At 40.7% G+C, this 126,633-nt stretch overlaps 2 protein-coding genes across 11 annotated transcripts; one reads left to right on the top strand and one right to left on the bottom strand.

Annotated features, from left to right (window-relative positions):
• Window positions 1-24,388: 24,388 nt before the first annotated feature.
• LOC129118806 (b(0,+)-type amino acid transporter 1-like) lies at window positions 24,389-35,403 on the bottom strand. The gene is made up of 7 exons (XM_054630387.2): window positions 35,374-35,403; window positions 33,637-34,386; window positions 31,881-32,014; window positions 29,026-29,155; window positions 26,199-26,323; window positions 25,690-25,777; window positions 24,389-24,622 (listed from the first exon to the last, which is right to left on the bottom strand). Exons 2-7 carry the CDS (start codon window positions 34,378-34,380, stop codon window positions 24,389-24,391), a joined length of 1,455 nt encoding a protein of 484 aa, XP_054486362.2. The 5' UTR covers window positions 34,381-34,386; window positions 35,374-35,403.
• Window positions 35,404-48,602: 13,199 nt separating this feature from the next.
• Window positions 48,603-117,171, top strand: PUM2 (pumilio RNA binding family member 2). Of its 10 annotated transcripts, none has more exons than XM_054630462.2 (21): window positions 48,603-48,815; window positions 71,248-71,316; window positions 76,933-77,038; window positions 77,321-77,508; window positions 78,127-78,299; window positions 81,298-81,568; window positions 81,863-81,956; window positions 83,831-83,956; window positions 84,844-84,983; window positions 86,660-86,798; window positions 93,724-93,867; window positions 94,880-95,161; window positions 99,852-100,088; window positions 106,293-106,560; window positions 107,108-107,237; window positions 108,632-108,766; window positions 109,029-109,166; window positions 110,854-110,979; window positions 111,518-111,639; window positions 113,322-113,514; window positions 114,252-117,171. In XM_054630462.2, the coding sequence occupies exons 2-21, from the start codon at window positions 71,266-71,268 to the stop codon at window positions 114,381-114,383; spliced, it is 3,195 nt and encodes a 1,064-aa protein (XP_054486437.1). In that variant the 5' UTR covers window positions 48,603-48,815; window positions 71,248-71,265; the 3' UTR covers window positions 114,384-117,171. The 10 variants fall into 10 exon arrangements, with proteins under 10 accessions (XP_054486437.1, XP_077031233.1, XP_077031230.1 ...); XM_077175118.1 differs by lacking the exon at window positions 48,603-48,815 and adding an exon at window positions 48,977-49,058 and having other exon boundaries at window positions 83,849-83,956; XM_077175115.1 differs by lacking the exon at window positions 48,603-48,815 and adding an exon at window positions 48,977-49,058 and having other exon boundaries at window positions 83,834-83,956.
• The last annotated feature ends 9,462 nt before the right edge of the window (window positions 117,172-126,633 follow it).

Genomic DNA, 126,633 nt, shown 5'->3' with positions numbered 1-126,633 from the left:
ACGAAAGCTCAGTGGGGAAGGCAATCTTTCTTCCTTTTGTCAATAAGTAGGCAACTAAGTACATTGCCTGCTGTGGCACAACATGCTGAGGGAGCCATGTGTCCTCTAATGGCACACAAAGTCCTGCATGCTGCCTTGTAGTGCAGGCATCAGGCATCCTGCAGTCCTTGTGCAGGCAAAGCTTCTCAGCAAAGTGAGGAAGGCAAGAGGCAGTGACATATGAGCAGTTCACAGGCTAATGAAAAAGCTCAGCTAGTGAAAAAGCACAAAAAAAGCTCTGGGTAGATGTGAGAGAACAGGCAGAAATGGTGAGTATCAGTCTCCCTAAGATAAAGAGTTTGTGGCACATTTAGGAACCAGACCTTGCTGTGTGTCACCGCAGGTCCATTGCTTTCCAGCGTTCCTGGAGAAAAGCAGAGTTTAACTCTCAGAGCCCCTTGGGATCAGTGCCCTCAGCAGACAATCCAGACTGATCTACCAAGAAACTGGAATGCCAAGGCACAGCAGGAGAAGGTGAAATGACCTGTGTGTTTTCATACAGAGGTTTATGCTAAGTACAGTGCACATGAAAGCACACCATCCCAAAAAAGAAATGCTTTCATGACTGAGAGCTGTATGGGATCCACTGGCATTGCTCTTCCAGGGAATAAGAGAGGTCAGTTGGAAGCTGTTGGTTTTAATTTTTTTCCAGTTCTTATAGCAGTTCTATATATATACAATTCATACTTTAATAGGACTCAGGAAATATGGGTTGGCAGAGTAAAATTATACCACTACAGTAAATTAAAGTGGCCTTTTGTCTCCAGCTGAGTTCAAATTAAATAAAAACAAGTGCCTTATCCTTAGGCTAGAATTTTTAGGCCTACAACCCCTCATCTCAGTTGAAGAACCCTTCTGTAGCTGAATTAAATAAATGAGCTGACCACATAACTGTTATGGATACTAGTCATGTTACTTATCTACATGACCAATAATGCCTTTGGAAACAGTTCTCTCTGCAGAGAGACCAAACTTGTCACCCTCTGGTTCCCTTTGTTCTCAATTTTTACTGACTGCAGACACCTTGCAGTCTTTGTCTACCAGGAAAACTGAGACAGTTAAAATTGCTTGTCCAACGCCAACAAGATAGCAGGGAATTCAGTCTCTCTATCTGGAGATCAAGATAATATCCTTAACAGTGGGAAATTCTTTGTCTTTAGACTCTCCAGTGGATGTACTTCTTTCCACTTCTTTCAGGATGGTCAGACGCTGGAAAAGGCTGCCCACAGAGACTGTGGAGTCTCCATCCTTGGGCATATTCAAAACCCAGCTGGACACAGTCCTGAGCAACCTGCTGTAGTTGATCTGCTCTCAGCAGGGCAGGGTGGAGTAGATAACCCCTCCTCACCTCATCCATTCTTTGATTCTGCAGTTCATTTATTTGTGATGCCTCAGCAGATCTGAAAAGTGATGTTTGGAGGGTCTCTCTGGCAGGTGTGCTCCTGTTTCACACTCCAGCACTGTCAGCCCACATTCCACCAGGGAGTTTGGCACACTCAGCTCTGAAGTGCTCGAGCAGGATGAGTCTTTCGCAATAGGAACAAGGAAACTTCTGAAGTAAACATGTTGTGATTTGTTAATGATTTGTGTAATTCCCACTTCATTGGCAGTAAAGTAGATTTCTTTAAAAAACAATGATGTCATATGGTTCTCCATGTGAATTATTTGCTATATTAAGATACATTAACCTATCCCTTTCATTACTGCGGTCTTTGTGGTGTTCTTTCAATTGTGGTGGTCAGTTCTCTCTGCAGGGGAACCCGTGACTTGAGGAAGCTGAGGCAGCAATAATATTGGGAAAAACTGATCTGAGGGAAGGCAGTTGATGGTGGAAATTACTATCCTATAAGCAACAAACTTCTATTTCATATAAATTAACCATGACTCTATGAAGACTGAGAACACTTTCTTAATACCCATCTGATCACTGATCTGTGAGCAAAAGCAGCATGGGTGCACACAGAAGAGCTATTGCCATTGTAGAATTCCACTAACAGATCATGGCAGGAAAAATGTCAATAAAACCAATCTGGAAAGTTATTCACTACAGTGTTTTGCATTCCATCTCACTCACAAAATTAAGTCATTCAATCTAAAAAAAAATAAATCTGTTATGGACCAGACACTGACCATAAGCAGTATCTGAGATGATAAAACAGAAATATAGTGTACTGCAGGAGTCTTGGTTACATACACATTTGGCTTATACCTTATTTTTTTTATTTATAATATTAGGCAAGAACAGGGTAATCACAATGTCAGAAGAGTCTGATGTCAGAGAAATTAAAAGATGGAAAAAATTGGGAAGAAAGGTAAGAGAGGAGTATGGGGAAGAAAAAGGAGATAAGGGAAATTCCAAACTAATGGAATTTCTCTCCTCTCCTCATTCTACCCTTCACAAAAGCTTAAAAAAAAAACAACAAAAAAAAAAAATCCAAACACATCCTGGGAATTTGTCATTTTGTACTTCATCTTTATTTTCAAGGAGTGGCTGCTTTTAGGATAAAGTTAGCTGTAGCTGGAGATCACCCCTGTGGTAGAATGTGCTTCCTCTTTGCTCTGTGCCATGAACACCTTCCCAAGTCCTGTGAGCCAATGCTGACACTACTGACACAGAGATAGAAGGGGAAGAGATGAGACTCATTCTCTTGGATGTGCCAGGGAAGGACAAAGTGGGTTACTGAGACCTCTGCCCAGTGTTCCACAAGGACGTAGACATCTACAGATGTTACTTTAATGTGCTTCTTCATGGACAGGACTGGCTTACAGCAAAACATCCTTGATTTTTGGGTTCTAGAAATCAAAGTGTTCTGCCTCATGGTACCTATTATTCCAGTGGCTGCCAAGATAGAACTAGGGTATTAAGAAGAAACTACTCCAGGCAAGGAGACAATTAACACTACAGAAGGAAAAGCTTAGGCTGCCAGCCTGTTGGGGCATATGCTTACCTGGGCTGTTCTGCCAAGACAAAAGAAGGTGATGATAGAGGCCTGGAGATCATTAACCAAGTGCATTACGTGAGGAAAGGAGGAGGAAAAAAAAAAACACTACAGGCACTGCCAAATTTTGTGAGAAGGGAACATTATTTTGTGGTTGGATTTCATCATGTGGAAAGGTAAGCAGGTATCTTTGTTGCTGTTGTGTTTGTGCTATAAAGGCTGCTTATGTGTTATAGGAGGAAAACATCCCTTATCTGCAAAGCAGCACACTTGAAAGCTGGATTTATTTCTTTCTCCACCTCCAATAGAGGCTGAAGAGAACAATTCTAGGTTTGAGATGTGGAACCAGTCCTGAGAAATGGAAATGACCAAGCTACCATTCTCCATGGAGGTTTTTCGGTCAAGGGAGTTACACAGAGGCTAGGACAGAAACATAAACCAGCACTACTGGGGCAGGCACAAGAACGTGTGTTTTAGTGAATCTAATCCCAGGCTCCTGGACTAGGACTCAGTGGCAAACAGCTGGGCTGACACAGTTTCCTTCCATACACTTCCTCGAAGGGTGTCCTTAGGGAAGGGAGTCACCACACAAGTACCCAATAGTCTGCTGTGCTAATAGCAGCAGGTTTCTGGCTGGCAGAGCAGGTCTGACTTTCTCTAGGATTCATTTGTAGAGCTGACCCAGGCTTGGTTCCATATATGCATCAGGAATGCAATGTATACCATAGAGTACAATGGAGGCAGTGCTATCTCCACCTCTTCTTCAGGCACAGGTGAATAAACTGGGGTAAATGAGCCTGGATCTGGGGTAGGATAGTCCAGTTCATGATTGAATTCCTACCTTAAAAGTAGAGGAAAAGACTAGACTTCAGTTTCTACACCTCTTTGTTCTTATAATCTGAATGTATGTTAATTTTTTTTTTTTTTTGTCTTTCCATAGCACTTGCAGGCAGAGGACATAAAGAAGAGGGAATGCCAGCAACCATGCTGTCAACTTTGCAAGTCATTAACAATCTGGAAAGAGACTGAGACATACTGTCAACTAAAGCAGAACATCTCAGAGAGGCACAGAGATGGACAAAAATGAAAAGATTTTGGGTGCAACTCCCCATTCCTCCCTTCTGAGAACCACTGAGTCCTGGCAGCACAAAGAACTGAGATTAAAGGCACAAGGCTGGAAGCAGGCAAGTAATGTGACTGCAGGGTTTGAAGGCACGTGCTGAAACACAGAAATGGACAGAGAAATATTCTAAGGTAAACCCCTTCTGATCCTGAAGTGAAGGTACAGCACTAATTGAGTGTAACTGTCATGAACTAGGAAAACATGGAAATCTGTCCCTTTGTTTTGCTGCCTTCCTTAATGCTGGTGTCATCACTCTGGCAGCCTGGTTAAAGTTTCCCAGGAGGAAACAAAATGAGAACTAAGACAAATTTCTAAACTGTGCACCTGGGGTTGTACACTTTGCAAATGAGCTTTTCCACGTGAGAGACCTAGCAAAGTACACAATTTAGATTTTTTTTCTTACCCACTTTTCCCACTATTATTTGTCTGTTGATGATATCATGGGTAGAAATGCTGGGGCTGGCCAAGTATTCAGTATTGGATGGATTGCTGCTTTCCTCCTACATCACTTTTTGGTAGCAGTTTGAAGTCCCCAATCACACTGTGCCATAACAACAAATGCTTCAAGGATGACATTTCCAAAAGTACCTTTCTTCCAAGAATCTGTGAGTGCTTTTCAACATGAATTACCAGACCATCTCTTGGTGATAAGTAGGTGTTATTTCCATCTTCAAACTGAGAAACTTAAACTGCTGCCTAAAGTAACTGTGAATCATCTACTTCCTGGAGCTTTCTTTTTCTTGTTTTCCATACCCTTTCCCTTTTGTCTCCTGGGCCATTCTTAATCTCAATTTCCTCCCCTCTCTGTCTATAATAATCCCCTCGATAAAACCTGATGTTGTACCCAAACTTTAAAACTCTTCCCCCCTGCCCCCCCGCATGCAACTTGGGCGTGTGTGTGCTGTGCGTAAGTGCTCTCCTCATTCAGGTAGAAGCATCAACTGAGCCTTTGAAAGAGCTGTATTTATGTAAATAGGTTTAAATTGTTATTTCCATGCTCTATGTGCATGTGTGGGTGGGGAGGATTAGTCTGCAGATAAGTTAAAGAGCACAGGTGTCTCAGGTGCCTCTGATGTGGAGCACTGAACTGGAGAGAGGCAGTTTTGCAAAGATTCTCAGCACTTACTTCTCCCCCTGCTTGGAAAGTTCAGACCACTTGGGTGAATCAGGGCTCACACTACCTGGTGCTTAGTAAGACACTGGGCATCATATTGGCTGGTGTCTGTTTTCAGTCTAAATAAACAAGTGCTTTCCTCCAGAAGGGTGTTTTGGTTCAAGATAAGGGTAACTGGTTTCACTCCCAGTATTCACTGTACATATCTCTGAATTAAACTGTTGTTACACTGACCTTAGTTTCTGTTTCTTAAGATTAATCTTTTTATTGGTTTTTTTAAATGGGAAATATAAAGTTGGCAATCTGTTTCCACTGTATACTCCTCTGCAATTGGAAAAGAGAAACTCAGAGGAGGTGTTTCATAATCTTTTCTTAACCTGTATAAATTCTCTTTTTTGCCACTTCTATGAAAAAAATCAACAGTCTTCCTCTATATCTATCTCAGAGCACTTCTTCAAAAGATGTTTACCATGTGGCTAAGAAATTGATTTGGCTGAAGTCCATATTTTAGGGCATCTGTCTCCCAAGAGAAATCCAGGCTGGATAGTTTCCTGTTCTGTGTTTTAGCATTATTCTGTGATCCAGCAGTCAGTGTATTGTCCTAAAGCATCTGTGTCTGGGGTTGCTTCTCTATTCCACCTCAGGCTATGTCTCTGTGGCTGTACACAAGAGGATGTGCATGTCTGCCCTGCCAAGTAGCTGGAAAGAAGCAGTACCCCATGGCAGGGGATGCTAGCTCTCCTTTCCCACTTAGGAATGTGTCTCCTGTGGGAGTCCCAGTTATTGGTTTCTCTAGGTCTGGATTGAAGGCACTTGAGACAGAAATTCATGTTTGCACTCCAGTGTTTATTATTTCTTATCAGTAGAACAGTCTCACTACTGTGAGTTCAGCAGCTTTTCTTTAGAAGACACAAGATGGCCAACAATCTCTTGTTACAAGGTTTTTTAAGACTAAACTATCCAATTAAGAGCTGACACCTAGATTATTTTCCCTTTTAGCCCAATAATTGATCCCAAAGAGCCTGCAATGTGGACTTTTCTGCCCAATTACAAAATGCCACCCAAACACATGGAGAAGAAGGAAGAAGCATGAAGAAGAAACCCAGGATGACACCCTGTGCCCTCCATTTTGCTTCCATCCACAACATACTAAAAATTCCAAAACCTAAATTTCTCACCAAGTGATACACCTACACTACTCTCTATAATGTATTTCACACTTCTGTGGATTCCAGTCTATCTTGAAGTCTAGGAAACTTTCTCCATGAATGAGGGTCACAGTCAGTGCTCCCCTGGGGGTCAGGGCACCCCAGAGCAGACAGAGAAATATTCCCAGTGCCCTGGGCTTCCACATCCCCAGGACCCTGTGCAGACCCCAGTGCAGAGACACCTGCCAGGTGACACTGGGCTCCCACCCACAGGCCTGCTGGCATGGCTATTGTACTCACTCATGGGAGGAACTCAGACTTTACCTGAGGATGAGCTCAGACATTAGCCATTGAAGAGCTGGAAAGTCTGTAGGAGACCGATATTTGGAAAGTGATGCATGCCCATGTCTTAAGCTTGAAACAAAAATTAACAGTGATGAATCCATACAGAAGCAAACTGCCAGCAGTCAATACCCAGGTTAAGCTTGAGCCAAAATGCTCTCCTCTAATGTAAGTCATGCTGCCAGTGTTGGAGGGGAAAGGAGAAGAAAGAGAGGGAGAGGAAACTGTTTTATTAACCTTTTTTTTTTTCCTTACTTTTGTGTATTTAAATATTAAACATGAGTATTTATTAGGAAAATAAAAAACAAAGGAAAGAAGTACTATGGAACAGAAGATGGAAATTAAATGAAGCTCATATATCATTCAACAGGGCCATTTCTAAGATGAAAAACAGTATTTGCTCCCCATCACCATAGTTGTCCAATTGAAACAGCAGGGGAATTCATACTATATTAGGTGAATATGATGTTATACAGTACAATTTGGGATTTCAGTGAAGCAAATATGCATATAAATGATATTGATGTATTCAGTAGAAATAAGACTAAATAAATAAATAAATAAATAAAGTACATAACAATAAGAAAAGAGTATGTGAGAGCAATTTTCAATTTTCATTGCAGAGATACTTTATTCATTCCATGAAATAGTGTTGTAGTAGCCTGCATGCTTAAGAATGTCATCAAGGCAAGGTTTGTAGACAAGCTGACTTTGTTGGGAAAACAAGAGACATGTTCTTGGACACTTATGTCTTCAAACACCTCCTCCAGATCCTGTTTGATAAAGGGCCTGACTTCCCCCCATAGAGCCCTACAGCCCATGATAAGCCACAAAAGCCATGACAATCTAGAATGTGTTTTGTGCAGAGATGTAGGAAGAACCTGTAGGCTTCAGAGATAACTACAAAGTGATATATCAGCAATGCTTTAGCAAAAACCTCCCTGCACAGCACCAGTGCAGGGCTTTGGAATGAGGAGCAGTTTGGAACTTAAAAAATGTGTTCTCTCCTTTTCATTGCCTGTTTTGCAGATGCAGTGGAGAGAGGGTAATATGTCTTGCTTAGCAAGACCAATATCCATTTTGCATTAGTCTCTAATGTAAATAGATCTTCCTAGTAGACAATCTATCAGTCTACCTACTAATTCATCTGTTTACTCAAAATTATCTTGAGACAGGAAGCACGTTCTCTTTTATGAAAATAGATTCTCTTAGGCTTTTGTTTCAATTTTCTTCATAATGTCTTGCCACTCAATCAAATTCATTTTGTGAAATGTACTGCATCTGTTTTAAATAATTCATCATCTTGTACCTCTGCAATCACTTGGAGAATGTCAAAGTTATACAAGAGCCTGGAATTTGTTATTATATTTTGATGGAGATACAGGGCTGGATCATGGTATTCCTCCACAGCAACTCAGAATAGCATATGAAAAGGAGGAAAGACTGCAAGTTTTTGCCAAAACTAAATTCTGTGTGTCTCTAAGGCCTTGAAAGATTAATCTCTGCTAGTGGACTTGTCCATCACTGCACTGTTGATGTGTTCACATTTCAATCTGCTCAGTTGCCCAAGACATGTTTCATGACAGCTACCTCCTGTGTCAGGGTGACACAGCTTTTGGAGAGGACTTGTCTCAGCACATCCCTCAGGCTGTGCCTGTTGAGGGGACAGATTGGTAGACAAACATTCAGCTCATGAATCACACCCATGACTGGTTTCTGAGCAGTTTGGTGCCATTGGAAGCAACTTTGCCAGCTCAGGTGTGGCTGAGCCAAGCACTGTTGCAAGGTGTATATGCCTGGGTGCTGGGAATGGGGGATTTAGCTGCCTCTCATCATCCAGCCTTGACTGAGAGGGAGTTTGTAAGCTTGAAGACATTAAAAGGAGCATTTTTTCTCTTTCTTTTGCTCAGGCAGTAGGACAGTCTTGGCAGAGGCTATCCTTGGCTCCCACCTGACTGCAGGCCCAAGTGAACAGGTCACTATCACAGGCTGACAAATCCAGTGGCCCAGTAGAGGCAAGGCTGCTGCAGGTCCCTGGCCCCAGGGCCAGCTATCAGTGGGGCTCAGTGTGTGTTCCCAGTAGGCACAGGAACACAAACACACACTCATATTTGGGTACACATGTGATCTGTTCCACAGAAACACTCAACACACACACACACACAAACACAACCAGTTCCAAGGGCCTCATCCTGTTCTGCTCTCTGGTCGATCATGATGAAAGCCCATTAATAGAATATATATATAGATACAGTTATTTATATTTATATTTATATTTACATCTATACCGTGGGGATCCCTCCAGCCACTATCCTGAAACACTCAAGTCTACACAGTAGCTGGTCCCTGAATCCTCTCATCTCCACTTGGCTCTTGCACAGACACAATCAGGTCTCTCAGCTGACTTCCAGGCTTCATAGTACCCCCAGTAGCTGGCCAGGACCCCCTTGTCCTTCCAGTAGCCAATAAAGAGATCTCTGGTGCCTCCACCATCCTGACCAGGCTTATGGTTGCTTTGGTACCTGTCTTCTAAAGCTTTTTATCCTATTGACCTGTTACTCCAACTTGACATTCACCAGTGGCTCCCCTAGACTCCCAACACAGATGTGCACACAGAGCAGAGCCCCTCACCCATGAAAAGCCTCTGAAGTGGGGTTAAAGGAGAAGACAAGCCCTTCTGACCAGGTGCAGGGCATGGCCAGCCAGACAAAGCAACCAGCCAACCCTTGACATGCCTCTGGCCCCTTTTATCCCCTTATCATTGTGTTTTTCCACCCTTATTCCTTTCCAAACCACCAAGATCCCTCCCTTTCCCCCTGCATTGTTCCTCCTCTAAAGATCCCATAGTAAGTCTTAGGCAATTCCAAGATGCTCCTCCTCTGTGTCCCATACTGTGTCCTGTACCCCTTACCCCTCTCAGTCCACGCAGCCTTTCCCTTTAGCTCAGGAGTGCCCCAGGCTGAGACCCCCAGGACAGCCCTGAGAGGGGCTGCACCAGGGCTCATGTCCCCTACTGGGGTTTCTGGGGTTCCCCCTGTTGGGACCCAGGACATTCCTCTGGCTGCCCTGGGTGATTCGAGACCCTGGCAGGGGGCTCAGAGACCTTGGTACAGAGTCAAAAACACCTGTGCCTTTGATTTAGCCCATGGAAAAAATTAACAACTTTGTATGAAGATTTACAAGCCACAAGAGTTTGAGTAGAATGATAGTTAATTTGTCACAAGGTGAAAAAGTAGAATTTTGGGGTTTTAGAATGGGGGTTCAAGAAGCAAGATGGAAGAATCTGGGCATGTCCTGTCCTTCTTCTCCTTCTTCTTGTCCTCCATCTTCTGCTGTGATGGTGGTACTTTTTGATTGACTAACATAGGTGATAGGTATGTCTAACATAGGTGATAGGTATTGGAAAATTATTGTAAATAAAGTACATGTAGTTTGTAAGATAAAAAGTTAACATGACCCCAAGGGCACTCGTGGTGCCACAACCCGACCTGCTGGACAGATCTCAGCAGGTCAGAGAAGGAATGTAATAGATAAGAGAAAGTAAACAACCTTGAAAAGCAGAACCAACTTCTTCGGTCATGGGGCTGGGAAAAAAAGAGTTTCTAATACCTCGAGGGTCATCTCAACCACAGAGACCCCAGACTCCCCACTGCCTCTGATCCACATGTTCCTGTGTCACACTCCTCAGCCACCATGGGAAGAGACTTTTGGGTGTGCACACAGGCTCTGCCCATCAAGAACAGCTGCCTGCCAACACTTACCCTGGAGGGAAGTGAAATGTAGCTGTGCTTAAAGCCTTTGGCAGGTTAAAGCCTAAATAAATATTTATCAATGGCCAGAGGTAGAAGAGAGAGATAATAAAAATACATCTTTTGGAAGGCTCCCTGTCCACCAGTTTTCTGCAGGAAGGTAAATTTAAATTAATGTTGCACTTAAGCATTGCTTTGCTTTTAAAAACAATGAATGGGCCTGGGTACATTTCCAGTGACCTGCTGTAAACCTGGCACACGCTGCATCAGTAGTAAATTGCCAACAGATTATGATGCCCTGAAAATATGAGGGAGGCAGCTCAGACTTTTTCTTGTCTTCATCCCAGTCTCATTGGAAAAAGCACACTGGTTTCTTTCCCAGCAACTGGAGATCAAGACCCACAGGACTTGGTCTGTCTCTGCCATGGTTGTCAGAGCATCACCACGGTCCCCCTCAGTAAACCAACACTTCAGCTTCACGCAGGAACCACAGAGGAAAGGGTGAGGGACTGGGGATGAGCAGGATCCAACATCACAAAAACAAGCTTGTTATTTTCTTCCACTACAACCCAGACAGCTGGATTCCCATTATAATTAGACAGATATGGAAAAGCCTCATGGTAACCCCTACCAGCCTTTTTGGACACACTTCTGTGATGATTGCCATATGGATCACGAGATGAGATTGCAAACTCAGCACTGCCGTTTGGTTTTGTGTTCATACAGTGCCAAACATGAGGGGTTGTATCAACCTAGAGCAGAGGGAGGTGCCCCTGATGGTGACAGTATTTTGTGATGTCCTTTGTTTGTCTGGCCACAACCCAGCTGCTTTAAGACCATGGCAAATCATCACATCTGATAAACTCTGCTAACCAGAGATCTCCCCAGATTCTCTGACTGTCAAGAAAAGACATTAATACATTGCCATTACCACAGGGCTTCCCTATGTGGTCATCCACCAAGACCCCTGGGGAAAGAGAGAGCCCTGGGACAATCTTTACGCACTTTGACTCGTTGGGAAGCTACCCACCCTGTGCAGGATCTGGTCTTGGCACTTAGTCTGCTGCCTCATCTCAGCTACAAATTAGTGTTAAACATAAATGTTATTTATTTCTAATTAATTATTAAGGCAATGTGTAACAGCACTTAGGAAAGATCATATTGGTGTGTGTGTGGATGCAACCCAGCCCTCCCTAAATCACACTGAAAGCTGACTTCCCTCCTGCTGTAAGCAGATAACTTCAGTCTCAGTGTTGGTACATAAGGAGAAGATTTGTCACCCTTCTGGAAAATCAATAGGCTCTTGGCAAACTGGCTTCAGTGCTGTTAATCATCCTGATGGCACCATCTGCCCATCTACCAAACTGCAGCAGGAGAACCACCCTGCCTGAGGACCCTCTCAGTGGCTGCAGAGCCCTGGCACAGCTGGGTTTGCACCACTCACTGCATTTGAAACAAGCCCAGCTGAAGGTACAGGAGGATCTGGGGACTGGGAGTGCAGAGTTCATGGAGGACTCTGTCATGTCTCCTCTGTATTTCTGTTCCATATCTGGGGGCAGGGCCTCTGCCTGGTGCCCAAAACCAGTCAAATGTTCACAGGAAAAACAGAGGAGTCAAAAATGCTGAAAATTCCAGATGCCTGAGGCATCACTGTTGGTGTGTGCAGCTCCTCAGTGCCTCATCAACATGCAGAGGATGGAGAAATCCCGTGGCAGAGGACTGGCTATGGACTGTCACTTGTCACCATATGAGGCTCTGGTCTGAGTGCCCCACCTGCCCTGCGAGGAAGGGTCTCCTCCTCCTCATCCTCCTAACCCAGCTTGGTGCTGCTCCAACAGACAGGAGCAACAATCTGTGGGAAAACCTTCTGTGCAGGGCCAGGGCAGGCTGGAGAGGCTGGACGGAGCTCCAGGAAAGGATGCAGCAGATGACAGACAATCTGTAGCACGAGTAAAGAGCTCTGGCCAGGCTCACAGGGCATTGCTGCAGTACAAGTCCTGGCTGCTGCCTCTGGACAGGTGCTCAGAGTGCAGCTGCTGCCCAGCTGCTGGCATGGGAAAGGGATGGGGCAGGACCCTCACACCACTGCTGTGGCTTCCCATCCAGTCTGCCCAGACTCTGCATTCCCCCAGTGGGGAATCATCACGTGGGGCCTGCAGAGAGCCAGGGGCACGGGCAGGGGACATGGGCAGGGGACATGGGCTGGGACATGGGCAGGGACACGGGCAGGGGACATGGGCAGGGGACACGGGCAGGGGACATGGGCAGGGGACATGGGCTGGGACATGGGCAGGGACACGGGCAGGGGACATGGGCAGGGGACACGGGCAGGGGACATGGGCAGGGGACATGGGCAGGGACATGGGTTGGGGATATGGGGAGGGGACATGGGCAGGGGACATGGGCAGGGACATGGGCAGGGGACACGGGCAGGGGACATGGGCAGGGGACATGGGCTGGGACATGGGCAGGGACACGGGCAGGGGACATGGGCAGGGACAGTGCCCGACTTCCTCCCGCTCTGTATTAATCAGCGCTTTTCTGAATCACAGGCCTGCTTTGGCTGTGGGATATCAACTAGGAGATTCAGGAATTAATTCAGCTTGGGAGCTTTGGATGACTCAGACTGCTATGAAAACACCCCAGGGCAGAAATGAGATGTAGGGAAAATTCGCCCTGGGGGTATCTCTCAATAGACTTTAACTGAGGACAAATTTAATTTGCAGAACTGAAGCATATTTTATTTACTTTTATAAACTAGCATTTTAAATTGAAATATTCAAATAGGTAATCAAGATGCTCTTAATGGGTTGCTTCTACTGAAAGAGAGTTTGTTTGAAATTCCTCAACCTTGGAGTCCCAGACATATTTCCTTCCCCCAAGTGAATTCTCTGTTGAATTTCTCTACTGCATTAATTATGAAAACCAGAATTCACCAAATAAACAGACGAGATGACACAGCACTGATGTTAGGCTGCCCACAGCCTAACCCGTGATCCTGCTGGAAGTTGTCTGTAAGTCTCAATGGAAAAGCAGTATGCAGTAGTCATATGTGCTTTTAGGAGTTTGTAAAGACAGAGCTCTTTCTCATGCATCACTGGGCTCCCAAAGATGGGGCTAAGTTATAACCACCCTCAGAGTTCACTTAACTCTACTGCCAAATGTCTGCCTGAGAGGAAAAAAAACATACATTTTTGTAGCTGGAAAAATATTGAGGCAAAGGATTTGAAACACTGAGCCATATGGACTCCTGCCTCAGCTCTCTTAGTGCAGCAATGCTTCACTGCAATCAATAAATGTTTCATCATAATTTCTGGTGCAGGGAGGCTTTAAGGAGCCCAGGCTCCATTCTTGGCTCCACTGTCTGCTCACTGTGAGCTTTGAGCTTCGTTTCATGTCAATACAGCAGAACTCAATGCCCTGTTTTCTTCATGAAATGCAGTCTGTGTGCTGGGGACTCCCAAGGAAGAATCAAAATCAGAATCAGAGCAGTTTGGCCTGGAAGGAACCTTTAAAAGCCATCTAGTCCAACCTTCCTGCCATGAGCACCTTCAACTAGATCAGGGTGCTCAGAGCAACTGTTGCTGCTCAGCTTGACCTTGGATGTTTCCAAGGGTAGGGCACCCACCATCTCTCTGGGCAACCCGTGCCAATGTTTCTCAACACTTTATGGTAAAAGCTTTCTTCTTTATAGCTGAATTGATCCTCTTTCAGTTTAAAACCATTGCCTCTTATCCCATTACAACAAGCCCCTACTAAAAAGTTTGTCCTCATCTTGCAGTACCCTTTAGGTACTGGAGGTTGTTATAAGGTCTCCCTGGAACCTTCTCTTCTTCAGGCTGAACAACCCCAACTCTCAGCCTGGAGAGGTGTTTGAACCCTCTGATTATTTTTGTGGCCTCTTCTGGCCTCACTCCAACAGGTTTATTTCCTTCCTGTGCTGGAGACCCCAGAGCTGGATGGAAGAGTGTGGGTGAGGTCTCACCAGAGCAGAGCAGAGGGGCAGAATCCCCTCCCTGGGCCTGCTCTCCACTCAGCTTTGGATGCATCCCAGGATGTGGTTGGCATTCTGAAGTGGTGTGGGGTGTTCAGGACAGCTCAGGGTGCTCCACTCCCTGTGTGTAGGGGATGACAGGCAGCAGACTGTGGCAATGGAAAGGAGCAAGCAAAATTTTGGCCATGTCTTCACCCTGGGAAGCCAATGCTGATGACAGGCAGCTGAAGGGAAGCTGATGTACATTATATGAAAGAAACCCTGAGAGCAAAATCTGGGGAAAGATCTGGGGAAATTCCTTCCAAAAGCAAGGCCTTGTGCTGGAGGACACATCTGGATCCTATTTGTTATCCATTGTCTCTGGAGATGCATCAGATTGTTTGAAAGCTCCCTGTGACCCACCCAGCCTGTGAGACACAAGAGCTGCATCTGGCTGTGCTTTCATAGACTAAAGTCTGGGATGTGACCAGGGCTGAAATTCACTTGGGGAAAGGAGTTCAGAGAGACCTGTGTGTCTTGCACTGGGCTTTGGGAGAACCTCAGCAGGAAGTGAGGGGCACTTTGGCCACATCTATCCCCAGTATGGCACTTCTGTGACAGTGGGGGGTGGAGGTGATTTTAAGGTTTTGTGCCTAATGATGCAGGTTTTATACCAGGTTGATTTTCCTGCTTTACTGGTGGCTGTGCCTGGTCCTCCCTTACACCCCCCAGCCAGTCTAAGCCAAAGCCACCCCCACAAAATGCTAAGGTAGTGTTATAGACAGTGTGGATCCTCCCTTGGAAAGGATGGTCACCATCTCAGGGGCAACATAGGTCCCAGGACACTGGCTTGAGAAAAGCCAGATAATGGAACCTAAAATAACCCTTGGGAAATTGCTTCTCTGTGTAGTAACAAAGAGACAATTGTTGAAGTGACCTGCTAATATTCAAAGTGCTTTTAGGAATTAATTAGCTATTGCTGATGCCATTTGTGACAGACTACATCTGCCTGGGACATTGTCAGAGCCATCAGCCAAAGTTTTTGCCCTTCTGAACTTTATTTTCTATAATCTCTTACATGCTAGAGCAGGTATAGTGCTTTACATGCTGGTATAGTGTATCCTTTCCTTTGAAAGATTTATGATATGGGCTAGATATCTTCATTTCTGCTTAAAGCCATAGAAAACATCTCTGTGGCTGCTGACACACCATGACTATGAATCCAGGTATTCCCTACAGGGAATGCAGGGCAAGCAGATAAATCCTGTGGACAAGCCCAGCTGGTGGACTGATAGTTCTGTTTTTCTTCTGGCCCAGGAGTAATGTGCTCCCCTGCTGCCCTACCTGAGGGAATGCTGGAAAAGGAAAACTGAGTTTGTTTGCCAGTCCCACCTCTTCTGAGAAAACTCTCCTGGAGGGAGCACTATCCCACAAAGCATTCCCATGGGTCACACTTTGCTAAGCCTATTCAACTGCACAGTAATTGGGGTTCCAGGGTGTAAACTACATTTAGTTAAAACACAAATGTTCTTCTTCTGCACAGTTCAGGCATTGTATAGCAGAATTATGCTGAGATGGTCTCTGGCAAATGGTTTAATTTTAGAGGGGACTTCTGCATATGTATAGCAAAATGCAGGTCCTAACTCACAGCTACAGCTTCTTTGTGTTAGGAACCAACACATCTTAAATAAATGATAACATTCTTCCACCCATACTCCATCTGCAGAAAAAAAATATATGTAATTAACCCTTCCCTGTTATCCTCTGTGTTTATCTGTTTGCACTCACCTTGAATAATGAAAAAGTTATATTCACTTTGTGCTCAGTTACACAACTTGAGCCTTGAGTTTTACTCTATGGGTTTCCAGCAAGCCCTGAGCTCAGCAGGGCAAGGTCCTACCTGTTCCAGGAGGTGGCTCCTGCTTCCCAACCAGCTTTGCTCTCAAGACAAGACAAAAAGCCAGGTTCTTAAAAAACTATAAAAGTACCTCTAGGGGTATCCAACTGCAGCACAAAAGCATTTCATTGGATTTCCAAAATGGCAGGGTGATGGATATGTTTTGAATACAGTGATGAATAATTCAGTTTTCATGTATTTGCCTGACTTCACAAGGACTCATCCTGATTTCAGCCTGAAAGCTGCCTTCCCTTATATCACTATTGCTTCAAGAAAAAAAGCTGTGGCCCTGGGGACAGTCCCTGTCCCAGGGCAGTTGCTGCAGCCCAAGAGGAGTGTCCCCAGTGCTGTTCAGCAGGTGGCTATGGTGGGTGCCTGGGGTAGAGACCCTGGGACAGATGGACACAGGAACCAGGAGGCCACTACTGCAGAGGGCAGGACTTGTTCCCTTTTATCATTTCACTTCCAGCCCCAGGACTGCCCTCTCCCTTGCTCCAGAGCTGGCATCTGTCAGAGCTGTTTGATCTCACTCTTCTGCCCCAAAGGAGCTTTTCTGTTGCCACTGGAGAAGCTGGCTCTGGGTGGGCGGGGGCTGCATGCAGCTGTCCATTGCAGCACAGTGAGACCACTCCCTGGGCACCACCAAGCCCATTCCTTGTCTCAGCTCTTTGTCCCACCCAGCCACAGGGGAGGAGAGGCTGATGCTGCTGAGCTCTTCATCACCTGAGTACCACTGACACCTGCCAGCCCCATGGTCCCCTGCCATGTCACCTCCCTGCCCCTCAGCTCCCAGGACCGTCTCACCTGCCTTGGGCACAGCAGACACAGGAACTTGCCTGAGCTTAGGGGAGACCTTTCTGCTCTCTACAATTACCTGAGAGGAGTACTAATGAGGTGTGAGTCTCATCTTTCAAGTAACAAGCACAGGACAAAAGGAAATGGCCTCAAGTTGTTCCAGAGAAAGTTTAGATCGGATATTAGGAAATATTTCTTCACTGAAAGAGCTAACAAGTGTAAGAGGATAGAACATAAGTAAATAAAGGTAGTGTAGAAAGTAATCTTACCCCCTAAAGAGTGGCAGCTGAGCCAATTATTAAGGATTAGGAGCAGGCCTGATGTTAACAGGCCACACCTGTAGCCAATTAGAGGAGTGTTATAAAAGAGTGGATTGGTTCATTGAGGGGAACTGGAGTCAGTTGGCTGCTGCAAGGACAAGGAAGGGCCAGTGCCTGGAGGAGTTGCCTATAAGAAACATCAAGGTATGAAACTCTAACAATATGGAATTGTTGCAATGCAATGAGAATAGAACTCTTGCACTATAATGACAACAAATGGTGATCCCAATGTGATTCAGGGAGAAGGACTTGAATACTAAACTATATGCCTCCATAGATTTGGGGAAAAGGACTTGAATACTAAACTATTGGTGAAATATATCAATTGTAGCTATAAAAGATTTTGAAGATAAGAACTTTGTAAACTGGAAAAAAGCTGCAAAACTGAACCAACACTCAGAAATATATATATTTGTACTATAATATGTTGTCCGAACATTTGTGTAACTGTTAAGTTCTGAATGAAATATGTTATAATGTTAATTTACTTGAACACATCCTTCTAGAAATGCTGCAACTCTGTAATTAAAAGAAAAAGGGGGAATTGTGGGGGGATAGAACATAAATAAGTAAAGTAGTATAGAAAGTAATCTTACTGCCTAAAGAGTTGCAGCTGAGCCAATTATTAAGGATTAGGAGCAGGCCTGATGTTAACAGGCCACACCTGTAGCCAATCAGAAGAGTGTTATAAAAGAGTGGATTGGTTGGCTGAGGGAACTGGAGTCAGTTGGCTGCTATGAGGACAAGGAAGAGTCAGGCCTGGAGGAGCTGCCTACAAGAAACATCAAGGAGGTATGAAACTCTAACAATATGGAACCCTTGCAGTGTAATGACAATAGAACTCTTGCAATATAATGACAACAATCAAGCATTGAAACAGGTTGCCCACTGCTGTGGTGGAATCACCATCCCTGGAGGGGTTTTTTAGAAGTGTAGATATGATGCTTAGGGGCATGGTTTAGTGGTGGCTTGGCCATGCTGTGTCAATGGTTGGACTGATGATAATGATCATAGAGGTCTTTTCCTACCTAAATGATTCTGTGGCTTTAAAGAAGCCAACCTTAAACTGAGGTTTCAGCCAAAAATGATTGCCATGTCTTCCCCACCATTCCCATATGTGCTAATGTCTATTCTAAATCCCCCAATCCCTGTCCTTTGCCCATATTCAGGATTCCTGAGTAAAGTAATTTGGTGCTGTCTGAGGGATATTTTGCATTTGTAAATCTGAGGAATGCTACTTTAAGCAGAAAGTAAACTAAAAGAGAGTGGAAAAAAAGGCAGGGTTTGGGGTTTGCTGGGCAGGTTGGCAGCACAGCCCTCAGGGCAGGAGGAGTAGGAAAGCTTGATCCAAGAGGACATGAGATGAGAGAACCCTTTGAGAAGCTGATGAACACTGCAATGGATTTTTAAGGACCATTTCTGCTTCCACAATGGGCTGGAGTCCAGGCAACTCCAAGGGAATGAAAAGTCACCATATGCTTCTTTACCCATGGACCTACCCATGTGTCTGGTACCTAAGACTCCTGGTAGGAACCTGCAGCAGGATCTGCTCCAAGCTTTTTGTCTTGCTCCAAAGGACACTCTGCAGGTTTTGGGGATCCCAGGGGCCCTGGTAGTTGGGATAGTTTGCAGCATCACCTGGATGTGCTCAAATACATCCACACTCTTTTCTTGCTGGGCATGAGTGATGGTTCCTGCCTGCATAGTCCCCACACGGCCCAGGGGACTGGGAGACATCCAGGGACACCAAAAGGGTGGCTCAGCTGGTACGACTTACAGAGTGGCCCTTCAGCCAGAATGACACCCTCTGTATTTTCTGCAGCTGCTGCACACTTAATATAGATTGTAAAAGTATAGGTAAGAGGGGCTACTTGGCCTAGGAAGAAAGAAGATTATTGGCATCATTTGATCCTCCTGCTTCCTCTTTAGTGAGATGAGATTATTTCCTTTTATTTACAAATATGAATGAGCTAAAATTCATAACAGCTCAGACAGGCTGAAGTCTCATTAACCCAATTTTAAACAGGGTGGGATATGAGTGGAAAACTGAGCACTCAGAGCCCTGGAGTAAGGCCACAACGAAGGGAAGAGGACAGCAGATCCAATACCCTGAGAGATCCTGGGGACAGCTCTGGATTCCTAATTCAGGAACTGGTGGTGCTCCTTGTGCCAGGGTCTGTACCTTCTACTGGAAATCTGTGTGCATTCTGGTGCCCTCTCTTCAAAGGAATCATGACCTGTTGATGATGTTTGGCAGCCACAGACTGAGCAATGAAAAAAGGCTGGCCTGTTGCTCTACTTTGTTAATGGTGCAGTTATGGTGTGGGAAAAACAGATTGTGAACTGAAGAACAGGCCCAGAATGTACAAACAGGAAGGAAATCCATTACTGCTAAGCAAAAAAAAAAAAAAATATCCTGTCATTTCAAAAGTTTTGGGCACATGTCTTTGCTGTTTGGGTGTTGTCCATGTCTGGATTTTACATAGGTTAATTCAGACAGACAAGCCAAGACTTGTATGTACAGTAATTCTCTTTCAAGCTACTTCTAATTTTTCCTGTTCTCAGCTCCCCTGTTGCCTTTCATGTCACTGTATGCAAACCAGGGCATAGTCCACTAAATTAAACAATAACAACTGATGACCAAGCTTTAGAAGGAAAAGATGATCATTTCTCTGCCAGACACTCAAGCCATAGGGTTCACTGTCTCTGAGGACAAATATGACATGGTAGCTTGATTCTAGAAACAGATGGGCTATTTCACTAGCCATTAGTCTCACTGCTAGTTCACAAACCTAAGACCACCCATTTATTGCATGACTGTGGGTGTGCATCCTTTTTTAGCAAAAGCACTCCTTCATGAGGAATGAGTCACATACATGAAGACCCTGACAGTATCCAACTAACTCATTAACAAAAGGTAAAGTGCAAGATGTAGATCCCTCTGCACTGCTAGACTGAGTCATCCTGATGCTGGATTTATCACAGCCTAGATAAAGTTTCTAGTAAGAGCACCAACTGTACAAAGTAAGGGTTTTCCATTGCCTTCAACTAAGTCAGCTGAAGCTCTCAGAAGTGACTGACTGAAAGGGTTACACATAGTGGCCTGCATTAGGGAAGGTGCCTAAGCAGACCAAGGGATGTCAGTGTCTCTGTAGACTTGACACCTGTGAAGGCACACTTGGAATGTTGCATTCAATTTTCTGGCTCCTTCCCGGTTCAAAAGGAAAGCAGAGGAACTGGAGGGAGTTCAGCAAAGAGCTCCCAAGACAGAAGTCCAGAGCACTTTGCCTACATGAAAAAGCTTCTTGAGTTGGGCTTGTTGAGTCTGGCAAAAAGAAAGAGACAACATAACAGCAGCCTACAACTCCACAAAGGAGAGTTACAAAAAGGATAGAACCAGCCACTTTGGCAGTAGGTGATACAGGGAAGGGCAACAGCCCCAAGCTGCAGACTGAGATGTTCAGATTGAACTTCAGGAAAATTTCTTTATCCAGAGAGTGGTGCAGAGAGATGGTGGGCTCTCCATCCTCAGTGTTTTCCAAAACATGAAGAGTCAGAGGCACAGGTAAATGACCGTACATGATAATAGTCCTGCTTCAAGAAGGATGTTGGATAAGAGACCTCCAGAGGTCAGTTCCAACCCACACTGGAATGGTCTGTGATTCCCAGAACTGACTGTATTTATTTCATCCCCTAAGTGTGATGACCTGGAGAGCAAGTTAACCCTGCTGAGAGAGTTCAGTGGGGTCTTTTTTATTTCCTATGTCCCAGCAAAGAGCAAGAGAGACTAAACACCAAATCCTCTGCACTGGCTGAGAACTGTTCAGATAAATCCACTCAGTCTAAGTGGGTGAACTGTGTTTCCTGAACAGAGGAAAATTAAAATTATCTTGAATTCTCCTCTGTCCCACCCAATCGGAAATTTGTCCTTAACCACAAATTATGGCAATCACTTGAACTTGGGCATGTGAGCATGCCTGACTAGAAGATCACCAAAGGAGGATTTTCTGAGCTCTCTCACACACTGGACTGTCCTTTACTGTCCCTAGGTGTAGTCCATCTCTGATGCTTCTGAGGAAGTCAGGAAAAAGCCCAGAATACATTCAGCTCTGTGCACCAAAGTAAAGCTCCCAACAGGTTGTTACATGTTGCCTGCTGAAGGATGGGGAGTCAATTATACTCAGGGCCTAGAGGTGAAGTAGAGATCTTATGATTATCTTGAGGTCAATGCTGATTGTCCATTTTTCTTCTGAGCCTATGAAGAAAGGGTCTAAGCACAGGTCACAGGGATCTGGAGCTTTGGAAACAGACAGGCCCAATAAGATCTTGTAGGATAACCTGTACAAGCTGCAGGTACAGAGCTCAGTCCACTGTCACATTGTCACTATGCTGCAGGAATAAATGGTAAGGATGTGTTGCCTCTTCCTGGCACTTCTATTGTAAATGTCTCATGAAGGAAAAAGAGATTCCAATTTACATATCCTGGGGTTGAATGGATAAGCAGTCATTATGAAAAATGAGTGTACGCACATATAAACACCCATGCATGTTGTTAAACCTTCTGACCAAGGAGAGATAAGCCTGATGCTGATTGTTTATGATCGTGCAGTAGAATTTCTATGGAATTGTTTTTCTTGGGTGAAAAACAGAAACAGGCACATTAACTCACTTCATTGTAATGCCCATTTTATTGTAATTATCTTTCAATTCTCTGAGCTTTCAGCATCTTGTTTTGGCATTATAAACACCTGGAAATCCTAGGCAACATAAATAAAAAATAACATCTTGTTACAATAATATCTATAGAAAATGAGACTGGTGCTTTCCAGTTCCCCTATATCCATACACAAACCAATAACATATAAAGGCTATTTATTCAAAGTGCTAAGTCTTTTCATGTTCTTTATTAGAGCACAGCCCCATGCGATAGGCTTCGTAAATATGTAAGAAAAAGATTGTTTCAAAAATTTATGATCAGAGAAATTGTATTATTCTAATTTTTAGGTAAGTAGCTGAGATGCAGCTCCTTTAACAAGTTTCCCTGACATCAGATGAAGAGCCTGGGGCAGTGGGAGGAAGGTAACCTAGAGCTCCTAAGCTCATCAGTCCTTCTGAGAACATCCTCTCCTTTAAGAGATGCATCCCAAGAATTTTATATTGTCAAGGGATTCAGGAGGAAAAATTGTTCCCTCACTGGCCTTTGTTGGCAACTCCAGTAAAAATCAGTGGAAGGAAATCCTCCCAAACACTATTTAAGCTAAGGATTTGGATGAGTGGCATGTGGCCTATCCATTATCATACCTAACACTTGGAAAAACAGACTGTGGGTGCATCCCTGTAGCTGCTGGTATCACCACTCAGAGGAGCAGAAGGGGTAACATTGCAGAATGAGATTGTAATCAGATACACAACTCTGAGATGGGCTGAAAAAGGTCTGGAGGATCAAGTAACCTGTGTTCTAGGGTCATAGAAGGTTAGGTAAAAGGTAGCAGGTTCTATAGAAGAATGCTGACAGAAAGTTAGCTTTCAGTACTTTAACAAGGCATTTTAGGGACTAGCTCTTAGACCTTTTTAGTCTATGACAGGTATCATCCTGGAACCATCTGAAAAAATGTGAAGAAAACAGTTTATAATACCTCTCCTTCCCTGAGAGCAGGAAAAAACAGCTGTGCCTCAGGATAAGGGGAAACCAGAGTGACTTCTGTGTGTTAGGTGTGGGTGAGAGCACAGCCTGTGACTTTTGTGCTGTGCCTTTAGAATCACAGAAATTGGTGGAAATGGCTGTGGTAGAAAATGCAAGGGAACTGAGTCTCCCCACCTTTTTGCACACTGCTCCAACACTGCACTGCCCTCGTGGGGCACATTTCCACTAAGTCCAGTCTGAACATCTCAGCCACAGCTTGTGACCCCTGCTCTGAGCTGCCACTATAAAGAAGGGCCCAGGTGGTCTTCACAACTCCACCTTGAGCAGCAGGGCCCAACACCAGATGCATGATTTCAGGGGTTGAGTCCAAAGAGACAGAGTGTTTCCTTGCTCTGCTGGCCACACTTCTCCTAATGTAGCTCAGTATGTGGTTTCTTTACTTCCTAGTCAGAGTATTTTGCTGGTACATATGCTCTAGGGTTTTTTGGTGGTTTTTTTTTTTTTTCCTCACTTTGTCACAAAATAAGGTTTTTTTCTTCAGGGGGATCACAGGAAGGACATGGGTGAATGTTGGCACTTGAGTGATGCTGCCTGCATCCTCATCATGAATGGATGGATCCCAGATGACAAGTGTATTCTCAACTGAGTAAACTGACAGAGCTTTAAGGCACTTCTTGTCTCATGACAGAGGGTTTTCTGTGGGAGATGTGGGATGCTTTCTGAGACAGAGAAAGGACTGTTGTCTCTGTGCACCTGGAACTGGAAGAAGCATAATCTTCCCAGAGTGAATACCTGAGTGAAAAAGGGTTTATTTCTTGTGGCCATGGGGAGCCCTTGCTTTATTGATTTGAGAAGCTCTGCAGTCACAGTGGGCAGAACTAGGTGTAAATAATTAAAGGCATTGCCAGAAATGGCTATGGGACTTGGCCTGCTATATGAATATTTCATTGTCTCTCTTTTCCTGCATTTTATCTTGAAATAAGAGATATGATCCTGAGAAACAGCCCTTTGTGGGATGAAAAATACAAAAGCACAAATTCCTTTGGAATCCATATGTAATGGATATGGATTTTTGCCAAGGGATAAGATTTCAGCTTTTTGCCAAGGCAAAGCTGAAAAGGAGAAAAACATGTCCCCAGAATTTTAGGGAAACTTGAGGAGTCACAGCTGCAGTCCATCTCACCTGGACACTTAGTGTCACTTGCATTCTACTCATTGCTCTTTACAGAAGAATATTTTCTGAGTCTTGAAAACCAAGGGATAAACCATGAGGTGGAGGCAGCCACGTGAAGGAAGGATGTTATCTCAGTTTGCATCCCTGGTAGTTGGAGCAACTTCCAGCAACAGCTGGAGGTGCAAAGTGACTCTCTGTAAGAAGCGAGGGTGGTACTTGAAGCGAACCAGTGGGAAATAAAAAATGATGCCACTGAAAATGAACAGGACGATGTAGAGGATCTCTATTTGGGGTTGATCAATGATGGGAGCTAACACCAGGTACACAGCTGCCATCAGCACAATTATGGGGATGATAATTGGGACCTGTGAAAGCAAAACATCAGCATAAAGACTCATGTAATTCTGGGCTTCTGTGTGTCTGGATAACCCTGGAACTTCTGCAGAAGGCTTTGTAGATGAAACCTTTTTGCAACCTGAAGTATTACCTAGAAATACCAATTAATCCAGACATCCTGTTTCCCAGCCTACCCCCGCCCAAGGCTGAACATCCCTGCAAGGGCTACACCACCATATCACACCCTAACCCCTGGTCTTTCCTGCCCTCCTAGACCTGAAGATGCAAACTACCAGGTTTAGTGCCAGGCCTGTTCTTGGTCTCCCTTCTACCATGCATCTCAAAGCCAAGCTGTAGACAAAACACAGAGCAATTGTATTCAAATCAACTGTACCTTAGCACCCTTGCACATAAAGTTTTATCTGTGTGTTTACAGACAGGTGGACAGGCAATCTCAGAGGCAGTTTCTGTAAGCCTGGTCAGAAAGCATTTAAACTTCAATTTGAAGCCACCCTTCCTCAAAGGAGGGTGGCTTGTGCATTCATTAATAATCCTCAGTCACTGAGGAAGCACTGAAGATCAGCTCACTCATGGCATCAGGGGAAGAACACGTGACTCTTGATTTCCCTCCTTTCATCTGTTTAGTGGGGAACAAACCTGTCCCTATGTCATCTCAAAGAACTTGGGGCACTCCACCTAAGTTATTTTTCCCTCTGCAAGGTTCTAACACCTGGGCTACCCTCCCAGGAGTTTGCCCAAAGTCTGTGAGCAAAAACAGGTGATTACAATGTTGGTCAGAATCATCCTTCATTTACCATTTAAATCTTTTAGAAAGAAAGAGGATATGGTAGATATATTTTCAGAGTGAGGAGGCAGGGCATTATTAGCTTATCAAGAAAGAGAATTCAATCTTGACTTATGCCTCTATGTTCACACTGTCTCACCCCTTGTTGGCTTTGCTGACACAAAACTTGAAATTAAAAAAAGGACAACCACATTGAATCTGTAAGCCACCAGTGCTCAGTCTTTTCTCTAAATGTTCTCTTAGTCACTTGAATATAGGAAAATATTTGAGGGTTTTATGTTATTACTTTACCTTGTAAGATCTTGGCAGTTCTGGTTTCTTGATTTTTAAATACAGGAGGCCAGAAATAGTCATTCCATAGAAAAGCCATGCCATAAAACTTGAAGAAAAAAATTAGACAGCATTACACTTGGGGTAAGATCATCCAGGAATGTCACTCCTGCCTTGCAGATCCCAGATGTTCATATCTCCAATTAAAAAGGTGAATATTGATATAAATTTAGTAGTTCCTCCGTTCATTTCCTTTCTAGCACAAATGATAAGAACTTTAGAATCACCTGAACATGACTGATTCAATGGGGATGAATCACATTCAGTTAAATCTCTAGTGACAGAAGCATTTATGCATTGCAAAGGTGCTGGTTCCCAATCTCTTTCTTTTCCTTCTTCCCTCCTCCTCTCCCCAGTATTGGTTAGAAAGCAATAGCCCAGGCTCAAAAGGATAATGCAAGAAAGTACTTGTAAACAGTGTAAAACCCAGGAGCACAGGGGATGCAAACAGAAACCCTACACACACATACCTGAAGAAGTTGACGATGCTGGTAAAGCTCCCTGATATTATCATTATTAAAGACATGGCAGATGTGAACAGTAGAGCAGGGGAGGGTGTGAGGCGCCGCACATGCGCCATGGACAGGATGTCTGGCTGAAAAACAAAGCAAAGCATCATCATTTCATGGACTCAGAGCTCCTTATTCATCCCCCTCAGCTGCTGGTGGGAGCTTTGCCTGCAGCCAGAGCCATTCAGAATCAGCAAATAAGCACTATATACAACCAGACCAACTCCAAGGAGTGTAAATACAGGAAACTCCTTCAAGGGCATTTTTATTGTGTCTCACTGGTTTCCTATCAAACATGATCAGTTTGAGCAGGTAAAATGAGGTTTTCAAACTACTGATGTGACAGAATGAGTCAAATTAGAGCTTTCCTGACCACCATCAGGACCTTTTGCCATGGGCCCAGTCTTCTGCCCTCTGTCATGTCTCTCTGGGACTTGACTTCTCTTGGGATGACTGGAAAATAAGACAAGGACTAGTCCTGAAACATTTATGTGAATACAAATTACACCAGGGTTTGTTTCAGGATTAGTAGCCTCTTTATTGTTTGTTTCATTGGGAAAGTTTAATGAGAAAGACTGCTTTTAAATCTTTATTTTATTTTATTCTTAATTCCCAACCAAAATATCATGCAAGAACCTTTGCTAGAGGTGAGTGTTTGAGAAATGGCATAAGCATTCAGCTCATAGTCTGGTATGGTCAGATTCAGACCATCTGTGCACTTCTCAGGACAGAGCTTGCCATGATAGAGCAGGCATTATCCTCAGAGAGAGAGGTTGAGGAACAGTAACCACAGAAATCAGGAACCACCAAAACCAGCAACCACCAGTCCAGTCATCTCCACCAACCTGGTCATTCATATGCATAAAAGATTCCCTGCTATGAACCAGGAGCAGAGCTGGTGTGGAATCACAGATTCATAGAATGATTTGGGTTGGAAGGGATCTTAAAGATCATCTAATTCCAACATCCTGCTGTAGGCTGGGACCCCTTTCACTAGACCAGGCTGCTCACAGCCCCATCAAGCCTGGCCTCAAACTTCCAGGGATTGGGCATCCACAACCTCTTTCAGTTCAACCTATTTCAGTGCCTTCACACTTGAGGACAGAAATGCCAGATGCTGTGGGTGGGAAGGACCAAAAAAAGCAGAGAGATTCAGGAGGAACACAAGAGGCCTGCTCAAAACAGAGGACAAATGCAGCTCAACCTTTTTTCTCCTCCTTGTGGAGCAGTGTGGTTAAGTGTGTGTGGAGGTGTACCTGTGAGTGAGGGGGGTCTGTATCAGCAGCTGGGATGTGGCAGCAGTCTTGGGGGCTTGTTTGCCCAGATACCAACTTGGGGAGACTGGGACCAGGGGCTGAGTATCTGAGCCCAGCTGCTGGAGGGGCCCACACTGTATATATATTTTATATTAATTTCTCACTAATAGACCCCTGATCAGCCAGAGAGGGAATGAAAGGCCTTGGTGTTGTTAATGCTGGTGTTTGTGTGAGCCCCAGCTATGTCTGTACGTGCAGCTCTATGTTCCCTTCTGGCTCTGTATGCATATATACAGCTATACATGTATGTATGTATGTGTGTCTGTAAATATGTTTGATACCTGTGTTTGTGTGTGTGTGGCTACTGGGAATGCATGCTGGACTTATTGGTTGGACCAGGGAGAAGGGAGCTGCAGCAGCCTGACCTCCACTGGGTTACCAGATTTGGCCCACCTAACAAAACCAGTGATAACCCAAGCTAGGAGAGATGTAAGGCTTGGTGTCACCTTGTAATTGCTATGAAGCTTGAAGAGCAAAGATGTCCTATGCTGCATCTAAGCTGGACTACCCATATGGAGGCTGGATCACCCCTGAGATGAACCTGTGTAGTCAGTACAACAGCTGCAAAGGCAGCTGGCTGGTGCTGGGCTACCCTCCCAGTGTGAGCAAAGGTGCCTTACAACACACAAGCATGGCCAGAACAATGGTTCTCCTTCCCTGGCAGGTATATTGACTAGGTCACCCCACAGCCTGTGCCTGCTGCTCCAATGCAGCAATATTTGAGTGGTTCATTTCAAAGATATTCTTAAAATTCAGGCTAGATGTGAATATGTTATCTTTTTGAAAGCACCTGACTGAAAAAGAAAGCCCAGAGACAACATGCACTGTGGTATTTTCAGGGTCTCCAGAACGAAGGAGCAATTGAGAATCTGACTCCCTGCTCTTAGAAGGCAAATTTATTATTATATTATATTATATTATATTATATTATATTATATTATATTATATTATATTATATTATATTATATTATACTATATTATACTATACTATGCTATACTAAAACTATACTAAAGAATAGAGAAAGGATACTTACAGAAGGCTTAAAAAATTACTAATGAAAAATTTGTGACCTCTTCCAGAGTCCCGACACAGCCGGATGGTGATTGGTCATTAAGTAAAAACAATTCACATGAAACCAATCAAACAACCACCTCTTGGATAAACAATCTCCAGACCACATTCCAAAGCAGCAAAACACAGGAGAAGCAATCAGATAATTATTATTTTCATTTTTCTCTGAGGCTTCTCCGCTTCCCAGGAGAAGAATCCTGGGCAAAGGGATTTTTCAGAAAATATGACAGTGACAATACGCCTTACATTTGAAAGAGATGGGGATTAATGAGCAAGGAACAAACCCCTTGAAGAGCTATCACTCTGCCAGTTGAACATACACAGTGTTTTCCTCTCTGCTTTAGTGTCACAGGAAGGTGAAGTTGCTCAAAGCAAGCCAGACCCCTTTCTTTGTGCTCACCATGTGGCCCTCCCTGGCAGCAATGTAGCACACACGGCCTCCGCTGAAGAACGTCCCATTCGAGGAACCAAACGTAGACAGGGCCACCGACAAGGAGATGAGCCACGCCCAGCTGCCCAGGACTTTGTCCCTGAGGTGGGAAACAGTTCACAGCATAAGATGCAGTTCATAGATGTATTGAATACTCACTGTAGAACCAGACAGGTTACATCCCTCCAGTATTTCTGTATTGTACATAATCTTTTTCTGTGGTCTTTATAGTGATTTAAAGTCTTCTTGCAATTCCCATAATATTTAGTGACTAGGAAATTTGCCTTGTCTGACAGCCTTTCTTCCTGCTATATATATTCTGTCCACACTGCAATGGTGTACAAAGAGGTCACAACAGGCAAAACCACATTTTTTGTGTACTGAAGCTGTGGCAAAACACCTGAAGATATCACAACCAATAACATTAGCTCAGAAATTACAGAAAAACTGTTCCCATCACACTGGAAGAAATATTCTGCATTACAACCTCTTCCTGAATATGCATAGGATTTTAACCCTTTAATCCCACATGCACCTATTACTGCTCTTCTGTGAATCTGACTTAAGCCAAAAAAAATGGTTTGAATTCCAGATGTTTAGTTCTATAACATATACAGACATTTCTGTTTCACTTACTACTTAACAGAAGAAGTAGCAGAGTTACAGAGTTCAAGGTAAATATTAGGAAGGAATGATAATTTTCTCACCTAAAAGTGAAGATTGTCTTCTGGAATGAAGCAGCATTAAGAGTATTAATTGAGTAATAAATGCTGGTGTTTGGGGTAATTGTCACATACACAAACACTGTTTATCTAATTGGCAAAAATCCAAAACTCAAATGTTTTTTTAGATCACTTTATTTACAAGCAAACTGAAACCTGTGGTTGCTGTTAAATCGCTGTCATCAAAGAAATGCTGGGAAGAGTTTCCTGAGCTCTTTTTGTGGCTGCACCTCTTACCACTGAACAATGTTTCTTTCTGGGAGTTTTCCTCTTATATAGGGAATAAATGCATTTAAATGTGACAAGTCCTCCTCTGGGTTCTTTATACTCCTCCCATTCTTTCTTAATGGCCTGAATAGCTGCATGTCTTGCTTGAGAGGCACAAACTTTACCTCCTCCTCAGACTGGCTCCCTACCTGTTCCCCAGCCTTTGAGTGCCCAGATTTCCTGTCACTAGTTCAATATTTCTTCCTGAATTGCACTCTTGGGTGAAAAGGTTAATCAGACAGGAAAAGGAGATGTGTTACAAAGGAGGAAGCTCACAAATAACTTGTTAATTAGGAATGATGGGAAAGGAAGTGTAGGGAAAGTTCGTGACACTGCAGCTTAGTGAGGCTTTGTGACATGCTCAAACAAAGCACTAGACCTTTAAAAGCTCCTACTCATAATGACATGAAAGGCTATTAGAGAACACATCCAGCAAGAGCTCAGTCAGATCTTCAAATGGGAGATCTTGTGAAGTGCACACAGAAGCAAAGCTGCTGGTGACTTTTTAGGAAGAGCAGCACATAAGCTGTGGATACACCATGTCATCATTTCTGCCAGACATCTCATTTAGGGCTATCAGGGATTCTGTGTCTTTGGAAATATCTAGACTAAGGCTGGATGTCTGGTGGAAGATCATTGATGGTGTCTATACCTCTCATGACGATCCCTTCCTTCTCTTCCTAAATTCCTCGTCTTGTACAGAAACTGTTTAATGTTACCAAATACTTCAGGTTGAGGAAAGGTAGAAATTGTTTCTGTGCGGGTCTGGAAAAACACAAGCCAATTGCAGTTACCAAAGGCTACCCAACCTGTGTATAACAGCTCTCAAAGGTGTTGAGATCAGTACCATTTTCCATTTCCCCACAGATGGAGAAACTGAGACAAAAGACTCTGGTCTGCTCTAAATTCCAGGTGCCAAGTAGACAGGATTCAGCTGGTTGACTCCTGTCTCACTCCCAACCCACTGCCTCTCCATTAGCAGGGCAGCACATTGCCCTCCCAATTTCCCTGGAAATATCTAAAATGTGCAAAATTTCTCAGTTCCAAGTCTGGATATCTACCCTCACTGCATTCCCAGTGCCTGTGGGGAGATGCTCCTGGTGTGACCTTCACCTCTCCCTCATGGACACTTTTCACGGGGTAAAACATGAGTTGGGGGAGTTACAGATTCCCAGTGTAAACAAAGGGAATGGGGAGTAAGGAATCTGCCATCTTGGCAGCCTAGATGACCTTGGAGACCATGGTCAGATGGAGTTGGTCAGCCTTGGCCTCATAGAACCATAGAATGATAGAACAATTTGGAATGGACCTTGAAGATCATCCTTTTCCAAGCCCCTGCCACGAGCAGGGACACCTTCCACAAGACCAGGTTGCCAAAGCCCCCTCCAACCTGACCTTGAATGTTTCCAGGGATGGAGCATCCACAGCTTCTCTAGGCAACCTGTGCCAGTGCCTCACCAGCCTCACAGTAAATAATTTCTTCCTTATGTCTAATCTAAACCTACTCTCTTTCAATTTGAAGCCATTCCTGCTTGTCCTACTTCTACATGCCCTTGTAAAAACTTCCTTTCCAGCTCCCTTGCAGCCCCTTTAGGCACTGGAAAATGCTGTAAGGTCTCCCTGGAGCTTTCTCCCTCCAGGCTGAACAGTCCCATCTCTCTCAGACAGGATTCAGCCCTCTGAGCATCTTTGTCACCCTCTTCTTCTCTGTAACATGGCCTGACCAATGCAGTGCTGCCATTCTGTCTGGGAATAACATTTAAATCTCCTGAAACTCAGGAGAGAACCAGTGTTTCTCAGAGCTGCATTGCCCATGTTGCCCCACGCAGTGCTCACCCCCAGGTGACAGCCACAGCTCCTGAAGACAGCAGCTCAGAGGGAGTCATGGCTGCCAGGTAGCTCACGTTTACCAGCAAATACAGGCATGTAACCAAAGGAATGGCAATCATCAGAGCTCTGGGAAGGGTCACCTGGAAAAGGGATGACAGCAGTGTTAGGTGCAGCACTGTACTTTTTCTGTTTGATTTGGTTTTGCCACCACCCACGTCTCTCATTGAAATTCCTCCACTTCCTAAACCTTTCCTCAGAACAAGACATAGATCCAGATTCACATGGCAGCTTTCACACCAGCCTTGTACGGTTCCAAAGTTAGACTAAAAAACCCCACAACCAACCAAACAAAATAATTCAAACAAAAAGAACCCACTGAATCTTATTAAAAAGATTTTGATTTGTAGCTGCCTAAGATGCCTTTTGCATATTTCTTGATTATTTTAATATTGATTTATTTGTTATTAGTATGTTATGTCTCCTGGTGTGCTGCATCTTCCCATAAACACCTCACTGCCATGGACAAAGTTCATTTAACTACTCTACAGTTTAAATCAAAAGAGGGGTTTGATCTCAAAATCTCAAAGGGGACTTGCACTAGGAAGGAAATATTTATTTTTTCTTAATGGCAGAATTGTGTCTTAGAACACCACAGGATCATTTTAAGACTCAATAAAATCAACAGTGTCTTATGCAACTGAAAATACTGGGAAATGGCAACTGTATGCATCTAAGAACTTGAAATATCAATTTTTGCATTCCCCATTCTCAACACAGGACAAGATACAGCAATTTCTAATGGTGGTGTCTCCACTCTGGAAGGGCCTGAATATCAGTGCTCATGATCCTGTGGGAGAGAGTGGCCCTGGGATCTTTGCTGCCATTTAGGTTAATATTTAACTGTGTATTTGCATTTGATCTGTAGGATCTTGTGTGCTGCACTGGTACAAAGCATACTCTATAAACTGCACTCACGCAACTCTTGCAAAATAAGAGTTGTTCACTGCTGCAGTGTTTGATCTGTGAAAATGGATAATATGGCACAGAGAAGGTGATGTGAGATGCAGCTGAGCTACTTCAGTGCCTACAGCATGGACTGCACAATGCTAAAATATAGATGTTTAAAGACAGGGATCATTCACAGAGTTAGATTCCCTTTCCAATGAGGCTTGGCTTGCTCTGAAGTTGCCCTTTGATGCAACAGGGAGAGATAAAGTACTTTGTTTTCTAAAGCATAGATTATGGATCAAGTCTTTAAGAAAATACATGTTGTTAAGAATCCTTTATGGATTATAGCAGTGAGTGCTTTTCTGAATAAATCTAGGTGTCTACAGTGAGATCCTCTAAACACTAAGAAAAAACTTCATCCCTAAAGCATCCAAGTTCTGTCTAATAATTTCTTTCCAGTCAATGGGTTATTTTAGGACTTTTATAGGACCACAAGATGGTTTGGATTGGAAGGGACCTTAAAGATTATCTAGTTCAAACCTCCATGCAATGAGCAGGGGTTCCTTCCACTACACCAAGTTGCTCAAAGCCCTACACAAGCTGGCTTTGAACACTTCTGGGGATGGGGCATCTGCAATGTCTCTTCTGTCAGTGTCTCACCACCCTCACTGTAAATCCCATGATTACCACTCTTAACACAATCATAGATAGAATCAAACATATTAACAGCAGGATTAAGTAAGTAAAACCCAGCTCACTCACTCACTCACTCACTCACTCACTCACTCACTCACTCACTCACTCACTCACTCACCTCAGGCTTCTTCAGTTCCTCAGTTACATAATTTAGGTTGTTCCATCCATCATAGGACCAGAGCCCCTGGTAAAATGCCACTCCAACTGTCCCAATACCTGCAGTGGTGCCTTGAAAACCATTCTGAAAACTCTGAGTTTGTCCCTTGGCAAGCAGCACCAACCCACCCACCACGATCACCAACAAAGCCAAGAGTTTGGCAGCTGTAAAAATGTTCATAACAGATGTTGCCAGCCTCACGTTGAGGCAGTTGATGATAGTTAAAATCAGGATGCAGGCGGCAGCTGTACATTTGATGGCAACCTGCGGAGATGAGCATCCTGGGTAGAACGGCGCAATGGCGTACTCAGCAAAGCTCAGACAGACAGCTGCCAAACCAGCTGGTCTCACCAGGATGACAGAAGTGTAGGCGAAAAGGAAAGCAGGAAAGGAACCAAAAATCCTCAAAATGTAAATATATTCTCCTCCAGATTCTTTAATTATTGTTCCAAGCTCAGCGTACGACAAGGCTCCAAACGTGGCCAGGAGACCACATGCTGCCCAGATCAGCAGGCTGCTGGCAGGGTTCCCCATGTGGTGTAGTACCCACTCAGGGGACATAAAGATCCCTGAGCCTATCATGGTACCTGCAATTAATGACACGCCGCTAATCAGGCCAACCTCTTGTTTCAGTCTTAGCTTCTCCTTCCCTTCAGTCAGATCTGTGGATGAATGGAGTGGATCTGTTGCCTTCCTTTCCCTCATTGTGGAAATGTGAGGAGACGGGAGACGTTGTTGTAAGGAGAGAATCTGAAAAAGGATTAAGGCATTTGAATAAGGACTACCTCTGACTTTGAGGTTTAGTTAATAATTACAGAAGTCACACTGAACGTTGTTAAGAAGCACAAACCTATCTTCTGCATTTCACATTCTTTCATTACCTGTCTTATCTTGGTCATTTATTATGCCAAGTTTGATTATCCCTGAATTTCATTGCAAGCAATTGTAATGGATAGTATCCAGCATGACCTCAAAATCACTCAGCACATTACTGGACTGTGATCCTGGTTATCTCTCCTTTAAATCATGCCTCAAACAGCAAAACAGCATGTGAAATAAGGATCAAGTAAGCAAAGTCCCCATGCAAATCTGCACTTTATTCTTTGCTGAAAAGTCAATGTTCAAGCACTTGCTTCAGTGCTCAATCATATCTTCATTTTTCATCGTAACATGATCAAACAAGTCTGCTGGCCAACATGCTAAGGCTTTGCTCAACAAGGAACATTTTCAGTGTCTTGATCAAAGAAACAGAAAGGTTTTGCTAAAAAACAGTCCAGAGACATTTTTTCTGCACAGCAGTAGGGGGCGATATGGGCTTTTTCCAATTTTAGGAAGTGGAGATGGAGAAGTGTGAAAAGGCTACAATTACATTTTTCCAGGGCCTTTTTACCATTGTACATAAGGTGTGCGCGCTCCTACCAGACCACAATCTTCAGAGCACTTTGTCACAGCTCATTGTACACACATTTCAATGCACACATGACAGAAACGTGGTACAAGCTTTTGAAGATACCCCTGACCCTTACTTAGATACCTAACACATGAAATTCCAGACCTTGAGGCAGGTTCTACCATAAATATGACTATTACAGTGCATAAGGGTGTATTTTGTGATTTGAGATGTAGATGAAGTATTGAGCAGAAGGGAACTTCCACATGGATTCCTTTGAACATGAACTAAACTTTACTGCAGAGTTACTGTCCTTGGAGGTCTCTTGCAAACTTCTGTTGTGATAAGTAACAGAAGTGAGACCTTTCTCTGCCCTTCATGGCAACCACAGACCTTGAATCTTTATCTGTTCTTCTCAAATATTTGATCTAAAAAAAGCATGACTATAAACAGAGCAGTATTTCTATTATTTCTCTAAAAATTCCTTCTAAATCATTTAGACTTCTCTTTCTTTACCTTTTTGCAAAAAAAAAAAAAATCTAACTAGCTTTGCAGTTCTCTGCAAGAAGAGTCCAGGATAACTCTTGAACCCTTAACAAAACTACTCATGGGTCCACAAGAAAAACACACATACAATTCATACAAGTTTCTCATGCTAAGGCAAATAAAGGCGCTCAAATTTTATCATCAGGTTCAAGTACTTTAAGTTCTCTAAAGAAGAAAAAAGCTCTCAAATCTCATTAAAAAGTAGAGGGGTCTAGAGTATAAATGTTATTATTAGATTAAGGAAATAATGAAAAGTTTGTTGGGTTTCATAAAGGATTTCAGAAGCTATTCCTACTATCACCTCTAGTATTCACTAGGAAATGGATGCCACCTGGTTTTCTCCTAATTTCAAAGCCCCTTATGGAAATTCACAGCTGATCAATGGGTAGTTGTAACAAAAGTGAAAGCTTATACTTTATCTGTCAAGTAGGTTTTTTAAGCTTTCCCAGCAAAGGTGTGAGTTCTGAGAATAAACATACGCCTTGTACTGAAAGGGTGCAAATTAACACATTTCAAGTTAATGGTTTGCAAAGTGGTTGAGAACTTGGAGGGAGGCATCCCAGTAATGCAGAGTATTTTGGTTTGGTTTTACTAAGTGACAGCGCTCTTCTTGTCTGGTTTAGCTATTTGTAGTGTATTCTTCTTTAAAATTGCAAATGACACTGTAAGGCAATGCAGGAATCCTTTACGGGTCCAAAGGTCTGGGTTTTTTTCCTGCACTACTCACACTCCTGTGTGCATCGACACATGTATTATGTATACCAATCCTTATTGAAAACAAAGGCACAAATATGGTTAAATCAACGCTAAAGGAAATTTTCATATGACTACAGCTAGTTAAGTGTCCTTCTAGTAAAGCTATACATATATTTCTCCAACAGTTCTCCTGTTTTAATGAAGGAATTTCTGTTCTGAAGTGTAAATGTAAGGTTCTTGGAGGGGATTTTTTCAAACCTTTACTGTTCTTGCTCTTAGAAATGAACAACTTTTAATCTAATGTTGTAGGGGAAAAAAATTAGAATGTATTCCAACTTGATCATGTAAAAAAAATTCTGTAAGGCCCCTCATATAATGAGAATTAATTAACTGGTACGTCAATAGCCTCAGTCAATTTCTAGAGGGAAGTCTATTTCCAATCCCAGCTTCATTGTTACTGAGTTCTAACTGCTTCCACCTAAAGTAATAAGGAATCTAATTAATAATGATAAGAACTTGAGGCTATTCCTGTGGAAGCTAAGGTAGTCTAATTGCTTTGGATTTTTTTTCCATTGTCTTGTTCTTTTTTTGACTGATATCAGCAGTAAGGAGCAGCCTCAGATAGGAGCAGCAGCAGATAGTTTAGTCAAGTGAATTGTCACAATTATAATTTGTCAAAACTGAGTATGGAAAAGGGCAACTCACTGCTCTCTTCCCAAAGGGAGAGCTATAAGAAGGAGTAAAAATTACAAGTTCTGCCTTCTCCTCGCGTGGAGTAGCAGAGCTTTGCTGCTCAAGCTGTCACCTAATACATCCCCTACCTGAACAAGTCTCACTTACCTTTGACGCTGCAATGGGTGGTTGCCATCTACTGGTCCCGAGCAATAATGCAACACGGCTCAGTCCGCATTTGGGTTTGGTATTTTGCATTCCTGGCTGAAAAGAAAGTCCACTGTACGTATTACTTCTTCAACATTAAGACAGCACAAATAGACTATATTCGAGCTGGGAATGAACAGTCTCCTTAATGTCTTTATGGGGTTTTTTTTATCTCAGGAGTAACTATGAGGACTAATTTAAAGTAAAGGTCAATGTCAGTGGTAAAAACTAGGAAAAACATGTGGGCAAATATTTTGCAATATTTAATTTTAGGTCCCAGGAGTGATATTTGGAACACAGTTATGGGCTTGGTTTCCCTGTCCCACGCTTGGAAAAGAGTCAGAAATCTCTAGATGGGATTAAAAATAACCTGTAATCTGAGAGTGGAGTGGCCAAAACCATTGCCCATAACTTTCTTTGGAGGCAGACACCAATAGTATACTTCTAAATTTGTGCAGGGATCAAGATTTTTTCTTTTTTAATTAAAAAAAAAACACCAAACAACAAACATCAAGTTGGATGAGAGGTACTAAAGGTTAGTGAATTCATTCAGGACATAAGATGTGGGTTTGATGGCCTTCTCTACTTAAGAACGTGGAAACCCACAAATTCAGCTTGGATACTCTCACCTCCAAAATGCAAGATTTGAACTGCAGTTGCAGGCAGATCTTGATGCCTGTGCTTGCCATATAAGTAGAGATGCCTGACTGAAAACAGAGAGGAAATAAAGGCCAGGAAAGTGGAGTTCTGAAATACATCTTAAGCCCACAAGAAAAATTGGGGCAGACACACAACATACCCCAGATATCCTGTGTGAAAACAGACAAAGGAAAGAGGACTCATTGAGAGGTATCTGCCTGGGGAACAGGTGCCCCGTGCGTTTGACTCTAATGCTCTACATCCCCAGCGCATCCTAGCTCTTCTCACATCTGAGCCTTGAAAGAGTGCAGCTTTGGGCCTCCATCCCAGTGGAGTTGGCCTGGACCCACCAGCTTCTTTCATGATGTGCCCAGGGGCCAGCAGTGTGTGATTTCCCCCAAGGCAACAGTGCCTCTGGCATAACAACAGGGCTCCTTGTGCAGCAGAGCTCTGGCTGGGATTTTAAAAATGCCAATGTGAGCTGCAGCTAGCAAAACGAAAACACAGCTTGGGCTACTGGGAGTAGGATGGTGGGGTAGAAATGACATTTCTGAGGATGCAGGACAGCCCTAGGGTTCACAACAAGAATCATCACTAAAACTGAGCTTGTTATATTTAGAGCAACTGCCTTTCCCTGTCATGTAACAATAGCGGATCTGAAGTTGGGGGGTTAAGAGTGAATCTTAGACCCAATAATTTACCATGAGCTGAGTTAGTGCTCCCTGTCTGGGTCTGCAGACAGCCTGCAGCTGAGCTTGAGCCTCCCTGCTCCTGCTGAGCAAGGGCTCAGCATATTCTGGTTCTGCAGTTATTAAACATTGAAAGACTTGCTTTTGTTTTATAAATATGCTTTATTAAAATGTATTTGGTATCCCATGTTTCCAATTAGGCACTGAATATTATATGTTCAAGAGGAAGCTGCTAGTGCCATACTGAACTCCTTAGAAACAATGGGATCCAGGTAGAAGGAAATCTCAAAGGCTCAGGAGCAGGCTGTCCCTATGTGCCAAAAGATAAGTCAGTGGGAAAGAAAATCAGCCTGACTGAATAGGGAGGTTTTGCTGAAACTCAGGTTAAAAAAAAAAAACAAACAAAAAACCAGAGTTTATGACCTTTGGAAGAAGAGGCAGGCAACTCAGGAAGAATACAAGGATGTCATTGGGTCATGTAGAGAGACTTTCAGAAGAGAGAGACTTTGTATGTATAGAGACTTTCAGAAAGGTGAAAGCTCAGCTAGAACTCAATCTAGCCACCACTGTGAAAGATAATAAAGAGTGTTAGGATTAGAGGAAATGGCCACAAGCTGCATCAAAGAAAGTCCACATTGTTTGTCATGAAGTATTTTTTCAACCTTTTTTTGAAAACGTGGTTAAGCATTGGAATGGGCTGCAGAGGGAAGTGGTGGAGTCACCATTGCTGGTGGTGACTAAGAAACCACTGATTGTGGCACTTAGTGCTAGGGTTTAGGTGGCATGGTGGTGTTTGGTCAAAGGTTGGACTTGATGGTCTTGGAGGTCCAACCTTAATGATTCTATGATAATAGCTGCTCTAGAAGTTACTGATGGAGTAAGATGAAACACTGATGAAATGAGAACCACAACTGAAAAGAAATAATTACAATTTGGGAAAAGTACTGATCCCACTGCTGCTTGCACAGGTCGAGTTAATCTATCAAGGGCTATTGGTACTTTTTCTTTCAGCAACTGAAGGAAAGTATACAAATTTCTTCCTTCATTCTGTGTTTCCTGGGTTTATAGCTATATATATATATACAATATGTGTGTGTTTGTGCATGTGTTTGTGTATACAAACACACAATCTGTCCTGTTTTCTTTTCCTAGCAATTTAACCTTAATAATTTATTTGCATTAGTTTGTACTCTTAAGAATGCCTTTTAAATGTTGGAATAAAGTTTCATTTATTTATTAAGTTTAATTCAAGATTAGATTATCTTGTCCTATACAAAGTCTTTATCAAATAAATGCTATCATTACCAGAATACAAATAAACATTTTCATTAAAACTTTCTAGTAAACAAGATTAAAAATAGAACTTAAACATGCCAAAATTCTATTTAATCACTGAAATGCATTCCTACATTTCTGAGTAGATGCACAATAATACATTCACTAACACAAGATAGTTTTATTATTTTTAATATAAACTTTTACAACACATGCTTAGAACTTAACCTGTAAATCTATAGTCATTCTGTTAGGTAGCATTCTATAATAAAATAGTTTTCTCTGTATAATTCATGTCAGAAACATCATAATAACATTGACCCAAATAATTCCAGTTTTCCTCAGGTGAAAAGGGGACATATAACTGCAGGTACTAAACTGAATGCCTTTAAAACTTCATGAAAACTGATCCCTATTTTTGAATGAAACTCTGGACCAGAAGTGACCTTTAGGGCACACAGAAGGCAGCTCCCTTCTCTAGCCTGCCCCACTGCTGCCACATCTTCCTAACAACCCCAAGGACTGAAGGGCTGTTTGCCCACCTGCCTCTTTTCTTCTTCTTAATCACAAAAGTGAGGGAAGCACCAGCTTTGGTAGTGTGGCACAGCAGAGGACCTGCCCTACTACTAGGGGATTAGGAAAAGCACATGGAGAACAACAGCCAGGAAGGAAAATAGGGTAAGGCTGCTTGCAGCAGCTGGTGAAAGTTTTGTGAGTTGCCTCCACCTGTTTGCTTTTCCTGGGCCAGAGTTGGGAGTGCAGGGTGGGGCTGGGTGGCTTATCCCTGCCTGGCACTGCAGCTGTCAACATGTGTGAGGCAGATCACCCTTGCACTGCTCTCCCCCTACGCAGTGGTGGGATGTGCTTCAGCTCGCAGTCAGGGCCAGCATGAGGGCAGGGTTTGTCCCTACATGCCCAAAACACTTTCTTTGTGGAGTGGCTATAAGCTGTATGATGGGCTCTGGGCCATCCATGCTTCCAGCCCTGTGAAGTTATCTTCTGGGATAAGCTTAGCCAGGGTTAAGGGGGCTCAGCCAGTGTCCAGTAACTGCCTAGCTTCTCAAAGAGCTAGGACAAGGGGGTAATTTTAATGCTGTTTAACTATAACATCACTTTGACTCTGTCAAACATAAAGGAAAAACCAATGTTTGCCTGGAAAAGTCAAGTAAGTTGTGACACTTTACCATCTCTGGCTGCTGCTTTATGAAGCTGCAACAAACATGTATTTTCCAACTAATGCTTCATCTTGTGCATTTTTACCAACAGACAAACTAATGATCTTGGGAAGATAGTGATGTGTTGAGACTAATTCCTCCCATCTGTATGCTTTGGTTAAAGCTAAAAATAGATACAAATAAAAAGAAGGATGAAATGGATTAAGCATCTTTTCTTGGCCTTATGGGGAAGTATGTGTGGGAGATGGGAACAGGTTTTCATTCCACTTGGTAAATTTTCACTTGAGATCTTGTGAAGGAAAGAACTGTGCTAAAAGGTTTGGAGGACTCTTGCTGGTCTAGAGATCATAGCTCCTTAATCACCCTTGTCAGTGATGCAGTCAGCATGATGTAACATGGATGTACAGGAATCACTCTTAAGTAGCATTGTTCTCTTGAATGAAAATTGGATGCATCTACAGATGATGTCCTCTAATTCTTAGTCCTTAGCCAAAATGAGTGGAAAGGCACCTCTTATTTACACATAAAAACTTCCTGATTTGCAATCCACTAACAGGATGTATTACAAGGGAAGAAGTTTTCCAGACAAACTGGATTTCTGTCTGGAGCCAGCTCAAGCCAGTAGGCAAAGCAAGCTGCAGGGTGTGGTCTCGTGCCTACTTTTCCTGTGCCTTTCCTGTGCCAGGGAAATGGGAATTGATTAGTCCCATTTGAAGAGCTAATCTCTGCTTCCCACTTGCAAAGCTCTTCGTTCCAGGTGTCACAGAGACAGCAAAGGTATAGCTGGCTGGGTGGTGGGGTCCTTCCCCAGCAGCTCCCACAGGGAAACAAAGCAATTATCTTCCCTCTTGCCCTGCCTTTTCCATTTTCTGCTCCAGATGCTGGCTCACCCTTAGGTCCCCACCCCAGCACTGGGGGTGCAGATGCACAAACAGCTGTTGAGCCCTGATAATAGATTAGCTGAAGACAAGGGTCCTGTACTACAAGAGAGGGAGAGCTGACTCACAAAAAGAACTTGAATTTTGCAATATTTAAAAGCACATTGTTTCAGCTCAATGGATTTCTTATTTTGTTCTGTATTTGACTAACTGCCTAGGAAGAAGGGTGCATCAGAAACAAGAGAAGTACTTTAGAAGTCTGTAAAACCTGCAGATATAATTAAAGGTAAGCTCACAGAGGTATGAAAACACTGTTATTATTTATGTAATATGTGCATAACATTGGCACCTACTTTTCAGTATTACAGTGCTCAACCATTTGTTTATGTTCAGGAAGCAAGATGGAATTTCCCTTCCTCACTCTGTGTCTGGCATTCTATACTCACTGTGCTGTGCCTTGCTGCTCTGGAGGCATGTTTGGCACAGAAGGAGGTTTGGGTTCTCTGTGTGGATATGGGGGCCAGTGGGTATGTCTTCATGCTATAATGATGAGTCAGAACAGAGGTCTGAACTAGCTCTGAACTGATACATCTGTGCTCCAGTTTGGTATTTAAATGATGTGTCCAGTCATCTTGTTGCTTGCGGTTGGGCCCCCTTGACACTGTATAAGAACAGGAAATTCTTGTGAGTTTCAGGTGCAATTAAGATAGAAGAAAAAATTATAGCCTAGTGATTACACCAGAAGAGCAGAGATGACTGCAGATGTCCAAATGTTACCCTAAGCAAAGTCCACTTGGTGTCAAGGCTGCTGGTTCAGAGCCCTGTCAGAAGAACCTTTGGCAATTGGGAGGATCAGGATTTGATATGGCAAGAGGTAGAAGGGTGTTAATGAACCTAAGACATGAAATTATGTAAGTCAAAGTACTGTTGCAGATATTTCTTCCAGTTTATTCTTTGCACTACAGCTTTGCATTTTTGAAGATACAGAGAAGTTCTAGTTCATGCAGGTTAAGTTGGTGAAACTTTATGCAAAAAAAATCACAACTTCTGGATATGCTCTTAGGGGTTCTTATAATATATTTCCCTAGGAGAGAGAAAAAAAATGCATTCTTCCCACTCTTCCTTGTTCTGATATGGCTGAATTATGTCATCCTAAGTGTGCAAAAAAACCCCCTCCCTATTACTCAGAGTTCTTGTGCTTGCTTCCATTGACTAGGATATTTCTATGAACTTTTCTCCCCCTTTTAGAAATTAGAATGTTTACTCATTACTGCTTAATATATGAAATAAGTGACAATTAATTTGATGCCCAATTCTGAGGTTTCATTTTTTGTACTGAGTATCATATTCAATCTTCAGCTCTAAGAGCCACAGACCGCCTCTATCATGGAGAGTTCCTGTAACTAAATTCTCCACTGGAAAGAAAAGTATAGTTTTATTGAGACACTCAAGTTCTTTTTTTAAAGATAAGCATTGATGCCACTCTGTTGTGAATGAAGTGAATGTGAATATAAAAGCCAGCTAGCATTATTTCTGGCTTTGCTCTCCACACCTATTGACATTCATTCATGTACATAAGGTGATGCCATTAATGACTCTTGTTGTGTTACAGTGACAGTCTCTGGTGGCTGTGACTCTGAGGTATGTTTATGAAGTTTGTTCAGACCTCAGCCAATTATGAAGGGATGAATGACTTGGGGACCAAAGCCATCCTGCAAGAGAAACAAGTCTCCTCCACCATTATAGCATAGACTTACTTAGCAAAGCATTTCCAGGAGAGACATTTCATTCTTGGGACAAGTTCATGATGATCTGTGCTGCAGGGCTGTGCACGCCACTCACTGACACCTCCTCTAATGCATTTCTTTTAAATATCTTGCTCTTGTTCTTGCAGAATTATCTTGCTAATAATGTCTACAGGAGTAAATGGCCATGTGTGCAATTGAATGGCAAGCCAGCATTTTAGAACAGTAGTATAGTAATGAGTCATTCAAAAATGGGATTTGTGACAAAATTTACTATAATACAATTGTGAATTTTCTGTAGGTGCTAAACTAATATGCACTAGCTCAGTATGTTATGCCAGTTGCTATCTAGTCCATAAAAAAAACAGACTATGTGGCCTTCCTTGAAGAAATTTACAGGTGCACATACAGGTAGGGGGAAACAAATGGAAATAATACCACAATTTTGAGGAATAGAGCAGACTGGCCTTTCAGAATACTTAGAGGCTGGCTGTTGTTAAATGAGTTTATGGGAATAATACTAGGGGAAGGCCTTTTTTACCAGTTTTTGTGTTAAATAAACAGGAAATTCAAAGGGAAATTTGAAGGATAAATAACTCAGAAGAGTTCTTCTCACATACGGGATTAAAAGCTTAAAACATAGTTTTAAATATTAAAACTAGACAATGGATGCAATTGCATAATGTGGGTCAAATGTTTCCATATCAGAAGAGAGGGTTGATACAGCTGTGAAGATTGAGGGAATTTAGACAACAGTATCAGTACAAGGAGAAGCTGCAGAGGCTGAGCAGGTTAGTGGTCAACAGCAATAGAACAGAAGCTCAGCCCTGACTTAGCACATAAATGGCTTTGGTAGGGAAAGGCTGAGCTTGTGAAGCAATGGTGGGACAAAACCATGCAGGAATGGGAAAGTCCCACTGTGAAAAGAGTCTGCAGCTCCTAAGCCTGTTTCTCTGAGGCTCTGGCTACAGATTAGCCAAGGGGGAGCCTTGGCTCATTGGGACAGAGTTCTTACTGTAGTAAATCTGCCTATGTATTATGGTCACTGCCAGACTAAAACATGAAATACAAATTCCTATAGCAATGCATCTAGCAACATGTCTAGTGACTGCAGCATTTCAGACTCATTGATTTTATTAATTAAGTCTCTTGACAAAATGGAATGCAGAACCCAGTGCATTGGGTGCCTAGATTTGGTATGCAGTGGTGAGTGGTGGGAAAGTTAACTTCAGGACGGGATCTGCTCCTGCAAATGCATGAAACATACATCCAGACCATCATACTTTACCAAGATGTAGCTCACAAGGGACATGCTAAGGATATAAAGCACCATTCCAAGGCCCTGCTCTGGACACACAGCTCCAATGGCTCCTGGGCTGCAGGGCTGTCCCTCAGTGAAGGTGTAGGTAGTTAACTGCAGCTGTTGTTTCACAGAACTCAGAGGTTCACACATCCATGACTGTTCCTCCTAAGATGTAGGATTACAGCCAGACAGGGGATTAGACAGGGAATAGTTAGACTTGGGGTTTGGACTAAAGAGCCATTAAATCCCTTCCAACCCAAACAACTCGATGCTTCTCTGACTGCAAGGCCAGCAAGCAGAAGATCTGAGATGAAGATATGGACTTCTTCCCTGCAGAACAGACCAGCTGCAGCAGAGGGCAGCCAAAGTAGGCTGCTGATCTGGGGACTCTTTCCAAGGAAGTAAATCTTGAGCAAAGGAATCAAATCTGGGTGCTCCCCCCATCCTGGGAGTTAATGATGTCACACACTCTGTTTTAGAAGAGTGCAAGCTGCATTTTTTTTGGAGATGGTTTGAGAGGGTCTGCCATATCTAGTTGCTTCATTTTCATGGCAGAATACCTTCATTTTAATTAATACAGGTTAAATATTTGCTACCCTGATAGATCCAACAGCGCAGTTTGTCAAAACTGCGGGGGGACATAAATGTCATGGCACAGCAGGATAAATTCTGTTTATGTCCAGAGTTTTAGGTCCTGAAGCTAGAGAATGTAGACCTCTTCATGATTAGGCACTAGCTAAGCAGGGGTGGTTCAGGCTGCAGCTTTCAGTTTCTGTGACTGCTCCTCAGTTAAGTGCCTTACTCAAGATGTCAGAGGAAGACTCTGGAGGAAGGCAAAGGCATCCAGGCTTTCCATATCCTTGGCTACTGTCTTAAACTGTAGACTGTGTATCTTTTTAGTATTTTTCATTGAGGATACTTATTCACAGAAACCAAAGCATTACTATGTTGGAAGAGTTTATCTGAAACGTCTGGAGTGTAAGCAGAGCCCAGACAGCTGTTAATACATCCTTAGCAAGAGGAATAGCTACAAAAAACATTTTGTAACGGACTGATATCAAGTAAAACTATCTAAAGCATTAAGTAATTTTAAAGTTTCCACTCAGAACAAAGTTAAGAGAGAAAGGAATTTATTGAACTATTTTAGCATGAGTCGAAAACTTGAGTGCCACTATCAAATTGTGAGATGTGTCGTGGTGGAATTGTTTTATTGGTTTTTTTTTAAAAGATACTTTAGAAAATAATCAAATAATTGTATTTATCAGATCAAATCTCAAACTGATTGCACTTAAACATTTTTCTGTTTCATGATCAGGTTGGGTTTTTCTGAGAAAAAGCACACTGAGAAGCCCACTGATGTGGAAATCATTCAAGCTTATGCTTTTCAAATGCATGTTGAGTTCTTTGTGAAGATTTGATGCTTTATATGAACACTGATTATAATTATTGAGGACAAACAGGGTCCTCAGAAGGGTAAGAGCTGGAGAGCTGGTATAATGTAGACTAGCTGCTCTAAGTGTTCAAGATGCCAAGAGCATAACAGGGTTTCCTTCAGTCCCAGCTGGTCTGCATGAAGGGAAGGGCTGGCTTGGAGGCTGTGACTTAGAGGCCTTTCCTCCTCAGTAAGCACAGGAACTGGCTTTTCAGCCCTGCAGCCTCCCTGGAGACAGCCCCAGGTGGCAGTGGGATGGGACACTGGGGATCACAGAGATTAGCCACGTGAGTGGCAGCAGGCTGCAGACATCTAAGTATTTAGCTGACTAGTATTAGACTCAAGAAATCATTTTCATTTCTTGCAGAAATGTTTCTATCTTTATCAGGAGCTGGGAACTTTTATGTTCTTAACCATGTCTATAAATACTGAAAACAGTGAGGATTTTCTCCTTTGAGACATCTCTATTTTTAAGAACACAGTTGGTAGTCACAGACATCTCATCCACACAACTGCTGTGCCAGCAGTAGCAGCAGTTCAGGTGCTATTCCTGCAGCCCTGCTCGGGGCCTGGAGTCCCTGCGACAGGCAGGGCCTGGTTCCTCCCTGCCCACACAGCCAGGGGTGGGTCAGCAGCAGCCACTGTGCAGTGCCCACAGGACCCAGAGCCACCGTTTTGTCTGAAGGTTTGGTCTGTGCACAGTATCAGTCGCTGTTTGCTGCAATGGAGCTTTTTCTAACCAGGCTCTTGAAGAATGGCTAAAAATAAGGGATTTTCTTGTGAAATGCAGGCTTTAAAATGTCACTGACATGCAGAGATCCCTCTAAGTTCTAGCGGCTGCTGAATATGCAGAATTTATGCTCATATTGATTGAGGATTATCGAGATGCAGTGCTGGTAATGCCTACCAGCACCAGAATTGTATTTACCAACAGCATCTCCCTGCTGTACCAGTGATGCCATCTTTAACTCTCTCATGAGAAGGGAATAATTGGCTCTTTGCCCCAAATCACCACACAATAACTATTAGCACAGCAGTTAATAAATTAGCAACTGCTAAGATGCCTTTTTCTTTGGTGTAACACACACATGCAAACACACATCCCATGGGTGATGTGGGGACCTCAGGAGTCACCAGGGGCCACTGGGGACCCCTTAAACAGGGCTCACCTCCCTTTTGTCTCCCAGGCCCTCAGGTGGTCACCACCTCCCACTGCCACACTTCCTGAAAGGCCTAAAATCACAGGATCACAGAACTGTTAGGGTTGGAAGGGACCTCTGGAGATCACCTAGTGCATCCCCTGCCAAGGCAGGGTCACAGGAATGTCTCCGGAGATGAAGATTTCAAGGCCTCCCTGGGGAGCCGTTTCCAGTGCTCTGCCACTCTCAATGTAAAGTTCTTCCTCATGTTGAGGTGAACTTCCTGTGTTTTAGTTCATTGCCACTGCTCCTGTCACTGGGCACCCCTTAAAGTCTGGCACCAGCCAGGCACTTCAGGCTGGAGGAGACTGAGGGAAGACTTCATTTCAGTCTTCAACATCCTCAAGAGGGGAAGTGGAGGGGCAAGCAGCAATGTCTCCTCTCTGGTGACCAGGGACAGGATCCAAGGGAGTGGCTTGAAGCTGAGTCAGGAGATGTTTAGGTTACATATCAGGAAAAGGTTTTTCACCCAGAGGTTGGCCGGACACTGGAACAGGCTCCCCAGGACAGTGGACACAACACCAAGAGAGTTCAAGAAGCACTTGGACATTTTAAGGCACATGGTGACTCTTGGAATGTCATCCTATGCAGGGCCAGGAGTTGGACTTCTTGATTCTGATGGGTGCCTTCAAACTCAGCAAATTCTATGATTCTGATTCTGAGCACCTGCCTTTGACATATTTATATGCATTAATGAGATTCCCCTCTGTTTTCTCTTGACTGAACAGGCCCAGCTCCCACAGTGTCTTCTCATACGGGAGATGCTCCCGACCCCACATCATCTTTGTGGCCTCCGCTGGACCCTCTCCATTAGTTCCTTGTTTTTCTTGCACTGAGGACCCCAGAGGTGGAGACAGTAAGTGAGAGTGAGCACAAACACACAGAGCCCGACACTAACGCTGTCTGGCGGCGGGAAGGGCAGGGATAGGGACGTTCCCCTGCCGCGGTGCCCGCGCTGAGGGGCGGCGGGCGGCGCATGCGCGGCGGAAGGGGCCGGGGGCCGCCGCCTCCTCCCTCCGCCTCCCCGCGGGCCGGGCCGGGGCGCGCAGGCGCGGCGGGGCCGGGGCGGGCGGGCCGAGCGGCGGCGGCGGCCGGGGGGAGCGGCCGGGGAGGTTCAGCCGCGCTCTCGCTGTCCCTGTCCCTCCGCGCCATGTTGTTGTGAGCCCCGGGCGGGCGGTGGGGGAGGCAGGAAGGAGCGGCGCCCAGCGGGAGCGGCAGGAGGAGGAGGAAGGGGCCGGCGGGCGGGCAGGCGTGTCCCAGCGGCCGCTCCGGCTCCATCGCCGCCAGCCAGCCCGTGAGTACCCCCGGGGGGCCGGCGCCGCGCTGGGAAGGCCGCAGGCGGGCGGAGCGGGCGGGCGGGCCCCCCTTCCTCCAGCCCCCTTTTGTCTGCGGGCTCGGCTGCGCGCCGAGGGAGGGGAGAGGGAGGAGGAGGAGGAGGGAGGAGAGGGAGGGGGCCATGTTGTGGCAGGTCACCGGGCGGCGCGGGGCCTGCGCGGCGGCCTCGCCGCCTTTGTGTCCGCCCGGGAGCGGCGCCGAGGTGGGGACAGAGCGAGCGCCGTGAGGGGCGGTGGCGCCGGGGGAGCGGGCGAGGGAGGGGCGGCATTGTGCACTCGGAGAGGCTCGGGGGGAGCCGACCCCGGCCCGGCGGGGTGTGCGGGGCCGCGTTGGTGCTCGGGGGAGCCTCGGGGGCCCGGGGCAGACGGGGGCGGACGCAGCACCGGGGCTACAATGGGCTCCGGCTCGGGGGGAGCGGAGACGGGGGCGGCGCTCGGACCCCACGGGCCATTGCGTGGCTGGGATCACACGGGCTTTGTTCGAACGTACGAAAAACTTGTGTTATTTTTTTAGTGCTCTTAAAGATAATAACCGCTTCCTGAGAGTGCAGCGAGAAGGCCGAATGCCTTTAGTAGCTGGTGGCACACAATGAAGCGCTAGGGTTTGATTCTGCTTCAAACCTGCCCGTGCAGACCACAAAAACAAAAAGTTGAGGAAAATGCCTCCTGTCCTGAGTGGATCGTGCGTACAGCGAACAGTTTGGGGTTAATCTCCGTGGCAGTTATTGTGCAAAGATTTTTGGGTTTTGTTTTGGCATTGTTTTCTTTCGTGTATTTCCTAAGGTCAGATCCTTATTTCTTTGAGAGAAAATATTTTGGGACGGTTTATATTCTTCTCGTTTACAGTTTGTAGCAAGATGGCTTAATACCAAAATGTGTAGCGTGTTTGAGATGTGATAAAGAGGTTCTTATCACCTGATTTCGGGATGCTTTTTTCTGAGCAATTAGATGTGTATGAGCAATGTGAATCAGTAAAACTTTTAATTCGCCTAATATTCCCTATATATGCTGCATGTTAACGAAATAGTTTGAGGTTTATTTTACTTTCTCTTTGTTGCATTTCCACCGAGAGATCAGGCCTTCATAGTTTCAGTGAGCTGATGGTGTAGCTCTTCAGGTATGTGGGATATGAATGCATTTGAAATATAATAACTATGCCATGTTACCGTTTTTACACATAAAGCATAGTTTTGTGTTATATTTAGTCACATCTAGGTTTAGAACCAGATGTTAACAACAGTCGCAGTTTTGTTGAGAAGCTGAGGCAAATGTTGCCTGATTTGCTCAAAACTCTGTGTCAACACGAGTATAAATATGCTAGGGAAGTGGGAGAAGGAAACTCACATTAAAAGGGAAATGCTAATTTAGTGGTGGTGTAGTTTGGGTTATATGGGTGGAAATGACACCAAATCACCTGACAGTTTTCTGAAGTGTTCAGAGTTGAAAATTTGGAATTTGGCCCAGCAGAATGGTTAGTAGGCAAATGCATGTGAGAAACTGCTTGATAATGCACATTCTGTAGTTTATAATGTGGATGCTGTGCATAGGAAAGTCCATGTTATTTGAATACTCTTTTTTCTGCATTAATAACAATGGTTTGTTTTTATTTTTTCCTGGAGTGTCACTTTGTAGTAAAAAATCTTCTGTGTTAGGGATGTTGGCACAGCGCTGAGGCAATTGTAATTGTATCTGGTATCGTGATTGAGCTAATAGTGCAAGCAGCTGGCTGAAAGAGCTGGACTCGCCTGCCTTTTTATGAGAAGATGCCTCTTGTTATGACAGTTTATATTAAATCTTACAGTGGATTGTGGAGTACACTGAAGGCTTTATGTAGCTGTTTTCCTTGGGTGTTCCTCTGCAATGCTCTCGGTGGGCCAGATGTTGCACATGTTTAGGGCAAGGGTGTTAACAGAACATCAGCTTGCTGAAACTGTGAACTAGATCTGATTTTTAAACAGCACTTTCTAGTTCTTGCCCTTCTAGATATTGCCCCCTCTCCTTCATTTAGTGATATTTGAGTGTGCTCTGAATAATCAGCGTGTGTAGAAACATTCTCCTTGATAATTTCATCTTTTTCTTTGTACACTGGTTTCCAAAATCCCCAAATTATTAGACCAAGTTTTTATACACAGAGGCAAGTAAGCCAGTAGAAGGTTTGAATTCCTGCTTGTATGTCTTCCTGCTTTTTTTTGAATGTGGAATGATATGAAAATCAGCTGTCTATTGCACTAAGAAGAAACCTAAATTCTCTTGAATGTTAAATTCTTTGTTGAGAATCTCCTGTAAAATGAGCATTAGTACATTGTATTTTCTTTTTACAAAGTTTGATAGAATCTCTACAGAGGAAACAACATAAGACAGCAGACATGATGTGTAAGTGCTTCTCATTGTGTGTATCAAAAGTGTAGGCACGGAAGAAGAGAGTTATCAATCTTCTTTCTTTTTGAGTAATTCAGGTGAAAATGTTTGCCTCATTTAATTGGGATTTCCCCACCCATAACATAACTGTTGTCTTGCTTATTGCACATAAGCCAGTGCCCAGGCCTTTGTCTTGGCAATGAGGAAAGAAATCTTTCCTTTAAAAGCTCCTGTAACAAATAATACCAATTGTGTAGTGTTGCTAAGTAATGAAGTTGGAGGCACTTCACAGTCATATAGTGGAAAAGCATTTTAAATTGCATCAAAACATGTAAAGAATTCAGTTCTAGCTGCTTCAGTGTCGTTTCAAACAAGTTATATAGAGTTTATACAATGGCTTGCATGCTGAAACTTTACAGCAAGATTTAGTTTGGATCTCACTCAGAGTACCTGCTGTGGCTTTTAGAATAATAGTCAAGAGCTGATATGTGAAATGTTTAGCTTACAAATAAAGACTACTTTTCTCTAAAGATTATATTTCATTATTGCTTAACAGATACTTTTTCTAAACATGGTTATTTAAGAGCAGTTGTAGGTATGTAGAAGAAATACATCTGAGGAGGTTATGACAACCATCTTAGGAGTTAAGAAGAAAATGCCTAACTCCATAGCAAAAGCATCTCAGTAATGAGCCACAGTAGATTTTTTTGCCAGTTCTCTGTATATGCATCTCTTTGCACTAAACTTGAGTGGTGATATGATCTGCTGTCCTCTGCAGGCTATGCTAAAAACACATCTGCAGCCTTTCTAGGCAGGCTTATTTTTTGACACCAAATATTTGTGTACCTTGGACTAAATAATCTGGTTTACATTTTGTAGTTGTGATTATTTTTAATCTGATTTTTCATATAACTCCAGGATAGGTTGCCTCTTGCTTCACTGAGGTGTTGGCAAAAGTCTCAGTTACAGGTAATAGATCTGGTTGTCTGTCTCTCCATATAATGCTTTCAGTATGTAAATCCTAGTGGAAGTAAGTGGAGTCATGTCAGATCTATGTGTTCATAACTTTGCTCTTAGGTTTCATCCATGTTTTTTTAGGAAGAATTTTGGGTGATGGATTGAACTAGTCATATGGTCATTTTGCATGGCTGATAGGAAAGTTTCATGTAGAATTAGATCATAAATCTCTTCAAAAAGGAAGTGAGTTTTTTAAAGCTGCATTAATTCTGTAACTCTTCACATGTGTGTATTGATTAAATACAAAGCTAGACTTGCTGGAAATGACTTTGTGTAGTTGATCTAAAAATAAGTGTAGCTTGACTCCTATATTTTAAGTATCTTCTGCTTGTCTCCTCTATGATATATATCGCTTAAATTTTAGTTCTGGCATGGTACAATGATGAGCTATTCACATAGTCTGAAGAAGTTGCAGAGCTTATGTTACTACGGTATTTTGACAATAAGCAAAAAAATACTGTAACAGTGCTGATAAGACAAAGTAGGTTTAGATCTTGCATTACTCACAAAACCAAGATTGTTCAAGATTAGAAAAATACTCCTACCATATAACTGTCTATATATTATATTTTTCCTTAAAGATGTGACATTTGGTAGTCTGTAAGACTCCGTGAATATGGTAGAACTGTGTAGAGGGATTAAAGGACTGGTTTATTTTGTCTATATTTGGGATCTAAGTGTTGTAGTCTGATTAAATATCTATCCACATATGTTAGATTTTAATTGGACTTGCCATTTTCCTTTAGCATGAAAAATAAGACATTTCTAAGAGTTGAATTTTTTTTCTCCCTTAAGAAGTACTTATCTGAGATTGTAGGTGGTATTTTGTGCTTTATTTATGTCCATTCAGATACCAGGAGGCTGATAATAGATCAGTTATGGAAGATTAGGAATGTGTGGAGATCATTAAGTGTGGGTGTTCAGGCAGGGATAGGTGTTTTTTCCTGACAAGATTTTGTCGATACCAGAGTGTTTTGCTGCTGTCATTTATAATTGTTTTAAGCTATGTCTTAAATGTTTCACAAGTGAGCTGTTGAATTTAATTTTAATCTGAGTCTGAAATCTTTGTTTTGTGAAGACCCCCACATGTACTGTTGTGTGGGTTAGAGACCTTTAATGTCAATTACTATGTTAGAATGTTGTGTGGCTTAACACATTTGAAAGAACAATTGAGACTGGGGTTTGAGTGAGATGTAGTTCCCATAGAAAAGTTAGTTTTCTCTGCTACTTTGATACATAGTCTCCTAATTATAGAATCAGACATAGCAGTATAACAGAATTAGTGGTTTTACACATCATGAGTAATAATGTAAAAGAAACTGCTGCCTTTGTGATTGAAAATTGTATTTTGATTTTTTTAGCAAGGAAATACGTGGGCAAGCATTTATAATGTATGGAGCTCTACCATTTTAATATACTATTTTGTAAAAACCTCTGTGGTGCTTTTTTTTGCTTGTAGAGTCGTAGTTTGGCAGTGGCATTTAATATTAAAAGTTTGAATCAGTAAACATATTTCCTAATAAGTATTGTTCTTGTATTGCTTGGACTTCTTTTGTTTTTTTCTAGTCCTAATTTATTCGAGCTATATATTTTAAGATATGTAGGAGAGCCTTTTTTGTTATTAAAAGTTTTTCTTTTTAGCTTTCTGTGTGGAGTGGGCATTTTTTGTGTCCTAGGCATGGATGAAGTGTCCTGGCTGGAGATCAGGGGAATGATGCATTGGTGTGGAAGCCAGTGGGGTTGGAGTAGGGGTTGCCCCACCTGAAGCAGTAGCTGCAGTAACATCAGGGCCCAGTTCAGGTGGAAACACTCCTCGCACCATCCCTGTAACTCTGGCGTCAGCTGCTTCCAGTGCCCAGCTACCCCTCAGTGAAGGTTCTTCATGCCACAGCTGGAATTTGTTCCAGCAGCAGGCTGGAGGGCAGCTGTGTCTGGCAAACCCTGCTGGCCCACAGGAGATGGGGTTCATATAAGTCATCCAGTAGGTCGTAGATTTGTTTTTCATTGAAACAGTTGCTGTGTGTTGTGTCAAATCCACATCTTTAAGAACAATATGTGTGAATTAATTTTTCAATGCTGTAATAATACAACCTAAAACTTACCATTCATTTTGTTAAAGCAGTTATACATTTAACTGCATAAAATAATTTTGAAATGTTCAGTTGGAACCATTTTTTAACTTGCATAAGCATATCATATTTCTCTGAGTGCCTGTTTTTTATCAGAACATGATAAAATAATTAGTTTTGAATTTATGCAAAGCAATTGGTTCAGTTTGAAAAAGCATTCTCTCCTGGTAGGCTTTATGAGAAGTAATATGCATTTAGTACTGAGTCTTAGTTGTTGCACTTAGAGATAAGAATGTTTTATTCAGGTGCAATAGAAATAGAATTAATTGTAGTTTAAAATGTAACTCTCCTTTTGCATATGGTAACCAAGAAGAAAAACAAAATCCAGTTTTAAGTCTTTTGCCCTCAAATGTTTGACACAGCTTCCCAAGTTTCTTTTAAAAACTTTTGTTTGGATTTGAAGGTAGGAATTGCTTTCTCCCCCAGGATTCTGGTAGCATGGCGCAGTTTAGGCCCACAAGGAACTTCCTGCACCTTCCCAAGTATGTAGGGACTGTACATAAAAATGTAGTAAGTATTGGAGCAAATGTAAATAAGCAAAATTTGCTGACCTTATAAGCAGGAATGCCTGTTGTGTCTTCATCTTCTTCTTCACCTGTTCTTTTCTCATTCTTTGATTTCTTCTGGCATTTCGTTTCTGGCTTTCCCTTTTACTATTTCCTTCCTCTTATATTGACCTACATAGCAAAATAGAAAACCTTTTATCTGATGTCCTGCTTCATGCTGTATCACACTCTTTATTACTTGTGCAGAAGCTATAAAGCAGTTTCGTAAATCTAAAGTTTGACAATATTTTATTTGTCCATTTGGATACACTTCCTGAGAATGAAAATGATGAGTTTTTCCTCACTAGTGGAAGTTGCAGAAGTAATGGTTCTGATTTTCACTAGCATTTCTCAAGGCTGATAGGTTGTGTAGGTAAAACTATTCCCAGATAAGTAAGTGCTGAATAACAGTTGCATCTCCCTTCTGCCATCTGCTTTCCATCCCTAGTGATCAGAGCCATGCCTTTATCAGAAGCTTTGCTTAGTTCAGTTAAGTCCATCCAAATACTTCTGGATTCCTCTTGCCAGGTGACTGTCATGAACCTCATATGTGTTTTCTGGTAACTTGAATGGGGGATGCAGAGGAGCTACTCTTAATTTTTGAAGTGCTTCACTGGTTCTGTGCATTATGAAGATTTGGTGAAGGGGAAGCTGCTCTTTGCTGTGCATTATCCATGTGGGAATAGCAGTTTTCACCTTACTGTCATCATCATCTTACTGTTGTGCCATTTTTTGACTGATTTGCTCTCCTTCTTCAGTAGCAATATAAACCAGCAGAAATCAAGGACAGATCAGGGGACTTCTCCATTTCAATTTTTTGAATTCTGTGTACCAGTGTTCTTTGGGATTTAATTAAGATGAAGGTTACTGTTTTGTTCGAGGTGTTTCTGGTTTTTCTGGGTTTGGGTTTTTTTGGGGGGAGGGGTGTTTGTTTGTTGTTTTTGTTGTTGTTTTGGGGAGTTTTGTTTTTGAAAACTATAGAGTTAGATGTACCAAAGAAATGGGTTTTCTAAAATCTGTATTTATACAAACAGTGGAAGGAGTTTAGCTAGGATTATGTTCTGTGTCTACTACACAGACTGCATAGGTTAAAATACTAAAAATAGAAATTTTTTGTGCATTCAAAGAAAAAATGGAAAGAAAACTAATGGAAGCAAATATAGTAGATAAATATCTTGTAATGTCTGATGTTCAAAGAATCACTGAATGGTTTGGGTTGGAAGGGACCTTAAAGATCATCCAGTTCCAACCCCCCCACCCTGCCATGGGCAGGAACACATTCCTCTATATCAGGTTGCTCAAAGCCCCATCCAGCCTGGCCTTGAACACTTCCAAGGATAAGGCATCCACAGCTTCCCTGGGGAGCTGATGCCAGCAGTGTCTCCCCATCCTCATGGTAAAAAATTTCTTCCAAATACCTGCTGTAAACCTGCCCTCTGCCAGTTTAAAGCCATTTACCCTTGCCCTATCCCTCCCTGCCTTGATCCAGCTTTCCCGTAACCCCTCTGGGTACTGGAAGGTGCACTAAGGTCTCCTCAGAGCCTTCTCTTGTCCAGGCTGAACAACCCCAGCTCTCCACCAAAACCCCAAGAACTTCTCCTTAGCATTGTGCTCCATGCCGTTTTTCAGGGCTATGTTGCAGGGTGGTAGAAGTGCTGCAGCCTTCTTTGAAGTGTCTCCTTCAGAAGCTGCTCAGAGTAAGGCCACAAGAGCAGCCATTTCAAGCCCTTGCACACACACGGGCCCAGATAGCTCAGCAGAGGAGAGACAGGAAGGATCCTTGTATGATGTACTCCAGCGAGGGTTTATTGCATCTACAGCGCCAGAGGGAGCACGGACAAAGACAACAAGGTTAAGTAGGGGGGACAGAGGGGCAGTGCAAAGGGCAGTGGCTTACAGGGGAGACTGGGCTGGCCACTAGGGGTACCACAACCAGTGAGGAAACAGGGAAAAGAGAAACCAGGGGAAAGGAACTGGGATGGATCAGTGCTAAGCAAAAGTCCATGGGGGAGTCCTCTCTGTCCGGCCAGGTTGGGAAAACTCTATGGTAAGTCTCTCCAAGGCAATGCTCTGGGGGTTTTCCTGAGGGGGAAGGATTCAGAGGATTCCACAGGGATTGTCTTCTGTCAAGTAAGTCCCATGAGCCTGAGGCCTTAATTGTTAATTTCAAGTTAATAGAGAATGTGGAAAAACCTTATATCCACTTTCATACTAGAAGATACCTGATACTTTCTGAATGACTCTAAGTGATACTTAGAAGTGAGTTGAAAGAGTTGCTGTTGCGAGCAGTAAGACAAACAGACCAACTTGGTTGGAGTCACTAATGGATTGTGAAGAATCTTCAAATTAGTTAAAATGCTAAAGAATCTCTGTAGGAAAATAAGAAGTTGATGAATATACTTCATTAACTGCAAGAAATTAATTCCTGGGAAGACTACCGAAACATTATGTTGGTCTTCTGAAAGCCATCTGAAATAACTTCAGAAGAACTGAACATAAGGCAGACAATGTCTTTAGTAAAGATAATTACTTGTCTACTAGGACATCTAATTTTTACTGTGGTTAAAGACTGAGGAGTTACTTGTCAGTGTCCCTGATAAGGAGTTATTGAGGGATGAACTGTGGGAATTATCACTGAAGTGTCAATAGTTGGAAGGCAGTTCATGCCATAATAAGATGCTTTAACTTTTGGTCAGCTCTGAAGTGATCAAGTAGTTGGATTAGATTATTCCTTCCAGCTGAAATATTCTAAGTTAATTCACAGTAGCATTGTAGGCCTTTGATTGCTCAGAGAAAGATCAAGTGAGTTATCCTGGAGATCCATGGTAGTATTGAGGCTTAGTGTACCTAAATTTGGAATTACCAAGACTAATGAAAGAACTCCAGGTGGCACAAACATTTAAAAGAAGAAGAGGAAATTCAAGCACACCACAAGTGGATTCAACACTTGGTTGAAATGGAAAATTCTTATGCTAAGTGTCCACTTGACACATTCGTGTCCAAATTAACCAACCACTGGCTCAGAACTAACATCGTTGTCTTACAGAACATTTCAGCATAAGAGGCACAGAAACATGCCAGTTGTTATTATTCTCAGTCTGATGTGTTCATCTATATCTGCTTCAGTTGCACAATAAAAATTGAAGTGGTAGACAACGGTTACTAATGGTCAACACTTCAGAGACTTGAACTATTTTGCAGGCAGAGGGGAAGTCTCTAAACAATAATTTGCAGCATAGAAGAGAGCAGAGGCTAGAGGAGCATGCTTTGCATGAGAGGTAATAGCCAAAAACCTTTGGACACTCAGTTGAATAGTCATGCATGCAGAACTCCTCAGTACAAGATGTCAAAGCCAGCACAGTTAATTTGAGTTGGGACACCACCATTGGCATCTTCCATATTAAAACAATAGTGACCATCCAGTCACTGACAAGGTTAAGTATAAACTCCTTAACCTAGAGATAATCATCCCTGACTGTCATTAATCTTTCTTTAAAATACTGAATAGTGAAAAGAAATATAAAGGATAACAAACTAAGTATGAAAGCTATTTCACTTGAGGCTTTGACATTTTTTTTTTCCCTCAACATCAAAAAAGCATTTCAGTCTCTGGTAGCAGAGCATTTGAGGAAGACTGCTGTGTGCTGTGGCATCGTCCTTTTGTTCACATCCCCATGGGGCTGCAAATAGGTTAGTGATCTGTTTGTCATAAATTCACATAATTTCAGGAATGAAGAATTATTTAGGATAGAAAGGTTTAGTGATCATCAATCAGTATGTAATATTTGGATTTACAGAGAAGTTTTTTGTAAAGTCAGGATATATTTTCTAGGATGTCAGACTACTTGCAGGTGTTCTTCCACATGCTGAAGCAAGCAGCTACAGCAGTGTGATACTGCCCAGGCTACTTATCCTGTCTTTTCCTATTCAACTCCATCTACTTCCCTCCCTCATGGCAAAGGTAGTTAAACACTTCATTAGTTTAATCTGAATACTTTAGGTTGTGAATTTTAACATGACCTGGGTGTTTTTGTGTCTTGCTTTTGAAGAAGCAAGAGGTGATAGGCAAGACTGACAGAGAAAAGCTTTGGCTATTGCAGCCTTTTCCAAAAATCCAAAGGGTAGTGGTGCTATAAACAAAAGAACATAAATTGTGTCTTTACCCAAAGTTTCCATTGAACTGCAGTTGCTGCAACTCATTTGTGTTAGAATTGACAAACATCTCAAAGTTTTGTGAGTAGCTGCTGTAACAAAGAAAAACCCTTTCTTGGAGGGGAAGAGGAGAGAACAAAGGAAAGAGTCTTACTGAGTTCAAGAGCTTTTTGGTAATTCTGTGGTCTGGAGGAGAAGCTGTATATTTGTAAGTATCCATCCTGACTTCCATGGGGGTCTGTTAGAACTAATATAGCCATGAGAAAATGTATAGATGCTATTAAACCAGCAAAATGTGCAAATACTTAACAGGGTGAAATGGACAATTCCTAGCAAAAATTCTGCCTTGGTTTTTTTAATAAGATGATTTTGTTTGTTGTTCAAATAAGATAGACTAATATGTTTGTGCAATACAAATTGGGAAATCATTTTCCCATATGAGACCTCACAGTCATGTAGCCATTCCTTGAAACAATGAACATAATCTCTTCATTCAAATTGAAAACAACATAATCTATTTCCTGACCTTACAGTGGGAATTGCATTTCCTCAATCATTAGTTCTTCCTTTTATAAATTTTACTTAAAACTGTCCCTAGAAATCTAAATATGCTTGCAGTCCATTTTTTTTATTTCCAATCTTTTTTTGCAACTTTTACTTCAGCTTAAAAGTGTAGTTGTGAAATATAACAATTTTTAAGGGATTTCAAACAAATTTTCATCAACAGATTTTAAAGACTTTTTCAAGTGTTAATCACCTATACAACACACAAATACTTTGTTAGTTTTTCATTGTAATAGCTCAAGTTTTATCTTAGCTGATTGATGGGGGTGTTCTCCCTGTAGAGGTAACATCCCTCTGAAGCTGTTTGGAAGATCATTTATTTCTGTTTCTGCAAGCAACAAGTTCTCTGACAACTTTTTTTAAGTATTATCTTTCCATGCTTGGGTTTTCTCTGGTTTAATTTTGAGTTTGCCATTGTCATCAATTAGTTCCAGTAGCATTTAGCTCCACCAAACTAGAAACCCAGATTATGGTTGTTGAATGTATGATTTAAGCAGCTTCTTAAACTTGCAAATAGCTAAAACTTTCCAAGCCTCACAAACTAGGAGAAGAAATCTTAGACTGGCAGGATTTTCCGTTGTGCCTAGAGGAGAGCTGAGGGGGAGGAAATTTGATTCCTGTTTTGGAAAATCTGTTCCCTGTTAAAAAATCTTGTTCAATAAGTTCCTGGAGAAATTTTTCTGTCACAGTAGTGTTGTATGAGATGGGGCAAATACTGTGAGTTTTTTGAGTGAATTGTAAGGTTGGGCTTTTTTTTCTGTTAAAAAAATTAAATGTCTTGCAACTTGATTAGTGAGCTATCACCTTATTGCCTGCCTGCTTGTGACTGTCAGTTTGGATAGCAGACATGGCTGGAAAGAGGAAATATGTCTGTCTTTCCCCTTTTTGATTTGAAGTAGCTGAAAAAGAGTATTTTGTGATGTATTGCATGTGGTTTCATGTACTTGGACCGAAAGAAAAGCACTGAGAAATTTTTGGTGATATGCTTTAAAGCACTTCCCTAGATAGAGAGAGGAAAATTACAGCGCTGAATTTTGCAGATACTTGGGTTGTATTTTTAGTATTTTCCAGCATGTAGTGCATGGAATAGGCAGCTTAATGTGAACTGTCATCAGGGCAGGGAAAAGGAGAGTTATTGCAGTCACCTGACTGTGCAAGCACGTTTGTTCTGTGTGACTTCTGTTCTTTAGAGACTTTTTCTTAATCACTCCTTCCAGTCACATGTGCTGTTTCTGTGTGTCTGCACAGTTTCTGACCTTTTCAGCAGCATTTCAAACTGCAGGTGATGGTTTCAGCCAGTGAGGAACTTGACCAGTTTCCCCCCACTGCATATTGTCTCATGTGGTGTCAGGTGGTGAGCTGCTACCTCCTGCACATGGACTTTGTGTTAGTTGTGTCTTTATTAAATATCTTCACCAATGTCCTTGTGCTGTCCAACTTACTCCTTTATAGTTCCACCTGCCTTGATGTCTCCAAATACCTGGCAAGCATTGTAGAATGTCTTCATGTGAATGACTGCCTTATCTCACTTTACCAATTTGGTTTCTTGTTGTATCAGTCTTTGTACTATGTCTTAAAGTTCTTTGAAGCAGAGTCCTTCATACTTTAGTGCTTATTCAGTAATTAGCATAGGGAGAGCCTGGTTTGATATTACAGGAAACAAATGGCATGTGGTCAACTGTGCATTATCTTATTTACATATATATAGATAAACTTTGGTGTGTGCTTGTGCAGCAGTGGCTCTGCACAGAGTCCATTCAGGTCTGTGAGGAGTTATTGGCAGTAGCATAAACCTGAACAGTAGTGCTGCTTCCAGAGGGGGTGTGGGCTGGAAGTGGCCTTGGAGCACTGCAGTGGGAGCCAGAGACCTGAGCTGGTGGTGTATGGAGCCAGCTGGAGGTTTTTTGCATTCATTCCCATGTGCTCCAGGTTCTAGATGAGATTGTGAGTGAGGCCTTGTTCTAAACACGGTTATTGTGTAGTTGTGGAATTTTGTCCTAAAGTTAAAACTTGTTTTAGGCATTCTAGGAGAGTTTTGTGTGACATCCAGGTGGTGGGAGCCAGAAAACCTAGCTAAAAAAGGCTGCATATAGGCCTTCAAGCCAAACTTGGCTAAAAAAGGCTGTGAAGCCTTTTGCATTTGCAGCAAATTTCTTGATAAGTTCTTATTAATTTCTTTGCATTATTCATGGTGTCAAGAAAATAAAAATGTGAGTTAGTGTTAGTTCTTTTGCTTAATCTAAGTTCTTATCTGTGGGTTTAGGATGCTGTTTGCCTTTTTTTAAATGTGATTTAAAATTGGTGGTTTTGAAAATAGGATACTGCTGTATTGCACAGAGGAGCTGCATTTAGCTTTCTGAGCTACCTTGACTTGGTACCATGACATTAAAGTCAGGGTGAAGAAGGCCCTTGTGTGTCTTTGTGAAGAGTTATGTGAAAGCTTTTTTCTCTTCAGTGTAAAGATGAGGAGAAAAGCAAAGTGGATAAATAGTGAAGGGAAGCCTGTAGCTGGGTAAATGATTTCAGGGAATACTTTATTTTGTGTGAAGATGAATAACCTGGAATTTAGACATCTCACCAGAGATTTTGCTCATGAAATCACTGTCTGATATTTTTTTAGATGATAATTCAAATGTGGGTTGTTTCTATTCACAATTTCTGCTTTTGCCTGCCGTACATACTGTGTCTGTTCATGTACTGATAGCGGCTTTTACATGTAACTGCTCTGGAATTTTTGGCTTCTTAAATGAAAAAGTTGAAGTATTTGGCTTTAAATCCATTGAAGCACAGATGTATCAATAGCAATCTTTGAACTAATTTTTGTTAAAAACCTTTTGTTGCTTCAATTTCAATTCTAAATAGCCTGCTTAATTTTATTTTTTACTTTTGTTTACTGTCATTGGTATAAAGTCTTTGATGTTATTTTAGACTGTTTTTTACTTCCTTTGGAGGACTATGCTAGCCAGCACTTAATGAGATATTAATGTCCAAAGCTAGGCTGCAACTCTTAGTGAATTAGAAGTGATGCTTACTGAGTTAAAAGTAGTTGTGTTTTTTTAGAGTTAGCTGGTTTTTCCAGCTTTTAGGCAATTGTAGAAATCTACAGGTAGTTTAAATGCATGTTGTCCAAAGACAACATCCTTAGAAAACAGCTGAAATCATTGATAACAGCAATTTCTTTAAATGTCTGTTCACCTGCTGTAGACAGATAAGTAAAAGACACATGTGCTTCCCTGTAGCAAGGGAGGAACTAAAAAAATACACTGAAGGAAGTTAGTTTTACTATTCCCTGGCTCTCCTTGAAGTTATGCAGAGTTTAAAAGCGCAAAAAAATTCAAGGTGGATTTTGAAGCGGACTGACATATACTTGAAACCTTGGGCTTTTTCACTGTTGTTTTATGCTGGGATACAGAGAAGTTGTGTGTCATGTCAGCACCTTTCTTTGCAAAAGCTAGTTATTTGTAGTGGAATGAGGAGTCTAAAAATTCCAGGCTCTATGTTTGTTTGGGTGGGTTTTTTTGTACTATCAGCTGTTCAATTAATTGTATAAGAACTAAGTAGTTTCATCTCTGGTTGTAGCACCCACTTTGAGAAGATCAGACTGTGTTGGTATCACCTAGTTTCTTCTTGCCTGCTCAGGAGGGGAAAAAAAAAAGCAAAACCGAAAGGCCAACATTTAGTTCAAAGGGTACTGGATCATGAGGGAGAAGAATTCATAATGCTGGAAACTTCTGAGCAGAATTTACTGGGAGAACTTCAGTTTTTCCATGTAGTGTTACTGAAAACGAAATCCTTGAGAAGTTAATATTTTGTGTGGCAAATGAATCTTCCATATTCTGGAGGAAACAAAATGAAAGTAAATGCTCTGAAGAAGGGGATTGTTACTTATCAGTTGCTGGGGGTGGGAGGAATGTTTGTGATATCAGCTCTACAATAACACAAAATAAAACTGTTTCCTGCAAATTCTGTTAGAGTGACTTCTGGAATTTCCTCAGCCCCTCTTTTAATAGGTGCAGTGTCCATGTGTATGTACATACATATGAAATAATTTTCTTCATATAGATGATACTATGTATAAATGAGTTATGTTCCATGGAATTCCTTAGGATCACATTAAGATGGTGTTAAAACCCCATAATTTGTCAAACAGAAATTTAGTCTAGGTTTTTGTTTGGTTTTTTGTTTTTTGGTTTTTGGTTTTTTGTTTTGGTTTTTTGGTTTTTTTTTACTTTTCAGACATTTGTGTAGGAGAGATGCTCTGTTTCAGATTTCTTGGTAATAAACAGAAAAGTGAAGATAATTGAGATTTCTAAAGAAAACACATCAGCAGAAAGAATATTGATTAAAATGTAGAAAATTCATTTATGGAAATTTTACTTGATTCGAGGCCTGTGGATTCCAGTGTTCCAATTCTTGTTAACACATTTAAGACAATCTTGTTGACTCTATTAGAATGGAAAGCTATGTTTCATTAATCATTACAAAATACAGCAAGATGAATTGTCCCTAGTTCCTGCTTGTGTGTAGATATCTCTAGAGATTATACAGTTTTCATCTTCAGAAAAGGCAGTTTTACACCTTTTTTTTATAGTATATTGCCTTGAAAGCACTTAAATTTTATTTAAAGTTTTTAGTTTACTAAATAAAGCTTTTGAATGAGAGCAAATGATGAAGCAATGAAAGCTGACGTCTCAAAACAGCAGCACATCAAATTAATGTCACGCTTCTGTATAGAAGTAGCTGGATTGTTATTACTCACTGACAGAGCCTTTCTGTGTAGAACAGGATAATAATGGTTAGAAATTTGGCTCTTAAATTCCTCTAAACTTCTGTTACACCACTTGTAGCACTTGCTACTGCTACCAGAAAGGGGATGCTGACTAACCAGCTTAACAAGAAGTGTAGATATTTAAAATTAGGAAAAAAAGAGTTTAGTCATATGCATTTAAGTAATCAGAACCAATTAAATTAAGCATGTTTAGACAGAAACTGCAACTCATATTTCATTTCACAGCTTTGTTTTCAAATTTCTGAATATATTTAGTGTCTTCCTTTTTTGCTTCTGGTATATTTATGAAGGATCATAAGAGTGAGAGTTGCAGAATAATGTGTGTGGCAAAGGAAAGTGGAGAGTCTCACCAAACTACATGGGATTTGTACCTAAACTATTTCATATTGATAATTAAACCTGTATGGAAAAAATTCTTGTATGAAAATTAGTTCTTCAGTTTGATTTCTGAGCAGTAAAGGACCAGTCAGCCACTTTTTTTAAGAATTACATTTTCATGTATCTCATTTAAATTATCTAAAAGGTGTATGGGAAATATTATTTTAATCACTTGTTCTAATTAAATTTTTTAAAATAATTTTCTGTTTACAGAAGCTCTCACTGGACAAGTTTTTATGGGCTTTTTCTTCCATTTTGTAAAATTATGTTACATTTTAATCACATTTCTAGATTTTTATTTTGCAAACTTCTATTACCCTCCCTGCTGTGCTGTACATTTCTTAGAAACTCTTTTGAATGGATAACTACTTACACAATTAAAAAAGTGAGAAACCTGCTAAGGTTATTTAGTCTAAACTATATGCCCTGTTTATGTAGGAATATATCACTTCAGCTTTTTAAATGGTGCAAACAGTGTGACTGTTACCAATGGTTATGAAATCTGGTTTCAGTACAAACACATTAATTTATGTGAGCCTGGTAGCTCTGCCAGTATTTGGCTGTACAGATTAAAATCCTGAGCTTGAGGACATTTGACAGTAGTTTAGGAAAACTTGTACAAACAGTTCTGCCAGTCTTAGGGCAAAGCTTGAACTGGTTGGGTGGGAAGGAGAATCATGACAGCCCGTGCAAAGAAGAGGCAAATTTCTTATGTGATGGAAGAGTTCATTTTTAGGGGGAGCAAGTGCAACTTCTTAGAATCCTTAGCTGGCTTTGAATGAACCATCCTGTAGTTCTGAAACAGGGGGCAAGATGTCCATCATTTTCCTCTGCTTTTCTTTGTGGACAGTGATGATATAAGAATAATAATTTCTCTGTATCATCTGTTGGCAGAAGACTGTGCTAAGTAAAGACTATTTACTAAGTAAATCAGTATTTTCCAAACTTGATGGTGACTTGTGACAAAGTATACTATCCAGCATACTTTGACATTTCTATAATAACATATATGAATTTTTATACATGCTGCTGATAAAAAACTACAGAATTCATTTCTCCTCTGTGCAGGCTTTGAGGTTATTGATATTCCTGTTGAAAACAAGCAAGAAAAGAATATGAGTTGGCTTTTTCAGCAGGCTGGACTCTGCTTTGGCTGAGGGTATTTCCCTGCCCCTTCAATGTGCTGCAGAAACTCCACCTCAAAATCTGCTCTTTTCTGTCATTGACAGCGTTCTCAGTGCTGCTAGGATTGCTTCTCAAGCTACAATACAAAGCTCAAAGGAAATAAAGCACAAGAGCCTTAAGATCCAGAGTGATTGCTGAGCCAAGCCAACTAAACTGAGAAATTTGATCTTGTTAGAATATTTGGATGTACTAGGAGTCATAGAGTGCAGTAGTACAGTACTGCTCAGTATGAGAATGAGTTAAGAAGCCAAAAATACTGCAGTTGAAGAATTATTCACTTCCCTGCAAAAGTTTTGGTTGGTTTTAAAGCACTCTATTTTAACACAGTGAAAATTGTTAAGTGCTCACTGGAGGAAGATGCACTTTTGAGATTGTAGCCATATAAATATATGTTAGAACTTAAAATTGGTTGCCTAAGTGCCTTATACCTTCTTTATTTGGACAGCTTAAGGAGCCTGGATGTTTTGGAGTATTTTGTGAAATTTTCAGTTGTGCTACTCTTCCGTGTGGCCCTTAGAAAACCTTGCCTCTTATCAAAACACAGCACCTGTTGACTTTGAATTACTTGGGAGCAGCAACTTTCATTAACCAGTTTGGTAGTAAGTGAACCTCTGGTTCTCTGATGCTTCCAGGAGGTATGAGAAGATGCATCTACTCAAAAGCAGCTTTAATCAAACAAATGTCTTGTTTTCTTTTAGTGTTACAGAAAATTGTTGGTGCTTAGGGTACAAAACAGTTCTGTTGTGCTTCTCGTAGTTTTCTGTTCAGCTACTCAACAGCTTTTGTTGTCTGTGTGCACTGTGGGTTGGCCTCTTAATCAGTAAGGATGTTTTACGTAATTTTGGCAAAAATATGATAGAGTAGAAGTCTCATAGGTTTGGTGATGTGCACTTTAGGCTGCTAGTATAGTTATTCTTTCTTGTCCTTTGTTATGAATCTGTTCTAGATTTCCGTCTAATATTTGTATCAAAAATAATATTTTTATTTCGTAATTTCAAGTTGGCCACCTATCTGAAAGGTTTTTGTTGAGCTGTCTTTTTGGGAGCTTTTTAAATGTCATGTGTCTGACATGGCTTTACAATACAGTGTTCAGCTTCATGGAGGATTGGCAGAATTGCTATGTATTGGGTGTTCAAAGTAGTTTAAGTTGATCTTAATGTTAAGTCTCTGCCATAAGCATATATATTGCATAAGATAAATACTATGGAAGAACCACCCCTGTAGAAAGCTGGAAAGGTATTTTGCATTGAAGACATTCAGTAAAACTAAGAAAAAAGCGGAAGCATTTGCAGTGTAAACAGCAGCTTCCCTTTCTTTCCAGTCCCAGTGCTGTAATAGCAAGCGTTCTGTGTTGACTTTCTGGCCTAGGACACAACTTCAACTGCAAAATATGTCTTCTTTGTCACAGTGCTAAGGGTATTCACCTGAGAGGGGAGGGATGGCATTTGGCATTTCTTAATGCAGAAAAAGTGGGTTTCCTACTTTCTGGTCATCTGGTTTAACCACTTTTGATGTATAAAATAAAGTCATATTTTTCTCTTTGATACTGTATTTTTTGTTATTATTTTCCACAGGCTTTTTTTCAAAGAAGGGGCTGTTCTTTGCTTTTGCAAGAAAATGGTTACAAGCTTATTTCTGGCAAGATTCAGGGTTATTTGAGAGAGTGGTTGTCTGGATGCCTGGATTTCAGAAATGGATATTACTGTAAGCAGTGTTTCTTGTGGTAGTCCTACATGATTTCCAGTCAAGAGTCTGCCTCCTTAAGTCTGCCCTGAGTTATGGAGGGCAGAGTTTCACATTTCTCGTTGAGTTACCATGAAGGCAGCACTGAGTGGATGCTCCTGTCCCACCTCACTCCACACCAGCTTCTCCTTGTTGCTCTTGTCAAATCTAGTGTCCTCTTCTCTGTGATGCTTTAGTGTAGTGGTCTCTTCTCTGGGTGATCTGGTGAAATTCTCATGCATGGAAAAGGAGTGAAAAAACCTTCTGAATCAAACAGTTACCTTGATGGTTACCAAGTTAATTTAGGGGGAGTGCTAAAAACTGTTGGGTGAAGGGTGGCAGGACTGTCCTCTACAGAGTCTTAACAGAGTAAAGGAACAGGTTTTGTGTTGGCCTCTAGATTTATTAAAAAATAGTTTAAATTTCAAGGAGAGAGAGGAAGTATAAACTTTAGAAAGAGTCTACTATGACATAATTTTGTTTTTAAACAGAAATTTTGTGTTAAAAATCTCCTTGCTAATGCTGCAATGAAAAATGGACTGAAATGTGCTGGTATGTTGTATCTAGAGCCTGTAGAAGAAGATGAGAATTTTCTGTTGATGTGTTAAGGGGGAAGAAATCATGAGTGCTTATGCCATTCTACCTACTTAGCAGCAGCATGTGAGGAACTCTTTACCTAAAGACAGCTCAGTGTGTAATATCTGTGCGTAATTTGGGGGCCCTGTGGAATGATCTGCTGTGTGCTGGAAGTTTGAAGCCATTATCCAACCCTCTGCCATGGGCAGGGACACCTTCTGTTAGACCAGGTTACTGAAATCCCTGTTCATCCTGGCCTTGAGCATTTCCAGGGATGAGGCATTGATGTAATCAAACAAAACCAGAAAAAAAACCTTGTAAATGTTGAGCAGTATGTTCCACAGGCCTCTTTTGGACTTACGAATTATTCTGTATAACAGGGTATGAATAAAAATAGAAAAAGGGGGTGGGTTAGTGTTGTGAATTTGTGTTTTAAAAAGTATTAAAATGTTTATTTCTGGAACCTATGAGTTAAGTTAATGCTTGTATTGAGTTAGAGAAAATAAAACTCCTTGGTAATACAGGTGATCCCAACCAAAGTTTCTCCCTTGGGGAAAGGGCATGTCTTTATACATAGGAGATCCAGCTGGGTGTCATTCTGGATGTTTTCTTCTGGTGTTGTAATGATAGGGCTGGGTTAGTGTTGAAGAAAGGCATGGAGATACTGGTGCTGCCTGTGCTTTCTCCAGTTTGTAAACGATCTGTGACACAGAAATTTGTGATATGGGACAGGCTCTTGTGGGCTGTTGTTTTTGGTGGAAAAAAGGACTGTATTTATTTTCTTGCTACTCATAAGCAAAAGATAACGCTAACTTAAATTTTAATTTTTTAAGAAAGAGGCCGGTGAGCAAAATTATTGCTCGTTGTGCTAAAATGTATTTACAGTTTCATAAAACTTCAGTTTCTTATAATGGTCTTGGGACAGCTTAGAGGAAAAAAGGAGTTAGCTGTGCTCTTACCCCGATTCTTGGATTGTCTTTTCTCAGAGACAGGGAAGGAGGGGTGGTCGTGGTTTTTGACTTCACTGAATTGTGAAAAATAAGCATTTATTATTAGGTCTTGTAACACCAGAAGAACACAAACAAATAAAACCACCACCACTGAAAGTTAAAACCAACAAAAAAACTCAAACAACAAACCCCAAACAATCCACCCAAAAACCACCACAACCAAAAAAATGATGCCTCTTTCAAGCTTGGTTGTTTGTTATCTAACAGTGATTTGGGTAGTGTTTATGGTAAATAGAATTTGGGAAGCTTTACCTGCATATTTGTTTAGAGATCATTAGATCAAAACTACATATTGAGACAGAAGTACCTAAATTAATATTGGTTTGTAATTGAAACCAAAGTGCATGACCTCAGCATGAACAGTGGCCTAGCTAGGTAAGATAATCAGCTCTCTCAGCAATCTAGAAGAAATTATGTTTTCAGAAACTGTAATATTCAAATTCAGAAGGTTTGAGTTTCTGATTTTTCTTTTTAAGTAATTGCTCTTCTACTGTTATATTTTCTGTGTGCATGCACAAATATTTGATTATCCCTTGGAGCGAATAAAAGTTTTGCATAAAATATGAATCTGTTTTTTAAAATTTGAAGAAAAATTTTAGCTTTTTTAAGGCTATGTTAAAGTCTGCTTTTAGTTTTTAAAAAACTAAAATCAACCTAATTAAATGTCAGCATTACTGGAATAAAGCCAGTGTGCTGATGTGCCTACCCCATAATTCAGTCTGAAACTAAATTTGCTCTTCAGTATCTCAGTGAAATTGTTGGAAAGTGATTTCAGACTCCATCTTAACTAAAATATTGTTCTTCTTGAGGGAATATTTGAGCTGTGAAATTTCTTTGTTAAAAGCACAGAGACAGTCTCAGAAGTTAATGGCTTAGAATGATTGAGGCAATAACAATAGTTTGGGAGTAAATTTTTGAGAATGGAGTATCTATTGGCCACTTTTCCAATCCTAAGAAAGAGTTGTTTGTGCCAGAATGTTGAACGCACCAGATTGTTTCTTTGCCTAGTATTTGAGCATCTATTGAAAAGTGTTAGTTATGTGTTATCAGCTGTGTGGAATAACATCAGTTTGGTTTATTGGCTGGTGTAAACAGATGGATTTACTGGTGAAAGTAACTCCTCAAGAGAGTGGTGTAGGGAGGGAAATTAATTTTACTTTGAACTTGAATAACTTTGCCTACTGGATGTCACTATTGGGGGAGAAGAGAAGGGAAAGAAACAACTCTGAATTTCCTTACCTTATTTTATTTGTTTTTCTAAACTTATCCTGGCTTTGAAAATTCCTTATGAAAACCATTTTCTCAGAAAAGAATGAGCCCAGTGCACTGTGTCTGTGCCATGGAAAAAGGAGGTGGTTTGTTGCAGCAGCAACTCTTACTTTAGTAAATATCCTTTCATATTTACAACAATTAAAAAAAAAAAAAAAACCAAACCAAACACCAAGCTGTGGAGAAAGAAAATGTGATTTCCTGGAAGAAGACATGAGGAATTGTGATAATGCATTCAGTTATTAGATTTTAAAGCCATGCATTGCTAGTAGGTTTTGTGACCTGCCTGGTGAGCTTTTCTGTTTGCTGCCAGGTGTACTCAGTAACAGTGTGCAACAGTTCCTCTCCTTTCTAAAGGATTTTATATGGCCAAATCTTTAATTTCACCACTTTCTTTGACATTCATTGCAAAGGTGCTGTTGGCTACCGTTCCTATAGTGAGCAATATCTGTACAGATATGTGGAGATGAAATTGTTTAAGTCTCTTGGAATTTCTTGCATGTTATTATATTAGCAGGGTGCATTAAATTGGTCACTAACTGTATCTGGTAATGAAATCCAGACTCATGTTCAGACTGAATGGGGAATCACATTTTTTGTGTGCTATCAATATTCAGAAATCTTCAGGAGTACTGAAAACTCTAACTTTTGTAAAGATATTTGACTAATGGATTTTTCTTTTGGTTTTCCCTCTGCAGGTTCGATCTGTGGATGAGATGAATCATGAGTTTCAAGCTCTTGCCCTAGAATCTCGGGGAATGGGAGAGGTAATTACTGAGGGCTGAAAATCCAGTTGGTGGTTTGGAAACATTGGTACAGTTTAAGAAGTCTAAATAATACAACATGAAGCAAAGGAGCTTCTCTTAAGAACAAGTTAATTGTTTCTGTCTTAGGTGAAGGGAAACTAATTACGTTAAAAGAATGTTGGGATTGTTATTGACTGGTTCTGCTGTTCTCTGTCGTTCTTGTTAGATGAGTGGTAGTTCTAGGGAACTGAAAGGGTAAGTTTTTGTAAGAGTGTACAATTCTGTGAAAGAGGGCATGTTTTTCACTGTATCTAAGCTAGTGGAACTTGCTACTCCTGAGAAGCCAGGGAAACTGGGATTTGGAAAAAAGGTTTGGCTCCAGAAAATGAACTGGCATACCCAGCAGAAATGTGTGGTAATTTACTATTTTTTCACTGGTAATTACTCCTTAAAAGATTTTAACTAGGCTGAAGAGTGCTGTTATGTAATTTAGCTAGAGGGAAGAAGGACTATTTCTTTTGACTGATTTGATTTGTTTGGGTTCTTTTAAGTCAGTGTACTTTAAGGTTGGGGGAAGGAATTTAAGAACATGCAGGATGACTTGGCTCCTTCAAAAGCAGTTCCCTGAACTGTTTAGAAGGTAATTGACTAGTATTAGAGTTATTTGCCCTGACAGGAATCTGGTAAAGAAATTCATGTTGAACTAAGATTTCAAATGTGGATCCTTTTGTCTTGCTGGGTATTTACCTAATTCAATTAATGGTTGAACCAGTGACAATATTGCAGCCTAACTTTCTTAAAATGATGGTAGGAGTCTTTATGGAAACCATAACTACTGATAAAAAATAAGTGCTGTGCTCTAGTTGCTAAGTGTTTCTGAGCTGAGACATGGTCATCCCTACTTGATTTTTTTATTTTAATGAAGCATTCAAGCAATCACTTGGCTTTTCAGCAATTTTTGCTTCATCCAGGGTTGTCTTTGTACCATCTCCCATTTGAAAAAAATAATAGATGGAGCCCTGTTCTTTAGAAACCTGAGTAGCCACACTGCTCCCCTCCCAGTTCTTAAGACTCCTTTTGAAAAGTAAAAGTGTTAGTGAAGTATCTGTGATAGTACCAGCAGTGTGATAGAGTGGATGAGTAAAATTCATGGTGGTGTTTGGTCTTTTGACACCCACAAAGTACTGTAAAAAGATTGAAAGCTGTAAAAAGTGAAAGTTAAGGATGGCACAAATGCCTGGGAATTAAATTACAGTATATATGACTGTTCATACCAATCTTTATTTTAGGTTATCTCAGATGGAGGGATGTATTTCTGCATGATTAGGATTCTGTTGGTTTGTTCTCATGGCATTCAGTGGATCTATAAAGATGTTTAAAAAAGCCACACACAAATGTCAGAGTTTTGGTACAGTACTGCAGCATCAGAAATTGATACTAAATTGTGACCCTGCACTCACCAGGTTATTTTGTCTTTTGTTTCAATGGTGTCTTCCAGGTATTTTGAGGTAATACAGGTTAACATAGCTAGGTTGACTTACTCAGTAACTTTCTTGATGCATTGCACAACAGTAAAGTAGCTCTGGGATACATTCCATGGCTGTTTTAATCTTCCTTTTGATTATAGCCTTCTAGAATATTAAAGGAAACGTCCTTATAAAGTAAGCTAGAATTGGTGGAGGCTCCTACATGCTATCCTCCATATGTTTTGAAAGGTGTGAAAGAGAGGTCATGTCAAGTGAACCGTTTCTAGCTATTGGGAAATTATGTTCCTTGTTTTCTCTGTCTGCCAGGATTTTTCTCTGAACTGAATTTTTTTTTTTTCCTAATCCTTACTGATATTTTTCTTCACAACTGGGTATCAATACCTGGCTGTTAAATCTGTTGCAGACATCTTTCTCTAAATGTGTTTCACAATTTTAGCTTGGTTAAATTGTTACATTGGTTATTCACAGATGATGCTTCTGGCTCCAGCTCCCAAAATCTATGGTGACCTGTAAGGTCACTTTAGTATTCTGAAGAAATAAGAGCACATGGCGCTGATTCTCTCTCTGCATCTGTTTGCTATATCAGGGCAAGCCAGAATGGTCTGCAGGACTTTAGTGTGACCCACTACAGCCACACAAAACTTAGTGCCAAACAGCACAGAAAACTACTTCTTCTTTTGATAATGTCTGTTAGTTTAACTTACAGGGTCGAAGCACACAGAGTTCATGTTAGGAACAAAGTATTCATTTCCAGTGTCAAAACTTCTTTCAGAGAAATTCAGCTGAGATGTTCTTTGAGCTCTGTAGGAATAACTTCTGATCTTAAAGATAAATTTTAAATAATTTTAAAATCCTTAATTCGAGAGTCAGTAATGGAGACTGTGCAGTTTCATATCAGAGAGCTGGTTGAGAGACAGCGTTAGCATAACTGCTTGTTGTTATTTGTGTGTAGTAAAGGGCTTTGTTTGTCTTTGTCTGGCAGACACCTAACAGGGATCAGTGCTGGTACTGCAAAGGACACATTTAGTGTACTTTTGGGAGAGTTCTAGTAGTAAGAAATAGTACAACCTTCTCCATTATTTTTACTTATAATTGGATGTATCTTTGTAAAGTTTGTGTTTTATTACACTAAATGCAGAAAATGTTGAGGAAAACACATGCTATCAGAGTAAAGCAAAATGCTTTTAACTATCTGTATTGATATGAGATGACTTCTAGATGATGTCTTTTTCGGTAGAGCTAATCAAACACATTGTTTTTCCTGTCTGTTTCATTTTTCTGAAAAGTACTTATTTTATTTGAATTCCACAATTAAAAGAATTGACAACTGATAGAGTTGTTTATTTGACAATCCAAGAGCTAATACCTTCATTTTAAAAGAGCATAATGTATGTCATACCCATCTCTCAAAATAAATAATAAATCTAAATCAGTGGCTCTCAGGGAGTTGCAGTATTGTTAACTTTGTAAAATTGCATTTATTTAAATATTTGAGGGACTTTGTTGTGTAGAAAGTTTGTGAAAATCATTTCAGTAAATCTGTTTAATCTTCAGTAGTTTAAATTTAGCCTCTCAGTATGGATCATGCATTATGTTTTGTGTTAAAGATACTTTATATTCTTTGTCTACCAAAGTACAACTGAAAGCAGTTGAATTTGTCTGTTTGAAATTTGAGAGTATGTAGTTTTAAAAAAAAGGCAAACCTCAAAAAACCCAAATCAAACCTTAAAAAGCCCACACAAACAAGAACAGCAGCAAAATCCCCCCTCCCCCTCCCCCAAACAACTTGTACTTTTGCAGTGAGTATTATTGCTTCTTTCTCCCAGGGGATAGTTTTCCCTCTCATACAAATCATATGAATGAGTTTTTGTATCAAAACCAGTATTGCAGTGTGTTCTGCTCTAAATTTGCTTATTTCTTAACACTGAGTTATCTGAACATACCTGTCTGATAGTAGAATTTACTAATTTCTGGGTAAGCATACTTCAGGTAATTCTCATTTTGTGGCAATTGAGATATTACTAGATCTGTTTTATTCTGACGGGGTTGTGTGAGGTGGTAACACCTTCACTTAGGTATTTCAAAGCTCTCAGCTGGACACATATTTGAAATTGGCTTAGACAGCATTTAAAATAAAATAGGATTCCCAAAAGCAAGATTTTGTAGATAACATTAAATGCTTGCTTTCTGTTCTACCACTTTCTTACAAAATGAAAATTAAGTAGTATTGCAAGCCTGATACAAATAGAAAGCTAAAAAATATGTGTATATTCCATAGGCAGATCTGGATTTTGTAATCTTCTGCTTTTAGTTGAAAAGCAGTTGTAAGATTCCATTAATCTGTTTCTCTGCCTTCAGATGGCTAACTTCAGCCCTTAAATTTGACATAAACTTATATCCTGCTGCTCACAAATTATGTTTGGTTGACACTTGGTGATTCTCCAATGCATTTGGAAGTGGGCATCTCTGTCAGGGCAGATCACAACAGTACAGCAATTCTTGCAAGCATAACATTCTCCTGTCATTTTGTTGAGCTTTGGCTGTTTATCATCCTCCCACCTGAATCCTTCTCTGTTAATGAATTTCTGTAAGGAACCCAGGGATTTGAGGTTAACCAGTCAGACACCTTCATTTCTGGTAAGAGCTCTGGGCAGCACAGAAAAACAGCAATCCTTAATTTGTCCAGAGGAGCTCTTGTTGCACTGTTAGTGCTGGGGCCTGCAAGTGGCAGTCTTATCCACCTCCTCTTGAGGCTGTTTTCACAAGTGCTTTCAGTGTCATACTAAGAAATATCTATATTATATACTGACTCCTGTTACTAGTTTCATCGAGGCTTATACTAACCAGCTGTGAAGTTCAGAAGAGTTTTTTAGTCACTTAAGTTACAGAAGAAGCAAATTTCCAGAACGTACTCATTTATTGCAGACAGCTTCATCAGATTACGTTTGGTTTTTTTCTAATTTAACAAAATTTAAAATTCTAAATACAGCATTACATTATGCAGAATCTGATGGAATATGCAGCTTTCTTCTTCCCTACATATTGCAAGTTGTTTTCACTTTCCTTTCTGTTGATGTACCTTGTAAAGTACCTATTCTGTCTAAGAATATCGTTTTTTAGTTACATATAGGGAAAATATGACATGCAGAGTTTGGCAGTTGTACTGTAACTGATGGGAAAAGGTACAGGAATAAACTAGTAAAATCAGAGCAAAAAGAATGCTAGTATTTGAGGAATTCTTGTTTGTGTGGTGTGCTTCTGTCATGTCACACTAAGTCTTTCTGCTGTTGAAGACAGTACAAGACGTGATCCTGATCTAACATGACACCTTCTGTTTTACAAGTAGGAATGAAAAAAACCATACATCTAAATAACAGTGTTGGTATGTGGAACTTCACATATGAATGTCACAGATTTTTAACAGCCCTATGGTCTAAAGGAGCTGACTTGCTACCATATGTATTAGTCACTTTCTAAAATTTGGAACATGATGCATTTCCAAGTGAAGAGAACTTCACAATGAACTGCAGCTCTTTCTGATTATCACAGTATTAGTTAACAGCCAAACTTCTTTGGCAGGAAGGCACTGTTAGTTAAAGCTTCTGAGAAGACTATCTTGACTTAACACAGGGATTAATTTGATTTGCTTTTTTTCACAGCTGCTTCTATATTCTATATTTCCTCCTCATAACTTCAGAATTTCAATACTGTTGGAGTTATTTTAGCAATTCCTTTTTTACAAAAAAAGAGGCAGAGCAAATTTTTACAAGGGCAGATAGTGGTAGAATGAGGGAAAGTGGTTTTAAATTAAAAGAGGAGAGATTTTTGATTAGATGTAAGGAAGTAATTCCTTACTGTGTGGGTGGTGAGGCCCTGGAACAGGCTGTGCAGAGAAGCTGTGGCTGCCCTGTCCATGGAAGTGTTCAAGACCAGATCAGATGAGGCCCTGATAACCTGCTCCAGTAAGTGGCAATCCTGCCCATGGCAGGTAAGATGGAATTAGATGGTCTTTAAGATCCCTCCCAACCCAAGCCATTCTGTGATTCCATGTTGTTAAACTAATTACTTGCATATCCTCTTAATATCCTCCTGCTATTTTTGCCCATCTATAAGCATGTTTAAGTAAAACCATCATCTTCTTTTTTAACAGCTTTTACCTGCCAAAAAGTTTTGGGAACCTGATGATTCAGCAAAAGATGGACAAAAAGGGATATTCCTTGGTGACGAGTGGAGAGAGACTGCATGGGGAACTCCTCGTAAGTGATTGTTGTATATGTACTGAAAAATCAGTCATGATTACTGAATGTTACTCAAAGCAAATTTTGTAACTGAATCTTAAATTTTATTTTCCTTTCATTTTAGTTGTGAAAATGTAAACTGCATGGTGATTGTATTTCAATAGCACTTTTTGGAAGTTTGATTTGGAATTTTTTGTTTAATTTTTTGTCTTAATATTTCTGTTGTGATGAAATGCGGAAACATTACAAGCTGTATTTTAAAAAATACTATAGTTTTATTTATTTGTTTGTTTTTAACAGACCATTCTATGTCCCAGCCTATTATGGTACAGAGAAAGCCTGGACAGGGTTTTCATGGAAACAGTGAAGTAAATGCTGTATTGTCTCCACGATCAGAAAGTGGTGGCCTTGGAGTGAGCATGGTAGAATATGTGTTAAGTTCCTCTCCAGCTGATAAATTGGATTCCCGGTTTAGGAAAGGAGCTTTTGTAAGTAATACAGTGTGTTAAGCTTGCCTGGTTACCTGCTATGGTCTTTGTTACATGGTTATATTTTCAGTTCTCTTTGTCTGTTTTTAATTTTTAACTCTTTAGAAGGAAGTAGTTGCTATCTGTCTGTCTTCCTTGGTTGGAGGGGGCAGAAGAGGGAAGTGGTTCGGGAATTTTAACTAAATAGCTGTCTTAAATTGCTTTCCTAAAAACCTTATTTAAAGGTAGGGAAAAGACTGCAAATTGCTTAATTTATAATGTGTGATGAGCTTTATTCTAGATCTATGTTTTCATTTGGGTTTGTTTTGTAACTGGATGTTTTAATTGTATAATATAAACTTTTCTCTAATTCAAAGTGTTACTGCTTTAACAGCACCGCTATAGTTAAGGTTGAGTTAGCTCTTCCATTATAAATCTTGGCATTCCTTTTCACATTTTGGCAGTTATTAATTGCATGTGGTTGAAACTTGATGATCAAGTGACCCACCAAATGCAATTTCATTGACAACAAACTGTTTGTGTTGTTTACGTGCACTGTAGTGTAGAATTAGGTCACCTTGTGGTGCTCCTATTGTGTTCTGTTCAATACTCAGAATCAAACAGATTCTTTTTCCTCAGGGCACTAGAGATGCTGAAACAGATGGACCTGAGAAAGGAGATCAGAAAGGCAAGGCTTCTCCATTTGAGGAGGACAAAAACAGAGATCTTAAACAAGGAGATGATGAGGATGTTACTAAAATAAATGGCAGAGGTTTGCCAAATGGAATGGATGCCGATTGCAAAGATTTTAAGTAAGCTTTTAACTGTTTCTCAAGAAGACAAGCATGTCTCTTAAGGGCATTATTACAGTTCTGGTTTGTGTGTCAGCTTTAAACATTACCCAGCTGCAGACTGATTCTTCCCCTCTCGAGTCCTCCCTTTCCCACCGTGCCACATGTTTCTTAGGATGTCATTAATGTGTGTGTCACTTCTCATGAGACAAATTCATCTTAACATAGTAACTATTAAAAGTAAATGGGTACCTTCTGGATGTGGTGCATTAAAGAAGGATGAAAACTTTAACCCTTTTAATATCAAACTAAATTTCTTTCTCTCTCTGCTTCTTTTTAATGCTCTTTTGCATCTGAGTGTTGTAGAGAGTAAGTCCTACAGAATTTTAACTTTCCTTCTGATTTTGCTAGTGGATACCACAGCCTAACACAACTAATCATTTCCCCATAAGTCTTTATAGAAGCCATATCTTTGACTAAGGTGGAGCAATGTATTTTCCGATTCATATAATTAAATGTCACCCATGGAACGGTGTTGCGGTTTGGTTGTTTTTGTAGGGAAAAATAGATTTGACCAAGCTCAAGCTTTTGAACAGTGAACTCTTATGTGACAGCACAGCCAGTCTGGTTCTTTTTTCTAACACTAAACTGCATTTTAAATTGAGTATTTTTTAAGGGCTGATTCTTCTTTCTTGAATGACTGTGATGCATTTGTAAGTGTCATACAGAAGAATTAAAAAGATAGAGAACTAGAGTGCTGCTCATAAATTTATATTAATGTGATAAACATGACCAGATAGATTGTGGTTTCATTAGTTCATTACTGAACAAGTATAATAAAATGCATGTTTGAATCCCATATGTAAGTATTTCCTACCCTTTAAAAAAATGTATTTACCTGAGGCTAAAGAGAGATTCTTGAGGTCTATTTTTCAAGACGTATCATTGAAAATAATACAATTCCAAGCGTACCAGAGAGCTCATGTTGGCTCCTTTCAGTTGTGTGCTGCAATATACACAATAAACAAAGTTACCTTCATTGTTACCCATAGCAAATGCAGAAGAACTTCTATCCTGCTTTTCTTTACCAGTATCTATTTCAATTTTGAAATAGGTATTTGTGAAGTACCTTCTGTATTATTTAAAGAGAGAAGTTATTGAAAAATACACAAATGCAAAAAAGCATCCAAAGCCAGTAAACCTCTCAGAAAAATAAAAAAATAAGGCCATCTAAATGAAATGGGCCATATAAAGTGATGGTATAGAGCCCTCCAAACTGAGGTTTATAATTGAAGTATTGACACAACTTTAACTATAGCAACAGAACAGCACCAATGTAAGGAGCAACCTGTATTAGCTAACCATAAGTATTAACCAAGAAACTTCATCCTGTCCTCCTCATTGTATTTTTATTGTACTTGTAGCATTTTTAAACTAAGTATGTACTGAAATAACTGCCTTTTTTCCTTTTGTTTTTCACTTTGTTTATGCTGTATTTCACTTGGGAAAAATAGGGAGTATTAAATGGCTTAAACTCAAGTTTTCAGCAAGACATGGTTGCTTGCTAGGATACTTAGATGGTAAGCCAGCATGTTATATGCAATCCTCATGAGGTTGCTTTTTACATTAAAAAAGCCTCTTGTCAAAAACCTCTTCCTTTCTGTGACATATTTTGTCCAGAGTAATAAATCATACTATGTTGCTGCAATAAACTCCCTAAAAGGCTGATTTCTAGCTGTACAGACTTAAGTGGTATTATCAGCCATTACATAAGTGCTAGTAGATTTCTTTGCATTAGTCATGGGCTTCAGTGAGGAACACATACTTTGGCTCTGGAGCCCCGAAGAGGAAGCAGAACAGGTAGTACTGAGGCTGTGTCTCTGACCTAGAATTAGCAGTACAGCAGACTGGTCTGGCACTGTACTGCTGGAATAAACATAGGTTCTTCCTGCAAGATGGCATTTGGTATTTGAGCCCAGTTTTCACAAGTAAAGCCAGCTAAACTTGAAGTTCTGCAATTCCTGAGAAACAATATATAATCATAAAGTTCTGCCAACACAATGTTAGTGGATCATAGATTTTCTCACACTACTCTTTCCTAGAAGTTAACTTAGATTTTTGCCAGCAAAAATTGATAGTCTAAACAACCTGGGCTCCCACAGAAGGTGGGATACCACTCAAAGAGTCCTAAATCTAACCAAATAGTGTTGGGAATCTCTTTAGGATGTTACTCTTTAGGATGTTGACATCTCACCTCATCAGTTTGCCTGTAGATGTTTATAGGTGTACAAAAAGTCCCCTGTAGACTGCCAATCAGATGAGAAAGCAATTCAGCTTTTATATATAATACTGTATCTTTGATGTTGTATATTCTTTTCAGGGTTATATTAGGAACCCTTTTTCCCCCACCAGTCATCACTGTAGTATAGTCTATTAAATGAGTTGTGTAGGAAATGAAATGTTTTAGTCACATGCTAAATGAAGTGATTATTAGTTCATTTTACTCAAGGTAAAAATATATTGCTTGCTTTTCAGATGTGAAAAATGGTTACTGTATTGTATGTTTGTCTTTTCCAGTTGAAATTTTGCTGTGTCTTTCTGTTCTTTGGCATGAAATGCCCTTAGCCATTTCTTTTTTTTAAATTTCTCTGCAGTACCTTTCACGTCAGTACAAAAATACAATAAAGAGACATCCCAAAATTCGCAGGTGACCACAGTTCACTCCATTTGACTCAAAACAGCCTCACAAATCAGTTTATTTTTCTCACAAATGATTTGAAGAGCTCTGTAGTCAGTCTTAAACTTACCAAAAAACCAAATAAAATTATGCTTTAGAGTTAAATGCATCCTTTATCTTGAGCCATCAGTGCATGCTGGTTGAAAATGATAAAATTAGTCTGTCACTTCCCTTTGTAAAGTCTCTTGAGTTAGAGCTGCTTTGAAAGTAGAAGTACTGTACTCTGTCCATGGACAGCTTTATTTAAGACTGAAGAGTCTGTCTTAAATTCCTTCTGAACAGTCGTACCCCTGGAAGTCGACAAGCCTCCCCAACAGAAGTAGCTGAACGCTTGGGCCCCAATCCCAGCACCACAGAAGGATTAGGTCCACTTCCCAATCCTACAGCCCACAAGCCTCTGGTAGAAGAATTTTCAAATCCAGAAAATCAGAATCTAGATGCCATGGAACAAGTTGGTCTGGATTCTCTACAGTTTGACTATCCTGGCAATCAGGTACAAATGGACTCTTCAGGAGCTACTGTAGGACTTTTTGACTACAATTCTCAGCAGCAGGTTAGTAATGGACTGTGGAAAATTGATCCTCTAAGTTGTTGATTGTCCTCTTGATAATCAGCCATTTCAACATTCAGTGCACTGAATATTCTTTTGTCTGTGACTGAGTCAAGGGCAAATAACTGTATAATTAATCTAGAAGAATATTGTTGCATAATTTTCTAGTTTAGTAACTTGCTATTACGGAAGCTTGGTTTGACATATTTTTTTTCCGTAAGCAAATCCAAGTATATTATAGCCCTGACTTTGGAAAACTGAAATGCATCTTTTTTTCTTATTTTTTCTTCCCTATAGCTTTTCCAGAGGACTAATGCTCTGACTGTTCAGCAGTTGACAGCAGCCCAGCAGCAGCAATATGCACTGGCTGCAGCTCAGCAGCCGCACATAGGTGAGGTTTCTGCACAATACAGCAAGTGTCCCTGGCAAAAGTGGGTGTGTTGTTTTGATAGACTCCTTTCAATTTACCCAGTCTTCTCATTCAGATAGATACTGATCACTTGGCCCATTGCAATGGTTCTCATGAAAACTGCTCAGAATGACTGCCTATGACTGTACTGTCCTTAGTGGATGTTTTCTGTTGTAAATTTCCCCCTTTGGACAATTGTATACAAGGAAATAAAACTTGTATTTGCTTCTGTAGCAGTTGAATGTTGGTGAGAGTAAAAGTTAAAAATGCTTACTTCTATAAGCAGTAATAGAAACGCGAGCTTTATATACTAAAAACCAGTATGCAATTCTAAGATTCTATTGCAGTTTAATATTTCTAGTAATCCAGTTAAAAACCATTGCACAGTAGAATTTTGAAATCATGCTGTTGTGTTGATTAAGTTTTAATTTTTCCTTGTCAATGGCACCATTTAAACAGCTCTTTCTTCTTGCAGGTACCCTAATGAGCTAATTCTTTAGCAGGCATTTTTTCAGTGCCTTTAGTTCAGTGAGTTAGTTAAATACACCAAGTTCTTCAAGTGCTGCAACTCGACAAGGAGCCTTCATTTCAGTGACAACAATTTTATATTTCACTGTGGAGAAGCTGTTGGTGTTTAGGGGAGGGAGGTTGGAACACACATGGAGGCAATTTCCTTGTTTAAGGAAGGGAGATAGTTGAGGTTTAAAGATTTCTACCCTCTCCACTGGGCTGTTGAGGTGTGTGCACAAACGTCTTTCCTCTGTGAGAAAAAAAGGATTCTCAGGATCAGACGGGCAGGCAGAAGTAGGAAGTATCTCCAGTGACTTGTGTCCATGCTCTCCTATAAATAAGTTTTCCCACCAGCTTGTTGTTTAGGTAGGTTGTGAGGTCTGTTTAGACCAGGATCAGCAGCCTATAGCTGGGATTGAAAAGTGACAACTCTTCACAAATACAGGCTGAGAGCTGGAAGCATGGCAGATTGAGATGTTTGTGTGAGTCCACAGGTTGTGTCTTTGGCTTCTAAACTTTGGAGAAGCCTCTACTTTGTATGAAGTGTTGACTAAGTAAGCAGCTGAAATTTTTCTCTTTAAAATGCAGCCTCTTCTCATGTGCATATTAATAGAAATTTATCAAGAAATATTTGGAAGAAGGAACATAGTTTGATGTGCCTTGCTTGCTGCAACAGTTGCTGACTCAGTGTTGGATAAAGTACATGAACCCGACCGACTGGGGAAACTCTGGGTAGCGATGCTTTGTTTGCTGAGTTTCTGCAGTTGTCTCTGCAACTGTCAGTTCTGCAGTTGGAATTCCATTGCAATTCCTATATCAAATTAGGATTCTTGGGAAGTAAGATTAGCATCTCATATCTGGCTGTTTAAAGCTAGGTATCTAACTTAAACTATGTGGTTAAATTTTTTCCTAATTGTCAGTGAAGAGAGATTTTTGTCTCTAGCAGGTGGTTTATTTCATCTGGCTGATTCGCTTCACACACTAGATGACTTGTCTGCTACAGATTTCCTTGCAAGATTAGTTGAACTTTCAGATAGTTAAAGTTGGGCAAGATAAATTCCACTTTGAATAATCTCTTCTGTGTAAGGATGGATAGACGCATATGAGATGAAGCTCCTTGGAGTCTTACAAAACAAAACAAAGCTGTTAGGCTTTGGGATTAGTAAGAAAGGACTGATGAGAAGATGTAGAAGTGTTGATTTCTGTACTTACATACCTAGTTTTAAGAGCTTCCAAAGTACAAATAGTTCTGATTTTAACAGATAGGCTGTGTGATTTGGGTGGTGTGAATATGATGATGCTTGCTAAGAATGTTGGCTGTAATGAAGCTCTGTTTGTTACTGCAGCAGGCGTGTTCTCTGCAGGCTTGGCCCCAGCTGCTTTTGTGCCAAACCCTTACATTATCAGCGCCGCTCCTCCAGGGACTGACCCGTACACCGCAGCTGGATTAGCTGCAGCGGCTACCCTGGCAGGTAACTGAACACTGGAAGTGTCTGTCTTGATAATGCAACCGAACAAAAAGAGAAAAAAAGTGAAATCTGTCCTGTTTATTCTCTGCAAATATAGTTCTAGGAAGGAGAGAGTTGTAAAAAATGAGTACTGCCATTTTGAAAATTCTTACTACAATAGAAAGAATTTCAGTTTGTTATATATGGATTCCAAGTTTCTCTTGCCACTGGACTTTCACATAGAAATCCTAGCTAGTGCTCAGACTTGTGCATAACATTAAAAAAAAACCCAAAAAACTCCTTTGTTTCCACATGGTGTTTCACACGGAAGGCAGTAGAAAAAACTAAAAGACATGTATACATAATGGTTTATATGTACAATCCCATGATACACAGAGCTTATTCTTCTACAGGTTCTTCATCAATAGACTAGAAGAGTTAAGTGTGCCCACTTTGAAGAGCATCATGTATGTGCAGGGGAGGCACAGGCAATAGTGTTTATAAGCAAGGGCATCATACAGAAAGGAGGAATCATAGATTATCAAAGTCTCAGTACATCACTATCAGGAGGATAAATTTTGTTCATACTGTGATGTTCTGAAATCATCTTTTCTTCCAACCATGAAAACCGATTTTGAATGTTCTTTGGTACACAGACTCTGAATGCTTTAAGGTTTTACTTTGTCATCTGAGTCTCACAAGGGTATTCATTTTTTCATAAAGATATGGCTTGGTGTGAATTTTTAAAATTAACTCATTTGTATTCATGTGTCATTTTAGCTAATGTGGGATTTTTTTCTTTTTAATACTGTTTTCTCTTTTGAAACTGAGAAGATGGATCAATGAGGGATGATAGAAACAGTATTTTAAGCAGCTGCACTAGATGGAATAATCATGCTTTCTGGTTTTAGGTCCTGCTGTGGTTCCACCTCAGTATTATGGCGTTCCATGGGGGGTGTATCCAGCCAATTTATTCCAGCAGCAAGCTGCAGCAGCAAATACCACAGCAAATCAGCAAGCGGCTTCCCAGGCACAGCAGGGACAGCAACCGGTACGTTCAGCATGAAAAGCAGAGCTGCCTTACCTTAACATCCCAGTGTGTAAGGGTCAGCTGCTGGAAAATTTTACATCATTCAGATGTTGCATTTTATTGTTTAATAAATGAAGGTTAAAAACTCTCGATTTCCTTATTCATTGTCACTGTCTCACACCAAGTTATTTTACAGTCTCGTTTCTTAAAACAATAAGCATTTAAAGTGGTTCCTTTCTTCCAGTTGCTTTTATGTGTGTAGCTGATGCTTCCTGTGTAGTAAATTAATGTAAAGTTTAATCTAGAAAACTGACATAAAGGGATGAAAAGACACATTCTGGTAATTTTAGGAGGATGTTGTTTCTTTTAAGCTTGGGGAAAAACACATCTGTGTTTTCATGAATTAGCTGGAAGATTGAATGTTACACATTTTTCTGTCCCTTTGAAAAGTAGGGAAATAAAGGTGTTACCAGTAGTTTTGTTGCTTCACAGGAAGGAAGGGTTGCCCAGCTTATTTTTCTGTGACATTAATTGTATTGCAGCATCACCATGTGCCATATGGTGTTTTTGTCTTGGTGACGCAAGACTAAGCAATTGTTACAAGAATCTGTTGAAAATTCAGTTTCTTTAAGTACTTCTTGAAAAATGCTAATTTTCTATTGTTACTCTGGATACATTTTTAAACTATTGTATGAGTTTTCAGTATAAATTAATGGCAATTTTGACAAAGGAAAACCCCGAATTTTACAATAACTTTACACTTGAATGAATGCAAGCCTTTTAAATTTTTTTCCAGCGGTATGGTTAATTTCAATGCCATTCTTAGTAATGTAACTTAAGAAGTCTGAGATACCTTTAATTCCAGGGGTTTCATTACTGTTTTTATGTTCAAGTGGATATTTCTTTCTACTGCTTGTTTTTATCAGTGACCTGCATTGGTAACTGAATATATATTGTCTCTGCAGTTTCTTTTTGTTTTCTCTATAAAGTTAATACTGATTTATGCAAATAGCATATACAATTCTTTGTGGGAATATATTGTGAGTTGTATTTCTCCCTTATTTTGAACCTGAAAAAGCTGATTTTATCCAAGAAGAATAGAGTAGTTGCAAGAATTTAGATTGCTTTTCAATCAGATTCCCAGAGATTTGCTGTCAGAACATAATAAAATATGCCTGCGTTGCATGGTGATGGAGTGTTATGTGAATGTTTAAAACTTAGTGGGTGCATTATTTACAGCACTGTTGGCAGTGGAGTGTTAATTATTTAGACAAGTTACTACAAGTGCTGAAATACTCAGATTTACATCATTCAATTGCCTGGAAGTAATGTCAACAAATGTGTTTATCAAGGAAGGTCAGGTGTTCAGTTAATAAATAATGTAGGTTGTAAAATGTATCACTCTTACAGATTTTCTGCCTTCCTGTATACTCATTACCACTGATGGAACATACCTGAGTCCTGATGTCCAAAGCAGGGCAGATGTTTTATGGTCGCATGGGTCAACAAAATGCTGTATACCTTTTATTCTTTGTATGTGTATATTCTGGAAACCAATGAGGTGCGGGATTCCCAAAGTGAAAATCAGGGCTGAGAGGCATCAGATACTCAAAGCAACTGTTCTAGACCTTTGTTAGTACATAATAGATCGGCTTCCTTACCTTTTAAGGAAGGGGTGTTGTGTCGGCCTTTTCCAGGTCCTGCGAGCTGGAGCAACTCAGCGCCCGCTCACTCCCAACCAAGGGCAGCAAGGGCAGCAGGCAGAGTCACTTGCAGCAGCTGCAGCAGCAAATCCAGCTTTGGCTTTTGGTCAGGGTCTTGCTACAGGCATGCCAGGTATGTATGTTATCAGTGGATTAAGAGACTCACAGAAAGTAAGAATATTGGTGTTATTAGGTAACAGATTAACAAAGTACTGTTCCATTTACAATAAGCTGCTTAGAACTGAGTTTTATAGTTTTGTGTTATTCAATTGGTTTAAAATACTGGCACAGTATTTTTAGAGCACAAGAAGCTCCTCTAGCATTTGTTATTTGGAGCATTTTCTCTGTGTTTGCTGTTACAAATGCACAAGAAATAAAGATTTTTGCAAGGTAATTTCATATACAGTGAAGCAACTACATGCTATCTTAAGTCATTTGTTCTCTGGTTCCTTTGCACCAGGAAGTATTAAGTTTTGCTAGAATAACTTTTTTTGAGGGGGCATAATAATATCTAAAATTCAGAATCCAAAATTAAGACATTTTTAAAAAATTACTCCTTGATCATATCTGAAGATCACAAAATGCTTGGAAGCACTCCAGATGTTGGAGCCTCAGATTCTTCTAGTGTGCATGGCTTCTGACTTGCTGAGAAGTGGTTCATGTGTTGTGGAGTGGCTAGGTTGAAGTTCAACCATCTAAGTGTTTGGTACAGTTACCTGAGCAAGAGCAGTTTCAGTATACATGGCCATTCCTCACTATGAAAGTTAATGTTTTTGCATAGTTGAGTTAGATCATGCTGATCCATTCCTTTGACCTGTGCAAGTTCTCTCCTTGGTTGACACCACTGTGAGATGTCCTGCAGCCTGGAGTCAGAGTTGTTCGCTACACGCTCTGAGGCTGCATCGTGTACTTGGCCTCCCATGAGCACATTTTTGATTCTAGCTGCAGAGCAGACTGGCTATGATGTTTTTCCTGTTTTCTTTTATAACTGCAATTTCTATTTCTTCTCATGCAGTAGTTATCTTCAGCTTATAGCATCTTTCTCCTAAAAATGAGGAATCAGCAAAGTACAGTCCTGGTACCTGCCACCTGCCAGGTGGTACTTTGCACCTCACTGAAGCAGTGGATGAGGGTACAAACAATGAGGCATGTAAGAGATGTTATAACCATCTTTGCACAAGCCTCAAAGGCTTAGCTATAACTTCTTTTTTTTTTTTTTGAGAGGGGGTGTGGTGTACATTTTTTTATGGTTACTTGTTAGTTCTTTGGATCTGGAGTAGTAGCTGTCTTAAGAGTAGTTCTTAAAACCCATGAACCTTGCCCAGGTGGATGATTGAAAGTAATACTGAGTGGTCAGATACATAACCTCAGTAGTGCAAGAGCCTGTCCTTTGAAGAAGGTACTTGAAGACTTTTTTTCCACTTCCACAAGTCCTAAAAGGTTTTCCATGAGGGCAGGAGCCTTTTTATTCAGTTTCTGTTGTAGGCTCCTGCTTTATCCCATCTGATGCTTCAAGCCTGGATGGCCAAAGAACTTTATTCTTCTGAATATATTTCAGACTGTTGTATAATAGGAATTGTGTGCAACTGACTTAAGCTTTACCAACCACACTATTACAGGGAATAGAGCTCAAAATATAAAGACATTTTTTCAGTCATCATCAGATGGATTTGTAGTGACTCAGGAGTGCTGGTGATGGTGATATTCCTCTTTTTAGGTTAAGAAGAATATAGAATGAGGAAATGAAATATGTGGGAATCTTGTTACTGAGTTTGGTGTCTGTATTTGAGAGAGATGCTTGGGCTCCATTTATAAGCAAAGAGAAATAGGAACTTTTACTCTTGATTTGTCTGCCTCTATTTTAGTTTCCTGATTTAGGATAAAGTGAGTTTGGCTCCAGAGATGCGTTTTTCTATTACCTTACTATAAAATTGAATCTGGATGACTAAATAATACCTAGATACCAAAATGTGATTCAGTGAATCCCAGACAGCAACCACTGAGCAACACCTGTAATAAACAAGATTTCTTGTGAAATTCATGTTTCAATGGACTATGACATTTTACAAGAAGATGAAGGTCCGAATTGAGTTTCAAGCTTTTAAATACTCTTTACAGAGAGGATATTTGTAGTTTGTTTCACTGTGAACTAGCAAGTCAGAATATATTGCTCAGTTTGTCCATACTGCTGTCTTGAAATTATTTTAGCTGCTTTCTCCTTGTCACAGCCTTTGTGTTGGATGAAATTCATGTTATCCCAACTATTTAATGGCTTTATTTTGAAATTTGATGTTTCATGTGTTTCTTTGTTAGCTGTTAAGGAAGATGTATTCCTGTGTCACTTAAGGTACCTATCTCATTCTGTGTGCAGAGAGAAGGGGCCTGAAATCCAGGTTACTTTGCTCATAATGGTACTGTTAGGTCTCCTTTCAGAAATCATAGAAGGATAGAATGGTTTGGATTGGAAGGGGCCTTATAGATCATCTCATTCTAACCCCTTGCCATGGGCAGGGACCTTTCCACTGGCCCAGGTTTCTCAGAGCCCCATCCACCCTGGTTTTGCCAGGGTGAGGTGGCAACAGCCTCTATGGGCAACTGTTCCAGTACCTCAGCACCCTCACAGTAAAGAATTTGTTTCTAATATCCAATGCAAAACTGCACTCTTTCATTTGGAAGCCATTCCTTCCTGTTCTATCACCTCATGCTCTTCGAAAAAGTCTCCAGCCTTCCTGTAGGCCCCTCTGGGTACTCGAAGGCTGATAAAAGGTGAAACTTAAGGTTCTTTTTTAAAACCACTTAATGTGAAATGCATTTTGCATTGAAGTTACACAATACCATTTTAAATTCTTCCTATCGTAAGTGAGCAAGTAATTCAATAACAAAGATTCTTAAAAAACAGTGTTTCTGCCTTAATATACGTGTGCAAGAAAGTATCAGAGGGTATTCCCAAATTCATAGGGCAATTAGTATACATTCTGCTTATGAATAAAACCAGTTCTTATCACAGGCAACTTCTGGACTTGGCTTAATCATCCAAAGTCAGGAGTCTACTTGAGACTTCAGCTGTCTTAAGGAGTCAGTGGAGATCTTCCTTGTGCAGTTGCTGTAAAGAGACTGCAGAGCTGCTCAGCTTACCCAGAAATAGATGTCTGTAACAGCAGGTCAGCCAAATCGCACCAGGAGCTCCACTGACTGCACTGACTAGATCAGATACAACTTGGTTTTATGGAGCTCACACAGTAAAGCTGTCATGGTGCATCTGGCTTGCAGGTGGACATGTAAAGTGAGTAGTCTGGGAAAAAACACCCAAATAAAAAGCATTGAAATCAACAATTTCTGTCCATTGGCTTAGCATTTTTTTGTTTTATTACCTAGAGGAATTTGAAGTGTGACATTGCATTGGGAAGTATGTAAAAGAAGTCAGATTTCATTGTTTCAGATATACAGTATAGGCAAAGTTACAGTGGTTATAGAAAGTATAAATGGGTTACTGGCTGGATAGTAAGTTCTGAATTTGATTTGTGAGAGGATGTGCAGAGATAAGGCTGAGCATGTCTTCATCAGTACAAGCAAAAGGTTATAGGGGTTCAGGTTTTGGACAAAGAGAATTGGGGAGGGTAGAGGTTGGCATTTTTAAAAGGACCAGATAATTCAGTTGCACTAAGGAGTGTCACAGCTGTTAAACTGTGTAGAGACAGGTGGCAAACTGGCATATATTTGGATGTCATCACTGAGGGAAGTTGCACTGCTGGATGGAGAAGGGCAATACTAAGGATGAGATGCATGAGCCAAGAGAGCAGATTTCATTTCCTCTCATTCTTAGGTATATTCAAGGTTTGTGTGATAAGAATCAGAAAGTTTTTCAGAGTCTGTGGTTTCTGGAGACATTTAGAAATCATTTCAGCAAAACACCATCGTTTTAAACTAGATTGTTTACTTTCACATTCCCTGCTGACACAGAGACAGTAAATATAGATAGAGCAATTGAACTCTAAAATAAAAGGTCTGATTAGGAAACAGTATGTTTTAGTTTTCTCACTGCATGGGAACACCACAGAGAACTTGAATATGAAGGCAATGAAGTAAGGTTGATAATTGTTAATTTTGAAGGGAAATTGCACAGCCACAGTGAGAGATGGTGATGTGATGGAAGGTAATAAAAACTGAAACAGGAAGAGGGGGAATTAGAGAAGAGATCTGCCAAGTCATCACCTTATCTCTGATAAGAGAGAAGCCAGGGGAAGTTTCTAGATTTGTGCTCAGCTTTCTGGGATGAGGCACAATTTGTGGAATAGCGGAAAGGAAAGGAGAAGCTCTAAGTTTGTTGTGAGAACTCTTCTTCAGTTACTTAATTTGATCTTGGATGGTCTCTCTGAAATTTTATTTTTGATATCAGAGCAAAAAATTTTATACCTTTTGAGGCTGCAGATTCACTTAGCAAGGTTTTAGCAATTTCACAAATAGCCAGTCCTATGTTGCTTTGTTGTGGTAGATTTCAGTAGAAAGCTGAGGCCTATTTTGGTTCAGAATGTATTTCAGAAATTGGAAACAGAAATGAACCCATCAGTTCTCATTCATGTCTTGACCCTTCTGTGGCAGTATCTGGATGCTATTGACCTAGCTTATCATGACTTATTTTAAATGTACTGTCTGGGGGTGGATCACAAGTTCATGTAATGTCAGGGAAGTATCAAGAGGGCTTGGACATCTTCTAATGTAAAGAGCAAGGGCAAATTGCTTCAGTTTTTTAATTTAGCAGTCATATGAGTAAATTATTTTAGAAAATCTAATATTAATTAGATAATAATGCATTAGTATTAATTTCAGTAAATTTAATTTATGCAATGTGTAAGCTATCTCCCCTGCCCCCCTCCAGGTATTTTGCATTGGAAAATAGGCTTGTTTACATTGTGGGCTTGAAGTCATATAAAAAGCTGTATGTCAGCTTCAGATGAGTGGAAGGGTGTAAACATAAAATCAGTGGGTGTTTTATGCAGTTATACTTCAACAGTTACAGCATTATCCATAGGTTTGTGGATTTGAAGAGGGTAGGTGGGCAGAGTAAATACTGCTAAGCATTAGCCGATTCTGGGTTCTGAAAAAGTGGTTTTATAAGATACTGCAGGAACAAACAGCAGAACCAGCATGTTGTTATCAGTTCAACCTGCTACGAGTAGAAGCAGAAATTATGTAGGTACTAGTAATTAAACATTGCTAATGTGTGCAGGAACATGTGTTTTTATAATGAGTTTCTGTACTGTGTCACTAATCTCATATTTTGTGTTATCTGCAGAACTACAGTAAAACAGACAATAGTTAGTCACCTTTCCCTACCTTGGGAATGTAGCAACTTTTCTTAGTAGTGGAAGGGGTAGAGCAGGCCACATTTTTGTAGGTGGAAGAGGCAGTGGCACCTCTAGCAAAGTATTTTTATCTAGTTCAAGTGTAAGAACCCATTTTGGTTGGTTTTAACTGGCCAAATTTTCAGACAAATGATGTGGAGGGCAACTGTCTTCTTGTGCTGTTGGTGGGAAAGAGAAGGTAGATGTCCCTGGAATGCAAGGCGAGTAGTGAGCAGTGAGAACAAACAGGTTTAGAATTAGAGCAATGATGATTTTTCATAACGAGTATAATGCATTCACTTCCAGAACTGTGAATTGAACCTAAAAATCTGGATTTTCATTGCTCCTGTCCTGTTCAGGGCTACCTGAGTCTCCTTCATATTTTCTTAGTGTGTGAGAATTTGGACCTGTGTATCCATCTTCCCTGCAGAGCACTGCAACCACCAGGCCAGAAGGCAGATGATGTTTCCAGCTCTTTTTTTGGCTGGTATCTAGGCAGAGGAGATTAGAGATGTTTTAGAAATTGAGGACGAGAAAATATGACTTGGAAGGCTGGTGGTTGTGGTACTCACCTTAAATCAGAGGTCCAGTTATGTTCAGGTCCATATGTATTTCAGAGAGAAATCTGCTAGACCTAGTTCTGAACATACCAGGCAACTGATGGGAACAGCTGACTTAGAATGCAAAATCTTTGTTCTGACATGTACAAAAATAGATGTGTGACTTTTGCAATCTTGTCTTTTTTCTTAATACTGTTAGTATATATTTGAACATGGGAGGAATATTGAAATTCCATTGGGTTTTGTTTCATTGCTTCATAAGAATACTCAACCTAACAACTAGAAATTGTTGTTTTTTAAATCAGCACCCTTTCTTAGATTATCATAGCTTGTCTTCCATTTTTGAGGGATTCTTATTCCAATTCATCTACTTCACGATAAAGTGTCAAGAGCTTTAAAATTAATTCTCTTGCTCTAGTTCTAAATAAAGGGGTTTTTTTGCTTGGCTTTCTTTTGGATCTTTCGCTTTTCTTCATTCATATATTGTATCCTGTATTCCTTCCGACTGCTTGCTTTTCTCCTTTTTCAACTCCTCCTCCCTTTCTTCATCAATTCCAGTTCTTAACTGTCAACTGAATGAAGTGTTATGCTTGGATTACAGTCTTTTTTATTCCTGTGAAACTGGCTGGTCCAAGGTACTCCTGCACACACAGCATTCCTTTCCTAATGTGTTTTTTGCAGATGGACTTTTAAGTGTGGTTAGGTAATGTGTGGAATTGCCAGACTTGCATTTAGCTTAGCCTTTTAATTGTACTCCTCTCAAGAGCTTCTCCATGTGCAAAGGAGTACAAGAGAAAAGTATTTTAAACTACTGAAAGAAATTTATTTGATAATGGTCCAAATCTGCCAGTTGTGTTGTACCTGTACCTTCTCACTATGGTGTTAGAAACTTTAACCTTGACAGTAAGTTCAACTTTAGACTACTAATTTTAGCAGTTATTTTAGTTGTAAAAAATAACTTGAAGCATTTCTAAATCTTATTTTATCCCAATATTTTATGATCTTTATTGCATTTTCTTTGATGTCCAGTTGATATTCAGAGACTGTGGCAGAAATGCCGGTTTGTAGTTTGTGGTTAGAATATTTCAAGGAGAGAGGAAATGCTGGCTGTGTGAGCCTGTGTGTAGCACTGATCCTTGTCTCCTGTGTGGTGCAGGTTACCAGGTGCTGGCTCCCACTGCCTATTACGATCAGACTGGTGCCTTAGTCGTAGGCCCTGGAGCAAGAACTGGCCTTGGCGCACCGGTCAGATTGGTGGCCTCAACTCCTGTGCTAATCAGTTCTGCAGCTGCACAAGCAGGTAAATATTTAATCCTGCACAGAGGTTTCTTTCACTTCTCTACTGAATCTTAACAGTAATGTTGATTAATATTTGATATCGTGTTTTTCTGTGCATCTGTGAAGTTTTCTAGTTGTGAAGGATATACTGTGCGTGCTTGCTTTTTTATTCTGTCTTCTGTTCTTTCTCACAGATGGGATTTTCCATTTTTAATTGGAATTTACAGTCCTCTTCCCATACATACACAGGCATGTTTCTGCAAATGTTACTTGTCAGATAGGAACATTTTCTCCTTCCTCTCCCCATGCATTATAACATGCACTTCTCATCAGTCCCCTAAATGGTGTCCTCTAGGTAGCATCATTTCATTGCTTCGGCCTGGCAGAAGATGGACTGCTCTGGAACCTTGCTATGCTTTTCTCATGAAACTTCTTTTCTCCTGAAAAATGTGGCAAGGAGAAAGCTATGTATAGAATGGAAAGCAAAAGAGGAGAATTCGTTTTATCAAAACTCTCTAGTTTCCTTCTTGTTTACCAGGTGTAAGGTCTAGTATTACTTTACTGAACCGTTTATTGCATTTGTTAAATTAAAATCTAGAATATTAACCCTGGATTAATTAACTTAATCTGTTCAGAAAATTAGATTTTAAGTTAATCTGTCAGCTTCTTTCTCTGTGCAGAGCTTGCTTCTGACAGTAGCTGAAGATGTCTTTGAATGACTCTTAGCTGCAATTCTGCCACTGCAATTTTGGATATAAAAGTTCAGTAAACAGTAATGTCTTATATGTTTACACTGGAAATTCCCTCAATTACATTAACAGTTCTGCAGCCTTGATTAGCCTAAAACATGTGTTGTCTTCACCCTTTTTCCTTGAGTAAGATTGTATAATACTATTAAGTCTCTTAGTCTTTAATATGTGAATTTCTGCTTGTTTTAAGAGGGCTTCAGGAAAATACAATTTAGTTCTGAATAATCCATTTTCAGTCAGAAATGTTCAAGAGAGTAATTGTGATTGAAAACATGTGTTTTACAGCTGCAGCTGCTTCAGCTGGAGGAACAGCAAACAATCTCGCGGGAGCCACGAACGGTCTATTTCGGCCACTTGGTGCCCAGCCACAGCAACAGCAACAGCAAACAAATAGTAGCCTACAATCCAATTCATTTTATGGCAGTAACTCTTTGACCAATAACTCCCAGAGCAGTTCCCTTTTTTCACATGGTCCTGGCCAACCAGGAAGCACATCTCTTGGCTTTGGAAGTAGCAGCTCTTTAGGAGCAGCTATCGGCTCTGCACTTGGTGGATTTGGCTCATCAGGTAGGTTGTTAATATAGTGAGGACATTCTGTGAGACTTTTGTGCTAAGCAAAAAAATGTATCTGTATCAGGCATCATATATATACAAACATTTCTAAAAAAAATGCAAAAATAGGTTATATAAGTTTAAAGCAAATCAGAGGGAGAAATTAAAGAAGTTTTTTAAATTCACTTGGGTTCTGTATAGAAGATGCATTTTTGAACAATATCTTGTAGTCACAGGAATCTCCAAAATACTTTTCCATACTGATCACTGAACTGTGCCCCAGAAATTACTGTTTCTGTAAGCTGCTTTTGTTTTCAAGAAAGTCTTCATTCTGTAGTTAAAGTAACAATTGATGATAGTGAAGATATACATTCTTTTGTTTTAATAATGATATCAGAAAAATTCCTAATTTTCTTAGAGCATATAACTTTCTAAATTTGATCTAATATCAAAGTGCTTGTTTCCATAACTTTTTTAAAGAATTTATAAAACAAAAATACCTAATACCAAAGAATAGTCCTTGTTAGCTCTAGCAGGTTTAATCTTGGATACAGTTAAGCTAAATAGTTCTGTGCATGTTTGGGGCCTTTAATTGTTTCAACAGATACTCCTAAATATTACCGACCTGTTTGTATTTTTAAAAAAATCATTCTGTCACATTTCTGCTCTAAAGCAGGAATTTCATATTCACAGTTCTTAAACATGCAAGGTAGGTTTTTTATATTTCAAATTCAGTTTTAGTAAAGCAAGATAAACATTTTTTAAGAAATCGCCTTTTGCTATTAATCTCTAAGTTTACAGCACTGAATTGCTTCTTATTACTAATATTATTTTAATGAAATCAGGGGAGCATGTTTGATCTTGCATATCTTGCAAATGGGTAGAAATTGGGGGAATTTTATGCACTCTAACATAATTCTTTGCAAAATTAAGGAAAACTAGCACTAAAGAAAGCAACTTTTATAAAATTACAAAATGACCTAATATATGGGGGAGAAAAAACAGAAGGAAAAGCACACCCTTCAGTGTTAGTCATGGTAGTTGTTTGGTAACTGTGTGACTAGTGACATCAAATATGTTGCATACAAACACAGTTTTTTTTCTCAGTGTTAATTTTCATAAAATAATCAGAAAAATTATTTGCTTTAACAAAACTAATGCTAGGAAGTCCAAAATCAGGTTTTTACAGTGATCCTGTCCAGTATTTGATTTTAAAGAGGAGACCCAAAACATCCTATGTTCAATTAAAAAAAAAATTGAGGCTATTCAGTAGTGTAGGTTTTCCTAATTTTTCCTTAATTTATAGCAAGTAAATTTTATTTACAAAACTGTACTATCCAATATTACATAATATAACTTGTCCTGAGCTATTTGTGAGGTTTCAGTGAATCCTTAGCAGCTGTGTTTCACTCTAGGGACAGTTCATTACAGTTGTAGATAGTCATAATAAATATATATATTTAATACCATGCAGCTATTTAAGGTCTCTAGATAGAATAGATATAAGTTGTAAAAGTTTTTATCCTGCATTATCTGAAGAACCTCCATAGAACACAAATTTTAGTTGTGTATCTACTTAAGAAAATCATCATAGCTTTTTCTGGCACAGGAGATTAAGCCTTATTCTTGTAGCAAAGGTCAGTTACAGAGCTTTATCCAAAGCCCTCAGCACAGAGAGCACATGCTGAAATCTTGGAGCAGTATCCATGGTGATTTAATTAGCATGGTAGTTTGCACAGGGAAGCAGGAACCCTATGCTTTTGCAGTTTGAGAAGTGCTGATGAAAGGTGCTATCTAAACCTGAAATATTTTTAGTAGTATTATTAGAATAAAAGTATATTGAAAGTGCCCTTCTTCCAAGTATAAATTGTACTTGCCCTAATAGCCACTTTAAAAATGCTTCCTGATTACTTATTTTTTTTAGAATTCTGGCCTGTGTGTATATATGAATTGAGTTACACAGATGAGCACTTAAATAAGTGGTATTTGTGCATATTGAGGCAAATTGAAAGTTTAATTTTTTATGTGCCATGGTTTCAGTTTCTTTGTAACTCCCATCAGTGTGTTGAAAATGTTGAATTTCAGTTAAAATATAGCCATGAAGACTGATAGATGGCAGAACACAATTTGCCCTTATGTTTTCAGTTTTTGCAGGGGGCAAAAATAGCTGCAAAAAATGTGAAGGTGAGCATGTTCTAGCTTGAATGACTGAACAAAGTAACAGCTGAAAGCAGCAAACATACCATATAAATGACTGTATGTACTCACAGTCTCTGTTCTTTTATAATAAAGTTATTCATACTCCATTTTAAAGGTTTAGGTACATGATGATAAGTCACTGCAGCTTAACAGGTAGCCAAGAATTAGATCAACTGTGGCAGCTTTCCAGATGCCGCCTTCTGGCTTGTAACAACTGTAAAGGAATTGGATTAGATAGTGAGGGGGGAAGAGGAGTAAGCTAATGCAACTTATCTTCTGGGTTTTGTGAGCTTTGCTTGTTTTGTGTGTGAAAATGCAGCTCAGCTGCTTTGTGGTAACTTGTTAAGCTGCAGTAATTTAGCTGAATAAGAAACGCTGAAAGATGGAAAAATGGCAGTCCATCATGTAGCATTGTATTAACATTGATATGGCTCACTGAGCCAGAGCCTGTAGAGCTGGTCTCAGAGCTTGAGATTTCTTTCAACTGTTGCCTTAATTTGCTCTTCTGGTTTCTTATTCTCAATCTCCTTGCCTAGTTAGTCCAGTATCTTTTCCTTCTGGTTTCTCCTCTAGTATGTCTTCCTTCCCAGTTTCCAGGCAACATTTATCTCCTGCTTCCCTCCTAAGTATGTTTCTGTTTCTACTTGTACTGTGTGATGTTCCCATCATCAGCTTACTATTCAGTCTTTTTGCCCCACAGTCACATACACCTTCTACAGCCTAACTTTTCTTCAGATCTGCTTTCTTCTCATCCTCAGTCCCACTGAAAGTGCTTGCCACTTTTTCTTGCAGTCTCTTTGTTGGCTCCTTTGTCTTACCTTTCTCGCTTCCTTCTGGTTTCCTTTTTTCTCTTTCCCCTCTCCCTAGTCTACTTCTTGTGTTTGGCTTTTGTCTCCCTACCACTTGAAATAGAAAACTTCCTTTCCTCATTGCCTCGTGGGCCTTTCCAACACAAGGTGGAATCTTGAACAGCAGTTTCAAAGTCTGTTTTTGACATGACACACTGAAGTTCAATTGCAGGCACAACCTTAATCAGCCATCTCAGACGTGCTGTTTATGGTCAGGAGTTTAAGTTTTCAGCTATGAGTCTGTAGCAGATCTGTGCTGAACTTGGGTGAACTGTGATTTTGCAAAGATTTTTAATCCAGTTTAAGAGTGTGAAAATAAAGGTCTCCTGTTGCTAGCATATTTGGTCTGAGTGCATGAAAGCATCAACTTCTCAAAGAGGTAGCTAGATTATTTTGGTAAAGATAAAGCACCTTTCTTTCACAATATTCCTGAAATGGCAGTGTTTAGACAAAAGTTCTATTAAAAATTTTGTCCAAGCAAGGTCCTGCCATGAAAAATATTAGCCAAGTTGTTAATGTTATGAGAAAACAAATTAGTGTCTTAAAAATGGAAAGTTTCAGGCGACCTTTATATTGTTCCATGCTGCCAGCTTTAGTAGGAAAGTACTTGAAAAGGACAAAGGTGATGGAAGTAAAAATTTTGACCTTTCCTTTTTAAGTTGAAATAGTCGATAGTAGTAATCAATTTTCCAAATTCAGCTTAAGAAAGATACTAGTTATTAAAATATCCATAATCTTCATTTGGTTCATGATTATAATAATGTTCAATGTTTAAAACAGGCACTCTAGTTTAGTACTTCACTAGTATGCAGCAGATACTAGAATTTAACATTTCTAAAAGCTTTTTATTGTTCTCCTAATTTGTCCTAGACTGCTCATCGCCCTGCTGAATGCTGCTGTGCAGGATAACCAGTCCTTCACTAATACACTGTTATCCAAAGCCTCTAGTCTAATTTGACTTTCAGAAACACTGATAGCAGTAAAATCACATTTTTAATTTCTCACTTAATTTTCCTATCTCTGCTGTGCTTCTCATCTTCTTTCTTGGCCTATTCCCTCTTTATAGTATCTTTTCAAAACACTTCTTTGAGAGCCATAATTCTCATAGGGAATTTAAAGTAGTCATTTTTTTCCTACAGGTGAGGGTTTCACAAACAAGGAAGTTCAGAAACAGCTGAACATCAATATAATTATTTTGTGAACCCTTAAACAACAACAAATTTCCTCTAGACTTTTTCCTGAAATGAGCGTCACTGTCTGACTAATAATTTATGGTGGAAAAAGAATTATCAAATAATTTAGCGGCAATATTTTTAGAATAATTTATCCAATAAAGTGACAGTGTAATCTAATCTTATAAATTCTATATTTGTCCCAAAGCCTGAAGTCAGGCATTTAAAACAGAGTACTGCAATATTACTGTGAGAAGTCTAGTGTGAAATGTTGAAAGACATGGACATTGGTGAAATTATTTGCCAGTGGTATGTTTATACCCACTTAGATTTACTTAAAAGCATGTGTGGTTATCACAGTGATTGTCTTTGTCATAACGATTGCTGTAATTATTGTGATCGCATCTGTTGTTGCCCAGCTGTAGTTGGGGATAGGTTTTATTCAGTTGACACTGTGTAATTAGGGTCTTTTTATTTCTTCTTCAGTTGGCAGTTCTGCAAGTAGTAGTGCCACAAGGAGAGATTCTCTATCTACTAGCTCTGACTTGTACAAAAGATCTAGTAGCAGCCTAGCACCCATAGGGCAGCCATTTTACAATAGTCTGGGATTTTCCTCCTCTCCAAGTCCAATAGGCATGCCTCTGCCAAGCCAAACGCCAGGACATTCACTTACGCCACCGCCATCACTTTCATCACATGGATCCTCATCCAGTTTGCATTTAGGTAAAAAAAACAAAAACAAAAAACCAAAAAAACACTTTTTGTTTGTATGTGTGTATGTATTTCTATGTGTAAAATATGTGTTGCATAAGAGATGTCACATTACCTTTGCTGTTAAACAGTTTTGTAATGAAGAGGGGCCATTCCTGAAAGGTGAAGAGCACGTTCAGATGCTCATTGATTTGACAGTGGAGGGCACTCAGCTTTTAGCAGTATCGGGCCAACAACTGATTTTTCTTCCCTTGTAGAAGCCCAGTAAGAATTATTGGTCCTTTTTCTATTATGTTTCCACAGTATGACAAGCGAAGGTGCATTATTTTTGTTTCTCCTCCACTGTGTTGCCACTTTAAGGACATTTTAGATGATGTGTTTAACAGTGAAGTGACTTTCATTAATGCCCCTTGCCATGATAAAGTAGAAAAGTGAGCAGTGCTCTCTCTCAATGTAAAATGTATTGAAAGGTGATTTTTGAATCAGTCAGCCTCATGGCCCAATTACTTTGCCAGGAAGACAGTAATTTATCACCAGACTGATGGAAGGAGACAAAAAAAAAAACATTTGTCAAAGAAGTAGCAAAGGCATTGTTAGTGGTGGCTCTCTGTTATCAGATGTATTTTTTAAGGAATGCTGAAAATAATTTCTCAAATTTTTTTTTGGCTAGTAAGATAACATGAGAGCTCAACCTTTCTTTAAAAAAAAAGGTTAAAAAAAACAAAGGATCTAAAGAAACCCCACCACAGTATACAGTATATTTAGAAGATAATGCCTCTAACCTGAGGTTACCTAGTACATTTTTTCTTTTCTGCTGCGAATATTTGCAGTCATTTAATTTAGATGCTAAAATCATACAGTGGAACTGGATGTAATTCAAGATTGAGTTGTCAGTTGCTCCAGTAACTGTTCAATGCACAGTTCCATGCTTGCAATAGGCAGCATAATCCCCTATACTTCTTAGTGCAAATAGAACAGGAAACAAATATTTTAAATGCCTACCATAATACACCTTTAGTGAGAAAAGTGTGAGTGATTTGTATAACAAGGGTAAATAATTAAATATATTACATTTGCAGTACAGTATCCCCTTCAAGGTTAAGTGCTGAATACCCGAAATAAAACTGGGCAAGGGGATGTTTCAGCACGTTTTATTTTTTTTTACTTACCTTTTTTCCTTTTTCAGGTCTACAAAGTGCACCTTTGGGCTGAGACCAAGCATGGAAAGTTTCAGCCCAAATGGAGGCTTTTGAGAAAGTTCTGAACATCTGACAATGGGGTTATCATGGAAATCTTTTTCTTTCTTTCTTTTCAAAGTACTCTCACCATAGTTTTCATATTGCTGAAAACTATACTTAAACGAAATTTTGGAAGGCATTATCTAAAATTTAAACCATTCAAAGTTTTGTTTGTTTCACATTTGATAAATGTTAAAAGACTTTTTTTCAGTTCTGAGAAAATAGGCTGTGATCAGTACAGAGGATTGCCTCTATCAGCAGAAATTGTTAAATACTGACTTTGACCCATTTTGAACTGTTTGGCAGTGTCAACTAAGCCTAATAGCTTGTTAAAATCATGTACTAGATCAGTGTGTAACTGCCAGAATATACAGTTGTACTCTGAAAATTGACACAACCTTGTTGGCTTCCAGGTGTCCTCTTCATCATCCAAATGAAGTGGACCTTGATTACTGATAATAACTTTTTGCAATATTACAAAATCTGCCTGAAATTTGGAAATGGAGGACTTTTGGATATTTGCTTTCAGAAAAAATGCAGAAAAATACAGTAATCTTTTTTAGCCTTTCTGCCCTGTGCCATATTTTTGCACAGTTGCATTCAAAGTGCGCCATCTAAGACTTTAAGGTTATTTCTGCAGTTAATTGTCTGTCTTGTTATATTTATTCTGGTGTGTTCATCAACCACTCTTGGAAGCATATTTTGTTCTCACATACAAAAAATAAAAAAATCAAAGGTTTCTCACTAAGTGAGAACTTATACCTGAAATCAAACAGGGAGTGTACTTTAATAAGGGGTATGGTTACCATGTAGTCACTTTTCAGAGTAGAACAACATTGTAAGTTCATGTCTGCATGCAGTTTCCATTGGTATTCTGATAATGCCTGTCAAATGCAGCTCTCCCTCCACCTTCCAAACTTGTCCTGCCTGCTTGTATCAACAGGTTCAGCTAAGTTTAACTCTTGTTTTAAAATGGGCATCAAACTCGGTTGCTCCTGTTTCAGCTGCCAGAATCTAGAGCACTACACTGGGAAAGGGTGCATGGTTTTATAACCCCTTTGTCAGACACTGCTGCAATTTGTAGCTTAAAAGAACAATTTCCCTTTTACAAGAAATTTGTGATATTTTACTGTTTTTATCTCTTCTCACCAACTTCTATCCAACATCCTAAAATAGGAATGTGTTAATGACTTTGTGCTAGTGTCAGTTTTCCTGTATTTGAAGGGATTTGTCAGTTGTCTGTAACTGCTTCTTTACTGTAATCAGCTGGAGCAGTAAGGTCATGAATTTGAACTACCCTTTCACTCCCAAGTACAAGGAACTGCAAGAGGAAGTGGGTTTCCATTGTCGTAAAAAATCCTTTTAGATTAGTAGTCCTTACCCTGTTTGATGGTAATTGCAACATATTAAGAATAGAAATCTGGTGTAGAGTAGAATTTCTAAAATCTGGGCTTTTGGAGGTAATTGTTTCCCGTGTGTTGGGAGCCAGGCTTGTTAGCAGTTGGGATTGCTGTTGCACCTTCAGAGATGGTTAAGAGTAAAGGCCCCTGGGCAAGGCAGTGTGGGGAGCTTTGCATTGCCTCAGCTGTGCCCCTTCTCTGTAGGGCTGCAGGGAACCAGTCATTATAAACACATGCATTGATTCTTGAAATATACATAGATCTGTGTAATTCTGTTTTCCATATGAAGATGAAACTTTAAGCTTAGGATGAGCTGAAGCTACTTTTTTACAGATGAGCAAATACTTAATAGAAATTAAGTTTAAAACATTTACATACATGTATGTGTGTTACTAGAAAAAACTGCTGACACATGTAAATAAGTTACTCTGCAGTAGACGTATTTTCTGTCTTTATTAGAAGTAATTGAAAAAATACTTTGATAAATACTAACAGACTAATGCTGTCAAAATACACGTGCCTGAATCTAGTTTCTAGTGTTTTTTCATGTTCTCCTTAACACTAAATGTGTTAAGGAGTCAATAATTTAACATGCTTTGTGTCCTTGAAACTTAGGCTCTGATTTAGATGATCTATATCCCCTTTATATCTCTCTGCCTTTTCCTACCTATGGATTAGCCATGGGGGTTTAAGTTCAATTAAACTGTAAAACCATCTTAGTGTTACTCAGTACTTTGGAGGTCTTTGTTTTATGAGATCAGAAGTGGTAGGTAATTGATTATCTGAAGATCAAATGGCACACTTCATTCCCCAAGAGTTTGGAATTGTGTGGCTATACTGATGTCTAATAAGTACTTGAATTTTTCAGTGCTTTATTCAGTAGAGTATCTTCCCCAAATAACTTACAAGATATAGGCTATTACTTGCCTAGTTTGGTGAAGAAAATAGGCCATTGTACTCACAATTATATCTGCATGTAATAAGTATCTAAGACAATATGCCTTTATTTTGGGAGTTTTACTGTTTTTCAAATCTGCAGAGTTGCCACTGAGCCCTAACATTGCTGTAATTGAAGGTTATGTGAAAATAAAAGCTAATTACTAATTAAATTACTCTTTTTTATAATAGTATCCAGTGTTTTACAATGTTCTGCTTTCTGAGTACCACAGGTTCTTCTGGGCACAATGGATGTGCTTTCTTAGTACAGCCTTCCTGTATTATTGTCCTGCTTAACGTGATTGTCCAAAATAGTCTCACAGGCTAGACAGGAGCCTCCCAGTTGCAGCATAGTTGTCTTACAAGTCTTAAAAAGTGATGGTTCCCAAATTAGACTGAAAAGGGCTTACTAATTCTCAGCAGGAAATGCATATTACACATAAATAGCACATTTGTTAAAAGCTACCAAATTTCTATTTTAGTTACTGGATAAATTGTTGCATTTGATTTAAAGAAATGAAGGCTCAGTTAAAAAACAACGAGCTGAAACAATTCCTGATTCACATGTTCAGTTCTATGACCGTGTATGTTGACTGAGCATATGATCAAAACTGCCCTATTAGTTTCTGGCACAGAATTGAGCATGTGATCAGTGGAGTAATAGTCATCCTGCAACAGGAAGGTAGCCTGTAAGTTCCTTTCAGATGGGCTCTGGTGCCCTCTCGTGATATTAAATAGTGTTACTGCACAGCACCTGCAGGGGAGCCAGGATTGCACTGGTGTGCAATGTTTACATAGTTCAGATGAGAAATACCATCATTTCAGCTACATAACTTTTTTTTTCTGTAGAAGTCCATTCCTAGAGGAGAAATTATGGCAGACCATCACTCTGCACACTGCTTCACCTGCAGAATGTTGGGTTTCCTTTCTTTTTTTTTTTTTTTTTAGTACCATAGTGTTTGTCAATGGAAACTAAAAACAATAGTTACAAAAAATTTATTTTTCTGGCTGTAGAGAATTAAGAGACTTTAATTTAAGAGAAAACCTAGTAGTTTTTAAAAGGTATTGTGGGACATAAAGTATTTATTGATGTTTATCACAATTTTGAAGACTAATTATAAAATAAGTACTAATTATTTCTATTTTAGGGCATAGTACTATATAGTGCAATAAATGTTATGCTTGATGTGTCTTGCAGAGCACTAACATTTCAGATTCTGGTACTAGAATTTGACCTTTTGAGAAAGATAACTTCACCATCAATACATTGCCAGTCCACTGTAACACTGCTGTTGCCTGGCCTTATAAATACTTGGAACCAAATGAAGGATTGGCTAGGGCACAGTCAGCTGGATTTTTTCTTTATTTTTTCTTTTTTTTCCTTTTCCTTTTTTTTTTTTCCTTTTTTAAAAATTAAGTTTATACTAGAGCACCATTCAAACAGCACGTACTGCAATTTGTTTTAAATTCAAATGTAGATATTTATTCTGTTGACTTTGATAGGGCTTTAATTACAATGTTACTTCCTAGACAGGGAGACACAATGCTTTCCTTTTCCAGTTCATAGTCAATACTTTCAGGGAGTGTTTGGTTTTTTCTTTCCTTAGTTTGGTTTTAGTAGTAGAATTGAGGTTTCTATGTGGGAATTGTCTCTGAGTATTTCTGCTTGTAATATAGTAAGAGTATTTCCCTGAAAAATCATACAGCAGTTGGGAAAAATGCTTTGGATGCATTTTATGATAATTGCTGCCTTTTGTAAAGAGGAGGGAAGAGGCATGCTGGAGGAGTTCAGAGTGACACACACTGCTTAGAGAGCAGGGTGTGAGGAGAAATGCACAGGACTGTAGAGTGACAGGAGCTGTAGGTGGAATCACTAGCAAACAGGAGCGGGACATAGACACAGGAAGGCAATTCAGTTTTTAGAAAGCAAGGAAGCATGAAATGAGAGTGTTTATGCAGTGAGGAAAGAACTTCATGTTTCTAAAAGGAGCTTCACTTTGATATATCTGTGGTTGTTGGATAATTAAGTAGAGCATTCTTAGTTACCTGGTTGGAAATGTGACATATTTAGTGCTGAGGAGAGGTACCACATTGAAAGCTTAGGATGCTGAAGTCATCAAATAACCTGCAGGACACGTACAGCTGGCAAGAGGCACCACATGTGCCTCCCCAAAAATGCCCTTAACGTGCTGTAAGCTGGAAAGGTATCTCAGTAGGGACTGAAGGGTAGTTCAGATTTCATGGTCCATTTTGACACAATTGGCTAACTTCAAGACTACTAACAAGGGTATAAGCCAGTATGACTCGCAAAGTGGAAATCTGCCCACTAAGCCTAAGGCCCACCCAGTTCTAAAGTTTCTGTAAAGCTGAGTGGGTGCTCACTTTACCTACCTTGATATATTCTTCTAATGACACTTCTTTTCCTGGTGCCTTTCACATAAAAATGAGGAGGATAATGGTTTTATTTATTGCAAGATAAAGCTATCTAACTCCTCTGACCACAATGAGGTAAATACAAATAACAAGACAGCACTGTTGTTTTCTTTGGCTCCAGGGTGTATTGGTAGTTTTAGTTCACTTGCTGTTTTGCTGTTGCTTACTTCCCTCTCATGGCTGTGACTGACAAAGCTGCTTCCTTGTAGGAGGACTGACAAATGGTAGTGGTCGCTATATTTCTGCAGCCCCCGGAGCCGAAGCCAAGTATCGCAGTGCGGCGAGCACCTCCAGCCTCTTTAGCTCCAGCAGCCAGCTCTTCCCTCCTTCGCGCCTCCGCTACAGCAGGTCTGACATTATGCCTTCCGGACGCAGCCGGCTGCTGGAAGATTTCAGGAACAATCGTTTCCCTAACCTTCAGCTAAGGGACCTTGTTGGGCATATTGTTGAATTTTCCCAAGACCAGCATGGTTCTAGGTAATTATTATAAAAATAGTTAATAATATTTGGCTGCTTTGATATTGTTTTATTAATATGAAACTTTTGAATGAGGTGCTTGTCATCTTAACTCAAAGCATCTTAATTGGGGCACACCCTCTTAGGCTGACCTTCTCTAAGAAATTTCATTGTAAAAGTAGTATTAATTTAGCTGCCTGTAGAAGTTCTCTGTGTAGAAATAGCCTCATAACTAGACTTGTAAACTCAAGTATTAAGGTATCAAAAAGGAGTTGATTAAGAAAACAAAATATGTGGCATCTGGAATGTACAACTATTTTTTGTCAGTACATCATCAAGTACTTAGTTACTGTTATTCTTTTCATCTTTAACGCTTTTCAAATGAAAGTTTTTAATCTTAATTTTAGTAAAATGTATCCTTTTATATGCAGAGGCACTACTTTCATTTTAATAAATTTTATAAATGTTGACTGCTTTCTTTAGAGTGTTGAGGTGTCTCATTGAAACAGTGTTTGAGAGGTTTTCCTGTTGTTGATGCAAAGCATAATGTACCTTTTTTTGCACTTAGATTTATACAGCAAAAGCTGGAGCGAGCTACTCCAGCTGAGCGCCAGATGGTATTTAATGAGATCCTGCAAGCAGCCTATCAGTTGATGACTGATGTATTTGGAAACTATGTAATACAGAAGTTCTTTGAGGTAAGCATAGCACTAAGTGTATGGATGGACATGCAAATGAAGTGCTGTAAATCTGATTAAATTTAACTGGTCTTGCCATAACGCTATAGCAGAATTCTGCATGACTTCCACAGAACCCAAGGGTGTAACTCTGGATGGGTGTTTTCTGTTCTGTATCCGGTGGTTTTTGCCATAATGGACACGGTTTCTCCTTACACTGATGGTGCATATGTTGGTGAAACTTTGCACATTGAGGCTTCACAAACCTCTGAGCAGAACTTACAGAGACTTTCAGCAGATGAAAGGGGAACATAAGTATTTGGAAAATGCTTTTTATTGGTTACTGCATCATGGTACAGAATGGTCTGCAAAATGCACTTGCGCTCAACCAGTCTGTGTGAGCTTCATCCAGTGCTGTGTATGGGGAAACTCCCATAAAATGTACAAAGGCAGAAGAATTTTGAGTAAAGGGTATCCATCATAAGATACATCCAATATTACTACAACTAGTATTTTAAACAGATTCGTCTTCTCTTAAAAACTATGTGGTAAAAAAAAAGCTTCATCAAAGAATTACAAGATTTGGCTTGCAGAGAGAAAAGTAATGCCTGTGTCCTGGGAAAAGTTATATGTAGGAAAGGTATCTAGTATAATGTACTTTAAATCAAGGGCCATATCAAAGACTTGTGGTGAGAAGGTGAAGCTGGAAAATGTCCAGTAAGAATAAGATACTTGCTGTAAACAAGAATGTGATTTCTAATAGTCTATAAAATAATGTGCTCATTTTTTTAACTTCTTTTTAATAACCAGTCAAAATATCTTCTGTAAACTGTCACTGACATATGATATACAAGATTTTGATTTTGCTTAAGGGTCATCATTTGCTGTTTTTTCCATAATGTTAAGTTGGATGAACACACAGTTAATCATTGTTAGCTGAGTGTTTTCATCTTAATTCTGCAGAACACTTCTCAGCAAAAGTGCATGTGGCCTTACATGCAATAGGGGACCTCATTTTACTGTAAAGGTAGGCAGCTGAAGTTGTTGGTCAGGCTTTCTTCAGAGCTGACTACAGGTGTGGAATTTGACAATTCTCAGCAATGCTGCAAGAATATTGCTGTGACACCATCCACTTAAATATTCCTACAGACAGACAAATATAAACTATATTATTTCTTCTGTTGTCTTTCAAGGTCATGCATTTGATAGCAGGTATGTGAACTGGTTGTGGAATATTACAAAATGTTGCATTTAGAAAAGAAAAGCTTCTGGTAAATATCCCCACCAAAATACAAAGTGAAAAATTACTCAAATGCTACAGTCATGTACATCTTGACAATATTTACTCTGACATGTAAATTCCAGCATGCTGCAGTATGTCTTCATTTGTTAACAGCACATTTATTTCCTTTTAGTTTGGAAGCCTGGATCAGAAGTTAGCCCTAGCAACACGCATCCGTGGTCACGTTCTGCCATTGGCCCTGCAGATGTACGGCTGTCGTGTCATCCAGAAAGCTCTCGAGTCAATCTCACCTGACCAGCAGGTAATTGTAAGTTAGAGCAATGCTTTTTTCATTTTATTTCTTTTTATTGTATCCCTCTTTTTACTTGATTAAATTGATGATTATTCCCTTCATCATGAAATATGCTGGGGGGCTAAAGTAGGTGTTTAAATGAAAGTACTGAGGTACACAGTTAACATCAGTGAATATGAAGGTTGGAGTCAGGATGAAATTAAATTTTTCCCCGTTTAAGGAAGGAGGGGTGGGGGAAATACCATCATAAAGACAAGGATAATCTTTGTTTTTCCAGAATGAAATGGTGAAAGAGCTGGATGGCCATGTTCTGAAATGTGTGAAGGATCAAAATGGAAACCACGTCGTACAAAAATGCATTGAGTGTGTTCAGCCCCAGTCGCTCCAGTTCATCATTGATGCATTCAAAGGACAGGTAGTGCCAATTGTTCATTTCCTCTTTGCAGGTTGCTTAGATTTCACAGAAGAAGATTTGCAGGTTTTTGTCCATCATTTGCATGTACAAGATAGCATTTGCCACTTTGCACTCAGCTTATTTTAAGTAGAATGAAAAAGGGAATGATGGCATGAAAAGCTGTTGGAGAGGCAGTTAACATGCTGTAAAAAAATGAATTTGTTGGAGATAAGGCTCTAGAAAGACATATTTGTGTATGTATTATAAATAATAATAAATATTTATGTAATATAAATACATAAAAGGGGGACTTTGCATGCCCAGGCTTTGTGTTTGTGTGTTGTGATAGCACCATTTCACATTGCCTTCACAGATCTTGGCAGGGCCATTTTTTATATAATAATAACAACGTACATGCTCTCTAGTATACATTTTTCATTAAAAATTACATTTTCCTGTCTTGTTGCACATGTGTCTTTCAGTGTTTCCCAATGAATGTCAGTTCTTAAGGAACTGCAGTGATGAAATTCACTAATCTGTTCCCTACATATGGACTAGTGTGAAGGGGGTGTAGAATTTGTTTACTTCAGATTGGGGTTTTTGTTTTGTTTCCAAAAAAGCATTATTACTGTAAGATTGATATTGTGCTGCAGGCTAGTGAATGTGCTGCAGCTAAATAACATTTTAATCCTCTGAGACAAGTGTGTACTTTTATAGTCTTGAGAAGAATTGTAAATAGAATAGTAAAAATCTTACTAACTTGGCTATATAACTAAATTTTACTTTAATGGATGGCCAAATGTATTTCCTAATAAAATGTACAATATCTTTCTCATTTTACACAACAGCAATACCTGAATTGTTGTTGTACATAGTACTAAATTGCATACCAAGGTTTCTAGGGTTTGGTCTTTTTACACCAAAAAGTGTGTATGAGGATGTATGAGGTACATGAGATTCATTTTTTAAACTGTAAATAGAGCTCCTTGACTAAAGTGTGAGTTTATGTACTGAACGTCCATCCTAAGCACCAAGTAATTGCATATAGAAAATAGTAGCTAATGTGAAATGGCAAATGAAAAATGTCACACTTGTGATATTACTTATAATTTTCTCCTGCATTTGAGTTGATGCCTAATCATACAAGATTCTGTGTTTAGTCCTGATCAGCAATGACATTTTTGGAATTAATTCCCAAATCACAAATGTAGCTTCAGGAGAAGCAAGCAGAAGGAATAAGCAATATTTGGCTGTATGTTTTGAGTAGTTATTTACAAACTTTATATCTGTAACTGGGAGCTTATTGTGTTTACTGGAACATGGAATTGGTGAAAATCAGCCACTGTTACTGAATTCCTTTTTATAAGGGTCAAAGTCTTTAAATTTGAAAAGAATGTAAAAAGGGAAGCTTGAAAGTTGAACAGCAATTACCTAAGGGTCATACTTCCAGGCTTTCCTCTGCAGCTATGTAGGCTAGAAACACTGTAATGAACACTTGGGTTCTTGTACGTTTTCTGGAGTCCTTGACACACAACAACCTGCTTTTTCATCTTTTCCTGACTTTTCCTGGAAATGGAATTCTGGTCTAGGCAGACAAAACTTTTTTAGTAGTAGTAGTTGGTATGTTCAGTTCCATTTCGAATGCAGCAATATTGCAATAGATGTGAGCTTCAGTTGGTTTAATTCAGTTTGCAATCCTGTTTTCAAGGTATTTGTGCTTTCAACTCATCCATATGGTTGTAGAGTAATCCAGCGTATTCTGGAGCACTGCACTGCTGAGCAGACTCTGCCAATCTTAGAAGAGCTGCATCAACACACAGAGCAGCTGGTGCAGGTCAGTGCATGTAGGCTCATTGTTAATGCACTTCAGAGTTTTTTCTTATCATCATTTACTCCTGTATCCTAGTTTAAATGCATTTGCCTCTTTTTAGTTTTGTAGACATTGATTTTTTTTGTTTTTCTTTCCTTCTATAGTTTTAATGAAAATGAATGTGGAAGTTGGGAGGCAAAGAAGATGTAAAAAGCAATTTTCTTACACTTTTGACTGTAGCTTGGTGTTCAGGGGAATATTACAGCTGTTTAAAAAGTATGATCTTAAATTTGAGGACTTCTTTCTTTAAGAGGATAAAAGATACTCTGCAAAACACTGGTTTTACAAATTATTTACATTTTTCATGTAAAATATGTGGTCCATTAAGTAATTCATGATGAAATATTTCTTGCATCACTTTGCTTCTGTAATTTTGACATTATTGTTTTTTCCTTATATCCATGCAAAGAGTAATTTCATACTGTATGCTTACATACAACAGCTGTCAGTACTCATTATTTGGTATGAACACAAAAGAAAATTTAAGTCATCTTATTTTCAGGATCAATATGGAAATTACGTTATTCAACATGTACTGGAGCATGGTCGTCCTGAAGACAAAAGCAAAATTGTTTCGGAAATAAGAGGAAAAGTTCTAGCTCTGAGTCAGCACAAATTTGCCAGGTATTGCATAACTTTCATATACTAAAAATTCATTAACCTTGTAAAGTTGTAATACTGGATTTATTTCTTGTGTTACTAAAGGGATACAATAATTTTTTTTGTTTATCTTACCTCCTGAAATTCCATATTTTTATAGAGATGAATGGTAGTGATATTTTTATACTGGGTTTGGGGAAGGGAAGGGACAAATGTTCTGTAGCAAAACAAAGGAGGTTCTGTGGGTTTATGGGATGGCTTTTGTTCACTTTGTGCAAGTGCAGGGAACAGGTTCCAGGTTTTCATGTAAGGATGCCCAGAGCCAGGCGAAAAGCTCTGCTGGAACTTGAGTGATTTGCTGATGACAATGAGCTGGGACCTGCTGACTCTCAATCCAGCCTAGCAATTTGCAAGTAAAACAAGGCTAGCTTTAAAAAATGGTAGTTCAGTCTGACAAGGATTTTCTGTGTTAGAAAGTCTGAAAGACTACTGTAGGAGGACTGAACTATTCTGAAATGGGAACCTACAACTCCTCCTTTTGTGCTTTTTGCTGAAATATGGATTATGTGCCTTTTGTGAAGGAAAAATACACCTGAGAATTCATTCTAGGTGATTTAGTGAGAGTAACCTTGTCATCAAAATAACATAGAATGCACTGTGACTTTATGGGGGCATTTGTTTTAAAAACTGCTAGCAAACCAGTTTATTTGGATTTTTTTTTTTTGCCTGAATTTCAAAACCCTCTAACTTGCTTAATTTCTAAAGCACAGTTTTAGGACTGGGATCATTTTGCTATGTTACAAGCTTTGATGGCCTCTCCTGCTTCTGAAATAAACTGGAAGGTCAGAGACTTGCTCCACAAAAGAATATTTGATGGAATCTCTGATGTAGGCATGCTCTTGGAAAGTGCATTTATTTAAAAAGCAGGAGTCTTCATACCTAGCATTCTCTGTTGGGTCTTCAAAGGGCCCACAACCAAAATAGATGTGCTAGAACACATCTGCAGCCTGAAGTCCAGTATACTTATGTAGGTTCAGTGTAAAAGTCTCTCCTACCAGATAATCAGAAAATAACCCTGTCACATGGATGAAGTAATAGTGATGTGGTGACTAACTTCCTCAGTCATTAGACTGGAAATTTGGAAATGAGGAATTGATGCGTTTGCAATATGCTCTTTACTGGCATTAAGAACTGCTAAACTTCCAGAGAAATTGATAGTAGTTACCTGAAAGAATGTTACCCCTCCAGTCCTATCGGAAATCAAGGCAACCCTGACAAAGGGAGGAAATTATGCATCTGACTCCATTGATATCAGAAGGCTAAATAATTACTTTATTATACTATATTATTCCATACTACATTACACTACATCTAAACTGAATCTGCACAAGCACTCAACTCAACTGACCAGAATCCTGTGACTGTCAGCCAACAATCCCAACACACACGCGTGGATTCAATAGGTCAGTGAATCAAAACACTCACACCAGAATCCAATCACCAATTCCCTTCAGGTAAACAATCTTCCACAACATTCCACATGTTCCAAAACAGGAGCAGTAAATAAGATAAGAATTGGTTTTTTCTTTCTCTGAGGTTCCTTGCTGCAATTCCCAGAACTTATCCTTGGGAAGCTGTGCCTTGCTTTTCTCTGTGAGGAGAAATGCGGCCACACAGTCCCACCGTGGACTTGCCTTCTTTTTCAGCAACGTGGTGGAGAAGTGCGTGACGCACGCGTCGCGCGCGGAGCGAGCCCTGCTGATCGACGAGGTGTGCTGCCAGAACGACGGCCCGCACAGTGCCTTATACACCATGATGAAGGACCAGTACGCCAACTACGTCGTGCAGAAGATGATCGACATGGCCGAGCCCGCCCAGAGGAAGATCATCATGCACAAGGTATGGGCGTGCATGCTTGCAGGGATTCGGAAATACGTCTGGGAGCTGTTCTGCCACAGCACCTTCCCCTGCAGATGTAAAACTCAACACTTCTGTAATCCAGAGCTTGATGGCATTTACCAAGCTCCATGACATTCAGTGGAGCTTGGTAAAGGAGAAAACATTCAGGTCTCTGAGCACTGAGCTAAAAAAGGAAAGTTTCGGTAGTTGGATTTCATCTTCTGTCTTCATGCCAGCTTTTATGTGAAAATACTTCTAACAGGAAAATGTAGTATCTGTCATCACTATTAATATAACAGGAGAAATACTGTTTTCTCTTTTTATTTCCTGATTGTGGGTATAAATCCACTCTGCAGTTCCCCCAAAAAGAGATTCCCACACTTCCTAGCATTTCTACTTCCAGGCACATTTCTACTTAAGAATATCCAGACATGGAGAAGTGTGCTGTTGCCATAATGGCCAGAGGCTATTTAACACAGGGCCCAAGATATTCCTGCAGTAGCTCTGCTTCCTCCAGTCACCAACAGGGCTCTCCCACAAAGTACTGCCTCCGTTTTCCTGCAATAGGAACATCAGTTATTTGATGAGTCAAAATCACCAGTTTTACATCTTTCCAGAAACTTCCAGCGCTTTGAAATACAGGCTTCTGGCATCTTTTTGCATAATTTTTTCAAAGTGTAGTCACCTCTACTTAAAAGTGTGGATGTTAAAAAAGCCAAACGTGTTTCTTATTACAGATTCGACCTCACATCACGACTCTGCGTAAATACACCTATGGCAAACACATTCTGGCCAAGCTGGAGAAGTATTACCTGAAGAACAGTGCTGATCTGGGGCCAATTGGTGGACCACCAAATGGGATGCTGTAAAAGACAAAGAGAAACAGAAGAAAAATTAAATTGTGAATTATCAAAACCTACAACTTAACTCTAAATGTTCTGATTTTTTTAAATCTATTTATTGACTTTGTTCATCCATTTGTAAAATTTTTATTCTTGTGTATATTTTTGGGGAGTGAATTGTTAAAAAAAATCTCCAGCCCTGATCCGGAGACCTATCAGATTGGATGGCTGGCAAAGCACAGAATGCCTGTATATGATGTAATTGTATCAAAATAGCTGTCACATATTTTGTAAATTTTTACCTTGTAAAGTCACTGAAATAGTTTTTAAAGGGAAAAAGTACAGTATTCTTTTAATACACTGGCTTGCAATCTGGTAGGTCTACCCAGCATCATAGCACAACAGGTTTATAGAGTTGTATATAGAATTAATCCTTATTTTTCCCTTTGTGTGAAGTCTTTTATACCAGATTAAAATTGATCAGCTGCATAAACATTATTTAACATGTTGAAAAGTTAAGTTGTATTTTGGTGGTTCACAACATCCTATCCAAATAACAAACAGGGCACAGCAAATTAAAGTAGGGAAGAACAAAACGATGGAAACTTTAAAAGACTAGGTTTTGGCACTTGCTGTGGATACAGGTTTTTTTAAATCATGCCCTAAGGTTTTCTCTAGCGATGTATTAAAAATAAAGTGCTGTATATACTTATATATTTAATTGTTGTACAAGGTAGAGCGATTAAAATGATGGTGGTACTTCCATTCAGCAAAGTACTCTGTTGGAAAAGGAGTGAACCTGTATTAACTTTACAGTCAGTTTTACAATGCAGGAAGAGTAGAGATATGTATTTTTTTATTTTGCATATAGAATTGTAAGGATTTGAAAGTGTTGAGCATTTATTTTGCTTTCTCACTGTAGATGCAAAAAATAGGTAATGATAAAGAGAAGGGGCCACTGAAAAGTAAACTTGATAGCTCAACATTTAAGCATGATTGATTAAATATTCAGATAGCTTTTTGCTTCCTATAAATATATGCATTGTATACGTGTAGTTAATAGGTGTAAGTTTACAGTTTGAAAACAAATCTCTCGTTTCGATGTTTATTACGAAGCCTTGCTAATTTAGTAGTGATGCTTACCTTGGTTGTACAGATGTACATTTGTAAACCTTCATGCTGTAAATGTAATTTGTTTTACTCCTTTTTGAGACAAAAATTTGCATTTTAGTGTATATTCATATCCTCATTCCCTTCTTTCCCCCGGCATATAGTGTTGTATAATGTAAATTTATTTCAGCAAATCAAGAGTGATTTTTTTAAAATTCTATCTTTATATGGTTTCAAAAATATGAACCGGCTTTCTTTTTATCTATTGTGAGAAACATTATGTTTTGTTTATAACATAGCTGTTGAATCTGTTCATATGGACACTTTGGGAAATCGATCTGTTCAAATTTTAAATCAGGATAAATAAGCATAGTAAGAAGTGGACTGAAATATTTGGTTATTACAGAAACCAATGCTTCTTCCATCTTAATAAATGTGGCATGAATTTTTTGTACAGAAGAGTACTGTATTTTTGAATAGCCTTCTCGCAGCGTAAAGCAAATATGTATGATACTGTCGATTTTTTTCTCTGGACATATGACATTGTAACAGTAACATAAAGATGATGTACATATACAAGCGGCCTTATGTACATTTCCCAATGATCTTTTTAAGGCAGAATTGTGACCATATGTGTATAATTAAAATCCTTTTTAATCCTTTGCCTATGGAAATATTTTGGAAAAAGCTTACTTTGTATATTCAGTTTCTGAAAGATAAAGAAAGTGCTTTGTATGTTGTTGAAGTAAGTATTTTGTGTAAAATGTTCATTTGGATGGCTTAACCTAAAGTTTTGATCAACGTGGTAGTTTGGAAACAACGTCTTGAGCATTGATCAAATAAAAGGCTGTTTTGGTAGGGGTGTGATCATGAGAAAGAAAATAGTAGTGGTACAAACTTGTATGAGGAATTCTGTCATGTTACTGTTGGTACCAGGGTTACATAACTGTTATCTAGCAGACATCTGAGGCGCTGCGTTTCTAATGGTAGTGAGAACTCCTTAATAGGCAAATGGCAAAGTCTCTTCCGGCCTACTTCCAGTGCCTGCATGAAGTGAAGTAGGAGGCCTCGTTATTTTGAGTAAGCACAATTCTAATTGCCAAGTAGTTTTTGCATGGCAGTTCACAAAATTCCTCCCCAGAGGTACCAGCCCAGTCATTGGAGCCAGAGCTTTCCCATAGTCACCCAAAGGATGACTTTGAGCCACTCCCTTGGACACATCAATTCTCAGTGACTGTCTTTACCCTGTGAACCTGTGCCGTGTGTTATAATCCACAGAGCTGGCATTCCTTCACCACCTAAAACAGTACAGCAGGCTTTTGGGGATGTCCAGGCAGAAACTGAAAATGTCTCTGTACTTTGTCCCTGCAGCACTCATGCCATGGTTGAATTTAAACAGTCCTGTAACTGTCATCCTTGGTGCTTTCAATATCTTGAGTATAATATTCCACTTGCTCTCCTGAGATCATTTGTGCACAAATTCTATCCAGGAACATGAAAATCACTGGATTTCCTTTCAACTATTTTAAGGTTTGGGTAGAACCACTAGACTTTTTGCTCAAGTATTGCTTTTTGATATAGATTGTTTACGGACCAGTTTGATTAGGTTTGACTCCAGGTGGCTCGTATTGAATAATGTAATGTTCACGTGTATATACTGTAAAAATCAAAATGAAAATGTGTGAATAACACTGTGTGAAATATATCTGGTCTTGTGTTTTTCCTGTAGGAAAGCAGCCATATTCTCGTGTGACTTACCTGTGTCTGTGGAGCTCAGCTTTGGGAAGGTGTTCGCTCACTTGTTCTGATAGGAACTGGGCAATTATTGAAGAACCCTGGATTAGATCATTAAATTTTCAGAGGGCACTTTTGAGTGGCTAAACCTTCCTATTTTATACAATGTCTTTACTGATGCCTAGTGAAAGCTACAGCCTGGTGACAGTTTCTTTTTACATCCCTGCATTCAGGATGAGTTCAGGAGCATTTGAGGGGGTTTGCTTTCAAATGAGAGAAGAAATTGTTAGCTCTCTGTGGCACCCCTGGATCCACACTCATTTCTGTTACTTCCCAGGAGGTTTTTCAAAAGACCATTTTTAGCTGAAGGTGTAGAGTGAAGTGGACTGACAGCACAGGAAATGAGCCTGGTGGGAAATAACTCACCTAAGGAGCCCCTATGGACAGAACAGTCATAATGCCCATCCCTCCATCCCTGACTTTTCCATCACTGCATGGAGAAAATTGAGGTTTTGGGGTCATAATGCTTAGACGTTTTAAAGCACTGATGCAAATTCAGAAACCAATTTAGTCACTGTTTTCTCTTCTCCAAGGGACGTGCATTTGGAGAGATGCTTATGGCTCACCGCAGCACAACAGTGAGGTTGGGCTCCATGGGAGTGTTTGATGCTCAGCATTCCAGTAACTGGGAAAGTGGGTTAACAGTGGGGTGATGACAACTCCCACCATGTCATTCGGGGAAGCTGAGAACGCAAAAGCATTTTAACAGCCAGTGACTGGTCATTGAACCAGCAGATGCATCTGGGGAGAGAACTCGGGGTAAACGACAGAGCAGCACTGCCCCTGCAGCCAGGGTGGCCACAGCACTCCAGTGAGGAATTCTGCATGGAGCGGTGCCTGAGCATCCTGTGTCCTGAGAGTGGCAGACCCTGCCCCCGTGGTGACACAGTTCTGCTGCTTGAGGAAGGAAAGGGGAGCCCCATGAGCTGTGTGGTCTGAGCTGTTGCAGCCCACGGCAGGGCAGGAGTGGCTGTTGGTTTGTTAACACAGCGGTTCACATCATTCCACGCTGCCAGTAGCACCTGAAGTCTCATTAGTCTGTGGGCAGCACTGATGTGATGAGCTACAGGCAGTGCTTTACTCAGCCCAAACAGTTGCAGATACACAGGCACTATCTGTGCCCAAAGGATGCTGATTCAAGCACCTCTTGGCTTGGGAATGAGGAAGCTTGGTTCCTTTCAGGGATATATCCCTCTTGGGGCTCTGCTTGGTTCCTGGTGTTGGGCTGGGGAGGTGTGGGAGAACTTGGCAAGTGTAGATCCTGCCACCCAGGAAGAGACAATCTGAGATGCTGCAGAGTGAGCCTGGGGTGTTTGCTCTCCTGTGCAGCAGAGCACCCCAGGCCACCCCAACTCCAGAAGGGGTTAAAAACCAGCACTGTCATCACAGAAAGAGTCACACGTGGAGAGGATGAAAGGATGTCTGTCCATCCAGCGTTGATAGCGCTCCAGAGCTGATACAGGACATGGGCCTTCCTGAGCTAGTGCAGGAAAGGCAGTAACTGCTTTGGCCAGGAGAATGAACCGGATCCCAACATCACACATTAGGTGTCAGAACACAGAGGCTGTGGGGTGGGGGAGCGACCACCCTGCACCGAGGCAGGGAGGGGTGGGAAGACCAAGCTTAGGGATTTACCTGAGCTGCTGGTGCTCCTCAGTGAGGAGGTGCACGGGCGTTTCCTGCGTTGGACGGAGCCTGCTCCCTCTGCAGGCTCGCTCTGTGGTTAGGGAACATTGCCCAGCAAACGAGATGCTTGAATTAGTTTCCATTACCAGCCTCAGGGTTTTGAACCCACCTCCCTCACTTCACAAGCATTTTCCTAACCACAAGGAGCTGGGCGGGTTTACTTTCTACTCCTGAATTTGGGCTGGGCTTTTAGCACAGCTCGAACCATTCATTGCATCACAAAGAGCACAAGATGGAGCATGACTCCTAAAGCACGCAGGTGGGAGTTGGAAGTTCTGCACCTGAGATCCTTGTCTCCACCTCGATTCTCCCAGACTCAATGCAAAATATATCTCGGGAGCAGCATTCCCCCATCATTATCAGACTGGAAACTTCCCAGAGGCTTTATAAAAGGCAGCTGAAATGCAGGAAGACCTATTCTAAAGACCCTCTTTCTTTCGTTAATAAGAACAAACATTGGAATAAAACGTTCAGCTTCTCACCTGTATCAGTACTGTGGGCACAGGAGGCCTTCTGTCTCTTGCTCTTCTGCTTGCACAGTGCCTACCCAACCTCAAACTCCCCAGATCTGCAAACAAGAGCCGGGGCGCATTGCAGGTGACACAGCTGGTGTGCAAGAACATCGAGTGGGCGGGGAGAAACCCCTCACATAGCTGAGCCCTAATGAGCTTCGTTTGAGCTTCAGACCTGCCTGGAGGGCTCAGATTTCCTGGCAGCCGCACAGCACCGCAGCCCTTCCTCAGCCTGGCTGCTGGATCGTTTCCCAGCCCAGCCTCGGGGAGCGAGGCAGCCCTGCCCCAGCACAGCCGTGCTCAGGTGCTGGAGGCTGGGGGAGGGCTGCCTGCTTGTCTGCTGATCACAGGGCAGGTTCACACGCTGCAGCTTCACAAACACTCGCTCTGAGGACTGGCTGCAGGTCGTACCCACAGCAGCAGAGCTGCCCCAGTACCTGAGTGCCACAGAGGAGTGTCACTCCTGGGCTCTGGGGGGCATTGGCCAAGCCTGCTGAGCTCCCTCTCCTTACAGGCGATGTTGGCTGTGCCTTCTCAGGCTGTGAGGCCACTGTCTGCTCCTGTCAAAGGGCTTCCCTCAGTGTTGGGGAAGCAGAACAGTTGCAGGTGTCAGGTCCCAAAGTAAAGATCCCCAAAGACACACAACTGCTTACTGAGGGCTAATGGGAACTAAGAAGGGAAGTGTTACAGCAAGGGAACACACGCAGGTGGTGGCAGAAACACTGGCTAACAAGGGAGATGATGACAGCACATTTCACAGCTACATTCTCCTCTCCCAAATATAGGCACCCCATTCCCTGTCTAAACTGGAGGATCAAAAATTAAAGGTTCCCTGGTGGGAGTGAAGACTTCTCTTTCCTCCCCTGTATAAACCTTATCTCCCTTTCTCTGAGACAGCTAAAATACAGGATCAGAAAGTATTTCCATTCCTCTCTGTACAGGATCAATTCAGGAGGAGAGATTTTGGGAGGCCATCCATTCATACAGGCTGGATCTTGGAGAAGGATTCAGCCCCTTTGCCTGGGTGTGCCTAGATGCTGTTCCTTGCTCCACACCTGTGTGGGAACTGGATCCAGAGGCTGGTACAACAACCACAGCAATCACTCAGTAAGCAAGAATGAGAGGGCTGAAGCTGGGCTGAGGAGCTGAGGATGGGCAAACTCAGTGCAAATCACAGAGTCTGTTCCAGCCCCTTGCATGGAGGGGTGGGATGAATGGAACAGAGTTCAACCCTATCAGAGATCCAAGCTATACACTGATCTCTTTCAAGAGAGCCATTTGGCTCTTAAAAAGCCTTTTTGTATGAAAGCTCACCATCTTAAGTACTCTAAAACTCACATGATGTCTCCTGTTTCCTTGAAACATCACGTGTCTCATGAGAACTAAGAGTTTGATTATTCATCCCAGTTTGGTAGTCATACAAGTTCACATCCTGCAGGGAAGGGTTCTATCATGCAGCCCTTCCTCATGTGCCACCCCTCCACATGCAGGGAACCAAAAGTTCAGAGGTCTGATCAGGGTGTTAAAGGTGACCCAGCCCACATTTCTGTCAAGTGCTGCACAGCCCTCACTGGCCACTTGGAGAAGGGATAACCCCACAGGGCCATGCAGCTACACCCCACCAGCGAGGCTATGGGGGAAATACCATCCCAGTTTAAAACCAAATCTGTTTAAATGTGGATGCTCCCAGGCAGACTCATCCACTGGGAACAGATCCTGTTGCATACTTTGGGATCTGGTGCCATTGGAGGAACCCTTGATCATCCAAGACAACTGGGCAGGGCAGGGAAACATTCTCTAGGAGCTTGCCTCAGCCAAACCTTTTATTCCAGCAGAATGTCTTAGATGGCACTGGACACTTTAATATACACAGTTGCTCTCTTCACCTAGAATATACCAGAAATCAGTAAGCAACATTTTATAAATCAATGGTTAAAAGGAGGAGGAAGAGAAGGGAGGGAAGGAAGAGAAGACAGGACTAGGCCCAAAGGGTTTGTTTGGAGTGGGAGTGAGAACAACTTTATACTGAAGAATGGAATGGGATGAGAGGTGATGAAATAAAGCATCTACATCTACACACACACACAAAACTTCTGCAACCACAGTGCAATAAACAACCATAAGGACCTTTTGGATTACAAATAATGGGAGAAGGGATGGAGAAGGCAGAAGGAGCACCTAAATGATGCTTTTAAAAAGTACATAATATAGTAATAATAGTAATAATACATACATAGTAATAATAGTAAAAAGAACACTTTATGCATTGCAAAACCTTCATTCCAGGCCTCCCTGTGAAGTATAGCTAATTTCACAGTCACCTTAAAAGAAACCAAACTAAAAAAAAGGAAACAGAATAAAATTTGAGGCAATTAAAATATCTGTGTTCACCGCCTGTTGCAAATATCTTTGTTCACCCACAGTCAGTGCTGTCAGAGTGAAGCAGGCATCGGCACACATTCCACACTGAGCTGAAGCCCCTGGTAAACCCACAGCTTTCTCTTCCCCACAGACATGTAGGTCAGCAGTGCAGGACCCAACCAGGGTTACAGCCCCTGCTCCCGTCCTTCCCTCCAGCTCCTCGCCCATGTATGTGCCCTGCTGTGCCCCTGCCCTCCTCCCTGTGCCCGTCCCCAGTGGGGCAGATGCCCCCATGGAGGTGGCTCAGCCCCAGGAAGGCGCTGGCAGGCAGACACTGGGGCACAGCTCGGTCTCTGCCTCAGCCTTGCACCTGCAGCACCGACCCACCCGCGGTAGGGGCATCCCTGCCCGCGGGAGCTGGGGAAAGGCGCTTTGAATGAATGCATGGGAAGGGCCAGGATGAGGGATGAGACAGGATGGGTGGGATCGGTGTTGAATCAATGCTCTGGCAGCCAGGGCCGGGAGGCACTTGCACCGCCTGGAGGGGTCGGCCAGGAGTGACTGCACTCAGCCCTCAGCCAGGGCTGCCGATGCCTGCGGGAGGGGGTAAGTGGCCTTGAAATGCGAAATGAAGGGTGATAATTGCAGCGAGATGCATCCGTTTGGTTAATCAGGAAGAAAACCTGTACATAGTGTCTATCAATTTCACCACTTAGTCACCACTGGTGGCAAGAGGAAATGGTAAAACCTGTGGCTGGCCCCAGAGCCATCGTTCCTCAAAGACTTTCAGCCAGTCTGGGGTCCAGATCACTTCAGCTTGATGAATACATAAAAAAACAACAGTATTTTTTACCATGTTCCAAATATCTGTTCTAATCAGCTGTTACTGAACTGGAACTAAAATCTCTGATGCAGTCTAGCCCTGCTCTCACAACTGCTCTGCTGCAGCATCTGCTTCTCCCAAGACCAGCTTTTTTGCATACGTAGGAGTATTAAACCTGCTTTGGCAGAATTCCTGAAGTTGGACGTGCTTACTCAAATTCTCCATGCAGCAGAAACACCTAACTCAAGACACTTGGCTGTTTAAAGGCGACAGTCTTGAAACTTATAGTCAACATGTTTCATGTGGACTGAATACTTCCATATTTTGGCTAAAACACTTTCATTTTTTCCTTCGTTTGGAACTTTTTAACGAGCAGTACTGCTCCAGTTTGTGCAAAAACTGATAGCTAACTTCAAGGGTATGCTGTATATTGGGTATGGTCAGAGAGGAACAGGGACCACATTCCACGAGGAGAACTTTTATTAAAGTTTTGTGCAAGTTATTCTAGTATAACCTATCATAGAGCATAGAGCATAAGCCTCTATCACAAATCAGGACAATAAAGGAATACAGAGAAGATACAGGAGGCCTTTGACAAGAGATTATACCTCATTTGATCTGGAGTCCCCATCTCCCCCAGGCAAATAATGGGTCTCTGTGACACTGCCAGAGCCAGCTGTAGGATTAAAAATACACATATTTTATTGTCATTTATTGAGGTACTATAAAAGCACCAAGTATCACAGTTCCTATTTTGCAGGGTGGCTGGCAGCTGTACAGGGTCCAACTTCTCTCATGGTCAGAGGGTGTGCAACTCAGGCAATCTGCAAAACTTCTTCTCAGCACTTCCCCACTGAACACATGAAGAAAGCTCCTGTCCCCAGGGGGACCAGAGGATCAATGGAAAGCTCCCCTGGAAGAGCGGGGTGGCTGCCAGAGGGGAAGGTAACAGGTACCAAGCAGGGGGTGCTGTGGAAACAGGGTAGCTCTGTCCTCCCTGTGCTGCTTGCCTTTTCCCCAGAGTTCCTGCACTGCCTGCCTGTATGTTCCTGGGAGTCATGATACCCTTCTCTCCATGCTCATTTTCATGCCAGGGCAAATCCCATTCTGTGTTCAAATTATTTAGGGTCACAGAGGTCGAGGGATCATGCACTGCAAGCCAGCATGAGTCACTGTGAGTGAGCTGCCCTGAGCTGACTACGGGTAAGAGCATCACGGAAAGGCAGCAGAGCATCTCTCTGGGCAAGGGAAAGAACAACAAAAAAAGTGGTTATTCAGATGAGTGCTTTCAGAAATACCTGCCTAGTCCACAAGCTCTGAAAGTGGTGGGCGAAAATTGTTGAACAGTGAAAGCAGCATCCAGTACTACAGGAAAAGTCCTCATTAAGAGAGAGCGAGTCAGTCTTTTCTTGTGGGCAACACCCGGGTAACTCCAGGCTAATGGGAAACCCCTCCATAGGTTTTCATGCACCAGCCCCCAAAATCCAGCTCTGAGGCTCTCTGGAATGAGCATGCAGGATCCTACCAGGCCCTCACATGAAGCATCAAAGCAATGCAGCTGCTTTTATTACAGCTGTTTATGAAAACTATCACAAAAGTGGCATGCCACTGCCAGCTGAGCTTTTGCCAAAGGAAGGTCTGCTTAATTAGGTCAAGAATTATTTGGTTAGTGGCACAGACATATTTATACATAGTTTTCAGTGTCCACACAGAAGTTCTCACTAGCAGAACAAAGGGAAAGGGGATAGAGGAGAAAAAAAAAGGTCAGCAAACTCTTGGGAGAGGCAGCCAAGTTGATTCAATTAGCAACTATAAAGCCAGCACTACAGCTACCCTAACACTTGGACCATTACACTTTGCATTGTTTAAGCAGAAAAAAACCCCAACCTCTGATTTTTTACAAGAAGATTTATTCTTGTCCAAGTAAGCAAGGTCATCCTTTCCATCAGAGCATTACACCAGGAGAAGAAAGGAGATCAGAGCAGACATGGCCTCAGGCTAACTGCACGCTCCACACCTTAGGGTGGGCCATAGGGAGTCTCCTCCGGTCTCTCACTTCCTGGGAGTGCAAGCCAGGAGGAGATGGAATTGCTCAGAGATGTCTGACTCACTGCAAAGGTGGCTGGACAGAACAGGCAAAATCAGATATCACTGTGCAAGCAAACTGGGTGCGTTCAGGTGATCCTGCTGAAGTCACAGCTGCATGTGAAAGGGTCAGAATCAATTATTTCTACATCAGTGCAAAAGGACATCCAAACCAAAATGCACAGGATTTGCCAAGGCATGCAAGGAGTTAGGAAGAGCTAGTTGTATTTGGTGCCACCAGCCTGAACGAAGAGAAATGGCCTGGTGAGCAGTGGCCCCTGTGTCTGGGGACCCAGAAGATGAGTAGCACAACGGCTGGACAACAAATGTTGCACTCTGGCAGACAAGCTCTTGGTAATCTGAGGCTGAAGATCCAGCTTGCTTCCTCTTCAGACTCGTTCTTAATGCTTGTATTCATTTACTGACTGGGCAGATTGCTCCTTTGTTACTGCATGGAGTTAGAAAGAGAAGGATGTGGTGTGGGCCATGGATAATAGAGACACTGGCCTGAGGAACTTGAAAGGGGAAGAAGAAGAGAAGCTCCAGGCTAGCAGCAAATGAAACTTTGCAAATCTTCCTGGTCTACACAGTCTCCAAATAGGTCACCAGCCACACTGTCCTAACCTACTCCTGCCAGGACAATCCTTCCTCTTCCATCTGCAGGTATTAGCTCACTGATCAAAGCTTCTTGTCAGCTCACCATTCTGGGGCACCATGCATGGGAAACCCTGATGTCAAAGGCACTGTCAGTGACAGTACTTTGCCCTTCCCAGATACCATCCCTTTTTTTTTGGGTGCATCTCCCACCTCACTCCAATAAGTTTCTAGGGCAGACTGAATCTGAATGCATTTAACTAAATATATTTAACATCCTGTTACTGCCTCATGTGTTCAGAGGCACCCTCTTTCCTCTCTGTGCTGTTCAGCTATCACCACAGAAATTCAGGGTTTCACCTAAAGCCTTGCTTACATGTTATACCTGAGAAGTGAAACACACACAAGAGCTGGGGGTTTCCTGTTCTTACAAATCCCCTTTAGCCAACTGAGCTACCACATAGGGGGAAAACCAGACTTCTTTCTCTGTCACAAAAACAACAACAGAGAAAATGGCAACCATCACCTCGGAAGCCAGATACATGATGCCAACCAGAAATAGCACATGTGAGCAGTGAGCTGTCAAGCCCAGCAGGTGGGCAGCCTGGACACTTAGAGCAATCTCAATACTTGCACATACTCTAACCTCCCACTGTGTGTTAGGGAATATATTTCTCTTCTCCATCCCAAGATGTCGGGCTGTAGCATACTTAAGTTTGCCAGCTGATGAAATCATTGAGAAGTGATGTGTGAGTCTGTCCACCTTGATGCCACAGGTACAGTCCAGCCCTTGTTAAGGAACTCAAAGCAGAATCTAACCCTTTTTCTAACCCTACCCCACCTGGTCACAGACCATTAATGAGCCATCTAAGGACACCAGGCTATGGCACCAGGCTTCAGGAGTCATCCATCAGTCACCTGCTCTGCAGGCTGCACTGCTGCTGACGTGCAGCTTGAGGTGAGGACACAGAGTAACAGCGGCACATCCTCACACACTACTGTGGGTGGCTCTGACACCTGGCAAGCCAGGCAGGCAACTCCTGCTGCTGTGTGACACTCACATTCATCGGGGCAGGGGACAATGGCTTCTGCTCCAGAGCCCAGAGCAGAAGGGTGGTGGTTGCCCAACAGCAGCAGTTGCCATCCCTGCTCCCAGCTCGCCTCTGGTGGTAGCAGAAGCAGTGAGCAGGATTCCTCCCATGGCTGTGTTTCCTCTCTTCCCATGGCAGCACACAGTTCAAACCAGCTCCTTTTCCCCAAGGAAGCTGAGTTCAATTGGGCTACACTGCTGGAAGCCCTTGATCCAATTCTG

Source organism: Agelaius phoeniceus, chromosome 3, assembly GCF_051311805.1.
Source record: "Agelaius phoeniceus isolate bAgePho1 chromosome 3, bAgePho1.hap1, whole genome shotgun sequence".
In the NCBI taxonomy this organism is placed as follows: Eukaryota; Metazoa; Chordata; class Aves; order Passeriformes; family Icteridae; genus Agelaius; species Agelaius phoeniceus.
The sequence above is the reverse complement of the archived record's forward strand: the minus strand, read 5'-3'. Positions and strand labels throughout refer to the sequence as shown.

What these genes read in the sequence shown, in the direction of transcription:
- LOC129118806 (XM_054630387.2), bottom strand. Translation starts at nt 34,380, where the DNA reads ATGAGGGAAAGGAAGGCAACAGATCCACTCCATTCATCCACAGATCTG. An exon ending in AGGAACTGAAGAAGCCTGAG is followed by an intron (nt 32,015 to 33,636) that starts GTGAGTGAGTGA and finishes TCCCTTTTCCAG; the next exon opens with GTGACCCTTCCCAGAGCTCT. An exon ending in GCTGTGGCTGTCACCTGGGG is followed by an intron (nt 29,156 to 31,880) that starts GTGAGCACTGCG and finishes TTCCCACCTCAG; the next exon opens with GGACAAAGTCCTGGGCAGCT.
- PUM2 (XM_077175114.1), top strand. Translation starts at nt 48,978, where the DNA reads ATGTTGTGGCAGGTCACCGGGCGGCGCGGGGCCTGCGCGGCGGCCTCG. An exon ending in CAAGACCAGCATGGTTCTAG is followed by an intron (nt 106,561 to 107,107) that starts GTAATTATTATA and finishes TTTTGCACTTAG; the next exon opens with ATTTATACAGCAAAAGCTGG. An exon ending in TAATACAGAAGTTCTTTGAG is followed by an intron (nt 107,238 to 108,631) that starts GTAAGCATAGCA and finishes ATTTCCTTTTAG; the next exon opens with TTTGGAAGCCTGGATCAGAA.